Consider the following 144,179-nt stretch of genomic DNA (forward strand, 5'->3'; position numbering starts at 1 on the left):
GTTCATATAGTTCAATCCAGAGTGGATTTAGCCAATGTCAGTTGCAGTTGCTGTTCTGGGGTATAGCAGCTGATATTGGCACTTGCCAAGTTGGTAGGGTTGAAGAGGGTATGGCTGTGGCTTGGCTGTATGGTCACAGTTGCTGCCTCCTGTCATGTGATTCAATAACAAGGAAAACAATTAACAGCCAACAAACAAACAAATAACAGCCCACATAGTGAAGAACGAAAGTCAGTGGCTTCTCTCCACCAATAATCAGTGTGCTGCACCAACTACATAGCACCTGAGAAAGTTCAAAATGGCCACAATGGGGTCCAGCAGGTTAACAGATCACCTGACTCATTTCCTTCCTTTTTTCTTTTTTTTTTCCTCTTTTATCCCCTCTGCCCCATGTGTCTGTTCAAGCTGGAAAGTGGGAGATTCCCTGAGGTTGTATGCTGATCAGAAAAAAGGAAACAAATCAAATGACATTTTTGTCTCTGCGAGTCACAGATAGGCTTATGGAATGCAAATATGTTTTCTTGTCTCTCAAGCTATTCACAAAATTTCAAGATGGCTGTAGCAGGTTCAGCTGGCTGTTGCTACTTATCAATCACCTCATCTCTTGCTGCGTCTATTCAACTCTCTCTACCAGTATGCACTCAATCCACTTTTCTATTCCTTCCTCTGGAGCTTAGAATCCAGAACTGTCTTCTATATTTGTCTCATTTGGTTTTCCATATCCTTACTTCAGAGAGCCCAAACAGCCTTTCTGCCTACTATGCCACCTTTCTCCTCCTTTGCTATTTCTTAAATATTGAACATCAACCATTTCATTTTAGTACATTAACTCTATGTGATCCTTCTACTTTCTTTTGATGGTTTCTACATCGTGCAATATTTTGCCCATGTTGCTGTTGTTAAGTGCTGTTGAGTCGGTTCTGATTCATAGCAACCCTGTATAGGATTTCCAAGGAGGAGTTGGTGAGTTTGAACTGCCAACCTTGTGGTTTAAACCAACCTTGCAGTCCAGCGCTTTTTTCTACAGTGTCATACCCATAGTCTTCAATATTGCAAGTTGAGGCTTGAATGTTTTCTTCAGTTCTTTTAGCTTGAGAAATGCTGAGTATCTTCTTCCCTTTTGATTTTCTAACACCAGGTCTTTGCACATTTCATTATAATACTTTACTTTGTCTTCTCAAGCTTGCCTTTGAATTTTTCCATTCAGCTCTTTAACTTCATCATTTCTTCCAGTGGCTTTAGCTTCTCTACACTCAAGAGCAAGTTTCAGAATCTGCTACGAATACCCATTTTGGTCTTTTCTTTCTTTTCTGTCTTTGTAATGACCTTTTGCATTCCTCCTGTACAGTGTTCTTGATGCCATCCCACAACTCCTCTCTAGTCTTCAGCCATTAGTGTCTAATGCATCAAATCTGTTCTTGAGATGGTTTTTATATTCAGGTGGGATGTAATCAAGGTCCTCTGTCAGGTCTCATAGACTTGTTTTAATTTTTCTCAGTTTTGGCTTGAGCTTGCAAATGAGCAATTGATGGTCTGTTCCACAATCTGCCCTTGGCCTTGTTGTGACTGATGATATTGAGCTTTTCCACAGTCTCTTCTCACAGATGTAGTCCATTTGTTTTCTGTGTATTCCATCTAGTGAAGTCCATGTGTATAATCACCTTTTATGTTGTTTACAAAAAGTATTTGCAATGAGTAAGTCATTAGTCTTACAAAATTCTATCATGTGATCTCCAGCATAGTTTCTATCACCAAGGCCATATTTTCCAACTACTGATCCTTCCTCTTTGTTTCCATCTTTCATATTCCAATCCCCAGTAAATATTAATGTATCTTGATTGCATGTTTGATCAATTTCAGATAGAATTCTTCAGTTTTACCATCACTGGTTTAAGTGGTTAGTGCATAAATCTGAACATTAATTGCATTAACAAGTCTTCCTTATATGCATATGGATATTATACTACCACAGACAGTGTTGAACTTCAAGATAAATCTTGAAATGCTCTTTTTGATAATGAATGCAACACCATTTCTCTTAAATTTCTCATTCCTGGTATAGTCAACCATACGTTTGTTCAATTCAAAATGGCCAATACCAGTTCATTTCACCTCACTAAAGCCTAGGATATGGATCTGTAAATGCTCCACTTCATTTTTTGCCAATTTACAATTTTCCAAGATTTATACTTCATATGTTCCATATTCTGATTATTAATGGATGTTTCTCCTCATTTTGAGTTTTGTCTCATTAGCAAATGAAGGTTCGGAAGATTTACTCCATTCATGCCATTATGGTCGACTCTACTTTTGAGAAGGCAGTTCTTCTCCGGTCATATTTTGAGTGCTTTCCAACCTGAGGGGCTCTTCTGCCGGCACTATATCTGACAAGGTTCCACCACTATTTATAAGGTTTTTGTTGGTCAAACTTTCAAAACTAGTCTGCCTCTCCTTGTTCCTAATCTGTCTTTGTCTTCCTTTCTGGAAGCTCCAATGAAACCTGTCCACCATGGGTGATCCTGCTAGTATTTAAAATAGCAGCAGCATAGCTTTCAGGGACACAACAACATGCAAGCCACCACAGTAAGGCAAACTGAAATATGAGTGATGGGCATCTACTAGTATATCATGGTTTTGTTTTTGTTTTTTCAGGATTATATACACAATCTCTGTTGCCTTTTAATTAACCTCCCCTGCCTCCTTTATTTTTGCCAACCTCCCTTTTATTGTATATTACCTTCCTTGTCACCTAGTTAGTACATGTGTCCCCTCTGACCAGTGACCATCTCGCCCGTGGTATTCATCAAAGCATGTTTATTAGGTGTGAACACATTTTCTTGACTTTTTACAATAGTGATCTCATGTAATGTTTGTCCTTTTGTGACTGACTAATTCACCCACCACTACTCATCTGTAAGTTTGTCGGACTGTAGTAGCTTGTGTGTTGCTGTGATGCTAGAAGGCATGCCACCAGTATTTCAAATATCAGCAGGAACACTTATGGTGGGCAGGTAGCAGCAGAGCCTCCAGAGAAAGAACAAACTAGGAAGAAGGAAAGAAAGAACACTTCTGAAAGGTTAGTCACTGAAAACTTTATGAATAGCAGTGTAGCATTGTCTGATCTAGTGCCAGATGATTATCCTTTGAGATTAGAAGGCACTCAAAATACAATTTAAGAGTTGAACTTAATAATGTGGATAGCAAAACTTTCAGGAACTGAATTTTCTGATGGGGCACTACTCAAAATGAGAAGGAACAAACATCCATTAATAATCAGAACATGGAATATCTGAAGTATGAATTAAGAAACTTGGAAGTCATCAAAAATGAAGGGATAGAAAAAAGATCAACATCCTAGGCATTAGTTAGCTGAAATGAACCGGTATTGGCCATTTTGAATTAGACAATCATATGATTTACTAAGCCAGGAATTACAAATTATAGAGGAATGACATCACATTCATTGTCAAAAAGAACACTTCAAAATCTATCTTGAAGCACAATACTGTCTGTGATAGGATAAAATTCATCCATCCACTAAAAAGACCAGTTAATAGGACTATTTTTCAAATTTATGCACCAACCACTCAAGTCAATAATGAAGAAACTGAAGAATTCTATCAAATTGAGGGATATCAGAAAGATGTTTACTAGAGGTTTATTGACTATGCAAAGGCTTTTGACTTTGTGGATTGTAACAAACTATGGATAACATTGTGAAGAACACATATTCCAGAACACTTAATTGTGCTCAGAAGGAACCAGTACATAGACCATGAGGCATTTGTTAGAATAGAACAAGGATACTGAAAGTTTTCAAAGCAGACAAGGTATTCACCAGAGCTTTATGTATACTTTCACCATACTGATGCTACCTGTAGGTTCAGTAAAAAGTACAAGAAGCTGAACAATATGAAGAAAAACATGGCATCAGGATTGAAAGAAGACTCATTAACAACCTGTGGTATGCAGATAATACAACCTTCCTTGCTGAAAGTGAAGAGGACTTAAAATACTGATGCATATCAAAGACCACAGTCTTTGGTATGGATTGTGCCTCAATGTAAAGAAAACAAAAATCCTCACAACTAGACCAATAAATAACATCATGATAAATAGAGAAAAGACTGAAATTGCCAAAGACTTCATTTTGCCTGTATCCACAATTAACACTCATAAAAGCAGCAGTCAAGAAATCAAACAACATATTGCATTAGGAAATCTGCTGCAAAAGACATCTTTAAAGCTTCAAAGAACAAAGATATCTGTCTGAGGATTAAGATGCTTCTGACCGAAGCCATGTTATTTTCAATCATCTCATGTGCATGTGAAAATTGGACAATGAATAAGAAAGATCATAGAAGAATCAATGCATTAGAATTACTGTGTTAGAGGAGAATGCTGATGCTAGAAGAGTTAATGAATCTGTGTTAGAAGAAATACAACAAAAAATTATCCTTGTAGGCAAGGATGGCAAGACTTTGTCTCTCATACTTTGAGCATGTTACACCATCAGGAGGGACCAATCCTTACAGAAGGAGTGTCAACAAAAAAGAGGATGATCCCTAACAAGATGGATTAACACAGTGGTAGCAACAAGGGACTCAAACATAACAACAATTGTGAGAATGGTACAGGACTGAACTGTGTTTCATTCTGTTGTGCTTCAGGTTGCTATGAGTCAAAAATGACTCGATGACACCTAACAATAACAACCAACTTCCTCAGTTTGAAATTCATCAAAGAGGCAATTGAGATACATTGATAATTAGTGATGATTGTAATGCAAAAGTTGGAATCAAAAAGGAAGGACTGATAGCTGGAAAATCCCTTGATAATAGAAACCATGCTGGAGATCACATGACAGAATTTTACACTGACTTATTCATTACAAATAACTTTTCCCAACAAAATAATCAGTGGCTGTATACATGGACCTCACCAGATGGAATACACAGGAATCACATTGATATTATCTGTGTGAGAGATGATGGAGAAAATCAATATCATCAGCCAAAACAAGACTAGGGGCCTACTGTAGAACAGACCATCATTTGCTCATATGCAAGTTCAGGCTGAAGCTGAAGAAAATTAAAACAAGTCCACACATGCCCAAATATGACTTTGAATGCATCCCACCTGAATTTACAGACTATCTCAAGAACAGATTTGATGCATTAGACACTAATAACCAAAGACCACGTGGTTTGTGGGATGACATTAAGAACACCATAGCTGAAGAACACAAAGGGACATCAAAAAGACAAGAAAGGAAAAAAAGAGAGAGAGACCAAAACGTTTGTCAGAATAGACTCTACAGCTTGCTTATGACCATAGAAAAACTGAAGTGACTAGAAAAAATGATAAGATAAAAGAGCTGAAAAGAAAATTTCCAAGGGCAGCTTGAGAAGACAAAGTCAAGTATGATAATGCAATGTTCAAAGACCAGAAGGCAGAAATTCAAAAAATACATAACATGCTCAACATTTCTCAAACTGAAAGAACCAAAGAAAATATTCAAAGCTCGGATTGTAATACTGAAGGATTCAACACTGAAGGACAACATATTGAATTATGCAGGAAATGTCAAAAGAAGATGGGAGGAATACAAAGTCACTGTATCAAAAAAGAATTGGTCAATGTTCAACCATTTCAAGAGGTACCAAATGAGCAAGAATCGATGGTATTGAAGAGAAATTCCAAACTACACTTAAGGCATTGTCATAAAACAAGGCTCTGGGAATTGACAAAATACAAATTGAAGTGTTTCAAAGCCTGATACAGCCCAGGAGGCGCTCATGAGTCTAGACTGCTGGCCAATTGATTGGAAGAGAACCATACTTATGCCTGTTACAAAGAAAGGTGACCCAAAGGAATGTGGAAATCATCAAACAATATCATTAATATCATATGCAAGTAAAATTTTGCTGAAGATAATTCAAAGTGGTTCAGCAGTATGTCAACAGAGAGCTGCCAGAAATTCAAGCAAACTGTGGACACAGAATGAGAAATATCGTTGCTGATGTCAGAAGGATCATGGCTAAAAGCAGAGAATACCAGAAAAAAGTTTGCATGTGTTTTATTGACTATGCAAAGACATTTTACTGTGTGGATCATAGCAAACTATGAGTGACATTGCAAATAATAGGTATTCCAGAACACTTAATTTAATTGTGCTCATGAGGAACGTGTATATATACCAAGAGACAGTTTCTCAATAGAACAAGAGGATAATTGTTGTTGTTGTTTTTTCCCAGTCTGTTGGTTCTCTTTTTACTCTTTTGGTGAAATCTTTTGATACACATAAGTTTCTAATTTTTTGGAGGTCAAGTCATCTAGTTTGTCTTCTGTTGTTTGTGTGCTTCTGGTTGTGTTTAATTGTGTATTCATACTATGTATCAGAGCCCCTAAATTTGCTTCTATTTTTTCACTAATGATCTTTATAGTTGTAGGTTTTACATTTATGTCTTTAATCTGTCTTGAGTTCATTTTTTAATATAGTGTGAAATATGGGTCTTGTTTCATTCTTATGCAAATGGTATCCAGTTTTGTCATACCATTTGTCAGAGACTTTTCCCCATTTAATGTGTTTTTGCCTTTTGACAAAGATGAGCTGACTGTAGGTGAATGGGTTTACCACTGAGTTCCCAATTCTGTTTCATTGATTTATATGTCTTTCATTGATTTCTATAACTGTGTAGTAGGTTTTGAGATCAGGAAGTGGAGGCCCTCTCCTTTGTTCTTCATGTCTAGTAATATTTTGCTTATCCAAGGTCTCTTTCCTTTCTATATGAAGTTGATGACTAGTTTTTCCATCTCTACAAACTAATGATTTTGGAATTTGAATTGGGATTGCATTATATCTATAGATCACTTTGGATTGTATTGACATTTTCACAATATTAAGTCTTCCTATCCATTAGGGCCTATGGGATATAGTATTGGACTTCAAGATCAATTTGAACCACAAGTTTGGTAGCTCAAATTCACCAGCCACTCCTTGGAAACTCAAGGATACATGGTCAATATGAACTGAATCAAAGGCATTTAACAGCAACAACATCCGTGAGTATGGTCTATTCGTCCATTTATATAGGTCTCTTTTGGAGTCCTATGGTATTATTTTGTAGTTTTCTTTATACAGGTCTTTTGTTTGTCTAGTTACATTTATTCCTAAGTATTTCATCTTTTGGGTGGCTATTGTAAATAGTTTTGTTTTCCTGATTATCTTTCAGAGCTCTCTTTATTAGTGTAAATAAATATGACTGATTTTTGTATGTTTATCTTGTATCCTGTGACTTTGCTGAATTTTTCAAAGAGTTCCAATAACTTTCTTGAGCAGTCTTTAGGATTTTCTATAGATAGGATCATGTCATCTAGAAATGGAGTTTTACTTCATTTACTTCTCAGCTAATTTGGATGCCTTTAATTTCCCTTTTTTGTTCTATAGCTCTAGCTAAGACTTCCAGCACAATATTGATTAAAAGTAGTGATAAAAGGCATCCTCATCTGGTTCCCTTCACAAGAGGAAGAATTTCAGTTTCTCTCCGTTGAGAGCAATGTTGAATGTTGATTTTGTATGGTGGTGGTGGTTATGTGCTGTGGAGTCGGTTCCAACTCATAGTGACCCTGTACAGGGTTTCCGAGGCTGTAAATCTTTACAGGAGCAGAAAGCCTCATCTTTCTCCTACAGAACAGCTTGTAGTTTCATAACCACAGCCTGATTCATAACCACTATGCTACAAGAGCTCTTAAAAGTGTAAGGGAGCATAAGTCCTTATCTTTCATTCACAGCCCCTCTGGTAGATTTGAATTGCCGACCTTGAGATTGGCAGCCCGGCTCACTACCCTACCAGAGCTTCTCTGATTTTGCATATACGACTTTAATTGTGTTGAGGAATTTTCCTTCTATTTCTGTTTTGTTGAATGACTTTATCAGGAATGGGTGTTAGATTTTGCCTTTTCTGTGTCAATGGATATGATGATGTGGTTCTTTTCCTTTGTTTTATGTATGTGGTAGATTACATTGTTTTTCTAATATCAAACTATTTGCATAACTAGTATGAATCCTACTTGCTTATGATGTACCATTCTTATTTTTTTCCATTCTATTGGCTAAGATTTTATTGGGAATTTTTGCATCTATGTCCAGAAGAGCTATTGTTCTATCATTTTCTTTTTTTAGTGATGTCTTTGCCTGTTTTTGGTATCAGGGTTATGTTGTTTTTGTTGTAAGTACCTTAAGTGCCGTTGAGTCAGTTCTAACTCATAGTGACCCTGTATAGTGTTTCCGAGGAGCAACTAGTGAGCTTGAACCATCGACCTTGCAGTTCAAAATGACTTTGCAATCCAGCACATTAACCCACAGCATCATATTTGTTCATAAAATGAATTTGGGAGTGTGCCATCATTTTCTATGTTCTGAAATAGTTTTAGTAGAATTGGTATCAGCTCGTCTATGAATGTTTGGTAGAATTCGTCAGTAAAGTCATCTGGGCCCAAACTTTTTTTGTGTTGGCAGTTTTTTAATAACCTGGTCAATATCTTTTTTTGCTATACGTCTGTTCAAGTTTTTCTACTTCAATCTGTTAGGTTAGGTAGGTAGTGTATTTCTAGAAATTTGTCCATTTCTTCTAGATTTTCAAATTTGTTGGATTACAATTCTTCATTGCATCATCATTATTCTTTTTATTTCCATTGGTTCTGTTGCAATGTCACCCATTTCATTTCTTATTTGTGTTATTTGTATCTTCTCCTTCTTTTCCTTTGTTAGATTTGCCAGTGGTTTGTTGATTTTATTAATCCTTTCACAGAACCAACTTCTTATTTTGTTGATTCTTTGTATTGTTTTTCAGTTTTCTGTTTCATTTATTTCTGCTCTAATCTTTCTTATTTCTTTCTTCTAGTGACTGTAAGCTTAGTTTGATGCTCTTTTTCTAATTATTAGAGCTGTTGGGTTAAGGTGTTGATTCAAGTTCTTTCTTCTTTTTGGATGTGTGTGTTCAAATTGCCCTTTGAACCCTACTTATTTTGTGTCCCAAAGGTTTTGGTATGTTGTATTTTCATTATTACTTGATTGAAGGACTTTTTAAATTATTATTTAGTTTTGGTTTCTTCTACTATCCAGTAGATTTTAAGCAGGATGTTATTCAGTTTCCTTGTATTTGATTTTTACCCTTGATCTTCTTATTATTCATTTTCAAGTTTATAAATGCTACAAAGATACTTTGTAATTTTTTGATGTTTTTAAATGTAGTGAGGCTCACTTTGTAGCCATATATATGATCTATTCTGGAGACTGTACAATGTGCACTAGAAAATAATGTGTATTGTGCTGCTGTTGACTTGAGTGCTCTGTAAAAATCTATGAGATGAAGTTGGTTGGTTGTGTTAGGTTATTTAGTTCGTCCATGTCTTTGTTGACTTTCTTTCTAGTTGTTCTGTCCTTCATTCTTCAATTGTGTTAGAGTTTGATTCATGTATTTTGAGGCTCTTTCATTGGATATATGATTCTTGGTTGGCAATTTTTTTCTTTCAGAGTTTTATATATGTCATCCCGTTGACTTCTTGCTTGCAGGGTTTCTGTTGAGAAAACAGAGCTTAATTTTATTGGTTCTCCTTTGTAGGTTACTTTTCCTTTTTCCTGAGCTGCTCCAAGGATTCTTCCCTTGTTTTCAGTTTTGGTAAAGTTTGATCTGTTAGTGAATTTCTTCTGGGATGTATCCTGTTTGGGGTTCATTCATCTTCTTGAATGCTTATCCTCTTTTCTTTCATGATGTTAAGGAATTTTAAAAACAACTCTTTGACAATTTTCTTTGTTTGTTTGTTTTGTCTTTTTCTTTTTTAGAATTCCAGTCACCCATAAATTTTTCTTCTTGAGGGTGTGCCACATAGAGCCAAATATTTCTTTGGAATTTTTCCTTCTTTTTTCTGATTTACCTCCTAGCAGATTAGTACTGATAGATCTATCTTCAAACTCACTAACTTAGCCTTCCATTGATTCAAATCTACTCCTCTGCCCTTGTGATGTGTTATCTATTTCTGACATGTTAGTATTAATCTTCTGAATTTGTATTTTCAGATTTTGTTTTGTTTCCCATTTTTCATTTATTTTGTCAATTTGTTCTTGTAGTATTTTCCTGAATTCTTTTAAATATTTTTCTGTATACTCCTTGCTTTCATCTGCATGTTTCATGACCTTTCAGTATGTTGAAGTTACCTACATATCATTCTTTTGAATTCATTCTCAGGTATTTCTAATACCTTGTTTCCTCAGAAATGTTTTCTGGCTCCACATCTTGGTCACTTGTGTGAATCACTCCATCTTGTTTCTTTGTGTAAACTGAAATTATCTGTTGTCTCTGAGACATTGTGGTTTCATTGTATATATTTAATTCATGATTAGTGTGTTTTTAGGCATGCACCACCTGCATCCTGATGTGTGTGATTAGGGAATGGCAGTGTGTGCACAGTTCTCCATCATTCATAAACCTCAGTTCACAGTGGGTTTGGCTGGTACTAGCTACTGCCTATCATTAATCAGGTGGGATAGGAGCTGGTAATAACTCTTGCACAGTAGGTGAGGATGCAGAGGTTACAGTTATATCTGGGCATGGTTGCTGTGTCCTGTCAAGTGGGGCAATAAGGAAACACACACACAAGAAAGACAGAAAAAAAGACAAACAACAGCAAAAAAATAAAACGGAAAGGAAAATAAAACCATGAGAGAAATAAATAAATAAAGGAAAAAACACTAAAGAAAACCAGGGAGAAGGAAGTAAAAAAGAGATGAGAGAATTATTTAAAAAAAAAAAAAAAAAGGCAACACCAGATCAGTGCGTATGTGTTCCAGGAGTTCAGGTGAAAGGACTGGACTCAGTCAGTACTTGAGTCTTGTAATAGGTTGTATCTGCATTGTTCCTGAGTCTGCCTTTGAGCAGCCATAAGAATATTGCCAAAAGTGTCCACTGCTGGTATTCTATCGTATCAGAAATGTTCTACTGCTAATAAAAGAATAGCAATAATGGGGCCTAAAATACTCATGGAGTCCTTTTGTGGCACTGTGGGTTAATGCATTGGACTGCAAGATCAGTTTGAACTGCAAGGTCAGCAGTTCAAGCTCACTACCTTGCTCTTCAGAAACTCTGTACAGGGTCGCTATGAGTCAGAACTGACTTGAGAGTACTTAACAACAATAATAGCAACAAAACACTCATAAGAAGGCTCAAGATGTACAGACGGTCAATATGCTTGGCTATTAGACCAAAATTTGGAGGATCATGTCTACCCAGAGGTGTTTTGGAAGAAAAGCTTTAAGATCTACTTCTAAAAGTAAACAATTGAAAACCCTGTGAATCACAGTTCTGTTCTGATACACACGGGGGTCACTAGGAGGTGGACCAAACTCAACGGCACTTAGTTAAAACACTCATGAATGTTAAGAAGTAAGCAATCCACACCTGATTTAGTAGCTTTGTGCCATGAAGTCCTCAGACATCCAGATTCCTTCTATCTTTTTATTCCAGATATGAGACTGCTGTTTAAAGGGATCACATGGTCCAAAATGGCTGCTCCAGCTTAAGATATGACAACAGACTAAAAAAAGTGGGGCAGGGATAAAGTGATCTTTGTTGTCTTTTGACAAAGCTTCCCATAAACTACTGTTGTTGTTATTGTTGTTGTTGTTAAGAACCATTGAATGGGTTCCGGCTCATAGCAACCCTGTATAGGGCTTTCAAGGAGTGACTGGTGAGTTTGGAACTGATGACCATACAGTTCAAACTGACCTTGTAGTCCAGTACTTATTCTACAGTGCCACACCAGGACAACAATAACAGTTTGACAATAGTAATTGTCAAATAGCTAGTTGTAGACTTTCAATTAAATTTCATTGGTCCAGATTTAGTTACATGGCTACATCTAGCTGCAAAGGAGCCTTGAAAATGGTTTTTTGTTGTTACCCACGCGTCCATTTGGAGCCCTAGTGCGGTGTTGTCGGTTAACGCGCCAGACTGCGAAGCTGTTTGAACTGCAAGTTTGGTGGTTCAAGCTCACCAGCTGCTCCTCAGAAACCCTATACAGGGTCGTTATGGGTCAGAGTAGACTTGACAGCACTTAACAACAACACAACATGAGTCCATCTAAAAGCCAGAGTTATAGTATGGTGGAAGAAGGGGAAGAATGGAGCGCAAGCACAGACTGCTAGACAGCAATCCAATGATAGCCATTGGTTTATAAAAGGAGTTCTGGTGTGGTGTTGTAGAATACGCACTGCTCCACAAGGTCTATTTGAACCACAAAGTTGGCAGTTCAAACTCACCAGCAGCTCCTCAAATACCCCCATTCAGGGTCGCTATGTGTCAGAACCGACTCGATGGCACTTAATGACAACAACAATCCTATGAGAAGCAAATATTGAAAAAAATTTTGAGGGCTAAAATAAAAAGTTTCTAATTCAGAATGGTGGTGGTTATGTGCCGTGGAGTCAGGGAAATACAGTCTGAATTAATAAGATCTAGACTATAGAATATATGTAAAGGAATACAGTTTCATTCATTGTAAGTGCACACCAGAGTTCAAATGAATGCTAACAAAATTGGTTTAGTTGGTACCAAAGCAAAAACTTGATGAAGAATTCTTCGTTATTTGCATATAGAATGTTGTTGCTGTTGTTAAGCGCCGCCGAGTCGATTCCAACCCATAGTAACCCTTTATAGGGCTTCCAAGGAGCTTGAACCACGGACCTTGCAGTTCAAACAACTTTGCCGTCTGACGCATTAGCCCACAGCGCCACACCAGGACTCCTATAGAATGTTAAGTAAGTTCGTATTGCCGATGAGTGAATAAATCCATATAAAACATTCAAGAAAGTAAATACATTTATACCATCAAGTTGATTGGTACATTTTGTCATGGGTTCCTTCCTTCAGCACATAGGTATTGGTCAACTCCTGTGGACTTAAAAGCCAGGTGACCCAAACTCAGTCCAAGGTTTCAAATAGTCCTGATTTATTTAACAAGAAGTTCGTTGAAATTTTAACTCATTCTACTCAGTCTGGGAGAACTAGCTGCTAAGTTCCAAGGAATCTCCTTTGCATTATTATCTTGTAAAATTCTTTAACTCTTGGCCCTCGCACTTACTATAATTTTGAGAGTGGCTTTACTTGAAAGCAAAACCATCCTGTGAAGTAGACAGCTGAGGGAGACATCAGGTCCCTAGAGAACAATGGGGCCACGGATTCATCACTGATGACCTCACTGCATGGACATGTGTTTTCCCTAGTGAGTCATTTACCCCATTAAAAAAAAAAATAACAAAGTTCATCTCATCTTTCCTATCATAGAGGGCTTTGAAAGGATTGCCTGACATCCTCTGTATGAGCAAATATGATGGTGGAAAGCTAAGAAAGCAAAACAAATGCAGTTATAAATAGACTGGGAATATCGGCTTCCAGGAAAATGTAGGTGTTTTACAAATGACTGTGACAACTACTCTGGTGAAAAGATGTGTGTGCTTGTATAGACAATTGAAAAGTCATAGACAGACACTGATGCCAACTCAGATATGAAGAAGACATATTCCAGGATCGCAGGGTCATTGGAATACCACTCCCAGTTCATTCAAGTGTAATCTGAGTATTCTTTGACTGATCACAGATCATCAGACTGACGGACAAGCCCAAGTCATGTCTAAAACCTCACATTCTGTGCTCTGGGTCTGAGATGGACCCTGGTGAAAAGAAATTATGAAAGTGCCCAGATTGCTTACTCTAAATACTCTAAAGTATATTGGATGCTTTAAAAGAGTGATTAAATGAATTTGACAGGGGAGAGCTAGTGATATGACAGGTATAAAATAAAAGTAAAAAAATAAATAAACAGAAAGGATTAAAGAAGAGAGTATTTTAATCCTCTTACATGTAATATAAGATTGATTATATGTAAAGGAAGACAATCATGAAATATATATTGCACTTAAACATTTTAATTAGCAATGTACATCTCAATGTAATGCCCACAAAAAATCTTTGTGGCAAATGGAGCTAGGATTATTTCTTCAGCACTGCAGAGAAGAATCACTGATGTTTAAGTAGGAGGTACCATGATTTGCTAAAGCCACTTAACTAGAGAGTGGGACAGCTGGTTCTTAGACCCCAATCCACCACCACAGGAGGCATATGACCAGCTTGTTGTGGTGCCTTCCAGCTGGTTGCTGGCCATTTGTTGCCTTTTTCACTCCTATGGTGCTCTGCCCTCCCCACACAGATACCCTCCAACCTGCTTTCCCAAGACTCAGACTAAGAAGGGCTCATACTTACACCTTAACTGGCTGTCCTTACCCAACTCCTCACTCAGCCTTTGGAAAATGGTCTTGATAAATCTTGATGGAATGAAAATGTCAGATAATCAGCTTACCATACTAATCTTTCCCAAAACTTAATTCCATCCAAATATTTACAGAAAACAACATTACTAGGGAAAAAAATAATAATGGCACTGCAGTCATTGAATTTCAAGTATCACTAGTAAAGGTGGAGGAGATATTTGGGAAGGAATGGTTCCTAATCAGTATCTCTATATTCCAAAAGAAACCTAGGCTTCAGCACATCTGTCCCATTATTTTTATACATGTTACATTACTTTTATACATTTTTAAATAACTTAATAACGTGGTAGTGGTTGTATGCCATGGAATCAGCTCCGAATTATAGGAACCCTGTATAGGGTTTCTAAGGCTGTAAATCTTTACAGGAGCAGAAAGCCTCACCTTTCTCCCACAGAATGATGGGTAGTTTTGAACTGCTGACCTTGAGGTTAGCAGCCCGACTCCTAACCGGCCAAAACAACGCCTGAGGGCTACTGTGGAACAGACCGTTGCTGATCATGTAAGTTTATGTTGAATCTGAAGAAAGTTAAAACAAGTCCATGACAGCCAAACTATGAGCTGGAATTTAGAAACCTTTTCACTTAAATATAGAAACTACCTCAAAAACAGATTTGATTCATCAGGCACTAGTGACCAAAAACCGGAGGAGTTGTGGGATGGCATCAAGAACACTATACAGGAAGAAAGCAGAAGACCAAAATGACCAAATGGATGCCAGAAGAGACTCTGAAACTTGCTCTTGAGCATAGACAAGCTAAAGCTACTGGAAGAAATGAAGAAGTAAAAGAACTGAACAGAAAAAAATCTAAAAGGCAGTTGGAGACGACAAAGTAAAGTACTATAATGAAATGTGCAAAGACCTGGAGTTAGAAAAACAAAAACGAAGAACATGCTTAACACTTCTCAAGCTAGAAAAACTGAAGGAAAAAAATCAAGCTTAGGGTTGCCGCTTTTAAAGTGTTGACAAGCAAAGATGTCAACTTGAGGACTAAGGTGCACCTGACCCAAGCCATGGTATTTTCGATAACCTCATATGCATGCGAAAGCCGGACAGTGAATAAGCAAGACTGTAGAAGAAATGATGCCTTTGAGTTGTGGTGTTGGGGGAGAATACTGAAAGTACCATGGGCTGCCAAAAGAACCAATAGATCTGTTTTGGAAGAAATGCAGCCAGAGTGCTCCTTCGAGGCCAAGATGGTCAAACTTCATCTGTCGTACCTCAGACATACTGTAAGGAGGGACCAGTCGCTGGAGAAGGATATCATGTTTGGTAAGGTTGAGGGTCAGAGAGAAAGAGGAAGACACCCAACGAGATGGATTGGCCAAGTGGCAGCATCGATGGACTGAAGCGTGGCAACCGTAGTGAGGTTGGCCCAGGATCAGGCAGTGTTTCATTCTGTGGTGCATAAGGTCGCTATGAGTCAGTTCCGACTAGATGGCACATAACAACAACAACAAGGGTTGCCATATTGAAGGATTCCATGGGCAAAATGAGCCCTGGTCTGGTGCTGTATGATAAGCACTAGACAAGATCAGCAGTTCAAACCCAATAACCACTCTCAGAAACCTGTACAGGTTCACTATAAACTGGGGCTGACTCAGCAGCACACAACCAGTAATAACATGAGCAAAACACTGAATGATACAGAAAGTATTTTAAAAAGAAGAAAAAGGAAAGCCTACATAGAGTCATTACCAAAAATAATTGGTCGATGCTCAACCATCTCAAGAGGGAGCATGTGATCAAGAACTAGGACCAGGAAGTATTTTGTTCTGTTGTGCAAATGGTCACCATAGAATCAGCACCTAACAAAAACAAATACTTTTTTCATTCAGTATAATATGACCAGAATGGAGCCTCACAGGCTATTTTATAAAGCACTAAGGATACTTACTGTTGTTGCTAAATGACTTTGAGTCAGTTCCAACTCATAGCGACCCTGTATAGATTTTCCACGGAGTAGCTGGTAGGTTTGAACCACTGACCTCACGATTAGCAGTACAGAGCTTATCTTATAGTACTGCACAAGGACAGTGTTTGAAGTATAGTAAATGCTAGATCAACTATAATATTCATGATCTGTAATAAAGGCATAAAAGACTTGGTGGTGCCTTTGTTTAAAGCTGGACTGCTAACAGAAAGGTTGGCGACTCAAGCCCACCTAGAGGCTCTACTGGAGAAGATTCTGGTGATATGCTCTTATAAAGATTACAGTCTAGAAAACACCACGAGGCAGTTCCACTCTGTCATATGAGGACTTCACTATGAGTGTAAATCAATTCAACAGGGAGTCCTGGTGTGGCGCTGTGGGTTAATGAGCCAGACTGCAAAGCCATTTGAACTACAAAGTCGATGGTTCAAGGTCACCAGTTGCTCCTTGGAAACCCTATACAGGGTCGCTATGGGTCGGAACCAACTCAATGGCACTTAACAACAACAACAACAACAGTTAAGGCATAGAATTTTATAGCTGCACAGGAGAAAGTTATTTCCCTTGCAGTTATGATTCTGAACTAAGTCTAATCCCCTACACACAGATGTTCATTTTGTCTTGGTAATTGCAAAAATGATGTGAAGTCCATGTCTGACCTCCTCTAGCAACAAAAAGGGAAAGGAGAATCAAACTTGTGGCTCTTCTTTCTTATTGGTCCTGGAATCATCTGTTCCTGCTTCTCAGATGGCTCCTTTTAAATTTAGTGGGATGGCAAGAGTAACCAATCCCCATATCAGAGTCCCATACACCGTACTTGCATGGTACCACCCAATCATTTGGTGAAAGTTACAAAAACCTAGACCAGACATATTAAGTAAATTAACTCTACCAGTAGCCTAGTTAAACATAAGGAGATAATTTTTGGTAGAATATTCCAATACAAATGCAAAGAACATTTAATAAAACAGATGGGAGGGTTTTAAGGCTGATTTGTGCATTCTATTCAAAATAAATTTTATTTGATTAATCTCTACCTCTTTAGACCTTTCTCATAGCTTTTGGAACAAGTTGCTTGTCAAATATGCTTAATTGGGTCTGCTTTAGTAACTACAGCTATTTATGTAAATTCTTTCTTCATTTAGAAAGGTTAAAATTTGTGCTCATGTAGATGATATTTCCCAAGGAAAAGTTCTATATTATATGTTTATTTTCTAATTATTAATCACTTTTGTTGTTTTTGCTAGTGCCTTCAAGTTGGTTCTGACTCATATTGTACAGGGTTTTCCAGGAGTGACTGGTGGGTTTGAACTGCCAACCTTGCAGTTAACAGTCCAATGCTTATCCTACAGAGCCACATGAGGATTCAGTTAATGTATCATTAATTTACTATAAATAGGCAAACATTTCTAACAAATTGATTACAAACTTCGTAACAAAAAATTGCTGTAATTTTTTCCAGTTTTTATTCAGTCGCCATTGTCTGTCTTTCTCAAGTTTACAGATTAATATATTAAAGAAAACTTACTTCCTTTGATAGAATCAGGATTTCACTTCCAAGAACATCTCTGCAGAATGTGCCCTTTGGTGATGTAAATTATTATATATGCCTGAGTGTTTAAAAAATAAAGAGCTAAAATGAACAGAGAGAAATACTGTTAACTGATGGTACATGGAGGGGATTATAATTATTTTAAGGAAACAAAATATATGATTTGTTACACGCAAAACTGATGATCTGCCCTGTAAACTTTCACTCAATTCACAATAAAAACTTGGAAAAAAAAAAAGAACATCTCAGCAAACTGGCGGTGGGGGTGGGGGTGGGGTGTCAGCTTTCAGTGTATCTTTTGCTGTGAAGTAGTTTAAGAAATGCCATTTTGTTGTGTGTTACAGTTCTATTTTAGTGGGTATTTCCTGATAGATAATTTTACAAGAATAACCTGAGAAAACCTAGATAAGATTGTTGGCCTATTGTTTTTATTTTATTAGAAAACATCCTGGGTAATTTCCATAGCATCAAAAAGATCCAGAGGAAAAAGATCACATATTTCCATTAACTGCACTGTAATAACAAATAAATACTAGTAAGAAATTTCCATTAGATTTTTTCTTAGGAAATTAAATTGAAAATAGCATTGCTATTTATTTGGGGATCAACTGCTTGAGAACTGAATTTAGAAATTAGGCCAAAAGACTAGTTGCATGAATTAGTCTACAAACAGAATGAATGTGTCTCCAATCAACCTTAAAAATGAGTCAGTCCAACAAAGATCTTTGGTCATAATCCTTAGTTAACTGTCTTGAAACCATTTCCTTTTGATACAATGACTCTGTGAATTCCTTCCATCTTCTTTTGATGCTTTCTTCATCATTCAATAATTTGCCCAGAGAATCCTTCAATAACAAAAGTTGAGGCTTGACTTTTTTCTTCAGTTCCCCCAGCTTGAGAAATGCTGAGTGTGTTCTTCCCTTTCGGTTTTCTGACTCCAGATCTTTGCACATTTACTTGTAATATTTGATTTTGTCTTCTCAAGCTGGCCTTTGAAATTTTCTGTTCAGCTCTTGTACCTCCTCATTTCTCCCATTTGCTTTAGCATCTCTACACTGGAAAGCAAGTTTCAGTGTCTCTTCTGACATCCATTTTGATCTTTTCCTTCTGTCTTATCTTCTCAATGGCTTTTTGCTTCTTTCCTCTATGATGCTCATGATGTCATCCCACAATTCTTCTGGTCTTTGGTCTTTAGTGTTTAATATATCAAATCTGTTCTTCAGATGATCTCTAAATTCAGGTGGGATATATTCAAGGTCATATTTTGGTTCTCGTGAACTTGTTTACATTTTCTTCAGCTTCAGTTTGAATTTGCATATGAGCAATTGATGTTCTGTACCACAGTCTGCCCCTGGCCTTGTTCTGACTGATGATTTGGAACTTTTCCATCATCTCTTTCTGCAGATGTAGTCAATTTGATTTCTATGTAGTCCATCTGGTGAGGTCCATGTGTATAATCATCTCTTTTGCTGTCTAAAGAAGGTATTTGAAATGAACAAATCATTGATTTTTCAGAATTCTATCATGCATTCTCCAGCATCATTTCTATCACCAAGACCATATTTTCCAACTATTGATCCTTCCTCTGTTTCCAACTTTTGCATTCAAATCACCAGTAATGACCAATACATCTTGATTGCATATTTGATCAATTTCAGATTGAAGAAGTTGGTAGAATTCTTCTATTTCATCCTTACTGGTTTTATTGGTTGGTGTGTAAAATTTGAATAATAGTGGTATTAACTGGTCTTCCCTGTAGACACATGGATAATATCCTATCACAGACAGCACTGTACATCATGACTTATCTGGATATCATCTTTTTGACAATGAATGCAACACCATTCCTCTTCAACTTGTCATTCCCAGCATAGTAAACCATGTGGTTGTCAGATTCAAAATGGCCAATAGCAGTCCATTTCAGCTCACTAATGCCTAAGATATCGATGTTTATGCATTCCATTTCATTTTTGACAATTTCCAATTTTCCTAGATTCATACTTTGTACATTCCATATTCCGATTATCAATGGATGTTTACAGCTGTTTCTCTTCATTTTGAGTTGTGCCCCATCAGCAAATGAAGGTTGATCATGTCATCAAGGTCAACTCTACTTTGAAGAGGCAGTTCTTCCTATCCAGTATGGTGACTCTGCTGGTATTTAAAATACCTGTCGAGGACTGGCATCGACAGGGGAGTTTGGTTCATGAAGTTGGGAGATCTGGCGGCGACAGAGATAGAGAAAGAATACACACAAAGACGCAAAGAGAGAGAACACAAAACACCCCGAAACCAGAGTGGATGCGACACTGGTGGGCGGACCCTGGACTACCGGCATCGTGGCCCCTACAGGCAGTAAAGCATCGCCCTGCAAACCTTAACGCCTCGCATGCCAGTCGTAAAGCATGCGGGCTTCGGTTTGTACCCCCGTTTTATTTCAGGGAGGACCTTTACACAAAGGAAGGCAGGGTTTATTAAGACGAGGTACAGAAGTGAAATGTGATTAACTGTTCAACACAGGACACAAGGATTTACAGGTACAAATTCTAAAACATACATCACAAATTGTCTTGATAAACTAACATCCTTAATTTTCCAGAAATTCAAGCAAATTATTGTATGGTACTTTTCAGGTTCGAATCCCAGGGCAGCAACTCGGTTTCTTCAGGCTAATTAACATACCTATAGCACCTAATCTCAAATGGGGGAAGGTGAAAAGGATTGGGAGGAGTCCCGCTGTGTCACCTGCCTGGGCCAGGTTTGCAGGAGGAAGTGAGATGCCTAGGTCAATGGGCTGGACCTGGGGTCAAACAGAGAAGGCAGCCACCTATTGTTCTTTAGATAAAACCCCGGAAGTCACCAATCTACTTCTGAGTTAATTCCTTGGAAGAAACTTGCCCTTGGAACTTCCCAGCCTTGACTTTAGGAGCAGTTTTTTGTTTTAATATTTGTCCATGGGTATCAAGGGCTCATGTATTAAGTTAATATCAAACATAACTGAATAATTTGATAAAGAACAGTTTGAACGAGCGTGCCCAGTGGCCAGAGTCTGTTCCTCAGAAAGATTTGTTCCCAGAACACTTTAAGCACTGCCAATACAGTGGAGACATTGAGAGGCACATAAGAAACCATTTTCTCAGAGGCTACAGTTACAGGGGTTCGAAGCATAGCACGAATTAATAGGACTAAAGAGAATTATACAGAGCTAGCCCCACAATGAGTTCGTAAAAGCCAATGAACACATCTGGAGGTTATTTCCTTGAGCCCACAGGGTCTCTGGCCAGCAAGTCTGAGTGCAGCCACATGCTGGATTTTCGTCCATGACACTGGTCCTCAACACCCCAATACCTGCAGTCTGCAACAAATACCTGTGGCATAGCTTCCAGAATCACAGCAACTCACAAGTCACCGCAGTATGACAAACTGACAGACAAGTGGTGGATTTATTCAGTATTCAAACTGAACAAATATGGTGAAAGGATACAACCCTGATGCACACCTTTCATAACTTTCAACCATTCAGTATCCCCTTGTTCAGCTTTTGTTCTAGGTACACCCATGTTGGACAGGTTTTAGCTGAACTTCCAGACTAAGACAGACTACTAAAAAGAAGCGCAGGACTACTTCTAAATATTTAGCCACTGAAAGCCTAATGAATAGCCATGAAACACTGTCAGATAGTACCAGAATATTAAATGTTGAGCCATGATGAATAGCACCAGCATACTGTCAGATATGGTGACAAAGATGAGCACCTTAGGTAGGAAGGCACTCAAAATGTGGCATAGAACAAGGCTCCATAAATTCATGGAATACACATTGAAATCTTTCAGCAAACTAAGGAAGCACAGGAGGCACTCACTCATCTATGCTAAGAAATTTAGAAGACAGCTACTTGGCCAATTGATTCGGAGGATCCAAATTTATGAAAGGTGACTCAACAAAAGTGGACATCATCGAACAATATCATTAATACATCATGCAATTAAAATTTTGCTAAAGATCATTCAAAAACGACCATAACAGTACATTGACAAGGAATTGCCATAGGTTCAAGCTGGATTCAGATGAGAATATGGAGTGAGGACTATCATTGCTAAAGTCAGAGGGATTTTATTGAAAGCAGAGAATACCAGAAAGATGCTTTATTGACTATGCAAAGGCTTTAGACTGTGTGGATCATGACAAGTGGTGGACTACATTGTGGAGAATGAGTATTCTGGAACACTCACTTGTGCTTATGGGGAACCTGTATACAGCCAAGAGGTAGTCATTCAAACCTAACAGGGGGACACAGAAAGGTTTAAAATTAGGAAGGGTGTGTGACAGGGTTGTATTCTTTTACCATACTTATTCAATCTATATGCTGAGCAAATAATCCAGGAAACTGGATTATATAAAGAATGTGGCATCAAGATTGGAGGAAGGAAAAAAAAAGGATTGGAGGAAGACTAACAATGTGTGATATGCAAATGATATGACCTGCTTGCTGAAAGTAAAGAGGATCTAAAATACTGAAGAATATTAAATAGTGTACTGGAGCCTTTGGTATGGTTTCACCTCAATGTAAAGAAATCAAAATTCCTCACCACTAGACCAATAAATACAACCATGATAAATGGGAAAAAGATTGAAGTAGTAGACATCATTTTGATTGGATCCATTATCAACACTCATGGAAGCAACAGTCAAGAAATCAAATTATGTATTTATTGCATTAGGCAAAACTGGTGCACAAGACTTCTTCAAAGTGTTTACAAAAGCACAGATGTTAGTTTGAGGGTTAAGATGCACCTGACCCAAGCCATGGTATTTTCGATAGGTTCATAGTCATGTGAAAGTTGTACAGTGAATAAGGAAGACCATAGAAGAATTGATGCATTTGAGTTATGGTGTTGGAAAAGGATATTAAAAGTGCCATAGACTGCTAGAAGAACAAACAAATCTTTGTTTGAAGAAGTACAGCCAAAATACTCCTTAGAAGCCAGGATGGCAAGACTTTGTCTTTCATACTTTGGACATATTACCAGTCCCTGGAGCTAGGTAAAGTGGAGGGTCAGAAAAAAGAGGAAGACCCCCAGTGGAAAAGATGGATAAGCAAGTAGCTGCAGCAATGGAGCCAAGCGTGATAATTGTGAGAGTAGCACAGCAGTGGGCAGTGTTTCATTTTGTTGTATATAAGGTTGCAATGAGTCAGAACTGACTCAATGGCACACAACAACAACAACACTGGGCCTGTTTTCTTTGGAATGGACACAAATATGGATCTCTTCTAATCAGTTGGCCAAGTATCTGTCTTCCAAATGTCTTGACATGGGCAAGTGAGGGCTTCCAGTGCTGCATCAGTTTGTTGAAACACTTCAATTTGAATTCCATTAATTCCTGGAACCTTATTTTGGGCCATATCTTCAGTTGAACATGGACTTCTTCTTTCAATGCCATCAGTTCCTGATCATATGATATCTCTTAAAATGATTGAACATCAACTCTTTTTGTTAATAATTATGTGTATTCTTTCCATCTTCGTTTGATAATCCCTGTGTCATTCAATATTTTGTCCATTGTTGTTTCCATTGTTGTTGTTAAGTGACATCGATTTGATTTCAGCTCATAGTGACCCTGCATAGGGCTTCCAAGGATTTTTAGATCTATGCAGGAGCAGAAAGCCTCATATTTCTCCCTCGGAGTGGCTGGTGGACTGGAATTGCCAACTTGTGTTTTGCAGTCCATTGCCTATCTCCTTGCTCTCATTTTGTCCATAGAATCCTTCAATATTACAACTCAAGGCTTAAGTTTTTTTCTTTATTTCTTCCAACCTGAGAAATTCTGACCATGTTCTTTCCTTTGAGTTTTCTAACTTCAGATCTTTGCACATTTCATTACATACTTGGCTTTCTTGAGCTGCCCTTAGAAAATTACTGTTTAGTTCTTTTACTTCATTTTGTCCATTCGCTTTACCTTCTCTACACTCAAGAGCAAGTTTCAGAGTCTTCTGACTCTCTCTTCTGACATCCACTTTGGCCTTTTATTTCTTTCCTGTCTATTTAATGCTTTCGTTGTGTATGATGTTCTTGATATTATCCCACAGCTCCACTGGTCTTTGGTCATGAGTGTCTAATGCATCAAACGTGTTCTTTAAATTGTCTCTAAATTCAGGTGAAATATATTCACGGTGGAGTTCTGGTGTGATACTGCAGGTTAATGCGCTGGACTGGAAGGTTGGTTTGAACTGCAAGGCCAGCAGTTCAAATTCACCAACTGCTCCTCAGAAACCCTACACAGGGTCACTATGAGTTAACAACAAAAACATATGCAAGGTATATTTTGCCTCTTGTGTATTTGTTTTAATTTCATTAGCTTCAGCCTGAACTTGCATATGAGCAATTGATGTCTGTTTCAAAGTCAGTCCCTAGCTTGTTTTGACCAATGATGTTGAGCTTCTTCATCTCTCTTCCCAGAGATGTAGTCAATTTTATTCCTCTATCTTCCATCTGATGAGGTGAGGTCTATATCATTTATGTGGCTGAAAAAGGTATTTACAAAGAATGTCATTAGTCTTGCAATATTTTTCATGTAATCTTCGAATCATTTTTTTCACCAAGGCCATGTTTTCCAGCTATCAATCCTTCTTCCTCTTTGTTCCCAACTTCGGCATTCCAGTCACTAGTAATTAACAATGCATCTTGACTGCAGGTTTGATCAATTTCAAACTGAAGAAGTAGGGAGAAACCTTCGTCATCACTGGATTTAGTGGTTGGTGCAAAGACTTGACTAAAAGTGATATTAACTGGTCTTCCTAGCAGGTGCATGGATCTAATCCTATCACAGACAGCATTATATTTGACAGATCTTGAAATGCTCTTTTTGACGATGAATGTGATGTCATTCCTCTTCAATTTGTCATTTCCTCCCTAATAAACCCTGATTGTTGAATTAAAAATGGCCAATAACCTGTCCATTTCAATTCACTAATGCCTAGGATATCATTCTTTATGTGTTCCATTTCATTTTTAATCACTTCCAACTCTCCTAGATTCATACTTTGTACATTCCAACTTCTGATTATTAATTTATGTTTGCAGTTATTTCTTCTTATTTTCAATTGTACTCCATCAGTAAATGGTTTCGAAAACTTTGTTCCACCAACAGCATTGAGGTCAATTCTATCTTGAGGAGGAAGCTCTTCCCTGGTCATATTTTGAGTGCCTTCAACATGATGGACTCATCTTTAGGCACAATTTAGTATGGAAATTCTGGTGAAGCCTGTCCACCATGGGTGACCCTGCTGGTATTTAAACTTCCAGAATCACAGGAACATACAAGCCACAACAGTACAACAAACTGACAGACCAATGGTGGAGCACAATAGATGGGCTCAAATGATCAACAGAGGTGACATACTGCTTTAGGCAAATGGGTTGCAAAAGACCTCTTAGAGTGTTAAGAGTAAAGATGTCACTTTGAGGATTAAGATGCGCCTGACCCATGCCACAATATTTTCAATCACCTCATATGCTTGTGAAAGTTGGACAATGAGTAAGAAAGACCAAAGGAAAATTGATGCATTTGGATTATGGTATTTGCAAAGAATATTGAAAGTACCATGGACCACCAGAAAAACAAATAAATTTATCTTGGAAGCAAGGAAAGGAAGACTTTGTCTCTCGTACTTTGAGCATGTGGTCAAGAGAGACCAGTCCCTTGAGGGACATCATGCTTGGTAAAGTGGAGGGTTAGTAAAAGAGGAAGACCCCAGTGAGATGGATTGGCACAGTGGCAGCAACAGTGGGCTCTCACATAGTAGCAAGTATTAGAGCAGGGCAGGACTGGGTAGTGTTTCATTCTTTTGTGCACCTAACAGCAACAATAACAATTCTCCTACTCTTCTGAAGATCAAATAATTGGTTTTACAATGTTTTGCGATTCCAGGCAAAGAATGAGCATCTGGAATCTTATCTTTCTCCACTCAATGTCAATTAAGCTGACCAACCTTTCCTTGAATGGAAGATTTGAGTGAGGGCATGGAGACATGAATATTCCTCAGGACAATTTCATAGAGAAAAAGAATTTAAAGAAAATAATCTCAGGATAATTCAATTATTTAAAGAAAAGGAGAACATTATACGTTATATATTGGAAGGAGAAAAAAAATTACATTCAGTGATGCTCAATCAAGGGGATTACTATGTGGAGATTAGGTGAATAAGCCCCAAGGAGCTATGATTCAGCCCCTGGAATCTTGTTTGATCTGTTTTGTTTTACTATAAGCAGGAATGCTGAGAGAAACTTTAGGAAGTTGCGAGTACATTTGAGAATTCAAAGCACGTGATTTACAGCTAGTCTTGTTCAGATAAAATGTAACTGAGAATACATACATACCTGTTACTGTAAAGTCTATAATTATTCTGTATTTTCTCATAACAAAATTGAGTTTCTGTCTTATTCTGTGACTAAAATGAGGAAAGAGGTTTGTTTTTTTTCTTTTTGTATTCTTCAGAAACTTGTCAGATTTCACAATTGAATGGAAAATACATCTAAGTTTAAAGAGTGTTAAAGGAGCTCAAAGAAGAAGCTAACTGCTGTCAAGCTTCTGTATTTTAAATTTGGGTTTACTGAAATAGTTTTATATTAACAGAATAAATATGAAGTTTTGCTTTTCCTGTCTATCCAGTGGAGTCCTGGTGTGGCGCTGTGGGTTAATGCGCTGGACTGAAAAGTCGATTTGAAATGTAAGGATGGTGGTTCAAAGGGTCGCTATAAGTCTGAACCGACTTGATGGCGCTTAACATCTATCTAATACTACCCTCTAGTGGTCAAGAGCTTCTTTGTTGTCCCTCCCAACTCCCCTTCTGGATACTGAATGTGGACTAGAAACACAGTATCAACTAATTGCTACCAAACCAGAATTGGCTGGTGGGCATTTGTTGCAAGCTGAGCCATTTGAGGTGCAAAACTTTAAAAAGAACTGTTTTTCCTCCCAGAAAAACTGTGTCCCTTTGCATAAGTATCATGGTTTAGGAGCCTCGAGCCTTTAATCACAGAGTGCACTGGGAAAAAGTAGCAATCCCTGAAAAATATACTTTTGTCTTTACCATGAACTACCAGATGAATGAACAAATCTGTGTTGTTAGAAATACCAGAATGCTACTTAGAAGTCAAGATGGCCAGACTTCATCTCTTATACATTGGACATATTATCAGGAGGGACCAGTCCCTGCCAAAGGACATCATGCTTGGTAAAGTGAAGGGTCAGTGAAAAAGAGGGAGACCCCTAACAAGATGGATTAGCTTAGCACAGTGGCAGCAGCAAAGGGGTTCAAGAGAAGCAACAGTTGTGAGGTTGGCAAAGGACTGGGCAGTGTTTTGTTTTGCACATAGGTTGCTATGCATCACAACCAACTAGAAGGCACCTAACAACAACAACAGCATTGCCTTTATGGAAGGGCCAACTCATGTTCCCAGACTACTATTAAGAACAGTTTCCTTGTAGAGACTGCAGAGAGAAGAGGAAACTCACAATCCTCTAATTTTGAATTCAGATTTAAACAAGGCCATAAGAATTTTTGAAATCTTAATGCATGTACACAAAGCAAAAAAATCTATCATGTCAAAAGAAATTCTGTTTTCTATTTTTAAGATGTGATGACTTTGACAAGCCTTTGGGGCAGGCTCTTATCTTCTTCTGGGAAGACCCAGGAAATAGGGCAAGTGACAAAGCTGAGGCTGTAAAACCATGTGAAAGGTCAACACAGGAGGCAGTTATATCTGAATACTTTCAGTCCCTCAACTATACCACACCAGGTTGTTGTTGTTAAGTGCCATCAAGTCAGTTCCAACCCATAGCGACCTTGTACAGGGTTTCAGAGGAGTGGCTGGTGAACTTGAACCACCAACTTTGCAGTTCAAATCAACTTTGCGGTCCAGCACATTAACCCACAGTGCCACACCAGGACTCCACACCAGGTTGGTACCTTTCATATAATTCTCTCATTTACCCGAAAAAAGAAACAACTATTTTTAGATATGCAATACAATCCATACTTAAAAGAATGGAACAAACATATTCAGATGTATTCTGGTGGCATAGTGGGTTAAGCATTGAGTTGCTAACTGCAAGGTCTGCAGTTCAAACCCACCAGCCACTCCGTGGGGAAAAAATGAGGCTGTCTGCTCCCGTATTTAGCCTTAGAAATCCTAAGGAACAGTTAGTTCTACTTTCCAATAGGGTTGCCATGAGTCAGAATCAGCGCAATAGCATTGAGTTTAACATAGAATCAAAGGGCTCTGGTTAAGAACTTGGCTGCTAACTGAAAGGGTTGGGAGTTTGTAGCCACCAGATGCTCTGTTGGAGAAAAGATTGGCTATCTGTCCTTGTAAAGATTGTTGTAGTTAAGTGCCATGGAGTTCCGACCCACAGCAACCCTGTATAGGGTTTCCAAGGAGCAGTTGGTGAACTTGAACCACCAACCTTGCAGTTCAAACTGACTTTGCAGTCCAGTGCATTAACCCACAGCACCACAACCTAGCAAAGCCTATGGGGTAGTTCTACTCTGTCCTATAGTCACTGAGTCAGACTCGACTTGCTGACACACAACATGAGGTGTCCATGAGATGGAATCAACTCATGAACTCCAGGCCACCAACAAAAACACAATACTTGTTTCAGTTTTCTTTCAATCCTTTGTTTGGTGCCCTTTGTTCAGACTTTTATTGATAAATATGAAAAGAAATGAACAAAGAAGAAATTCCTGTCATCATAGCAGAGCTCTGGTGTGGCGCCATAGGATAAAGCATTTGACCTCAAAGTCTGTTTGAACCATAATGTCAGTGGCTCAAACTCACTAGCTGCTCCTCAGAAACCCTATACAGGGTCACCATCAGTCAGAACCAAGGTGAGACTTAACAACAATGTTTCAACTAAATTAGAGAGAAACCTTTAAAAAAAAAATCATTAAGATGATAGGATTAAGGGAGGATGATGGCAGCTGTTAAGGTTTTGAGTCATCTTGGCTCCTCAGTGGTTTAGCAGTTTGTAGTTACCACCTCCATGATGCTGTTCCGACTCATAGCCATCCTGCATAGGGTTTCTGAGGAGCAGCTGGTGGGTTTGAACTGCTGACCTCATGGTTCCCAGTCCAGTGCTAATCCCACAGCACCACACCAGGCGTCCTCCATGATGAGATCTAATATAATGCAATCACCCTATGTGTTCTGATCACCCCAGGTCTGATGTAATTATCATTTGTGTTGTAAATCCTCACTATTGATGCAAATGTGCAGGATTACATTGTATGTTGAGTTAATCTCATTTTACATATAAAAGGAGAGAGCCGTGAACTGAGAAGAGGGACCAAAAGACAGAAGTGGAGTGTGTCCTTTGAACCTGGGATCCCTGCACCCGTAAAGCTCCTAGATCCAGGGAAAGCATGACGCCAAGACTTGGAGAGATTTTCACTGAGTGAGGAAAGGAGACAAGATCTTCCCCTAGGCCCACTGAGAAAGCCTTCCCTAAAAGCTGGCACTCTGAATGTGGACTTCCAGCCTCCTAAACTATGAAAGAGTACATTTCTGGTTATTAAGGCCATCCACTTGTATTTCTGTTAGAGCAGTATTAGATAACTAAGATAATGACCAAATTGGAAAGATGCATTCTTTACAACCAAACAATAAAAATCAAAATATTGATTTTCCAAAGATACTGTTAAAAGACATTGTTTAAAGCACTGTGGGAAAAGCATCCAAACCTTACTAGCCAGTTAATGTTCTAGTAAATTCCTTGAGGTAAAATTGCCTAGAAAAAAACCGTAACAAAGTCAAGCAAGCATATCAGCCTTTAACCAACAGAATAATGCCAGAGAATGTTTTTAGAAACTCACTAAAGGGAAGATGACAGTATGCTACAAGAGGTCAGTGAAGATCTGACATAGCTCAGAATTTAAGGAAATACCCCATCTTTTATTATATTAGCACATGGTTGTAAGTGAAAACCAATATTCAAATCCAAAATATCTAATTTTAGTACTGTTAACTGCTGTTGACTCAGTTCCGACTCATAAAGATCCTATATAAAATTTCTGAGGAGCGGCTGGTGGGCTTGAACTGTTAACCAATGCTGATCCTATAGCGCCACACCAGAACTCCGTTTTAACACTAAGACAAGTTACTGATTTTGTCTTCTAGCATACTTTGCATACGCTGTAATTATTTCAATACTATTCTCTAGTTCCTGAGTATTCGAATTGTAAATATTTTTTCCCTCCATTATATTATATAAACTTTCGGATTTTGATTTTCCTCATTAATGAGGTGAGTTCTTCAAAATATCCTTGATGGGTAGACTAAGTTCTTTTTTGGGGGAACAGTTGCAAAACTAATTTCAATAGAAATAGGCAACTAGAGCTAACATACGGCCACATTTATGGGGACCCAACAGTTCACTGAGCCGATTCTAACTCATGGCAATACCATGTGCAGTGTACAACTGCTCCCTATGAGCCAACAGTCTTGTCTTGCAGTTAAGTGCTTAAGCATTTGTGCCACCCAGGTTGACTATTTAGTAAGCATCTAGTTTTCAGGGTAGAACTGTGGTTCCATCAAATGATTTGATACTGAAAACCTCAGTAACTCCTGCCTTGGCTGGTTCCTGACACAAAAGAAACCTACTTGAGGGAATTTAAGGAAAATGGGAAATTTGCCATGCATCTGGGCATCAGAAACAACTGGAGCTAGGGATTGAATGCTTCTGGCCTCTCTCCCAGCCATGAGTTGATTCCATTCCTTTAAAAGCAAACTGGCTAGGCTGCTAATCACCAACTCAAAACCCAGTCTTCCCATTAAATGAAACCCCAATTTTGCTTGGTAATATGCCCAATTATTTCTTGGCTTCCTTGTAGCCAGACACGATCATATGAAGTTCTGGCACAGACTTAAACTGAAATCTTTTAGGTAGGGCTTCTGAAAAATCTTTAAACACAGTTCATGTGCTGTTATGCCCTTCCTCCTTTTTATTGCTAGAATACAAACAGGATTAGCTGGAGCTGCAGCATACATCTTGCAAGGATGCCATAAGCCATGGAGTCCTGTTGTGGCTCTGTAGGATAAACACTGGATTGTTAACCTTGAGGTCAGCAGTTCAAATCCACATGTTGCTCCTTGGAAACCCTATATGGGGTTGCTGAGTTGAAACCAACTCAAGGGTATTTAACAAGTGTGACACTCACTGTAGAACAAGCACTGGACAATGAGGTCAGTTTCAACAAGAAAGTTGGGCGGTTCAAACCTACCAGCCACTCCTCAGAAGCCCTATACAGCATCATTAAGTCCAAACTGATTCAATGGCACTTAACATGAGTCCTGGTGTGGCACTCTAAGTCAAGCACTGGACTACTAACAGCAAGATCAGCAGTTCACACCCACCAGCCACTCCATGGAAACCCTATACAGCATTAATGAATGAAAACAACTCCATGGTACTTAACACAAGGAACATGGAGCATGGGTGAAACTGTGAACTTGTCTCACCAGCAAACCAGAGTTGATGGTTCCCCTCTGCGCCAAGCTGATGGGATATAAATCCAAGACAGAGCTGTTCCTCTAGAGCTAACAATGTAACTACTTAATATTTCACACCTGTTAAGTGCTGAGTTTGTTCCGAATCAAGGCCACCCTATGCAGGGTTTCTGAGCAGCTGATGGGTCTGAAATGCCGAACTTGTGGTTGGAAGTCCATTGCTAATCCTAAAGCACCACACTCTTACTATGCCAGAAAACATTACACATTATCCAATGCATATATGTGACAGAGGTTTTACAAGATTAGTTACCCAGCCATAGAAGATTTTAAGCTGTTTTCTGACTGTATCACCATAGTCCTATACTGGTTCCTGGCCTTGCTAAGAATATTAATTCAAAGATATGAGTACTCTTCATGGGGATTAAGTACAAAAAACAATTGGGGCCAACGAAAAACATTTAAGGTGCCAGCAGAATCTGAGGTTTCTCTGAGGTCTGAACAAATACTCATGCTGTAGAGCAATATGGTCAGTAATTATAGGGAGTTTTGATTTGAAACACGTGGTGGAAGGAAGGGGCGATGTGCTTATATGGGTAAAAATATAGGAAATAGAAACTGAAAAATGTTAACTGGAGACAATACTGATTCATCCAAGAAATTTGACTGAACAAGACATGGAGGTCCACAGGGTATTTACATCTGTATACATTAGGTGTAACAGAAGATATACTAGTATTTAACCAAATCCTGGTAAGATGAAAAATACTATTTTTTACATCAGATAAAACTGGATTTGAAATTTGCTACCCTTCGTTAAGGTGTTCAGTAAACAGTATACCCTTTCTGAACTTTTAGTTTCTTCATATGTAAATTTAAACAATGGCTTCATCTAGAATAACTTCATATAGAAATGTAATTTTGAGCACAGTGCTAAATAGATCTCATGGAATAAATAACAGCATGGAATTTCTTCTATTTAGTAGACATCGATTAAAAATTGTGTGCAATAAAGATTAAATTATTAGAATGGTGATCATTTTGTTTCCTAAAAGCTGCAGCTTCAATACTTCACCAACACCCTCACCACCTTCAACTATGCTTACAGTGAAGAATCGCATTTAGGGTGAAAGACAAACTTTTACTGAGTTTACTTAAATGGGTAAGTCCCTTAAACACAACCTAATTTTTATTCAATCCCACCATGTCAATATAGCACCAAACATTTTGGTACATTAAAAAAAAAAAGTGTTATTAGAAATAACTCTAAATTCTATTCTGACTAGGCTATGCCAAAAATAGTAAAGCATCTCTTGCAACACTGAAGCAGAGGTTGAAGACATCAAGCTGCTTGTTTTGTTTTTATTATAAAACATTATCTGCATTTCAAATAACATATTAACATTAACTGAACCCGCTTTTGGGTGTGGCGCTGTAGGTTAATGTGCCAGACTGAAAAACCGTTTGAACTGCAAGGTTGGCAGTTCAAGCTCACCAGCTGCGCCTTGGAAACCCTACACAGGGTCGTTATGGGTCGGAATCAACTCTATGGCACTTAACAACATATCAAAACATTGTCAGTGGTTGCTTTTTAGCTTCAAATTACCAAATTGGACAAAATTCCAACTGTAAACATCTTAATGTTTAGAAGTGTCTAACAATGTTTATCCCACTCCCTTAGAAGCATTACTCGCTGCCAATATTATTATTAATAAAACTTTCAAGTGACAATGGCAGGTTAGAAAATATGGCCATCAAGATTGTATCCAAGTTTAAAGATTTGAGTCTGAAACATTTTCCATTAGTTATTTTTTGAGATGGGTTTTTACCATAAGCCTCAATGTTTTACCCTGTAGAGTGTTTCCAAGACGCAGCTGATCAGTTTGAATAACCAACCTTGTGGTTCAAACCAACCTTGCAGTCCAATGCTTTATTCAACAGTACTATACCAGGACTCCTTAATTTCACATAGCTAAGAGAAACAAAAATAAACTTAAGACCCCAGGAGTCCAAATGAATCAGTTTCTACCCCATACCCTCCCCTACCACCACAGTCACAGTATAATCCAAAGGGAGAAACAAAACAAAGGTACCAAATGCTAAACTCAAATGAAGCTGAAGAGAAAGCACTTCATTCTGAGTATAACTCTGAAATGCTAGAAGTAAACTTTCACTAAAATATTACAATGGTATTTCATTTAATACAAGCTTAAATGACAAAATCATCCTTTTAGTTTGCTTCTCACCCAAGACTTCTAAGACTGACCAAATGCTGAAATTATTGGCAAAATGTATCTAAAAATGGTAAGACCAAGCATGGTAAAGACTGCTTTATTGGTGGCAGTTAGTACAAGTGAATAAATATTGATCCCAAAGAAGAGCTGCTATTTATCAGATTGCTGGTCCATAGAGCTCTGAATTAAACTGAACCAACTGCTGGAATGATAAATTGAAGTCAATCCTGCTTCTTGGGAAATGACGCCATAGCCAGCTGATATATGGCATACGCTGTTCCTGAAAAATAAAAACCAAACTTCAATTTAAATGTACAAACTAATATTCCAGTTTAAAAGTTGTACGACAAAGGCAAGGCCAACATTAAAACTACTTTATGAGAATACAAGAAAGAAGTTTTATAGATGGTGGCAACATTAAAAATATGCCTTAAAGTACATTAAATCTAGTTCTAATATTCATTACCTTCTAAAATAAGTGCTAACATGGCAAAAGAATACATTTTGTCAACTGATCAAAATAAGAATGCCTGAAAAATGCTAAGAATGAGTCAAGACAAAAGTATGAAAGCCTTCCCATAAAGTCATTGACAATGCAAAACAAATAAAAGTGATATTCTTTTAAATAATCAAATTAATGTAAGACTAGCTAATAGTTAAAATTTTATTATTATAATAAATTATCAGCATATCTAAGAAATAGTCACATTTGGTCAAAAAAGATTTTAGAACTTTATTTGATTAAGAAAAGTTTAAATGAAATGTGTCTTGATGTATAAATGCCACTTCTACTTTGTTGCTATGGTTGCTGTTGTAAGTATTGTCGAGTCGCTTCTGACTCATAGCGCCCCTGTGTAGGATTTCTGAGGAGTGACCGGTGAGTTTGAACCATCGAAAATATGGTTTAAACCGACCCTGCAATCTAGTGCATTAACCTGCAACATCACAGAGCCCTCAAGCTAGTTCCAGGCTCATAGCGACTCTGTACAGATTTCCAAGGAGCATCTGGTAAGTTTGAACCATTGACCCTGTTGTTAGCAGTCCAATGATTATCCTACAGTACCATACCATGATCGTATTCGATTCAAACCAAAGAAGGCACCTCATAATAAAGAGGAATCTTGTAATAAGAGTTCAATTTGCAACTTTTCCAATTAGAAGCATTATGTTGGATAATTAACATAACTTCCTCATCTTTAAAATGAGTATATCTCATGGACCTATGCAAAAGTTATGTGGCATTCCAACTACCAATAGGGTGAACACACAGTAATCATGCAAATATTATTTCTCTCCTACCCCAGGGAGTAAATATCTAATTCTGCTTCTACTACCCCCAATTATAATTTTTCCCTGCTAAAACAGAATGCACCTACCTAATCCACAAAAACAGGTAATATCCAGCAAAGCCTCAATTTTAAGTCTTTGTGCCATACAAATGCTGGCAAAGTTTATCAATTCTATTTTTTTAGCACATTACCAAAGAATACCAATTAAAAACGCAAACTGGCCTATATATCACACCCCTTCTGCGGCCCTTGTCACTGTCTACTTCCTCTAGTATAGCCAGGCTCTCTGGGGCGATAGTTCTAGCCTAGCCTGATCACCTCCGGGTCATTCAGATCTCACCAGAAATGCCACTTCCTCAGAGGTCTTTTCTCAGGTCAATCCATTCCTCTTACTATACTACATCATATCACCTTTTTATGTTATCTGAAAAGAAGCACTTGTCATTATCTTAGGCTTTTATTTATTACCTATCCTCTGGTGTGGGGCTGTGATCAGCACTGGACTGTAAACCACAAGGCTGGCAGTTCAAACTCACCAGCTGCATCTCGGAAACCCTATTCAGGGTCACTGAGTCAGAACCAACTTGATGGTACTTAACAACAACAAAACATCAATCAATGTCACTGGATTTTTCAAAATGTTCTGGTATGGCAGTGTGGGCTAATGCGTCAGACTGCAAAGTCGTTTGAACACAATTTTGATATAAAATGTGTTATCGTGATTGCAGTCAAATGTTTTTAAGCCTCTGCTCTAAGAGGTGAAGCAGAACAGTATTAGACTTGATGTGCTTGGCTGATAAAATAGTCTCTGGCGCCATTAAGAGCATAGTCTACCAGAATCATAATCAAATTTCATTGCTGTATATTTTCTAAAAAGACTTTACGACGTTACTATGCATATGCTCCAATTTTCCTCTTACATCCTTACATAACAAGCAGTAAGATCTCTGATTCTGGAGAAGGCTGCCTAGGTTAAAATAGCTATAAAGCAATGGAGGTGTTAGTTATTACTATTACTTTTCTAGAAAGCTTCAAATATTCCAAAATATCTTACCACCAACTGTAAGAATCATGGTGGCTCTATACAGGAGGGCATCAGCTGCCCCACCTTTTAGATGCACTGGAATTCCATTATCCTCCTAGGAAAGAACATTAATAGATGAATATTCGTTTCTAAAGATTTAAGCTTCCAAAGAAGAATCCACTCATATAAAATTAAATAATCACCATAGGCCCTGGAATTAAAATTTAAATATCAAAACCAAAAAGATGTGAAATTTTCCTGATTCTTTCTCTACAACTTATATTAAAATAGGAACTCCGTTGTTATATAAAAGATCATTTGAGATCCAATAAAGATGCTCTTTCTAAGGAATATATAAACTATAAAACTGTGAAAATATTCTTACTTGCCTATTTTAACACTATAATTTTTTACCAGTCTAAAAAGGAAAAGAAATGGTTTGTTTTATTAATTTGCATTAATATAACAAGGTCCATACACTTCTGAAGGCAGTCTGTTTCCATCTCTCTAAGCACCACACCCCCACACACTTCTCCAACCCTGACCCCAAAATCTGCACTTTGATCTACACATCAAAATGGCAAGTTTGGCATCAAATTCTGTTCTTTTTAAATGTTCTTTGAGTTTTGGGATACAAAGAGAAATCTGAAAGAGCAAGACCAGAGCTGTAGAGTGGATGAGGTAAGGTTTTGCTATCCTTTAAGAATGAGCAGACACACTGCTGTGATGGAAAAGAATTTCTCCGTACAACATCACTAAGCTTTTACTCACCAATTTTTCAATTTTCTTAAAACTTTTTTTTATAGTAAGTCCGTGATTGCCCTGTATTCTTTGAGAACAATCTATCATGATTACTCTTTTGTAATCCCCACAAAGGTTACCATAATCTTCCGAGCTGACCTCTGCCTTGAATTTACCTGCCCCAGCAGATTATTACTATGAGTAATTGTAGTTTTCTACACTGGAATGTTAACCACAGCTAACTTCAAGGTTGGTGGTTCAAACCCACCATTACTCTTCGGAAACTATACAGGGTGGTTATGAGTAGGAACCTATTTGATAGCATTTAACATCTGCTTATGATCCCCCAAAACATACTGCCATCGAGGCATAGGCACGTAACAGGATTTCTGAAACTAAATCTTTATAGGAGCAAACAACCTGATATTTCTCCTGTGGACCCCACTGATCAGTAACCCATGTTTAAACATGCTTGTTTAAAATAAACCTGTGCATGCATGAAGTAGAACCCTAACAGCAATACTTTTGATTTACCCTTACATATATTTGTTTCTAGGCTCTTTATTTTTTCCTTTGTTATCTACTTGCTTACTGTTGAACTCCAACTCAATGTAATTCCTCCAGAGAGTATGACCTTGACCAATACCCTTTTCCTTCATTTCATTTTCTGCTTTTCCAAGTCCTCTTGCATATAGAAAATGCCCAAATAGCTATCAACTGATAGTTTCTGATTATTCTTTTGCAATAGAAGCACTAACAGACATCTCCAAATTTACTTCGTATCTCCACCTTTTGGAAATCTGATTACAAGTAACAATTTCCTATGAAATATTTCAGTACCTGAAATAGCTTTTGTTTCTCTGGAACTTTATTTTCAAATGGTCTGCGTGAAGCAGTACTTATGGTCCTTTGGGCAATCTGACGAAGAGCCTAAAAGGAAAATGAATACACATTAAGCAAATGTTGTACCTAAAGAAAACGGAATATTCAGTCATTTCCAATCTTTTCTATTACACACATCAAGAAGAAAGCACCTACAGCTGTCGAGTTACGTCTGACTCATAGAGACCCTAAAGAGCAGAGTAGAGGCTCTAAATCTTTTCATGCTGTAAGCCACATCTTTTTCCTGCCGAGCAGCTGTGTGGTTCAAACCACAGAACTTTCAGCTAACAGCCCAGGGCTTAACCCATCACAGAAGAGGGAACTGAGACTTACAGAACATCTGATTTGCCAGTAGCAAAGTTATGAACCAGCATCTAGGTTTTCCAATTAGTAATCCAACCACTGCTCTTTATACATTTATATATTACATTCTATAGTCTCCAAAGGCCACATTCAGTAGGCAATTCATGCAGATTCTGACCAAACAACAACAAAATACAAAACCCACATAATAATCTTTAATTGAACTAGCATCACTGTATAATCCTTGCAGAGAACATAAAGATGGAGAATACAGAAATAAAAAATGGTTATCCAAACTAAGCTTGAACCTCATGATTCCTAATTAAACCGCTCCCTCATTACATTTTCCTAAAGTCTTTTTGGTGGTGGTGGTAGTATACCCTGGAGTCGGTTCCGACTCATAGCGACCCTGTACAGGATTTCCGAGGCTGTAAATCTTTACTGGAGCAGAAAGCATCATCTTCTCCCGCAGAACGGCTGGTAGTTTCGAACTGCTGACCTTGAGGTTCGCAACTCGATTTGTAACCACTACACTACCAGAGCTCCTCTGTTGCTGTTGTTAAGGGAAGTCGAGTCGGTTCCAACCCAAAGAGACCTTGTATAGGGTTTCCAAGGAGCTGCTGGTGAGCTTGAACCGCCAACCTTGCAGTTTAAACGGTTTTAATCCACACAGTCTGGCACATTAATCCACAGCTCCACACCAGGACCAGAGCTCCTTAGTATAAATCATTTTTTAAAACACTGTATTATATCCAGTTGAATTAAATAACGAAACAAATAGTACATACAGTCCATGTTCGAAGACAAATGTTGTTGTTGTTGTTAGGTGCCGTCGAGTCGGTTCTGACCCATAGCGACCCAGAACAGGGTTTCCAAGGCTATAAATCTTTACGGGAGCAGAAAGCCTCATCTTTCTCCCCCAGAGCAGCTGGTAGTTTTGAACTGCTGACCTTGTGGTTCGCAGCCACTACACTACCAGAGCTCCTTCGAAGACAAATGCCAGAAGCTAAATAAAGTGCTCTTAAATAATTACAAAAAAAAAAAAAAACCATTACGGTTTTTGGTTTGTTCTTTTTTCCACCCCGAAAGCCTGACAAAGTATTTCACATGTTCCTCCTTGGAAACCCTATACAGGGTCGCTATGGGTCGGAATCCACTCGACGGCACTTAACAACTGAATAAATCGGTGGAGGAGTGAAGGGCACAGCCAAACCACCTCCTAGAAGCAGTATAGATTTTCGGTCATGATTCCCTAAATCCATTCCAAAACTGAACTGGCTCATTAAAAGGCTTTCTGATATCTGCACTGATCTGAAGGGTCAGACCCATTGAAACTTAAAACCTTTTAGCAGCACCAAGGGAACACGTTTCTACCTTTTGCTTCCAGGTGTCAGAAATTCACCCCCTGGAGCTTGGTTTTATTGGGATCTGAGCTAACCTCATCCAGAAAACTAGCCGGTAGTGGAGACAAAGACGCCAAGGCTAGTCTAACCTAAACGCACTTTCCCATCCTCTCCATTCCCTGTATTTACTCAGCAGGCCTAGGGGGGTAAGAACTGTTGGAAGGGAAAGGTAAGGTCAAGCGAAAAGGACGCGGCCCAAGGTGACTTCAGAAGATGCCTCCTAACCACTGCCAGGAGAGGTATCTCTCTTGTGGCCCAGTACGTCTTGGCCCAGTCTCGCCCGCTGTCACGAATGCAATCGGGGAAACTCACCAACAGATTCCGCAGCATATTGGCTCTGTTTCTCCCACCAACGGCTAAAAGTGAACACCAGCAACGCTGAGTCGCACCGGAACCGGAACTACCTTCTTGGCTTTGCGCAAGCGTCAAGGAACAAAAACTTTTCCGGGCGGAGGAAGCTTGCGCAGCTACGGGAGGGAAGGCGAAAGCCACTCTAGCAGGCTGCCGTTTGTCACGTGATCCACTTTCGGTTGCCTTTGAGGCGACAGTTCCCGGAACTCAGGCTAGAGAAGAGAAAACGCTTTTTGAAGCACAGAGGTGGTGTGGGTTACTCTGCTGGACTGCAAGATCGATTTGAACTACAAGGTCGGTGGTTCAAGCTCACCAGTCGCTCCCCGGAAACCCTATACAGGGTCGCTAAGGAGCTCTGGTAGCGTAGTGGTTACCAGTCGGGCTGCGAGCCTCAAGGTCAGCAGTTCGAAACTACCAGCTGTTCCGCGGGAGAAAGATGAGGCGTTCTGCTCCCGTAAAGATTTACAGCCTCGGAAACCCTGTACAGGATCGCTATGAGTCGGAACCAACTCCACGGCACACAACAACAACATGTGTCAGAACCTACTCGATGGTACTTAACAAGTTTAGATTAAATCATAGGAAATTAGAGTATTGTGAGCAAGCAAGCGTAAAACACTGAGCAACCTTAGAACTTTTGGAACATCAGTGCTTCCAGTTATAGGCAGAAAAAAAGTGTTAACCGAAGTATAGCTGTGAGACTGGATGAAATAAACAAAAATAACTCCTGTTACATAAATACAGTTTTTCCACCGATGAAACTGTTGTGGGGCGTTATTGTTCCTTGTGAGTGTGATGAAAGAGCAGCATCCGGATACGAACTTTTTATCTCCTTGTACTTTATGACCGCAGAACTTCCCATGCAAGAAGCTCTTCCACAGTGTCCTAAGGTGGTGGAAGCTGTTCGCTCATCAGGGAAAACGCTGAAAAGTGGGGAAAATTTTTAACTGAGGACAAAAAATGGGATGAACAAACAAACACGCTCAACAATCATGTTTTCCTGTCTAGCTCAACAAGGTACTACATGCCATAGGTGATTGTACAGACGCAATAACCTTTTATCAGTCTGGCATAAATCATTCCACAATGCAAGTGTCTTTATTCCCTGGCCACCACACAATGTTTACAAATGGTAACAAAAATCACTACACCAGGCTTTTACCTGTTTTACAAATTCTTACCAACATTTCATTATGCAACTTCAAATTGAAAGCTGGTAATAATATTGTTGTTAAATGTCGTTGAGTAGGGTCCAACCCATAGCGAAACTGCATAGGGTTTCTGAGGAGCAGCTGGTGAGCTTCAACCGTCAACCTTGCAGTTTAAACGGCTTTGCAGTCCTGCGCATTAACCCACAGCACCACACCAGGACTCTGGTGATACATGGAGTTCAGCAAAAATAGGTGGAGTTCTGGTGTGGCGCTGTGGGTTAATGCACAGGATTGCAAGGTCGGTGGTTCAAGCTCACCTATACAGGGTCACTATGGGTCGGAACCGACTCGATGGCACTTAACAACAACAACAATCCTTCGGGGATTTTTGATCCCAAATTCTTGTCTTCCGCAAAGTTGATCAATGCTCAATAGCTTCTTAGATTGAGATCGAAAGGCCCTGGGTTTTTCCTGTTAAGCAATGTAACCAAGTCCTTTAACACAATTATGAGGTACCTACCAATAGATGGGACATGGAGATTTTTAGAAAGTATATACAATTTGAATTTCACATTGAATGTGCTATTCATTTAGCCAACATCTCAAAAACAGATGCTGAAATTTTATTAATCGCTGCTGTTGTTAAGTGCTGTCTAGTCATTCTGACTCACAGTGAACCTGTATAGGGTTTCCAAGGAGTGGCTGGTAAGTTTGAACCACCAACCTTGCTACTCAAACAGACCTTGCGGTCCAGTGCATTATTCTACAGTACCAGTACCGGCACTGCTTAAAAGGGGCGATCACTAAATAACAGCTGGATTAATGATATTCTAGGAGATGGGTCCAGGAAACATAAGATTCTAAAAAGAATCAAGAATTCACTTTAAATAGATCCTAATCCTGGTGTGCATTGTGGGATCATCACTAGACTGAGAACCACAAGGACGGCAGTTCAAACTCCCTAGCTGCTCCTCAGAAACCATATACAGGTCACTGAGACAGAACCAATTCAATGGCACTTACAACAACAGCCAACAGTACATATGTGGTGAAAGTCCTGGTGTGGCACTGTAGCAATGGACCATAAGATCTGTTTGAGCAACAAGGTTAGCAGTTCAAACTCACCTGGCGCTCCTTGGAAACCCTATACAGGTGTCACTATGAGATGGAATTGACAACAGCACAAAGCAACACCAACAACAGTGTATATGTAGATTCATGGTGTAGCACTGTAGGATAAGCACTGGACTGCTAAACCACAAGGTTAGCAACTCAAACCCAAGAGCTGTTCCTCGAAAACCCTATGCAGGATCACTTAGTAGGAACCAACTTGATAGTAGGAACCAACTTAACAACAATGTATATGTGGAGTCCTTGTGTGGCACTGTAGGATAAACACTAGACTGTTAAGTATAAGGTTGGCCACTCAGACCACTGGCTACTCCTTGAAAACCCTCTACAGAGTTGCTATGAGTCAAAACACACTCAATGGCACATAACATTATATGAAAATCCTAATGTGCATGTCGGAGTCCTGGTGAGGAACTGTAGGATAAGCACTGGAATGCCAACCACAAGATTGGCAGTTCTAACCCACCAGCTGCTCCATGTAAACCCTTGTACAGGGTTGCTGAGTAAGAACCAACTTTAACAACAACAAAATGTGTGTGTCACTTTTTGTTAGGTGCCGATTCAGTCAGTTCTGACTCATAGTGACAGTATGCACAACAGAACGAAATACTGCCCAGTCTTGTGTCATCCTCACAATTGTCATGCTTGAGCCCCATGTTGCTGCCACTGTTCCAGTCCATCTCATTGGGAATTTTCATTGTTTTGAATGACCGTCCATTTACCAAACATGATATCCTTCAGGGACTGGTCCCTCCTGATAACATGTCCAATGTATGAGAGACAAGTCTTGCCATCCTGGCTCTTAAGGAGCACTCCGGTTGTACTTCTTCCAACACAGACTTGTTTGTTCTCCTGGCAGTCCAGAGTACCTTCAATAGTTTTCTCCAACACCACAACTCAAATGCATCAATTCTTCCACATTCTTCCTTATTTATTGTCCAACTTTCACATGCATGTGAGGCTACTGAAAATACCAATGTCTTGGATTAGGCACACATTACACCTCAAGCTGATTTCTTTGCTCTTGAACACTTTAAAGAGGTTCTGTGCAGCAGATTTGCCTAAGGCAATATACCATTTGATTTAGTGGCTTCTGTTTGCATGAGTGTTGATTGTGGAGCCAAGCAAAATGAAGTCTTTGACAACTTCAATCTTTTTTCCAGTTGTGAAGAATTCTGTTTTGTTTACATTGAGGTGCAATCCATACTGAAGGCTGTGGTCATATTATCTGCATATTGCATGTATTTAATGAGTCTTCCTCCAATCCTGATTCCATGTTCTTCCTCATATAATCCAGCTCTCAGTTTATTTGCTCAGTATATGGATTGAACTGCATGGTCGAAGAATAAAACCCTGACACACACTTTTCCTGAATTTAAACCACTCAATATCCCCTTGTTGTGTTTTAACAATTGCCTCCTGGTCTATGTACAGGTTCCTCATGAGCATAATTAAATACTCTGGAATACTCATTCTTCACAATGTTATTCATAGCTTGTTATGATGCATAGTCAAAAGCCTTTGCAGAGTCAAAAAAGCACAAGTAAAAATATGTTTTGTATTATCTGCTTTCAGTCAAGATCCATCTGACATCAGCAGTAATATCCCTATTTCCACATTCTTTTTGACTCTTCTGGCAGTTCTCCATCAATGTACTGTTGCAGTGGTTTTAGAATTATCTTCAACAAAATTTTGCTTGCATATGATATTAATAATATTGTTTGATGGTTTCCATATTCTGATGTGTCACCTCTCTTTGGAATGGGCACAAATATGGATCTCTTCCAAACAGTTGGCCAGGTAGCTTTCTTCCAAATTTCTTGGCATAGACAAGTGAAATGCCTTTGTATCACCAAGGCCTCCAGTGCTGCAACAGTTTATTGAAAGATTTCAATTTGTATTCCGTCAATTCCTGGAAACTTGTCTTTTGCCAACGCCTTCAGTGCTGTTTCAATGCTCTCTTGAAGTGGATGAACATCGGCCATTTCTTTTTGGTACAGTGCCTCTCTGTATTCCTTCCATCTACTTTGTATGCTTTTGATATTATTCATTATTTTGTCCATTTGTTAAGTGCTGTCGAGTCAGTTCCAACTCCAAGTGACCCTGTGTGGGGTTTCCGAGGAAGAGCTGGAGGGTTTGAATTGCTGATGATTCAAATTCCAGTGCTGATCCTACAGCACCACACCAGGAGTCCATATTTTGTCCATAATCCAATATTGTGAGTTGAAGCTTGAATTTTTTTTCTTCAGTTTATTCAGCTTGAAAAATCCTTAACGTGCTCTCCCCTTTTGGTTTTCTAATTCCAAGTCTTTGCACATTTCATGGTAATACTTGACTTTGTCTTCTTCAGCTGTCCATTGACATTTTCTGTTCAGTTCTTTGACGTTCTTGTTTCTTCCATTTGCTTTAGCATTTCTACACTGGAGAGAAAATTTCAGGGTTTCTTCTGATGTCCATTTTGGTCTTTTCTTTCTTTCCTTTTTAATGACCTTTAGCTTTCTTCCTGTATAATGTTCTTGATGTCATCCCACAGTTCTTTTGGTCTTCGGACATTAGTGTCTAATATATCAAATATGTTCTTGAGATGGTATCTAAATTCAGGTGGGATATGTTCAAGGTTATATTTTGACTCTCACAGACTTGTTTTAATTTTTTCAGCTTCAGCCTCAACTAACATATGAATAATTGATGGTCTGTTCCACCTGGCCTTACTTTGGCTGATGGTATTTTTCTTTCCACAGATGTCATAAATTTGATTCCTTTGTATGCCATCTGGTGATGTCCATGTATATGCTGTTTTTGTTGTTATGTGCCGTGGAGTCAGTTCTGACTCAAAGCAACCCTGTACAGGGTTTCCGAGGCTATAAATCTTTACAGGAGCAGAAAGCCTCATTTTTCTCCTATCAGAACAGCTGGTAGTTTCTAACTTCCTATCTTGAGGTTCACAGCTCAATTCATAACCACTATGCTACCAGAGCTCCTTCCATATATATAGTCACCTTTTATATTGTTTTAAAAAGTATTTGTAGGGAATAAGACTGGGGAAGAGCTTCCTCCTCAAAGTAGATGTTGACCAAGATGACACGAATGGAGTTAAGCTTTCAGGACCTTCATTTGCTGATAGGGCACAAGTCAAAATGAGGAGAAACAATGACAAATAACCATGAATAATTGGAACATAGAATGTATGAAGTATGAATATAGGAAAATTGGAAGTTGTAAAAAATGAAATGGAATGCATAAACATTGATATCCTAGGCATTAGTGAGCTGAAATGGATTAGGGTGACCATTTTGAATCAAACAGTCATGTGGCTTACTGTGCTGGGAACAACAAATTGAAAAGGGATAATGTCAAAAGAACATTTCACATTCTATCTTGAAGTACAATGCTGTGATAGGAAATATATCCATACACCTATAAGGAGGACCAGTTAATACCACTATTACTCAAATCTACATACCAACCATTAAAAAGGATTAAACTGAACATTTCTACCAACTTTAATATGAAACTCATCCAACATGCAGTCATGATGTATTGATAATTACTGGTGACTGGAAAGCAAAGGTTGGAAACAGGGGAATGATCAAAAGTTGGAAAATATGGCCTTGGTGACAGAAATGATGCTGGAGGTCACATAATAGAATTTTGCAAGACCAATGACCTATAGGCTCTATAGTAGGAGTCCTGGGAGTTAATGTGCCGACTGCAAAGCCGGTGTGACATGGGGTTAATGTGCCGGACTGCAAAGCCGGTTTGAACTACAAGGCTGGCAGCTCAAGTCCAATAGGCACTCACTGAAAACTTTATATAGGATCACATGAGTCAGAACTGACTCAACAGCATTTAACAACATGGCGTCTATACATCAGGAAAACAGTACAAAGTCAGAACAGAGTTTTGTGTGATTTAGATGTGTGTCTATGCATGTATATTTTAATTCTAGAATCATGCTTAATCTACTACCAATTTTACAAAACCAGAATACAATAGAATAATTATGTGAAGTTTAATGTATAAAAACTACTGACCAGATAAGATTGCATTTCAATATAATGCAAGATCGTAGAATTGATGCCTTTGAGTTGTGGTGTTGGAGGAGAATACTGAAAGTGCCATGGATTGCCAAAAGAACCAATAGATCTGTTTTGGAAGAAGTGCAACCAGAGTGCTCTTGGAGGCCAAGATGGCTAAGCTTCGTCTCTCATACTTTGGACATATTGTCCGGAGGAAACAGTCGCTGGAGAAGGATGAATGCTGGGTAAGGTGGAGGGTCAGAGAAAAAGAGGAAGATCCCTAACGAGATGGATTGGCCAGGTGGCATCATTGATGAACTCAAGTGTGGCAGCGGTAGTGAGGTTGGCCCAGGATCGGACATTGTTTCATTCTGCTGTGCATGGGATCACTATGAGTCAGTTCCAACTCGATGGCACCTGACAACAACAACAACATAATCCCATAATTTTTTTGATCATCACTATAATTCCATCATCATCTTTGAGAATCAGACATTTGGTACTACTTCCTATTGTGTTATTTTTGGTAAAACTGCCTAACAGCAAGCCTGTCTTTTCATCATTAAAGTGAAAGATCTTTATCTCTATCTCTAAGGCCCTACGTATTACAAATAATTTCATAAAAAAATATGAACAAGTTCAGTCCCCATTGAACAATATTGATGACTATGACTGCATCACTTTTCAAAATGCTCAAGGAAATTTTGTTAATGTAATATAATTTGAAAAACATTTAATGTAATTTGGAAAACATTACACACAAAACAGAAAATTCTTTGGATAACTGGCATAGCAAAATTGCTCTGAGAAATTCAAGGAAGTTACTGGTCATTTAGAAGTTTGTGAGAAGCTAACTTTTAAGCAAGATGCAACAGAATTAAAACAGATGAAGCTGAGGTGAAAAACTCCAGACTAAAATAAGAATAACAGCATGTTTAGTAACTTGGATTTGAAAACAAGCATGATATATTTCAGGAACTATAAGCACAGAAACTAAATGGAGTGAACAGAGAAAAAATACTGTTTGAAAGAACTTAGAAGTCAGACAGATATTGATGTGTCACTTGATAATGATGTGACTGAGAGTAATCTATTTAGACTCTGGTTACTTATCCGTTAAGTGGAGACAATCACTTCCAATATTAGAACCACTGTTAATATTACATGAGAGACTTAACAAACGTATGATGTCATTACAAGAGAAAATGTTAAGACAAGGAAAAATACAGCAATGAAGAAAATCAATAAAGGTAAAGATAAGAGGGTGATCAGAATGTCTTTGGAAATTATAAATAGTTTGGTTTGGCAGAAGGACAAATGAAGGAGTGAAGTAACAATAGAATATAAGAGTCATTCCATATGAACAAGAAGTCAAGGGGATACCAGGACCAGGATATAATAGACTATTTTTAAAAGTTTGAAACATAAAGGAAAATTTCAGTGTAAACTGCAAAGAAAATTGATAAATCTACTCACCAAAATTAACAGGAAAATGAAAAAGACTCAATGAACATAAAATCAACAAAAGATAGGAAAAGAAAATAAATAAACAAAAAGGACTCAGCATAATAAACTAAGCAGAACCAAGAAATATTTAACACCACATACATACAAAAAAAGCAATTGCACTAAGTGTAAATGATTTAAATGCACTGCCAGTAAAGAGATAGCGTAAGAAAATTAATTTTTAAAAAATTACCCATCAATATGTTGCCTACAAGAAACACACCTTAGACACATAGACATAAATAAATTAAAAATCAATTGTTGTTGTTGTTATGTGACGTGGAGTCAGTTCCGACTCATAACGACCCTGCACAGGGTTTCCGAGGCTGTAAATCTTTATGGGAGCAGAAAGCCTCATCTTTCTCCCACAAAACAGCTAGTAGTTTTGAACTGCTGACCCTGAGGTTCGCACCACAATTCATAACCACTATGCTACCAGAGCTCCTTTAAAAATCAATAGAAGGGAACATATATCATTGATATATATATAACATATATAAGGAGCTCTGATGAAATAGACTTTAAGTCAAAATCCATTATAGGAAACAAAGAAGGGCATTATATAATGATTAAACGGTTAACCCACTAAGAAGACCATCAAAATAAATATATATGTACCCAATAACAGAGCTCCAAAATACCTAAAACAAATTAATCGCATTGGAAAGATAGACAATTCTACAATAAGCAAGATACTCTAACCAGCACTTTCAATGACAGACAGAACTAGAAATAAATTCAGTAGAGATACAGAAGATTTAAATAACAGTCTGCCAACTCAAACCATACAGAACATATCACCTAACAGCAGAACAGTACATATTCTTCTCCAACATGGATCATTCTCCAGAATAGGCCATATTTTAGGCCACAAAACAAGCCTCAGTAAATTCAAAAACAATGAAATAACACAAAGTATCTTTTCTGATCATAATGTTAAAAAACTAGAAATCAGTAATAGAACATGGAAAAAATTAGATACACGGAAAATGGAATAACTATTTACTTAGAAACTATTGATAAGAAATTAAAAATGAAATAAAAATTTTTAGAATAAGAAAATATAACATGCTCTTTCCCTAAGCGGCCTGAGGTAATCTCACAAAATGGTCTGCTACTCACTTGACCCAGAAAACCCCACAAAACCATGCAAATCCAGAGGTTCAAATCTCCAGGTCCATTTTACGAACACCCGTGAGACTGCCCAGGCCATCAAGGGTATGCATATCCAGAAAGCCACCAAGTATCTTAAAGATGTCACTTTGCAGAAGCAATGTGTCCCATTCCAACGTTACAATAGTGGTGTTCATAGGTGTGTCCAGGCCAAACAGTGGGGTTGGACACAGGGTGAGTGGTCCAAATAGAGCGTATAATTTTTGCTGCACATGCTTAAAAATGAAGAGCACAATGCTGAACTTAAGGGTTTAGATGTGGATTCTCTGGTCATTGAGCATATCCAGGTCAACAAAGTTCCCAGATGCACCACCAAACTTACAGAGCTCATAGTCGGATCAACCCTACATGAGCTCCCCCTGCCATACTGAGATGATCCTCACTGAAAAGGAACACATTGTTCCTAAACCAGAAGAGGAAGTTGCACAGAAGAAAAAGATATCTCAGATGAAACTAAAGAAACAAAACTTATGGCTCGGGAGTAAATTAACCTTAAAATAAAATGCAAATAAGTTTTAAAAAAGAAAATATAACATACCAAAATCTTTGATACACTGCAAAACAGTGTTAAAGAATTTATAAAAATAAATGCAGACATCAAAAACAGATGGGCAAAAATGAATAGCTTCACCTTATTTACTCAAACAAATAGAAAAAGAGCAGCAAAAAAAAGTCCACAGTCACCAGAAAAGAAGGAAACAATGATCATAGCCAAAAGAAACAAAAGAGAAAACAGGAAAAGCAATGTTTGCTGTTGTTACGTGCTGTGGAGTGGGTTCTGACTCATAGCAACCCTGTACAGGAAAAGCAATAGAAGTAATCAAAAAGATTAGAAATTGGATCTTTGAAAAAAAAATCAGTAAAATTGACAAAGTACTAACCAAATTTGACAAAGAATAAATTGAGAAGATGCAAAATAAGAAATGAGATGGGTAACATTACACCAGAGCCAACTGAAAGAAAAAGGATCATAACAGGACATTATAAAAAATTATACTCCAAATGTTTGAAAACCTAAAAGAAATGTACAAATTTCCAGAAACACACTACCTTCTTAAACTACACAAAAAGAGACAGAAAATTTTAACAGTCCATAACAAAAAAAAATTGACGAGGTCACAAAAAAACTCTCAAAAAAAAAAAAAGCCCATCCCATCCCAAATGGTCTCATTGAGAGAACAATCCACACCAATTCTACTTAAACTATTCCAGAACACAGAGAAGGAAGGAATACTTCCTAATTTACTCTATAAAGTTATCATAACCCTAACTTTATAACCCAAACTGGTATAACCCAAAGCCAGGCAAAGACACAACTAAAAAAGAAAACTACAGACCAATATCTCTCATGAAAATAAACACATTCTCTCAAAAATATTCTTGCCAACAGAATTCAACAGCTTATCAAAAAAATAACACACATCCTAATCAAGTGGTATTCATACCAGGGATGCAAGGATGGCTCAACATTTAAAAATCCATCAACATAATTCACTACATGAAAGAATCATGTGAGCATCTTAATCAACAAAGAAAAGCATTTGATAAAATCCAACACCTTTCCCTGACAAAAGGTCTCAGCAAAATAGGAATAGGAAGGAAACTACTCAACATAATCAAGGTAGTGTTACTCTGAACACAGATATAGTGTAACTCTGAACAGAGAAAGATTGAGAGTATGCCCCTTGAAAACAAGAATGAGACAAGGATGTCCTTTATTACCACTCTAAATTCCATAGTGTACTGGGTATTCAAACTACAGCAATAAAGCAAAAAAGGGAAAGAAAGGGTATTCAAATTGAAAAAGAAGTACACAATTTTTATTAGCAGGTGATATGACATACATAGAAAATCCCAAAGACTCCACAAAAATGTTATTGGAATTAATAGAATGATTCATCAAAGTAGCAGAGTATAAGATCAACATAAAAATCTGTTGGGTTTTACTACACTAACAAAGAGGACTATAAAAAGAAAACCAAGATAGCCCTCAAAAGGATAAAATATCTAAAAATAAACCAAACCAGGGATGCAAAACTTATACATGAAACACTTCATTTCACTACTGCAAGAAACTAAGAGATCTATATAAATGGAAAACCATTTCATGCTCATGAATTAGAGACTTAACATTGTGAAAAATGATAATGCAATCCCAATCCAAATTCCAACATTTTTTAATGAAATAGTAAAAAAAATCTCCTACTTTATTTAGAGGAGAAAGAGGTCCAGAATAGCTAAAGGAAAATTGAAGAAGAAAAGCAAAACAGCAGTCTCACACTTCCCAATCTCAAAACTTACTATAGAGCCTCAATAATCAAAACAAATTGATACTGGTTCAATGACAGACGCATTGCCCAATGAAACTGAACTATGATCTAAGAGCAAACCCATCCATTTGTGGGCAGCTGTTTTCAACAAAGGGTCAAATTTCATTCAATGGGGAAGAAACAGCCTCTAACAAACGGTGCAGGTAATTTTCTTGCAGAAAAATTAAACAGAATCCATACCTAACACCATACACAAAAACTAATTCAAAGTGGATCAAAGACCTAAATGTTAACTTTTGTTGGTTTTATTAAGTGCTGTTGAGCCAGTTGTGACTCAACACAACTGCCTAGTCCTGCGCCATCCTCACAATTGTTCCTATGTTTGATTCCATTATCGCAGACACTGTGTCAGTCCTTCTCCTGGAGAGACATCCTCTTTGTCCCTGACCCTCTTCCAAGCATGATGTCCTTCTCAGGGCATTGATGCCTCCTGTAACATGCAAAGTATGTGAGATGAAGTCTTCCCATATTTGCTTCTAAGGAGCTTTCTGACTGTACTTCATCCAAGAAAGATTTGTTCGTTATTCTGATTTATTGCTGTAAGTGTCCTTGAGAAGGCTCCAACTCATAGTGATCTTGTGTAGAGTTTCCAAAACATTAAATCTTTGCAGGAGCAGAAAGGCTCATCTTTCGCCAGTGGAACAGCTATCAGTCTTGAGCCACATATCTTGTGGTTTGCAGTCCAATGCTTATCATATGGAGCTACCGTGTTCTGTTCCTCTGGTAGCCCGTGCTATAGTTAATATTCTTTGCCACTACCATAACTCAAATGCATCACTTCTTCTATGTTCTTCCATATTCATTGTCCAATTTTCACATGTATATGAAGCTATTGAAAACACTATGGCTTAGAACAGGGGCACCTTAGTTCCCAAACTGACATCTTTGCTCTTGAACACAAAAAAGATCTTGTGCAGCAGATTTGCCTAATATGTCACTTTCTTGACTACTGTTTCCATGAGTGTAGATTGTGGATCCAAGCAAAAGAAAGTCTTTGACAACTTCAATCTTTTTTCCATTTATCATGATGTTTATGTATTGCTCCCATGGTGAGGATTTCTGTTTTTACACTGAGGTGAAACCCATACTGTAGGCTCTCTTTATTTTTCATTTGTAAATATTTTAAGTCCTCTTCAGCAAGCAAGGTTGCATCATCTTTATTATTACAGGTTATTAACGCATCTTCCTCCAACCCTGATACCACATTCTTCTTCATATAATCCAGCTTCTCGGATTATTTGCTCATCATACTGATTGAACAAGTATAGTGAAAGAATAAAACCCTGGCACACACCTTTCCTGATTTTAAATCAGTTGTTTTGTTAAAACTGGTCTAAATACAGGTTCCTTGTGAGCACAATTAAGTGTTCAGGAATACCCATTCTTCCCAGTGGTTAGCACAATTAAGAGTTCAGAAATACCCATTCTTCCTAGTTCGTCAGCTCTTTCTTTTGCTTGGCATGATCCATACAGTCAAAAATCTCGGCATAGTAAACATCTTTCTGGTAAATTCTCTGCTTTCAGCCAAGAACCATCTGACATTAACAGTAGTATCCCTTGTTCAATTCCTTATCCGAATCCACCTTGAACCTGTGAAAGTTACTTGTTGGTATACAGTGCAGCCATTTTTAAATTATCTTTTGTAAAATTTTACTTGCTTGTGAAATTATTAATGATACTGCTTGATGATTTTTGCATTCCATTGGGTCACCTCTCTTTGGAATGGGCACAAATTGTATCTCTTCCAATCAGTTGGGCAGATAGCTATCTTCCAAATTTCTTGGCATAGATGACTGAGTACCTCCAGTGTTGCATCAGTTTTTTGAAAGATTTCAATTTGTATTTCATCAATTCCCAGAGCCTTGTTCTTTGGTAGCATAGTGGTTACAAGTTGGGCTGCTAATCTCAGTCAGCAGTTTGAAACTACCAGTTGGTTCCATAGGAGAAAGATGAGGCTTTCTGCTCCTGTAAATATTTACAGCCTCGGAAATTCTATGCAGGTTCGCTATGAATCGGAACCGACTCCAGGGCACATAACCATCAATGCACCTTAGACTTCTTACGTCAGTACCATTCATTATTGATCATATGCTACCTCTTGAAATGGCTGAACATCAAACATTTCTTTTTGGTACAGGACTCCATCTTCTTTTGATGCTTTCTGCATCATTCAATATTTTGCCCAAAGAACCCTTTAGTATTGTAAGTCAAGCCTTAAATAGTTTCCTCAGTTCTTTCAGCTGGACAAATGAACATGTGAGCATGTTCTTCCCTTTTGGTTTTCTAACTCCAGATCTGTGCACATTTCATTATAATATTTGACTTTGTTTTCTCAAGATGACCTTTGAAATTTTCTGTTCAGCTCTTTAACATTCTCATTTCTTCCATTTACTTTAGCATCTCTATGCTGGAGAAAAAGTTTCAGAGTATCTTCAGACATCCATTTTGGTCTTTTCTTTCTTTCTTACCTTAACAACTTCTTTCTTTCTCCCTGTATGATATTCTTGATGTCATCCCACAACTCTTCTGGTCTTTAGTCATTAGTATGTAATGCATCAAACCTGTTCTTGAGATGATCTCTAAATTCAGGTGGGATGTGTGCAAGGTCATATTTTGGCTCTTGTTGCCTTGTTTTAATTTTTTGAGCTTCAGCCTGAACTTGCATATGAGCAACTGAGGGTCTGTTCCACAGTCTGACACTAGCCTTGTTTGGGCTGATGATATAGAGCTTTTCTACCATCTCTTTCCACGGATACAGTCAGTTTGATTTCTGTGTGTTCCATCTGGTTAAGTCCAAGTGTATAATGATCTTTTAAGTTGTTTTAAAAAGGTATTTGCAATGGACAAGTCATTGATCTTGCAAAACTCTATCATGAGATATCCAGTATCATTTCTATCACCAAGGCCTTATTATCTAACTATTGATCATTCCTGTTTATTTCCAGTGTTTGCATTGCAATCACCAGTAATTATCAATACATCTTGATTATGTGTTTGATCAATTTCACATTGAAGAAGTTGGTTGAATGTATCAATCTCATCATCATAACTTTAGTGGCTAGTGCATCAATTTGAATAATGGTATAAACTTCCTTATAGCTGTATAGATATTATCCTATCACAGACAGCACTGTACTTCAAGATCCTTTGATGATGAATGTGACACCATTCCTCTTCAATTTTTCATTTCCAGCATAGTAAGCCATATGATTGTCAAGATTCAAAATGGTCAATACCAGTCCATTTTAGCTCAATAATTCCTAAGATATCAGCATTTATATGTTCCATTTTGACAACTTCCAGTTTTCCTAGATTCATACTTTGTACATTCCATGTTCTGATTAATGGATGTTTACAGCTGTTTTTCCTCATTTTGAGTTACGCCCCACCAGCAAATGAATGTTCTAAAAGCTTTACTCCACTCGCCATGATGACTGTCAACTCTACTTTGAGGAGAAAGCTCTTCTCCAGTTGTACTGTGAGACATGCCTTCTAATGGGAAGGGCTCATCTTCTGGCACTGCATCTGACAATATTGTAGGACTATTACGAATCGGGCTGCGAACCTTAAGGTCAGCGGTTCGAAACTACCAGCTGCTCCACGGGAGGATGAGGCTTTCTACTCCCGTAAAGATTTACACCCTCGGAAACCCTGTACAGGGTCGCTATGGGTCGGAACCCACTCTACGGCACATAACAACAACAACATTCATGTTTTCAACTTCCAGAATTATATTTAACAATGTTCCACTGCTATTCATAAGCTTTTTAGTGGCTAAACATTCAGGAGTAGTCCACCTCTCCTCCTTCCTTGTCCTAGTCTGGAAGCTAGGTCAGAGTTCACCAAGGCCGGCCGTATTTTCCTACTATTTATTTTTGTTTCCAACCCTTGCATTCCAATCACCATAGAGGATATGTAGAGAAACAATCAACTTCATATTTTGATATTTTTGTTTAATAAAGGTTTCTATATTTCTGTAGCAATACTTTTAGACTAACCTCAAATTATGCTCATCAAAAGACTTCACCAAGTTTGCAAAGAAACTCAAACTGGGGGAAAATCTTTGGCAATAACCTGACAAGGGTGTAATGTTTAAAATATATAGAAAAGTTTAACTCAGAAAGTTGCTACTGTTAAGTGTCGAGTCAGTTCCGACCCAAGGCGACCCTGTACAGGGTTTCCGAGGAGCAGCTGCTGAGCTTGAACCGCCGACCTTGCAGTGCAAATGGCTTTGCAGTCTGGCGCATTAATCCACAGCACCACATCAGGACTCCTTCAGCAAAGTAGTAGATGGGTATATAGGGGGTTCACCACTAGTTAAGATATGCTAAGAATTATGGAATTGTCAATCATTCAAAATCACAGGGGAACATGTACTTCAGGACAAGGGTGAGAGGGATGGGAAGATGGGTGGAATGAATGGAGATGGGAGCCACAGGGAGTAAGTGGGATTACATGGTAGCAATTACAATCATTGAGATGAAACAAAGTGTATTATTTGTTGAATGTAAAGCTGATGATCTTGTCTGTAAACCTTTACTCAATTCACAAAAGAATGTTAAAAAAAAAAAAAATATATATATATATATAGATAGATAGATAGATAGATAGATAGATAGGTAGATATAGATATCTATATCTACCTATCTATCTATATAGGTGCTAAAGAAAAATTGGTGCAAAGGGCATGAAAAGACACTTTTGATCATAAGCCATTGTTGTTATTGTTGTTAAGTGTCATTGTGTTGGTTCCAACTCATAGCGACCCTGTAATAGGTTTCTGATGAGCATTCCCTAGTATGTTGTTAGGTGCCAAACAGTCGGTACTGACTCATAGTGACCCTATGCAAAACAGAACAAAACACTGCCCAATCCTGGGCCAGCATCACAATTGTTGCCACGCTTGAGCCCATTGATGCTGTCACTTTGCCAATCCACCTCGCTGGGGGTCTTCCTCTTTTTCTCTGACCCTCCACCTTGCCAAACATGATATCCTTCTCCAGCAACTGGTCCCTCCTGACAATATGTCTGAAGTATGAGAGATGAAGTTTGGCCATCCTGGCCTCCAAGGAGCACTCTGGCTGCACTTCGTTCAACACAGATCTGTTGGTTTTTAATAAGCCCACAGCACTTTAAATATTCTCCTCCAACACCATAACTCAAAAGCATCAATTCTTCAATGGTCTTCCTTATTCACTGACCAGCTTTCGCATATGAGGCTATTGAAAATACCATGGCTGGGGTCAGGCACACCTTAGTCCTCAAGCTGAAGTTGACATCTTTGCTCTTCGACACTTTAAAAAGATGTCGTGCAGCAGATTTGCTTAATGCAGTATGTCATTTGATTTGACTGCTGCTTCCATGAGTGCTGATAATTGATCCAAGAATAATGAAGTCCTTGACAACTTCAATCTTTTCTCTGTTTTAAGAATGTTATTGGTCTAGTGGTGAGGATATTTGTTTTCTTTACATTGAGATGCAATCCATATGGAAGGCTGTGGTCTTTGACCTTCATCAGTAAATATTTTAAGTCCTCTTAACTTTCAGCAAGCAAGGTTGTATCATCTGCATTATCGCAGGTTGTTAATGAGTCTTCCTCCAATCCTGATGCCACATTTTTCTTCATAGGACCCAGTTTCTTGGATTATTTGCTCAGCATACAGATCAAATAAATATGGTGACAGAATACAACCCTGTCACACACCTTTCTTAATTTTAAACCATTCAGTATTCCCATTGTTCTGTTCAAACAACTGCCTCTTGGTCCATGTATAGATTCCTCATGAGCACAATTTAGTGTTCCAGAATACTCATACTTCGCAATGCTGTCCATAGCTTGTCATGATCCACACAATTGAAAACCTTTGTGTAGTCAAAGATCCATCAGCCAAGATCCATCGGACATCAGCAATGATCTCTTTGATTCCGTGGCCTCTTTTGAATCCAGCTTGAACCTCTGGAAGTTCTCTGTCAATGTATGCTTTGCAGCCGTTTCTGTATTACCTTTAGCAAAACTTTACGCGCATGGGACATCAAAGTGATTGTCTGATGATTTCCACATTCTGTTGGGTCACCTCTCTTTGGAATGGGCACAAATACGGATCTCTTCCAATCAGTCGGCCAAATATTTGCCTTCCAAATTTCTTGGCATAGATGAGTGTTTCCTGTGCCGCCTCACTTTCTTTAAAGATTTCAATGTTTATTCCATCAATTCCTAGTGCCTTATTCTTTGCCAATTCCTTCAATGCACCTTGGACTTCCTTCTTCAATATCATTGGCTCTTGATCATATGCTACCTTTTGAAACAGATTGAACATCAACCATGTCATTTGGTACAATGACTCTGTGTATTTCTTCCATCTTATTTTGATGCTTTCTGAATCATTCAATAATTTGCCCAGAGAATCCTTCAAAACAGAAATCGAGGCTTAATTTTTTTCTTCAGTTCCCCTAGCTTGAGAAATGCTGAGCATGTTCTTCCTTTTTGGTTTTCTGACTCCAGATTTTTGCACATTTTGTTGTAATATTTGACTCTTATCTTCTCAAACTGACCTTTGGAATTTTCTGTTCAGCTCTTGTACCTCCTCAGTTCTTCCATTTGCTGGAGAACAAGTTTCAGTGTCTCTTCTGACATCCATTTTGACCTTTTCCTTCTTTAGTGTTTCTCTAAATGTGTTCCAACTACAGATAGTGACTTCTTAACTATTTATTCCTTATCTAGGCATTTTATTGTGAACTGAGTATCCAATAATTAAATGAGCAGCATTTTAAAAATTACATTGTGCTAGTGAAGCTAACCACTTGTCAAAGACAACCCAGGAAAACAGAGCTTTCAGTTAGTCTTAGTGTCTAGTCCTATACGACAGATTGCTAAGACTAGTCAGAAGTAGAGGTGAATGAAAAACTAAAATTAAAACACAGCAACAACAAAAATCTTCGTGTTAACAGAGTAGGAAACAAACTATATATGTGCCCATATATATAATCAGAAAGAAGATATTATATCCTGGAACAACTAAGGTCTTTTCAAAGCAGAATATAAATTATAGTCTTATAAATTGAAACATAAGAAAATGTATTTTAAAATCAGTAGAAGGCAATAAAGGCACAAAGTAACTGGCTTACAAGTTTTCAAGAGGGAGTTGAGTTTAAGAGTGTGCAGGGGGACGGTAGAGTCCCCACTGAATAGTTTTTATCTTGTCTAGACAGGTCTGGTAAAGAGAGATGGGGGTTAAGATTTTTATGATTCAATAGTAATTGTTATCTTGACTAATTACGACTTTCACAAATGTAAACGTAGAAGTTTTGTAACAAAAATGGGGGAGGAGTTAATCTTACAGTCCAGAAACAGGGGACCCTTGGACCATCAAGGGAGAAGAGCACAAGCAGAATGTGGGACCCTATCCAGAGAAGCAGCAACACCATAAATGGAGGCAGAGATGAGGACATGGAGCGAGGAAGCAGCTGAGGACTCTGGGCTCAAGGAAAGAGAGGGACTAGGTGCTGGCAGCTAGAAGGCAGGCTTGTAGAATGTGCCCTTTGGTTGCTTAAATGATTATATATTACCGAGTGTTTTTGTGTACAATCCCCCTCTCAAAAAAAAAACAGAGGGGATGGAAGCAAATACTGTTAAACGATGATGAACGGAGGAAATTGTAAGCACTGCAATGAAATGATGGTGTAAAGCCGATGTTCTCCCATGTAAACTATCACTCAGCTCACAATAAAAACATAAAAAAAAAAGAAAAAATAGAAAGAAGATAATGTTGGAAGATAAAATTAAAGAAATAGTCTACAAAGAAAAGAGACAATAACCACCTGAACAACTTCAGAGAGAAGAAAATCAAGCACCTATCTATGAGGGCCATCATCTGACTGACACAGATGCAACAATGGGAGCTAGAAGAGAATAGAGCAATGACTTTGAAATTATGAGGAAAACGATTTTTAATTTAAACTTCAATGTGTAATCAAATTATCACTGAATAAAAGGTACGATAAAGATACTTTAAATATGCAAAGTCTCAGAAAATATTTCTCGCATTACCACTTCTTAGGAAACTCGTTTTAGGTTGTACTCCAATAAACAAGAGAATAAATTAAAAAAAAAAAAAAACACAGTAAATCCATAACAGGAAGATGAGACAATATGAAGTCATGCCACAGGATAAAAATTATAGTGGGCCAAAAGAAGCACCAGTACAGACATAAAAGACAGATATCTGTAATAAAAACAGAATCAAACTACCTGATATTTAATGGCAAATCCTTCAGAACTATGGACACTATCAGGTAGACCTGATAAAGAAATTGGAGAAATTTTAAGGTAGACTTACAGAAAGTTATATAAGTGTTAAAAATGAGATCGTTATTAATTCCAGGAAAAATGATACAAAAGGAAAGAAGGTAACCATGGTCTAATTTGATTTTAGACACAATATTTATTTTGAAATTTTAAATGACATTAAAGGAAGTATAATTTTTTTGTTAACTGAATGGGACAAGGATTAAAAGATAGTTCTAAATCCTTTATTAGATCTAAACTCTGCAACAGACACTTATGCATCAAAGTTTTTCTGTAACAGGTACAGTAATTGCATTCCTTTATCCTCCATTCACCCATCCAAATAGGATGTTCACAAAGAACAATACAACCAACACTGTAACATGCAAAAATTGTAAGGCTGTGTTTTCCATAAAGGAGAACGTAGCAAGTTAACCAACATTCATTATTCCTCACTTCTCAGCTGCTTCTCTTTCCTAGTCAGGCTTTGCATTTCATGTGTGCTCCATTTCATCATCCTCATCTCTATAACAACTTTTTATTTTCTACTTGATAGATATTTTCATTTGATCTAGTATCAATCTTAGGCTGTCTGTAACTCACATGACAAGACAAGCTGATCAATTCTTGGCAAAGAAAGATATTTCTCAGTAAATACATAGATCTTGTGGGTAAGCTATGAGAGTGGCTAATAAGTACAAATATGGGTATTAACAGCTGTTGTTGTTGTTAAGTGCCGTCGAGTTGGTTCTGACTCACAGCAACTCTATGAGGAGTGGCTGGTGAGTTTCAACTGCTGACCTTGCAGTTCAAACAGACCTGAGGTTGAGTGCTTATCTTCCAGCACCACACCAGGACTTCAACTTATTATGAATGACACTTAATGAAATCTAGGCATGGAAATTTAAACCCAGGAATCATTGACCATGGGTTAAAATTTAGTGCCAAATATTAGAAACATTAGAATTCTATTACTTTTTAGCAAGACACTTGAACATGGCAAATTTTGTTTTCATTTTTATTAATACAGAACATATTAACAGAAATTTTTCTTTTAAAATAATCAAAGTTACAAATAAACACTGACACTAACTGATAAATAATATTCCACTTGACTCTCCTCTTGAAAAAGTCCTCATCTATTTGGTAGTACAGTTATTTTTATCAATCGATCTCTAAACTACCTTATAATCTCAGTGAAATTTATTAGCTTTTACTTACTGCATAATTTCTTCAATTGGGAAACTTTTCATATGTCAAATTACTTTCACATAAATTAATATGCATTACATATTAATGCATCCTTCAATGCTAAGTATATTTAAATGTAATTTAATTTTTCAAAGTTAAAATGTTTCCAAGAGATAGCACAAAGCCTTTAGAAATGTCTTCCTCCCCCCTCATGCTTCACAGAGGCCATAAGAATGTTCCATTTTCTTTATATTTAGGCAACAGGCATCCCTTGAAGTTCAAATAGCAGGGGACAGGGAGGAGCTTAGGCTATCAATGTATTTGTAATATAGACAAAACTCCACAAATATATTTTAAAATTTCTTTTCACCACAAATGAGAAAGTGTTGGGAAGGCTCTTCAATTTCACTTAGCAGCACCCTTGGCCACCTATTAGAAAAACATATGCAGGATGGCAGTCTTCCTTAAACTGCACAAATTCAATCTGGAAAGGCTGGAAGAACACCCTTGCCCCAATAATATATCCCATAAAATAAATGGCCATGCACAAGAGTAACAATTTTCAGAATAAATAACTGACTGACAAAATAATATTTTTAGACAAAGACTACCCTAGGTACCCAGAAACTTCTGGATAATCACACATCAAAGACCTCATGCAAGTAAAAGTCTTACCACTTAAAAATCTTTATGAACTACAAGTTCTTTTAAGTGAAGTTTGTATTTTATACAAAACTTAAGAAGTGTGGCACATTTTTAATTAACCATTACATTGTTTTTTGTTGTTATTGTTTAAAAAGCATATATTAATCAAAATGGATACATTACCAGACCTTTTGATTTAAAATACAACTGAGTGAAAGCACTACAAATTCTGAATAAACAAGAATTCTTCTATACAAACATATGCGTTGAGTAAAGAAAATGAATTTCAATACAATTAATCACCTCTGATTGAACCATACGTTTTCATTCATGTGAAAATATAAACTTACATTTACTTTAAGATTCATAGCAAACTAATTACAGCATTTATTCAATAAGAAATATTAAAATAATTCAAGTTGGTAGAAAATAAAATTACTTCAACCATATATATTATAATTTGTCATATACATACTCCTAAGTCCCCAGAATTTAACTATGAAAAGTTAAAGAATTTCTTTTTAAAGTATGTCTTAGGATAACCAACCAAAGTAATTATTATCTTAATGAAAAAGAAATGCATACACATCCATATTTGACTTATACATAAAAATTGAATAAAATAGAGAAAAATTAGGTAACTTCTGAAAATGTTCTGGAATATTATATGTTAGTACTTAAGTCAAAATATTTACCTGGTAAAACTAAAATAGCTTGAGGTATTTCCAATGCTAAAGTAAATTTCTAAATGTTAAAATACCACAAGAATGAAAACAGTCTCCTTTGAGAATTTACATCTGGTTTATAATTGAAACAGAAGATGAAGGTCTGCCATGCAGTTTCCCATCTCACCTATATTCTTTCTTCCCTTACAAAAGTATAAGCTTCAAGGGAAATGATCACATGTAAAAACATTTCAAGTGAATTGGAGTTCCTTATTATAACAACTTAATCAAAAGAAAAGAGAAATTTTTTATTCTCCTACCTGAGACCTACCTGAACTCTTTAGACATAACCATTAATTTCTATGCTAGACACAGTAAACATGTTTTCCTTTGTTTTTGTTTTTTAAATCAAAGCTAAGCTTGACAAAGAACTCTACTGGATACACTGAATACATGAACCACCTCAACAAAGATGGTACTTTAAGCCTTTACACACGACACATGAAAATGAAGTGTTTTATTTAGATTGGTCTTTCTTCATCTTCCTGTAACTGAGTCCTGAAAGGACAAGTCATTATACTCATACATTTTGTAATACCTTTCTTCATACAATAGGCTCACATATATAGCATCACATGTCTATATAATATTATCAAAGAGCATAAACATTTAAGCAGTAGACGCATTTCACATGAAAGGGGCTCTATGCATCATATGGCCTGTCCCAATAAAAAGCAAGAATTAGAATGCCATTTCAGCTGTTACAGTGTTGATATTATCAATATAGCTATTTACTTTATATCCATCATATTTTCAAGAGTCATTTTCATAAGGAAGAAGCACAGGAAGATTGTTTTTTTAAAAAGTTATGTGCCAACTTCAAAAGTGACATACTAACCGAACATTAGCATTCAGAAGCTAGGTTGAATAGGACTGGCCTTGATGCACATGCAGTAGATTTCTTTTCAGAATATAAAATTATATGGTAATGTCAGCAGTATTACTACTGTTTCTATATTTATGATTAATTACTAGCAGTACAACTCCCAGAAGGAACGAGATGGATCCAATAGCGATGTAAGCAATCCCCAAAAATGGATTTTTTCCTCCCATCCATGAAATAGTGCTCAAGATCATCCGTTTGCGTCCATCAAAAGAATGTACCGGGTAATCTGCAGAGTGTATAGGAAGACTTTCCATTTCTAGTTGCTTAATTTTTAAAATATAATTTATAAGTTGGCATTTAATTGCTTAATTCTTTTGTACAATAGCACAGTGGTTACGAATCGGGCTGCGAACCTTAAGGTCAGCGGTTTGAAACTACCAGCCGCTCTGCGGGAGAAAGATGAGGCTTTCTACTCCCGTAAAGATTTACACCCTCGGAAACCCTGTACAGGGTCGCTATGGGTCGGACCCGACTCGATGGCACTTAACAACAGCAACAACAATGATACATAGGCACCCTACCCATATGTTCTGAATCACAAAAACTGTATTATCTAGAGAGAGTGATTTAGCAAATTTAGTCAGTAGTCCTGGTGTGGTGCTGCAGTTAAGCACTGCACTGCTAACCACAAGGTTAGTAGTTCAAACCCAGCAGCTGCTCCTTGTAAACCCTATTTATATGAGTAGGAACTGACTCCACGGCACTTAACAACAGAACCTGATGGAGCAGTGGTTAAAGCACTTGGCTGCTAACCGAAAGGTCAGTGGTTTGAACCCTCCAGTCACTCTACAGGAGAAAGATGTGACAGTCTGTTTCTATAAAGATTACAAACTTAAAAACTCTACTGGGCAATTCTACTCTGTTCTATATGGTTGCTGAGTTGGAACTGATTCAAAAGCAGTGGTTTTTAGTACTTAATACTCTGAGAGACAGTATCAAATCACTCAGACTAGTTTATTTCTCTGTATTCCAACCCTAAAAAAGTTTGGTTTCTGCCTTGTTTTCAATACCCAATTTCCGCCTTATACTCACTTTTGCTAATTAAAGTCTTGATGTTTTGCAGTCCCAAACTCCTGTCTTGTCAATCTGCTCCATACCCTCCATTCCTCCTGACAGCTTTGCTTTCATTTCAGTACCTAGGTTCCTGCTATAGACGTCATAGCTATAATGTGTCTGTTTTTTTTTTTTTTTCATACAGCTAAGAACTCCCAGGTTGCTCCATAGACTTTCCTGTATTGTTGTCTGGGTTACAGGCTAGTATACGCCCTTTCTCTTTCCCAGATCTTTTAGATGCTGTGACAGAACTGCCCTGTGTTTTGGCTATATACCTAGGATATACGTTCTTTCTATCAGTACTAAGCTGGGTCTGTCTGTCCAAAACAGCTCCTATGTGGGCCTAGTTTCAAAAACTTGGTCTCTTTCAGTTTGCCACTATTAGGCCATAGTCAGCTGTGTTCTAAGGTGCAATATTAAGAGACGAGGATCTAAAAAAACCCACTTTGAATCTGGATCAGTAATTGTGCCATTTATTAATCCATTTTAAAGCCAAAACTATACTTGTAGCTAATCTATTTTAACAAAATCAAAAGCAAAAAGATGATTAGCAAACATTTAAAATGCTAATACTCAGGAATTTTTTCACTACTGATATTTATAAACTATGGGCTGGCAATTATAAGATGTAAGGGACTGTTTTAAGATGAAAAGGAAATGCTCTATTTTTCCCTCCTAGAGAAGCCATGGCATGCAATCACATATGACTGGTCATTCAGAGTGAACTAGTTAAGGATGCAGCCTATGGTGGTGTCTAATGGTAAAATCATGGCTTTTGCAGTTGAACCTCAATGTTTCCTCTATTGTCTGTGCAGTCTTAGGTAAATTTACCTCTGTTCCTGTCTTCTTATCTGTTACTATGAGATAAACTTACCTCATACTGCTACTGCTTGAATTAAAAAAATAATGCATGAAAAGTACTTAGCACAGTGTTAGTGTATAATCAGAACAGAATAAATTTTATTTATTAGCTTAAAAAAAAAGTATACAAAAAAAATTATTAATGTAGAACAATACAGCTAATGATAAAAATGTTTTGATACTTTCGGTAGAGCAATACCTACTCTATGAATTATATTGATGTAAATAACACTGATTTTCAGTATTCAAAATTTTTTATTTAACCAGCTCAGTACTGCCAGCATTTATTTGACATTAGGTAAAATGTTGGACTCTGAATTAAGTTCAATTAAAATTTTCCTTGTAAAAAGAGATCTGTTGCTGTTAGGTGCTGTAGAGTCGGTTCCAACTCTTAGTGATCCTGTCAAGGGGTTCCAAAGAGCAGCTGGTGGGTCTGAACCACTGAACTAGTGATTCAAACTGACCTTGCAGTTCAGTGCTTTATCCTACAGCAACATCTATATTTTAAGTAACTTTTTACTAAACAATATGTTTCAAGCCCTAGAACACAGCATATAAAAATTGAAGACTTTTTGGGAAATATAAACTAAAAGGTATAAAATTTAAAATATATCTATTTATATATACACATATAAGCATATGAAAACGAAGAAGTCAAAAAACTAAAGCACAAAGTACCATTTCATATAATTAAGGTTGAAATATATTTTCTTCAAGTTCTATGAAAACATGTATACGCAGCCCAAAAAAGGATACTGTATGTGATATTCAAATAGTATCGTCCAGCTGGTAAAGTTGGATGTAAATCATTTTTCCGCTCTATAAGACGATATAACTTACGAAATGTAGGTAATGCTGCAGTACGCATCCAAACAATAAAATCCTCATTTATAAACCCATTATTATCTGGGTCAGAATCCAGCATGTATACTGGCTTAAGCCAGTTTATTGGTTTTGCTGTACCTTTAAAAAAAAAAAAAGGGGGGGGGAAGTTTGTGGTGAGAACAAAATATTCAGTTCTATGAAGGATCTCATGAAAAGTCTGTACTAAAATAAAGGTATGCAACACACAATATTTTTCTTACTTTCAAATGTATAAATATATTCATTTCTAAGAACATCTTAAAATCTAGATAGAAACTAATTCTTCACGTAACAATTTAACAAAAAATTACAAATGGTTGACAATACCTCAAGAGAATACTAGAAATAGGATATTGGGTATACACAAAAGGCAGACTATATAATACAAAGATATAATGGTAATAAGCATTACATTATGAAAATAAGATAGCACACATTAGGAAAAATTTTAATTGAATAATAAGTAACATCAAAACTAGAAACAAATCATGATTTGTTTAAAATAAGCTATACCATGGAGTCCTGGTGTGGCATTGTGGGTTAATACGCCAGACTGCAAACCTGTTTGAACTGTAAGGTCGGCAGTTCAGGCTCACCAATAACTCTTTGGAAACCCTTTACAGGGTCGCTATGGGTTGGAAGCGACGTGAGGGCACTTGACAACAACAACAACATACCATAGTTTTAAAAGACAATGGCTGAAAAATATGCATAAGAAACACCAGATAAACTCATAAACTCATTCCGGGTTACAAATATTATTTCCTTTAGAATTTTAGTGTGGTAAGCATTAGACTGCTAAAGCCGCAAGGTTAGGAGTTCAAACCCACCAGCCACTCCGTGCAAACACTACACAGGGTCACTATGAGTCGGGACTGACTTGATGGCACTTAACAACAACAACATTTTACTAACTTGGTATGAAAGTGTGAAAAGTAAGCTTGTTTTTAAAATATTCTTAAGATTTAAAAAAATTAAGATACATCATTAAAACTCCTAACTTATGTTCTTAAAAGTTTCTGTTTCTTAGATACTTGTGGTGTTTTACCTTTAAATCGTTCTTCTAGACTTTCATCACTTCCAGATGGATTTCTGAATTTCACATTTTTATCTGTCCACCAAGCAATACCTTTCTTTTTTAAAGTAATAGGTGTAGGATCAGATTCATTGCCAATCAGAAATAATTCTAATGTATCTAAACACAAGAACAGAAAAATACTGCTTATTATCTACTGAAAATCTGTTAACACTTGCTTTACTCTACAAGACATGAGAAAGAATCTGGTATTAGCTCCCAAAAGTATTTGTGTCATAACAGGCATACTTTGTTTTGGTTATTCAAGTCTGAATTAACTATAACAACAATTAGCAAGGTAAATCAGTTTCTCCTATGACCCAAGTAATACAGTCATAAATAGCTTTAGTGTATCTGTTTCTGTTTGCATTAATACAGTAGTCACTAGCCATATATGGCTACTGAACAGTTGAAATGTGTCTGTACCAAATAAATATAAGAGGGTTTCAAAAAGTTTAGAACTTTTTAGGAAACCCACAGACCGTGAAAAATTTTTTGGCAATGACTTAGAAGACAAGGGGCTACTGTCAAAAATTTATAGAACACTACGATACCTCAAAAAGAGGACAAAGAATCCAATTTAAAAATGAGCAGAGGACATGTATAGACACTTGACCAAAGAAGACATTTAGTGGTCAACAAACATAAGAAGAAATGCTCACCCACTAGCCACTAAAGAGATGCAAGTCAAAACAATAATGAGGTATCATCTTATCCTAGTATTAATGGCAAAGTTCAAAAACACAGAAAACAAATGTTGGAGAGGGTGTGGAGAGTACAGAACTTTCCCACACTGCTGGTGGGACTATAAAATGGTGCAACTGCTGTGGAAAAAAATAGTATAGCACTTTCTCAGAAGCTTGGAAATAGAAATACCGCATGACCCAATAATCTCTCTACTTGATATCTATCTTCAAGAAATAAGAGCCACAACACGAATAAGTATATGAATGCCCATGTTCACTGTAGCACTATTCACAATAGCAAAAAAAATGGAGACAGTCTAGATGCCCATCAGCAGAGGAGTGATTGAACAAACTTTGGTACATATAAACAATGGAATATTAAGCATCACTGAATAATAATGATAAAGTTGTAAAATATCACATAACATAGAAGAATCTGGAGGACACTATGCTGTTAGTCAGTTGCAAAGGGACAGATATTGTATGAGACCACTAATATAAAAAGTCAAGAAAAGGCTTTCAATCTATAATAAACATTTCAAGATGTTTAGCAAGGGTGGGAGGGAATGGAGAATTATTCACTAGGTAGAGTGTAGATACATGTTAACTTGGATGATGGAAAAAGAAGTAAAGATGAAAGGGAAGAAAGAAAGAAAAACAATTGTTTTCTTTTTCTTTCATGTACTGGAAAGTAAACAGTCTTACTTCTTTTTTCATTAGGACAAACCATTGGAAAGTTTTCCACAAACAAAAAAAGGGAAAGGATAGAAGTGGGGGGAAGGAAAAGAAGAAAGGAGTGAGGAAAAAAATATTTGGAAATGGATAGCAGTTATAGTTGTGCAACATGGGGAGTATGGCTGGACTGTACATGCAAAAATGGCAAATGTTTACTATATATATATATGAGAGAGAGAGAGAGAGAGAGAGAGAAAGCTACAATTTAAAAGAAAAAAGGAAGACATTAAAAAAAAAAAAGTTTGTGGAAAATTCCATTCTTTTTTCATTACATTTTCCCACAAACTTTTTGAAGTCCTTCATATGTACTGACTTAGTATAAGAAAAAAAACTAAAAATTCTTATTAATAAGTCATATGCTGATTAACATTAATATGTTAATATACTAGATATACTGGGTTAAACAAAATATATTATTAAAATTTATTTGCCCATTTTTACTTTTAAAATGTGGTTATTAGAATATTTAAAATCATATATATACATTACTCACATTTATGGTTCATATTACATTTATACTGGACAGTACTACTCTTAAGTTATCTCCTATAGCTCCTTTTTAATGGTATAAACAACCAAAATTGGTATCAAAAGGCAGCCTGGCTTTTATTTCATGTGAAATAGGAAGACTAGGAGAAATGTCTTTGCTTTGTTCAATAATTACTTTCATTCCAGAGATAAAAATACATTCTCAAAATATAATGCTTAAGAGCATTATAAAGTATTACAATACCTCATTTAAGATCTAATTAATATACTTTTCTTAAACGTATTCAAATTTCAGTTATGCTTATTATTAGATGATCATATCTCTAATGTATTATGAAGATTGTTTTAATTATATACATTTATATATATATATATCATACCATTAAACATACTGTTGGCAATAGCTCCACAAGGAGCAATTGGCTTGTCTTCATTTCTTCGATAAGGCTCACATTCCTTACTGGGATTCTGAGTTTTAAAAGGAAAAGAAGAGAAAGATTACTGTTTCTCACTTGTAATGCATACAAACTATAAATAATACTATACTCAAAATGTATTCCTTAATGCTGCTTCATTAACTTTTCATACACACTTTATCATATATATTTTTATCTTATTATAAATGCAAGGAGCCATGGCGGCTTAGTGGGTTACATGCTGGGCTGCTAACCGCAAGGTCAGCAGTTTGAATTCACCAGTTGTTCCGTGGAAGAAAGATGAGGCTTTCTGCTCCCATAAATATTTGCAGGCTCCCTCAGAAACCTGATACAAGGTCACTATGAGTTGGAACTAACTAGATGGTACACAGTCAGCCACGTTAAATATATCTATCAAACTGACCTCATTTAAATTTTAGTGTCAATATAGAAAGAGTCCCCACAGAGAGTTTTCTGTCCAAGAAAAGTTAAAAAGCAGTTTACTGTCAATTCAGTTACGGCATAATAGAGTTTAAACTAGAAATAAAGAGACCAGTGATTCTAGTTCCAAATATGTACCATATGGCCTTCAGCAGCAGGTTCCTTGATTTACCACTTACAAAATGATCATATTCAACTACAACAGCTTACATTCTGTTAATTGTGGGTTAAATCCGTATCTAAAACGGAAATAAAAGCCATGATAAAGAAGTATACCTATAGAAATACACTCCTTTATCACGGTTCTTGTTTCATAGATGTCGTTTGTGTTAGGTGCCACTGAGTTGAATCCAACACACAGCAACCTTTCATATGGTTTCCACAGCTGTAAATCTTTATAGGAGCAAAGATATGTTTGAACCCAGGAGCGGTGATGTGTTTGAACTGCCAACCTTGTATGTAGTTAGCAATCCAGTGCTTATCCTACGTCACCACCAGCACTTTGTTTCGTATATAGTTGGCTGCATATGAGTGTTTCCTGTATTACCTGATGAGCACAGATCTATTCTGACAGACATGGTGTTGCCATGAGTCAGAATTGACTTGAAGGCAGCTTTATATTTAATGTGTTAAACACTAGATTCCAGGTGTGGCACAGTAAGAGAAGCATTTGACTGCTAACCACAAGGTCGGCAGAACTGACTTGATGGCACATATAACTAACAATTACTGGCTAAATTAAATCAGTTGCCTTTGAGTAGATTCCAACTCACAGTAACCTCATATACCTTAGAGTGGAACTGTACTCCATTTTCAATGTCTCAGTTTTTGCAAGTAAATTTCTAGGCTTTCTTCCAAGGTACTTCTAGGTGGACTAGAATTTCCAACCTTACTAAACAGCTGAGTGTGTAAGATCAAGAACTCTAAGCAATGACTACTGTTGTTGTTAAGTGCCGTCAAGTCAGTCCCAATTCATAACGAGCCAGTCTAGGGTTTCCAAGGAGTGGCTGGTGGGTTTGAACTGCTGACCTTGTGATTAAACTGACTTTGTAGTCCAGTGAATTATCCTGCACTAGTTTCCTACAGCTAGAGGACATTTTGTTTCTGCTTGTTTCTAATAGACTCATGGAGATTTTCATTTTTATTACTTTATCTCATATTCTAGTGTTGTGCTGTAAAATAAGCACTGAACCGCAAAGTTGGTTTGAACCGCAAGGACTCCCTAATACAAGAAAGGAAGTTATACTGCCTGCCCTCATCATCTTAAAGTGTAGCTGTGAAGACAGATGAATAGAAATTTTTAAACTATAATAAATGTTATGAAGATGCTATGTGAACATGGGGGGTGGGAGTGGCCTCTATGGTAAGGAAAAGTATACCTGTAGAGAGCAGGTCATATAAGACCTAAAGGACAGTAGGAACCAATCATGTGAAGAGCAGGCTGAAATGGTTTACCCAAAAGGGACAGCATATGCCACTGAAGAACAACTTGATAAAAGAGGAATGTACTAGAGCACGGCGAGAATGAAAACGAACATGGTGAGATTGGAGTTCATCTCAACTGGAGATTTTATTCTAAATACTAATAAACCACTGAAAAATTTTATGTATGGAAGTGGTATTTATATACCTTTTTAATGATTACTAAAGCTGTTATGTACGAATGGCCTAGCAGGAAGGGGCAAGAGTAGGTGATGTGGGGAGAAAAGTTTGCATAGCTGCAAAGAAAGCTGGGAAATGTATTCTTTATTCTGGAAAATATAATTTAATGATGTAAGAGAACAGAAGGTGGGGACAGTGACTGACAAGGTACAGATTAAGTGAAAATAAATACAAGGTTCCTCTGTAGTCTTAAATAGAAGACGTTATTTTGCTTCAAAGGACACCAAAAATAAAGCAAGCCTTGAGAAAACTTGCAGGGAAAAATAAAAAGTGCATTCAAAGCAAATGAAATGCTAACTCTCAAAGTGGGCAGATTACTTTTATCATAGCACATGGTTGCTGTTGTTGTTAAGTGCTGTTGAGTCAGTTCCAACTCATAAAGAACTCATTTCCGAGGAACAGCTGGTATATTTGAGCTAGTGACCTTGGGGTTCAAACCCACAGTGCAGTAGTAGAGTGCTTATCCTACAGCATCACACCAGAAGCAGCAAACACAGCCCTTAGGGCAGTCAGGCCAAAAGAGCATTAGAGATAAGAATATAAAACAATGAATTTCAAGACAAACATATGCTAAATTTGTTTTCAAAGTAAACTGGATGTCAATCTATCCTCTGAGAATTTTTGAAAGTCACTTTCTCATAAAACTGCACTTTTTCTAGTTCAGGGGCCAGCATATGTCAGCCTGCAGGTCACCATTTTTAGTAATTAAAGTTTTATTGCTGTACGATAAGCGCTAGATCACAAGGTCAGTTTGAATCATGGTTTGATGGCACTTAACAACAACACCTATTAGAGTCCAGGCGCTGTAGTATAAGCTCTGGACTGTAAGGTTGGTCTGAAATTGCAAGTGGATGCTTCAAACTTACCAGCTGCTCCTCGTAAACTGTATAAAGATAGGGTCACTATAAGTTAGAACTGACTCGATAGCATTTAACAATAACAAAGACAATACATTCATTGGGGAATTCTAGTGTGGCACTGTAGGGTAAGTACTGGACTGCTAACCACAGGTCAGCAGTTCAAAGCCACCAGCCACTCCTTGGAAATCCTATACAGGGCTACTACGAGTCGGAACTAACTTGCCAACGCTTAACAATGCCACCATACTCACTGGGAGCATAGTGGCTCTGCAGGATAAGCACTCAACTATGAACCACAAGATTGGTGGTTCATCTGACCAACTGCTCTGAGGGAGAAAGACAAGGCCTTCTTGCTCCCGCAAAGATCTACAGCCTCAGATACCCTATATAGGGTCACTCAGAATTGGAACTGACTCGAAGGCACTTAACAACAACAAAACACCTACTGAAAATAGTCTGTGACTACTTTCGGAGTACTGCTGTGGTGCTATAGGATAAGGAATGCAATGCTATCCACAAGGTTGGCAGTTCAAACACAGCCTATCCTTTCTTTGAAAGGATACAGGATTGCTATGAGTTGGAGCTGACTTGACAGCACTTAACAACAATGAAAAGTAGTCCCGGTGTGGTATGTGGCACTGTAGAATAAAAGTATTGAAGTGCTAACCTCAATTAGGTTCAAACCCCACCCCACCCTTCCCACCCCCACAACATTCCCCACCTTACCCCCACCTCCACTGCTGCACCTCAAACCCTATATACAGAGTTGCAGTAAGTTGGAACTGACTCAATGGTACTTAATAAAAACATGATTGCTTTGAAGTCCCTGGATTTGCAAATGGTTTGCATTTGACTATTAACCTAAATTCACAGCCATGCAGCAATACAAGGAAGAAAGGCCTAAAAAACTGCTTTCATGAAGATTACAGTCAAGAAAGCCCTATAGAGCATAAGCACATGAACACCCACACCTGCAGATAATACCCACTTGACCTGGCTTCAGTGGCTGGATGATCAGAGCTTAGCTAGAAGAAAGAGGGAAAAAAGAGTAATCTGGTACAATTTGATGAACTTGACCTACACCTATGGATGCAGTGGCTCAAAAGAGGAACAAATCTTTACAGCGAGGATCATTCCCACCCCTTCAATAAACAGGATAGACAGGGACTGATGAAAGGAGATGCGGATAGCACTCATGTGGTAAAATAGTGAATAATTACTATCAGGACTGACTGTGAGGGTTGGAAATGTGAAGGTGTACATTTTGTAGCAAGAGGAGGAGAGTGATTGACTTTGAAGTCCAGGAGCGGAGGTCCATGGGACCCTACCCATAGAAATAGTGATGCCAGAGATGGAGGCAGAGACGATGACATGGAGAGATGGAGCTGCTGGGGACTTTGGACCCGGAGAGGGAGAGGGGCTGTGTGCTGACGACCGGGGAAAGACTTTCAGGGTATACCCTTTGGTTGGTGGAGGATGCATGGAGGGGACTGTAACCATGGAAATATAACAATATACAATAGGATGAATGTAAAGCTAATGTTCTCCCATGTCAACTATCACATAATTTACAATAAAACATTAATAATAATAAAAAAAGAAAGCCCTATAGAGCAGTTCTGCTCTGTAATACACAGAGTCACAAGGAGCTGTAATGGACTCCAGGGTAACGAATTTGGCTTTTTTCGTTTTTATGGCTGCTGCTACGCTTTAATGGTACAGTTGAGGAGTTCTGACAGAATCTATATGACCCCCCAAAATAAAGATATTGATCCTCTGGCCCTTTCTAGAAAAAGTCCACCAATTCTTAGTCTAATCTAAAAGTTTTGCTTGAAGTTTGTAAATTAAGAATCAGCTTCTTGTGCCTTGAATTGAGTATGTACCTAAATGAAATAATTGTAATTCAATCACCACTTCTGGTTCATTGAATACATCTGGTAAATTAAAAAACTCTAGAAACGTAGTACATCTCAAAGCATACCACCTTCTATTCATTGCTGTTGTTGTTATGTGCCATGAAGTCTGTTCCCACTCATAGCGACCCTATACAGGGTTTCCAAAGCTGTAAATCTTTATGGGAGCAGAAAGCCTCATCTTTCACCCGCAGAACAGCTGGTAGTTTCAAACTGCTAACTGTGAGATTAGCATCTCAATTCGTAACCACTCCATACTAGAGTTCTATTAATTGTTCTTGTTAAGTGCCGCTGAGTTGATTCCAACCCATAGCAACCACATACAGGGTTTTCCGAGGAGCAGCTGGTAAGCTTGAACCGCCGACCTTGCAGTTCAAAAGGCTTTGCAGTCTGGCGCATTAACCCACAGTGCCACACCAGGGTTCTATTAATTAGAGTAGAGTAAATCCCACATGGTTTGCAAAATATGTCAGACCTTACCAAAACACCTTGAGGATGACAAACAATCGTTAAATAGACTTGCATTTCTTAAGATCCTCACACATCTGCCATAAGCAATAAAACCAGAGGACAACCTAGTGCAGCTATATGTTTACTAGGCACACTATGGCAATTTTAAGAGATAATAGAAGTCTAAATTGCTCAGGGCTTCTGAACTTTTGCTGCACTGCCAGCAATGATAGAAAATATAGAGGCACAAGGACTATTATGGAAAGTAAATCATCAGTCAAGAAACTACAGTCCCCTGGTCCATAGGTTCCAAACCAGGATAGGCATTAAAAGAGGAACTTGTTAAAAACAGGTGTTCTAGAGCATTATCCCTGCAGACACTGATATGTTACTCTTACCAAAAGTCTGGAATTAGTATTTTCAATAAGTTCCTCATGCAATTATTAAGCAAATCACTCTTTAAATTCTATTGCTCAGGCATCCCACAAGTTAAAAGATGAAAAGTGTCTATTTTTACTTAAAAAAAAAAAAATCCCAGAAATTGAAAAACTACTTGGGATACATAACCCTACGTAATGTAGCAATAATGAACAAACCCAAATAAACGTATATACCAAGAATGTTATATCATCAAAATTCTGTTTCAAAATGTAGTTGTTGTTAAGTGCTTTCGAGTTGGTTCTGGCTCATAACGACCCTGTATAGGGTTTCCCAAGAGCAGCTGGTATGTATGAACTGCCAACTTTGCAGTTCAAACACACCTTGTTGTCCAGTGCTTATCCTACAGCATCACACCAGGACTACAAAATACAGTAAATAGAAATAAAATTCCACATAACTCTATTAAAAACAAGCAGAAAGAAAATGTCCTCTAGCTGTAGGAAACCATTGTTGTTGTTGTTGTTGTGTGCCGTGGAGTCAGTTCTGACTCACAGCGACCCTGTAAAGGTTTCCGAGGCTGTAAATCTTTACAGGAGCAGAAAGCCTCATCTTGCTCCCGCAGAACAGCTGGTAGTTTCGAACTGCTAACCTTAAGGTTTGCAGCCCGATTCGTAACCACTATGCTACCAGAGCTCCTTATAGGAAACCATTAAGCTATGCAAATTTCAGGAACTTTTTTAAACTAAAAGTCCTTACCATGACAATTGTAAATGACAAGTAGTTCTTTATTTTAATCTTAATATTATTAAACACTTTAACATTTCTAATTTAACAGTTACCACACATGCTTGTTACATATATAGCACATTTTTACAATTCATCATTTTACTTACAAGTAAAGCACTAAGATCTCCATTTAGTTGACTATCATCTCGAGATTTCACATAACGACGATGGTTTTGATAGAAATTAGACAGTCCATAGTACATAAAAACATTGCCCTAAAGAGACAGAGGGAAAATGTTTTCCTATAAAAACAATTAACTATAATTGGTTTCAAGTATACATTAATAAGTAATTTACACTTTATGAGTCTGGAATTTGTGATCATTTAAAAACAGATACTAGGATAAAATCTACTAAAACTCAGCAATTTGAAATGGTATAAACTATAAAGAAGGCATGTTATAAATATCCAGGAGTAAACTTTGAAAATATCCTTAAAGATTCAAAGACGTACTATTTATATTTTACAAAATAAAACAACCCTCAAGGAACCTACAGACCCACTCTGAGATACTTTTAATTTAAAATTTTTTGCAGATTGGCCTTGCATCTAATTAGCACCAACCTTTAAGAAAAATAATGGTCAAATTTTCATTTATCATCCAAATAAATTCAGAACTTTAACAGCGGTATTTTGTAAATTACTCAACAGGAAACTATATAATAATTGTCGTTAAGTGCCATCGAGTCAGTTCTGACCCATAGTGACCCTGTATGAGGTTTTCAAGGCACAGCTAGTGAGTTTGAATCACAGACCTTGCGGTTTAAATGGACCTTACAGCCCAGCGCATTAGCCAACAGCACCACACCAGGACCTCACAGTAATGTTGTTGTCGTTGTTAGGTGCAATCGAGTTGGTACCAACTCCTAGCAACCCAGTGCACAACAGAACGAAACACTGCCTGGTCCTGGGCTAACCTCACAATTGTTGCCACGCTTGAGCCTAATGATGCTGCTGCCACTTTGCCCATCCATTTCATAGTAATTGTTGCTGTTGTTGTTAAGTGCCATTGAGTTGGATTCAACCCATAGCAACCCTATATAGGGTTTCCAAGGAGTAACTGGTGAGCTTGAACTGCCAATCTTGCAGTTCAAACAGCATTGCAGTCTGGCGCATTAATCCACAGCACCACACCAGGACTTCATAGTAACAGTAGTTAGTAAATTTGTGAAGTATCTAATGAACCATTTTATAATAATCAAGAAATATACTTCAGTATATTTATAATTGAACCAATTTAGCAGAAAGGATTATGTACATACACCATAATTATTTAGAAGATGCTTAGAAGCCATCTTGAATGACTAAAAGTTTTGAAGTTAAAAAACACATTTCTCCTTTCTGGTTGCTACCTCCATTGTTTACTTTCTTATCCTCAATTAAAAGTTGCCTGGAAAGGCTTTAGTCCAATTCAAAGTTTGGGTTTGTAATACAAAGCCCACAGGCGAAAGACTCAGAGGATGATCACCTTTGCAGATGAAAAATTATGAAACAAGCATTTTTAAAGGGAGAGGAAACTAATGGAGCTTCTATACCATCACAAGTTTCTTACATTTTAAAAATTCTGTCTACTCTGACAAAAGCAGCACTAATGTGTCTTTACAGTTGCCCATCATGTTACAAAAAAAAAAAGAACCTTTTCCACTGAAGATGCCTTTTATTTATAAATCATTACTGCTGAAACAAAGTAAACTAAATTCTTGTCTTCTCTCAAAACGGTTTTCATTCAAAGGCAGCTTTCTCCTTTTATCTAGGTACAAGAACAATACAACCACTAGATGGCAACCAGGACTATAAAAATCCACCTTTGTTGTTACTATGTAGTCACGCTAGTTCCAACTTACAGTGGATCTGTTGTATAGGGTTTCCTAGGAGGGCTGCTGGGTTTGAATTACCAACCTTGAGGTTAGCAGTTCAGTGATTATCCTATAGAACCCTAAACCTAAATTATAGAATCTAAATGTCTGCCACAAGAACAAACAAATCTGTCTTGGCAGAAATGCAGCGAGAATATTCTTTAGAAGCCAGGAAGGCGAAACTTCGTTTCTTGTACTTTGGACATATGATCAGGAGGGCCCAGTTCCTGGAGGACATCACACTTGAAAAAGTGGAGGGCCAGTAAAAAAAAGGAGGATGTCAAACAAAATTAACTGATTAAGTGGCAGCAACAATGGGCTCAAACTAACAACTGTGAGGAAGGCACAGAACTGGGCAGTGTTTGGTTCTGTGTGCATATGGTACTGAGTCAGAATCAACTCACCAGCACTTAACAACAACAACAACAAAATTTTCAAGTAGTAATGTGATTTTGCTCCCTCAGGTATAAAACAAATACTTTGTTTTAACTCAATTTTTAGGTAAAAGAGAAAACAAACTGGTTTTCCTATACCTATAAAGCATTCTGAATCTTAAGGTCCTTTAGTATCTGCTCAGTCAGTTACCAGGAAGAATGGCTGGTTAGTTTAAATGCAAAAGATATACACATACAGAGACAGAGAAAGAGAAGGGAGTTCAAACTGCTTTATCAAGATATAAAATGCATAGTTTTATTAAGTGTTTATAGTTTCTGGTAATCTTTCATATCTGATAGAAAAAAAATACAAATTAATAAGGACTAATTTTTTTTAAAGAAAAATTCTAGTATCAAAAGCATGCAAAAATACTGTGTGCAATAACTTTTAAAATACAAATATATATGAATTTGACACAAAGTTAAACTGCTTATACGATTTAAAAAATTCTAGTGAAGGGATAAAGAATGGTTTTTATAATTGGTTTATAAAAATTGACTAAAGTAAACCATTCAAACAAACATTTCTAATGAAACACAATATTTTTAAAGAAACACAGACCTCAAATGACTGCTCCAGCGTGAAGTTAATGGTACAAAAACAAGGTGTCACATTTGTAGACAAACATTTATTACAGGGACTGGAAGGCTCTGTTCCGGTATAATCAATCTGCAAGAGAAAAATATAACTAAGCACTTGTCTGGAGAAACTGGATACCAAGAACACTGAAATAATTTGCTGTTAAAATGAATAATGAGTCCAATGGAGAAACCAACAGCCCAAAGAACTCTTTGTAAGGTCATCAGTTTATACTGATGGTGGTGGTCATGTGCCATGGAGTTGGAACCGACTCATAGCGACCCCGTACTGGGTTTCCGAGGCTGTAAATCTTTACGGGAGCAGAAAGCCTCATCTTTCTCCCACGGAACAGCTGACAGTTTCGAACTGCTGACCTTAAGGTTCACAGCCCAATTCGTAACCACTATGCTACCAGAGCCCCTTAGTTTATACTGATAGTAAACTGGTAAAACAGTACAGACAAGTGGTCTAATTTCTAATCTCTAAGTAAATCTAGCTTTTCTTTTACCAAAATACATACAATTATGCCTGAAAAATAAAAATAAAACTTATTTGTAAAACATACGAATATTTAAAAGCTCTAACAGTCTATCAGAATACAGAAATCAATACCATCAGTATTGCTTTAAATTTCCTAATTTTAAATACTTTTCACATTCACTTTTAGCTTTCCATGGTACACTTTCTAATTTTAAAATATCAGCTTTTTAATGGCTATCATTTTTTAAATACTTGGCCTGATAGGAAAATTTAAAGCCCGCCCCCAACCCCATGATAAAAAATGTTATGATTAACAATACTACTAAGTTATCTTTAAATAAATAAATAATAAAGTAAAAATAAAGCTAATCTTTAATTCTGAAACTGAACCTATAAACTCATACATATTTTTAATATATATAAGTGTAAATAAAAGGAAGATAAAACATGTATCTGGAAAATAGTAACAGTTATAATACCTGCTTTCAAAAAGACCCCAGTTTCTTAAGAAAACTTGGTTTTGTAAATTCCTAAAATAAACCAAGGAATCCCAGTGTGGCGCTATAGGATAAGTACTGTACTACAATGTTAGCCTGAACTACAAAGTCAGCGGTTCCAACCCACCAGCCCGCTCCCCAGAAACCCTACACAGGGTTGCTATGAGTCAGAGCCGACTCGACAATACTTAACAACATTGAAATAATCAACTTTTGTAGAAAAATTCTCAAGCAAATCTTGTTCACTAGTAAAATGTTTTATAAAGAAAATTTTCTTTCACTGTAAATATCGAAGAGAAGCTAAATATATAACTAAACAAATAAATAGGCATGTTTTCACTAAACATGTTGGGCCACTGAGGACAAAATATTCTATTTAGGAGCCAAGTTTTATGATGCTGAACAGAAAAAAAGACCACTTTCAGAATAAATATATATATATATGTTGTTAGTGTTCCTTGGAGGCCAGGATGGCTAAACTTCGTCTCTCATACTTTGGACATATTGTCAGGAGGGAACAGTAGCTGCAGAAGGATGTTATGCTGGGTAACGTGGAGAGTCAGAGAAAAAGAGGAAGACACCCAACGAGATAGATCCGCCAGGTGGCAACATTGATGGCGTCAAGTGTGGCAGCGGTAGTGAGGTTGGCCCAGGATTGGACATTGTTTTGTTCTCCTGTACATGGGGTCGCTATCAGTCGGTTCCGACTCGATGGCACCTGACAACAACAACATATGTTTTATGTGTCGTGGAGTCAGTTCCAGCTCATAGTGACCCTGTACAGGTTTCCGAGGCTGTAAATCTTTAGGGGAGCAGAAAGCCTCATCTTTCTCCCTCGAAACAGCTGGTAGCTTCAAACTGCTGACCGTGAGATTAACAGCCCGATTCATAATCACTACGCTACCAGAGCTCTATATGTATGTATGTATGTATGTACATTTTTTTCTCCCTCTTTCTTAAGGCTAGTCTGAGGATTAAAAAAAAAAGAAGAAAAAGTAGTAGCTGGATTTATTTTAACGCTATACACTTGTGAACAGACATCTCCCAAGTTAATCGCTTTCAAATTAGTTTCATGGATAAAGTCTGACAGTGATACTATCAGTTGTGATTAAACAAGGATAGGATATATACTCTTCATTTCATTGAACACAAATAATCTGGATTATGTGGCAAAATCCTGACCCTGCCTATGAAATAATCCACAACACACTCTGGTTTCGAAAAGTTTGTGCAAGATGGATGGGTATCAAAACAACTCACAGAAGAGCATAAACAGAAGCATTTGGACTTCTGTAAACAAAATTTGGCCCAAAACTCATCGAAAGTTAAGTTTCTTAAAAGAAATTGTTACTGGTGACAAGACACAGATTCATCCCTATGAGCCTGAGAGTAAATGGCAGAGTATGAAATGGAAACATTCTCAATTGTCAACCAAGTAAAAGTTCAAAATTCAATCATCAGTTGGAAAATTGATGTTTACAGTTTTCTGGGATTCTCATGGGCCAGAATAGGAACATTATCAGGAAAAAGGCTCACCAATCAACAGTGATCATTACAGTGAGAGCTGAAGAGCTGATGCCTAAACTTTGGATTAAATGCAGAAGACAGCTATTGTCATCTTGCATGATAATGCACATCTCAAGACCTCTGTCCACACTGTTGACACTCCACAAAAACTTCTTTTTGAGGTATTAAAGTATCCTCCCTATAGTCCTGATCTTGCTCCATTGGGCTTTCACCTGTTTGGTCCCCTGAAAACAGCCTTTCGAGAAAGAATATTCACCTCTGATGAAGAAGTAAAGACAGCAGCGCATTTGTGGCTCACAGCTAAGCCTAAAACATTTTTTAATAAGCAGTACAAAAACTTGTTGATAGATGGACAAAGTGTCTTGAAAAGCAAGGAAAGTATATAAAAAAAATGATGTATTTGTCTTTCTAAAAGTTGATTAAATAAATTCTACAGCCAGCGTGGGGATAATAACAATAATAATCTGGTAGAATTTAAAATCTAGTAAATTAAAGGTATGTACATTAAAATTGAACATTTAAATTAGAACCAAGAAAAATTGTTGAATATTAAATCAGACGTGAACAAAATAAAAAGACAGCTAAAACATTTTCATCACAATCTATTGATAGTAATTTAAACAATGTATTTTGAAAATATCTTTAGATTCAGTGAAAATCTGAAGAGTGTTAAAAAAAAATCATTGTTTTTAACATACTAAGAGCCAATTATGTGCAACGCACAGCATAAAGTGTTTGTTGTTGTTGTTAGGTGCCATCGAGTTGGTACCGACTCATAGCGACCCTATGCACAGCAGAACGAGACACACTGCCTGATCCTGGGCCAACCTCACTACTGTTGCCACACTTGAGTCCATCGATGCTGCGACTTGGCCAATCCATCTCCTTGGGGGTCTTCCTCTTTTTCTCTGACCCTCCACCTTACTAAACATGATATCCTTCTCCAGCGACTGCTCCCTCCTGACAATATGTCCGCAGTATGAGAGACGAAGTTTGGTGTTAGGTGGATACAAAAACAAATCATTCTTTATACTGTGTTAAGGGGAAAAAAGGTATTTCATCTTCGAATATATAAATATTATAGGACTCCATTAAGTCATCAATAGGAGTAAATACAAAGACAAACCTAGATCTCCCATTAGAGGGAAATCATAGACACCAAGACGAGTTTCCAAAGTTTTACCTCCAGGTGATGACCTTTTACAGGACACAAGGAATAAAGGAAAGCAGGGAGGGGTGACAATTACGGGGTGTGTCCAGGAAAGTTCGTTTGAGGGCCAGCTGGAGGAAGTGGCCCAAAATTCACCTTGAAATATACTCTGCTTCTAACTCTGGTAGTTCAGCTGTCAGAGGAGCATGAGGTACTCAAGAAAAATTGGCATCTGAGCATTTACACGTGGGCATAATATAGATTTAAGCTCTGCTTGCTGGAATCGTTCACAAACAAAAAACCTCCCGATTTCATGCTCTACAACACTAGTCGATATACAGTTTGTCAAACTCCTTTCTATAATTTACAAACACACACACACACACACACACACACGCACACACATGGCACTGTAGGTTCAGCAATGGACTATGACCGGCAAGGCAGACAGTTCAAACCCACAGCTCCTTGGAAACCCTATACAGGGTTCACTATTGAGTCAGAACTGACTGAAGGTACTTAACAGTGTATGTTGTTGTTGTTGTTGTTAAGTGCCGTCGAGTCAATTCCGACCCATAGCAACCCTATATAGGGTTTCCAAGTAGCAGCTGGTGAGCTTGAACCACCGACCTTGCAGTTCAAACAGCTTTGCAGTCTGATGCATTAATCCACAGCATCACACCAGGACTCCTAACAGTATATACATATATCTCTATGTATGTTTGCATCTGATCTTTAACAAAATCCTTAGTTATCTCCATTTTACATTAAAAACAACAACAACAGCAAAAATGATAAACAACACATTCTTTAACTTGTCCAAGCCAAAGAAGTAGTGGTAGCCTGCAGGTATTATGCTAGAACCAAGGCTTTTATCCCAAGTTCAACATTCCATTTATTAAACTATCTTTCTCTAAAAAGAATTAGTCTATTTGGCCCTCTATCAAAGATAGCAAATTCAAATGCCAAGAAAGGATGGTACAGAGAAACAATACATATTAGAGGAACCAGTACTTTCTTTCTGAGAAAGAAAGAATTCAGACTGAACTTTAATGCAAAGATAGAGAATGAGGAGATATATGAAGAAACAAACAAGGATGCAGAGAAGCAGAACCTACATTTATAGACAACAGCATGACAAACACTTTGGATCTGTACAATTTTCATATTGTAGGGAACTCATTGTTAAGTCCTGGTGTGGTGCTGTAGGACAAGCACTGGACCATAAGGCCTGTTTGAACAGCGTGGACAGTAGTTCAAACTCACTAGTTGCTCCTTGAAACCCTATACAGGGTCGCTGTGAGTCAGAACTGACCTAACACCACCACAACAAGTTGTTAAGTGCCATCTAGTTGGTTCAGACTCACAGTGACCCTGATTATGATTTCCGAGGCTGAAAATCTTTGTAGGAACAAAAAGCCTCCCTTATCTTTGTCCCGCATAGCCATTGCTGGGCATAAACTGCCGACCTTGGGTTCCCAGTCCAGGGCTTATTGAACGTATAGAGCCATCACATTCCCCCTGTATTTCATTAGCTACTATTTATTGGTGTGCTCTAACTGCCAGGCATTAATTATCTCATTTTAAAAACATGTACTAGCCCTGTAAAGCTGACTTACATACTTTAAACAACAAATTTACCATTTAGGAAAGTTTAGTAAATTTCTCATGATCATCCACCTCATATTTCTGAGCAAGAATTTGAACCCAGTTCTGCTTCTCTCCAACACATATTCTCATTACACCACACTCCACCCTCTCACACAAACATCACCCTTTCTACAGTACAAATGCAGCACTTTCGGATTACAAGAATGAGGAGTAATCTCTGGTGATTAACTATGATTGGTTTGGTTGTTTCTGTTGTTTAAGCTGCAGAGCATCTGAACCACTTTTCAAGTGCGTGGAATTTCCCATTATAAGAATTTTGAAGGGAAGCAGGATTCCACCTCCCACTTCAGAAGCCAAAGAATAGATGTGTCCTTCCTCTCCCTAATCTCATGGCAGTCAATTCAATGCAAAGGCACAAATCCTATACTCAACAGACACTCCTATGTTGATCTTCGGAGATGATGACAAGAGTGCACATAAACTCAGCAGCAGCTGTGGCAGGCATCTGGATCAAAATATTTTTGCTTCCAAACCACCATAAGTTCCAACCTGTCTCCAAACCTGATTTTCCAGTCATACTATCCATTTTAAGGAGCTCTGGTAGTGTAGTGGATACGAATCGGGCTGCGAACCTTAAGGTCAGCGGTTCGAAACTACCAGCCGCTCCGCGGGAGAAAGATGAGGCTTTCTACTCCCGTAAAGATTTACACCCTCGGAAACCCTGTACAGGGTATGGGACGGACCCGCCTCGACGGCTCTTAACAACAACAACCCAGTCCTATTCCAACAAATCCCTTTCCTATGTAAACTAGCCAAAGTTGATTACTGTTGCTGACAAAAAAGTCCCTGAAAGCTAAATGACTCCAAATGCTAAAATGTCCTAAAGGAAATAGAGAACTAGAAAGATTTTTGAGGAGAGTAATACAGTGGAGTCCTGGTGTGGCACTGTAGGATAAGCAATAAATGGACTGCTAACTCCAGTCTTTAGTTCAAGCCCACCAGCTGCTCCTCAGGGTGGAAACCCTACACAGGGTCACTATGAGTTGGTACATTCTCAACAGCACTCAACAACAACAAACATAATCAAAGATTTACACAAGAACAGATTAAAATAGAGTTTAAGACATGGGATTTTCATTTATTTTGGAATGTTCCATCATTATATAATCATTTATTTAACTAATATATATAATAACTGAGTGTCTATGTGCTCTGATAGGGATTGGGCCTAGCACCTGAATTTACTGAGTTCAATTTCTGATACAGAATACTCATTAAGATGCAATTATAATACAATGTTGTTGTTGTTAAGTGCCGTCGAGTCACTTCTGACCCATAGCGACCCTGTACAGGGTTTCCAAGGGTGTAAATCTTTACGGGAGTAGAAAGCCTCATCTTGCTCCCGCGGAGCAGCTGGTAGTTTTGAACCGCTGACCTTAAGATTCACAGCCTGATTCGTAACCACTACGCTACCAGAGTACAACAGAATCTTTTTAAAAAGGAAATACCATCCAAAACCTATTGTCAATGAGTAAATTCCAACTCATTGGAACAAAGTACAACTGTTTCATATGGTTTGCTTGACTATAATCTTTACAGAATAAACAACCAGGACTTTCTTCCATGATGCCACTGGGTGGGTATGAATCATCAACCTTTAGGTTAGCAGCTGACTACAAACTGTATGCATCACCCAGAAACCTTAAAGAATGTACAGGTACTGGTACTATAGAAGCATATAACCTAGTAGTCAACTAATTTTTCCATGAGGACTGATGAGTGTGCAATGTCTCAGAAGAAGACAGTATGAAGAGGGACTACATTTCTGACTGAGGGTTTACAATGCATACATAAAGTAATTTGTATAATCCAGTCCTTGGTAGGAAAGGAAGTACAGATTTTGGAAGAAGTAAAATGGGGTCAATGAAGCAAGTGAGGACCTGGAGTATTGAATACTTTTTAAGTATTTTAAATATGTCCTTTTTATTTAATAGATAACACAATGATGTAAAAAATATAGATACACAGGACAGTATAAGATTAACCTAACTGCCCTAAAAAACAACGGTGATGATGTTGTTTACCGCATAATCAGTTCCAACTCATAGCAACCTTGTAGTGTTTCCAAGCAACAGCTGGTGGGTTTAAACCACCAACCTTGCAGTCAACAGATGCTATTCTACAGCATCACACCAGCATTTCAAAAACAATGATAACTATGGTTTGGTCATTAGGTAAAGGAGAGTTGAAGAAAGGAAACAAATGTCTACATTAAATATTTAGTTTTAGAGTTAATTGATTGAAAGGGAAAAAAACACCTCAGTCACTCTCAATCATTTTACTTTTAGAAGATTAATTCAGAGAAAAATCAAATGCATAAAAGTATAGCTATATTGCAAATTTGATCCTTTATATTCTGAAACACTTCTTTGTTGTTGTTGTAGTGAAGTGCCGTTGAGTTGGTTCTGACCCATAGTGACCCTGTATAGGGTTTCCAAGGAGCAGCTGGTGAGCTTGAACTGCCGATCTTGCAGTTCAAACGGCTTTGCAGTCTGGTGTATTAACCCATTGGTTATTGAAATGTGTTTTTCTGTAAAATAAAAAATTTGAGTGGGAACCATAGACAAGGATTTACTTCTAATTCAATCAGTAAATCACAACAGACACAACTAGCAAAATCAGTAATTACTTTTCAAATGCCTATTCCATGTCAGGTGAGTCCTGGTGTAGTGCTGTCGGATCAGCACTGGACCACAAGATCAGTTTGAACTGCAAGATCGGGGGTTCTAATTCACGAGCCACACTTCAGAAACCGTATCAAGGGTCGCTATGAGTTGAAACTGACCTGACAGCACTAACAACAAATCCACATCAGAGAGCCCTGGTAGCATAGTGGGTTATACTCTGGCCTGCTAACCACAAGGTCAGCAATTGAAATCTACCAGTTGCTCCAAGGAGAAAGATTATATTGCCTCAGAAATCCTCCATAGGGTTGCTATGAGTCAAAACCAATTCAACAACACACCACCATCACTCCATGTTAAAATGGTTCTTGGTCCTTTATTTTGTTGTTGTGAGCTGTTGAGTCAGTTGACCTGAGTATAGAGTTTCCGAGGAATAGCTGGTGAGTTTGAACTGCCAACCTTGCAATTCAAATGACCTTGTGGTCCAGTGCACACACATCAAATCAATTCCAACTCATGGTGGCCCCATGTGTGCAGACTAGAATTACTCTAAAGGATGTTCAAGTCTGTGACTCTTTCAAAAGCAGACCACTAGACCTATCATTCGAGGTGTCTCTGGGTGGATTTGAACAGTCAATCTTTTGGCTAGTAGTCAAGTATTTAGTTGTGTTATGCAACGATCTCCCAACTCCTTAGAGATGAGGAAATTTGAGATTCAGAGGACTGGCCAGAATTAGATCTGTCTAGCTCAAAGTTGATGATCTTTCTATTAGGCTGCACTGCTGCTTCCCAGTCTTCAATTATCCTACGGTAATTAAAAAATATGAAGTCAATTTAAAAGACATTATAACGTAAAGTAAAATTGGCATGAACTATTAATATGCTAAACCTCCATATGAGTCAGAATCTGACTAGATGGCAACTGGTTAAATTGTACTACCAAATCTTAGTATTTTTCTTCTACATTATATATTTGAAAAATAACAGTAACAATTTTGTTATGATAGGTAGATGCCATCCCAGGACTAGCCTAAGTATTAGAGTTACAAATAGAATTTTCTAAATCAAATTTTCAGATAGAAAAATTTTATATAAGGCATTTTGACCCACTTCTAGAAACACAAAAATCAATGCCAACATGAAGTCTCAGTTTATTCTTCAAAACTCTTACTACAGACTCTGCTTTCAGTGGCAGGTCTGGGGAAGGGACGGCAGGTGCCATGTCGGGCCACAAAGGTGGCAAGAAGAAGCTCCTGAAACAACCCAAGAAATAGAACAAGGAAATGGGCGAGGAAAATAAGGCTTTCAAGCAGAAACAAAAGGAAGAGCAGATGAAATCTGATGAGCTAAAAGCGAAGGGGTCCCTGGCCACAAGGTGGAATTTAGAAATCTGGCAAAAAATAAGGTGTTCTTTGTGATGAGGAGATGGTAACCCTTGATTTCATTTCTACTTAAACATTTGAATTCCCTGCTAGAACATCTCTTGCCACCCATAGTTAGATTGAAGTGTTGTCTTGGAGTCTATTACACATTTAAGAATACACTTTTGTTAAAAAAAAAAAGAAGACAACAATGGGGTCCATCTCTTTGGTCTTTTCTTAGCTGTGTGGCCAGTAAATTCAGGTCAGAATCGTGCCAGAGCTGCTCTTCAATCTTTGTTATACCCAGAATTCTGTACCACCTGGAATTAAAAAAGTTCATTTGAAAAAAGAACTTATAAATACTGTCTAGTACAGAAAAGATTAAGCTAACTTTGTTAATTACATCTAACCTGTCTGACATGTTAGATCAAAGGAACAGATAATATAAAAAAGCAAGATTTTGTATCTTTTTATATAATTTTTATATATCAAAATATTATTTTTGCATAATAATATAATTGATCTTTGCCATTGTCTCCAGACAATATGCTCATGGTGCCTTCTCCCATGTGCCATCCATTTTACCACCCTCTAGCACCATTTTTATACTTCTAGATGTAGTCATCATTTGATTTATTTTCTTCCATACCACTTGAAACTCCTATCATCCCAATCTATTTCAATTCTGTTACAATATTTTGAAAATTAAGCCATATATTATGATTGTAAATATCTGATTATAGGTTAACTAAAAACTTAATTTAAAAAATCCATAGTAATTGTTCATTGGATCCCTTAACCTCACAGTTGCTATAGTCTTTTATGTGAGACCTGTAATATGTATCCCAAGTATCCATGCTCAAAGTCCCGGCATCATCTTTGGCATCTGTCCTCATGATCTACCAATTCTTCCACAGCAATATACTGTTCTTCCAAAAGCAATATATTTAGTATCCTTGAATTTCACTCTCATTACTTCCATTTTAAATGCATCATATTTGCCAATTAACCTATTTGCTAAATTTTCAGCACTCCTTAGAATATTGTGTTAACAGGTCAATTTATTTTGCCTTTATATATGGATGGTTCTCACTTAAATAAGCATAATCTTTTGCCAACTTCAATAACGCCTTCAAATGCTTAATATAATTGAAATGAACAATAATAAACTCTTAGTAAAATGTTTTAAAACTCCACTGGGTACAATTAATTTATTCACTCATTCAAATACTGAGTTCCTATAAGTTGCCAGGAGTCCTGGTGTGGAACTGTGGGCTAATGTATCAGACTGCAAAGTTGTCTGAACTGCAAGATTGCTGGTTCAAGCTCACCAGCTACTCCTTGGAAACCCTATACAGGGTCACTATGGGTTAGAATCAACTTGACGGCACTTAACAACAACAACATAAGTTGCCAGGTACTATATGCTGTTGTTGTTGTTAAGTGCCATCGAGTCGGTTCCGACCCATAGCGACCCTGTACAGGGTTTCCGAGGGTGTAAATCCTTACGGGAGTAGAAAGCCTCATCTTTCTCCCACGGAGCGGCTGGTAGTTTCGAACCGCTGACCTTAAGGTTCGCAGCCCGATTCGTAACCACTACGCTGGGAAAACATACATTGTCTAGGTCATTAAAAAAAAAAAAAAAAAATTTACAGACTTGTTACAACAGACCACAGATAAGACTTATAGAACCTGGAAGGGAAAGGAAGAAATCAGGAAAGACTTCTGGTAATTAATGTTGAAAAGAACTAAATCTGAAAATTAAAGAGTTAAAATATATAGTAAAGTTGGTTTTACTATATTAAACATATAGTAAATTAAAGTTTATACATATATATGTATATATTAAAATATATAATAAAAATTAAAAATGGTTCAGGTAGGCCTAACAGTAAGTCACATTCCAGAAAAGTATAGTCGTTTGCTAAGGGTAGAGAAAGAGTCCGGTGTGGTGCTGTGGGATAATGTAAAGCACTGAAACGTTGGTTTGAACCGCAAGGTTGGTGGTTCAAATTCATCATCTGCTCCTTAGAAGCCCTATACAGGGTCATTGTGAGTCAGAACCAACTGAACAGCACTTAACAAGGATAGAGAAAAGTTAGCAGTGGTAGAAGATGAGGCTAGAAAGTAGTCTATCATGAAGAAAATAACATTGTATGTTACAAGTTTTAAAACATCTTGATAAAAGGAGGAGTCAGAAGGAATTTTAATGGAGAATGAAATATTCAGACTAATAAAAAGATCACTGTGACAGCAATATGCAGAGATTGAAGAGAATGTCAGTCAAATGGCAGAGAAATTTGACAGAATTGTTTTGCAATAATCCAGTTGAAAAATGTTAAAAAAAAAAAAAAATTAACTAAAAACACAACAACATTGTGGCAAACGGAGGGGAGTAAGTAACTTTGCAGTCTAGGAGCAAAGGTCCCTGGGACTATCAAGGGAGAAGAGTGGAGAATGGAACCCTACCCAGAGAAGCAGTGATGCCAGGGATGGAAGCAGAAACGATGATGTGGGGAGATGGAGTGGCTGGGGACTTTGGACCCAGAGAGGGAGAGGGGCTGTGTGCGGACGACTGGGGGGCAGGCTTGCAGGGTATACCCTTTGGGTTGATGGATGATGCATGGAGGGGATGGTAACCATGGCATCAATGTGAAGCTAATGGTCCCCCATGTAAACTATCACATAATTCACAATAAAGCATTAAAAAAAAAATGCCAAAGAAAAGATATATTTACAAAATATATAGAAAGTAGACATCTATAGAGCTTGACTATCTAGAAATGGAGTAAGGAAAAAGAATGGCATTCACTCTAAGAAAAGGTCAGCACTGTGCTTCACAGTGGTAAACCAGTGGTTAGCTCTCAGTATACCTCTTATAGGAACCATCAGAAGCAGCATTTGGCATAGTTGTTCACACCCTCTTCTCCAGAAATTGGTTTCCAAAACACTACACTGTCCTTGTTTTTCAGTGCCTGCTCCTTTTCAGTCTCCTTTGCTATACTGTTCTCTTTTTGTTCTCAACACTGGGAACAAAGACTAAGTCTTTGGACCCTCTCACTTTCTTTGATATATAATCATACTCTTGATTTCATCCCATCTTAAGCTTTTACGTATTATCTGTGCTGATTAACCATGATAATATGTAACTGCAGCCTCAACATTCCCACTGAACTCTAGACTCATACAAGGGGCTTGAAAGAATTCACAGAAAATTTGAATTTAAAGATAATGGAATGTATACTCAACTAACTATTCAATATTTCCAACATATTTCCAAATGTCTAAAAGGCATCTCAAACATAACAAGTCAAAGATCAAACTCTTTATTCTGCTTCCCTTGTCCCAATCTCCTACACCACACCAAAGTTTTCCTGCTGTTTTTCCCATCTTGATAAATGACAACTGCATTCTCCCAACACAGACCACAATACCTTGAAGTTATGATTCTTTACTTTCTCTTAAATCCCACACATCCACTAAAAATTCTATTAGATCTACCTTTATAACACACATCCTCAATCTAACTGGTTTCCACCACCTTCACAGTAACCATTTTACTATAACCACCGTCATTTCCTGCTTGAATTACTGCAATAGTCTCTTAGTTGGTCTTCCTGTTTCTATTCTGTTAGCTAGGCAATATTATCCACATCATGGCTAGAGTGATTCCTTTAATCATAAGTGAGATCCTGTCACTTATCTGTGTAAAACCTTTCAGTGGCTTCCCATTACACTGAGTGGAAAAGCCAAAGTCCTTAAAATGGCCCTTCACCACTGCACCTCTCTAGCTTCTACTATTCTCCCCTGATCCTCAGTCAGCTCCAGTTATACTGCCCTCCTTGCTATTTCCTCAAACATTCAACTAAACAATCCTTAGGACTTTTACTATTCCGACCAACATTCACGGAAGCAGCTGTCAAGAAATTACACGATGTATTTCATTAGGAAAATCTGCTTCACAAGACCTCTTTACAGTGTTCAAGAGCAAAGATGTCAGTTTAAGGACTAAAGACGCACCTGACTCAAACCATGGTGTTTTCAATAGCCTCATACACATGTGAAAGTTAGACAGTGAATAAGGAAGACCATAGTAGAATTGATGCATTTGAGTTACGGTGTTGGAGAATCTTAAAGGTACCATGGACTGCCAGAAGAACAAATAAATCTGTGTTGGAGGAAGTACAACCAGAATGCTTCTTAGAAACCAAAATGACTAGACTTTGTCTCTCATATTTTGGACATATTATCAGGAGGGACGAGTCCCTGAAGAAGGACATCATGCATGGTATACTGGAGGGTCAATGAAGAGGAAGTCCCCCCAGTGAGATGGACTGGTACAGCGGTAGCAGTAAAGGCCTCAAGTGTAGCAGCAATTGTGAGGATGGAGCAGGATCAGGCGGTGTTTTATTCTGTTGTACACAGGGGCACTATGGGTCAGAACTGACTAGATGACACCTAATAACACCACCACCACATTCTTTCTTCCTGAAATATTTTTCCTTCAGAAGTCAATCAGTATTGGCTTACTCTCTCATCTCCTTTAGGTCTTTATTCAAATACAACTTTTCTGAGGTCTTCCCTGACAACCCTATTTAAAATTGTATACCATCTCTCAATCCTCACTTCTCTCCCTATTTTTCTTCATAGCACTTTTCACCATCTAAAATACTTGAGATGAGGGTTTTCAAAGATAATAAGAACTCAGAATATTATGAGCTAGAGATCTGGGAGTCATTAGCAGGTAAGCACTATTTGAAGTAGTTAGAAATAATAACAATAGAAAGAAAGTGAAGAAAAGACCAGCAAAACACTACTGATCAAACACATAGCAAACAAAATAGGGAGCTAGTGGTGGAGACTAATAAGAAAGAGTCAGACTCTAGTAGAGTCGTGACAAAAGATGTGGCAAATGGAGACAATTCCTTTCATTAGGAATGGCAGAATGGCTAATCAGAGGAGTCAGTGCTGTGGTTGTTAGTTGCTGTCAAGTGGACTCCGACTCATGATTACTCATGGGCTATCCAAGTAGAACTATGCTTCACTGTGTTTTCAAGGATGTTACCTTCCAGAAGCAGATCACCAGGTCTGTCTCCCTAGGTGTCTCTAGGTGGGCCTGAAATGCGAACCTAAATAGATGAGCACTTAGCCATGAGTACCACCAAAGAGCTCTGCTCAAAAGACAGGTGCAGAGAACAAACAAGATGGCAGAGAGGGTAGAAGTGCAGTGAGGAGCTCCATCAGCAAAAACACAGAATACTGAACCAAGCAGGCTCAGGGGATGGTGCCAGAACTCTGAACCACATACAAAGGAACATTTAGTAGGCTGGAAGGCTTACAGCTAGGGGAATTTGTAGCAGAAGCAAGAAATCCATTGCTTTCTAATTAAAGATGCTCAGCTGCCATCTTGGGAGAGACCAAGCAGGGGAAGGAATAGAGTAGCCACGAACGTCTGATAGAATGCAGAGAGAAAGGTGTGGAGTTTCTTCTTTTTTGGTATCTGTTCATTGGTCTCTCGCTGTCTGTGCACCTCCATTCTGGTGACTAGAGGCAGTGCCTGAGTGAGTGGACACTCCACCCCCATCCCCAGAGGGTTCTATTATGCATGCGCACAGATCTCCTCGAAATTTAAAGTGACAGTCTCCACTTAAAACCAAACTGCCACAGCCAGCCCTGAACTGTTTATATCTAGAAAAAAGGCCTGAACGGGGATTGTGGAGCGGGACAGGTAGACTAAAAAGGAAATAGGCCAAAAATTAAATCCTGAGTTACATCACAACAACCAACAGTGGCATCTTGAAATTTCTCAGGAAGAAGAGTGAAAAGGGAAGCCCATCTCCTGATCACATCTACCTGGAGGCAATCAGAAAGCATAAAAAATACCAAAATACATATCCATCTAAGTATTAAGGCCACAGATAACTCCTGAATAAGTCCAAAAAGACAGAAGCAGATGACCATATCAGCACATGTCCAGAAACAAGATGAAGTGACTGAAGCAAATGAGCTGGAAGTAGACCTACACTCCACACTGGAAGATGGGCAGGCTATAGAAATGACTGAGAAGGAATTCAGAAAAATTATTATAAAATGTATCAAAAACACTATACAATGGAGTTGAGAAAAATATGGAAGAAGTCAGGAAAGCACTACAGGAACAATCAAATAAAATAGATACAGCATTAGAAACAATTCAAGACCTACAGAAAGAGGTCCAAAAGATTAATAACAGAATAACAGAAATGAGCAATACACTGAAGAGATAGAAGCCAGGACTAGTGAGGTAGAAGATATATCTCTCAACACTACTGAGACAGGAGAGCAAACACAAAAAAGAATTAACAAATCTGAAGAAGGCCTAAAATTCATGTTGGACAACATGAAGAGGAATAACTTAAGAATTATCGGCATTCCGGAACAAGATGAATCACACAATTCCACAGAGGAAACAGTTAAAAGAGTTTCTGGAAGAAAATTTTCCTAACATCCTGAAAAGTGAAAAGATAAGCAGTCAAGAAGCTCAACAAACCCCAGAATGTTAGACCCTAAAAGACAATCACCAAGACATATAATAATTAAGCTTTCCAAAATCAAAGATAAGGGCAGAATCCTGAAAGCAACTAGGGAAAAGAAAAGTGTAATATACAAAGAAAGACAAGCAAACTAGATTAAGTTCAGATCTCTCAACAGAAACAAAGCAGGCAAGAAGGCAATGGGAAGACATGTATAAAACCCTGAAATATTTAAAAACTGCCAACCAAGAATCCTCTACCCAGCATAGCTGTCAATCAAATACAGTGGTGTAATCAAAACATTCCAGGATAAACAGAAGCTAAGGGATTTTGCCAAAGCCAACCTTGCTATGAAAAACATCCTAAAGGAAGTTCTGTGGATTGAGAACCAACAAGAACTGAGAACAACTACAGAATGACGTACGTGGCAACATCACCCTGAACTCAATCGACAATGGAAGAGTCAAGAACAGAATAAAATTATAAGAACAGAGGATCTGGGAGGTCAGTCTTCTATGATCAAAACAATTACAATGTGAAAGAAGGTAAACACAGAGGAACAGAGATCCAGGTGGTGGGAAGGTCAGGTAGATTACTGGATAAAATAGACTATCTTAAATGGAGAGAGAAGAGTTAATAGAATATAAGGTAACCACAACAGTGGAGTTGGGGTGGGGGGTTTAGTTTGGGTGTTGGGAAGGGCAATACAGTAAGTGGGAGGAGGTAGAAGAACAAGATCGATAGGGAAACACTGAGACAGGTTTACATGTCCTAAGTGGGACAGAGGTAAATAGTGATGCATGCTCAAACTTGGAACAACAGGGCTCTGAGATATAGGGATCTAGGCATAGCTTGAAGAGGGGAAATAATGCTAAAATGCTTGACTGTCTTAAGAATATTGGTTTCCCTTGCCTACTACTGTAAAATAGACACTTGAGTGGGATAGAAACTCAACATGATTACAGAAAACTTGCAAGCCCGTGTTCAGCTTATAACTGACTGGAAAACCTAAAAGGGGTTGTAGAACTTGCCCAATGAAATAGGCCTCTTGCAAAGCCTTTGCAGAGTATAGGGCTTAGGTGGAATCCTGAGTGCCATCCAGAACCTTATGAAGTGGGACATTCCCATTAGAAAGGACAAAAAGACCAGCTTGGAACAGTTACAGTGACAGAAGATACATCTTCAAAGAAAAATAATCAGGAAAAACCCAAAACAAAAATGTCAGCATGACTGGCTACTACAAGAATAAGCAAGCTGTTCACCAGGAAGACATTAAGGCAAGCAATCAAGTTCCTTCAGGACATACTCCCCTCTAAGACTGAAACTCAAAGAGAACACACAAACAAGCATGCAAGCTTGCTAGTGACCACATTGGTCTACTGGTGAGTGGAAGAGGGGAAAAGGAAGTAATGAAAAAATGGGTTGAGTTCAACCACAGTCCATTGACTCCCGCTGACCTGGACATGAGAAAGAGAAGAGGAAGGGCTAGCTGGTCCAAAGTGTGTTGACACCTGAGGACACCTGAGCCCATGGACAAGGACATAGCCACAGGGGGCTAGAGCTGAGAGTGAAGCATTCAGCTGATACAAGTGAGGGGAGATACACAAGAACACCCAAGGTTGCAGACAGTACCCATTTGACCTAGCCTCGATGGCTCGATAATCAGAACTCGACTAAAGGCAGATTACAAAAAATATTTATATATATATTTTTGTTGTTAGAGGAAACAGGTAAATTGCTATAATTTGATGAACCTGACCTATACTCATGGCAGTAGTAACTCTAAATACCAACAGAGAGGGAAGGTGTCTTCACATCAAGTATCAATGCTATCCTCTCTGTACACAGGGTAGATTGGGACAGGCAATTTAGACATTGGCTACCTAAAATGAGAGGGCAATAATGGCACGAAGTGACTGGCTTACAAGGTTTCAAGAGGGAGTTTAGTTTAAGAGTATGGGGGGAAAGAAAGAGTCCCCACTGAATAGATTTCATCTTGTCTAGATGGGTCTGGTGAAACGAGATGGTGATAAGATTCATATGATTCAATAGTGAATAACTGTTATCATGACTAATTGTGACTGTCACAATTGTAAAGGTAGAAGTTTTGTAACAAAAACAGGGGAGTGGTTAATCTAACAGTCCAGAAACAGAGGACCCTAGGACCATCAAGGGAGAAGAGCACAAGAAGAATGCGGGGCCTTATCCAGAGAAGCAGTGATGCCAGAGATGGAGGCAGAGATGGGGACATGGAGAGAAGGAGCAGCTGAGGACTCTAGAGTCATTGGAAGAGAGGGACTAAGAGCTGGTGGCCAGGAGCAGCAGGCTTGCAGAATGTGCCCTTTGGAGATGTAAATTATTATTTATGCCTGAGTGTTTTGTTTTGTTTTTTAAAAAGCTAAGGTGAATAGAGAGAAATGCTGTTAACTGATGGTACATGGAGGGTATATAATCACTGTAATGAAACAAGATTTATGATTTGTTGAATGTAAAACTGATGATCTAATATAAATTTTCATTCAATCCACAATAAAAACCTTAAAAAAAAATGACAGGTGCAGTAAATTAAGGAGTGAATTCAATGTGAGATGTAAATGTGTATCAACAATATGGACCACTCTTTTCAAAAAGAATGTATGGAAAAGGGAAATGCAGATCAGCACCTAAAAGCCAGAAGAAGCCACAGTGTTAAGGTATGAATCCCAGTTGTGTGACCTTTGTCTAGCTACTTACTTCAGATTCAACTAGAGAACCACTGCAATATTCTACAAATATCAAACTGGCATAATCCAGATTCATTACAGAATAATTACTCAACGAAAGTTCATTAATATTTCTGTTAATAAGTAGAAGCAATATAGAATAAATTTCCCAGCTTTCTTTGCAACTAGTGTGGACTCGTTATTTAGTGTATGAGGTATATAGCAGTTTCCAGGAACTTTTTACAAAACGTTGTTGTCTGTTTGTTCTTCAGTTAGGTGCTTCACTATTAGCTAAAATGTTTGTGCTTCGAACCCACTCAAAGGTGCCCCAGAAAACAAGCCCAGCAATCTGCTTCTAAAAGGTCACAAACTTTGTAAACTCTATGGAAGAGTTCTATGCACACATGTGGCCACCATGAATCAGAACTGACTTGACAGCAACTAAGAACATCTTTTTACACTGTTGTTTGGGAAAACATGTAATAATTAGAACTCTAGCGTATATTCTGGACCATGAGCACAATAGCCAATACCTAAGAATGGCAGAGCAAATAACGTAGACAGTTAGGATAAAGCACTCTCCATACTCTGTCCCGGTGTGGCACTGCAGGATAAGCATTATGAGATGATGCTTATCAAACACAAGATCAGTTTGAAGCGCTCAGCAGTTCAAACTCAGCAGCCACTCCTTAGAAACCATATACAGGGTCACTATGAGTTGCAACTAACTCAAAGGCATTTAACAACTTAACAACAACATACTGTGTTCCTAAGGGGTTTTATAGGAGCTCTGGTAGCTCACTGGTTACGAATCAGGCTTCAAACCGCAAGGTCGGCAGTTCGAAACTACCAGCTGTTCCGTGGGAGAAAGAGGAGGCTTTCTGCTCCTATAAAGATTTACAGCCTCAGAAACCCTGTACAGAATCACTATGAGTCGGAACCGACTCCACGGCACATAACAACAACAAGAGGGGGTTTTATGTTAGAATGAAGATCTTAATTACTCATAGCTGAACCCAATCCTAACTTACATACGTGTACCAATGGTATCACCTCCCTGGTTTAATACTTTCATTATCATATATCCAAGGTGATTTACAACCTGGCACCACTTACTTTTACTCCTATTCTCTATTACAATTTTTGATTGCCTGCCAAAATAATATAGCTTTGTTAATATTAATCTCCTTTATTGGAATACATCCAAACCTTTCCTTTAAGAAGGGCTATTTATCCTTCAAAGGAGTCCTGGTAGTGATGTGGGTCAAGCACTAGCCACTAACTGCAAGGCTGGCAGTTCAAACCCACCAACAGCTCCAAGAAAGAAAGATAAAGCTGTCTGCTTCCATAGGTTTACAGCCTCAGAGTCCTATGGAGCCATTCTACTCTGTCATATTAGGAGCACTGTGAGTTGGAATCAACTTGATGGCAGTGGGTTTATTTGTCCTTCAAGATCCTACTCAAAGTCCACTTCCTCCAGAAAGTTTTCCAAGACCATTAGAGACATACATGACCTTGTCTTCCTTTCAACTACCAGTATATATTCTGTCTGTGGCACTTACCTAACAAAACTAATGTATATCCCATTATCCCAAGTCTCCCTACCAACACCATCACCACCATTTTCAAACTAGTTTTTGCTAAAAGAAAAAAAGGATAAAAAAGGAAAATGAGCAAGAGAGAACAAACAACAGCCCTGTCCTCAAACTTTTTTCTATCTCCCACTGTGCCCAGGGCAACACTTTGTAAGAGAAAATGACCAATGTTCATTAAAGCCCTTGATAAACTTAATTGTATCTGTAAGTTTTACCCACAAAAACCACTATGCCTTTATCAACGAAAAGTCAAGGATAGCCTAACTTAATGTCTAGATTATAACAGATTCTATTTGGTGACACAATCTATCAGGTTTCAAAAAGCCAAATTTATACTAAAGTTAACATAACTTATCTTAAAAAGAAAGAGGCTAGAGGTGGAAGAGGAACTACATAGAGTTACTTTATTTTTAAAAATGAATGCTTTGGAGGGGATTGTAATTATGGCAATGAAACGAAATACGATAGGATGAATATAAAGCTGATGTTCTTCCATGTAAACTATCGCTCAATTCACAATACAAACTTTAAAAAAATAATAAAAAATATTAAAAATTAATGCTTACTAAATGTCAAAAGCATACAAGGCACAGTGCAAACACAATGATGATTGAAGACTTGCCCATTAGCTTAAATCCAAGAGACAAAGAACTAGCAGCTAAACAGAACAGCAGATGTAGATGCATTTAAGAGTTATGTATTTCTCAGCTTTGTGTTGCTACCATTGTAATTGTTCCTTAGTAATTCTAAAAATATATCCTATTGCTAAGAAACAGACTCTGAATGTAACAGAGTCTGTTTCTTAGGAATAATGGGAAAGGAGGAATTTGAAGGACAAACACTGGAAAATTTCCATGTTTGATTGCAACTCTGCCTTGTTGTTGCGTTAAGTGCCTTCGAGTTGGTTCCGACCCATAGCAACCCTGCATAAGGTTTCCAAAGAGCAGCTAGTGAGCCTGAACCACACTGACTTTGTTGTTCAAACCAACTTTGCAATCCAGTGCATTAGCCCACAGCACCACACCAGTATTCAATATAATACCTAAAGAGGTCACTCAACAAAATCCTGAGTAATAATATAAATAATTCTAAGTACTAATCAGATTAAGTTAAATGGCATTTAAAGTATCCCCTTGCTCTGATTAGTCTACAGTGAAGAATTTTAAATTTATCAGGAGTCCTTTCTAGAGACTCCAAAGAAGACCAAAAAATGAGTAAAAAATTTAAAAGCAACTTTCTTTTGTTTGCTTGAACTTTACCTGACTATGACAAAGAAATAAAGAATGACGTTACCAGAGCTGAGATTAATGGTAAATTTAGCTAAGGAATTTTATATTAACTAAATTTGTACAAAGATGGTAGAACACAAACTACCAGGAATTGTTACATCTACCTTGAATGTTAGAAAGTTAATTAAATACAGCATTTTTCCAACAAATGTTAAGTTTTCCAGTATGTCTCTAAGTCGGGGTAGGCAATTTTTTTTTTTTTTTTTTTAACTGTAAAGCCCAGAGAGTAAATTTTTTAGACTTTGCTGATCAAGAGGTAAGATTAAAGGTATATCATGTAGGTTTTTATACAGCAAGAGAGAAACTAATTTGCACAAGTACTTTTATGAAGTTCAAACCATAACTGAGTAGATTTTTTTGGAATACAAATAGGTTAATAAGAATCAAATTCTCTTTCTGGGGTAAAATATCACATAAATGGGGCCCAAAGTTAGTGTTTCATATTATTAAGTCAACTGTAAGGCAGTCTTAGTTCTAGGGCTATACAAAACAGCCTGAAGACTGGTCCACAGAATATACTGTATCATCCTTTACTCAAAATACTGAAGGAGCTCTGGTAGTGTCGTGGATTCAAGCTGAGTTGTTAACCTGAGCTGTTTACTGAAAGGTTGGCAGTTCAAATCTACCAGCTGCTCTGCTGGAGAAAGATGAGGCTTTCTGCTCCTGTACAGATTTACAGTCTCAGAAACCCTATACAGGGTTGCTTTAAATTGGAACCGACTCCACAGCACACTGTCACCACCACTGAAGTACTTCACAAATATTGAAGTTACCTGAAAAACAAAATAATGTCACAGACTGAATTGTGTCTTCCCCAATATTTGTCAACTTGGCTGGGCTATGATTCTCAAAGGTTTGGCAATCAGAACCGATGGCAGTTAACAAATATGGCAGTTATATAATGATCCCCATGTTATAATCCCCATGTTATAAAAGGATTAAGAGTGGGATGTAATACCTTTTAATCCCATCACAGCCCTGATTCCACATAAGCGGAATTTGCCTGGGGTATGGCCTTCAACACCTGCAACATCTTATTAGAAATAAAAGGAGAGAGAAGCTAGCAGACAGCAGAGGGGCGTACTACCACTATAAAAGAAGAGTCAGGAGTGGGGTTCTTTTGACCAATTGCCTGTGCATCATGACACTTCTGCTGTGAAGTGCCGTAGTCAGTTCTGACTCATGTTGTTGCTAAGTGCCTTTGAGTCGGTCCTGACCCATAGCAATGCTATGTATCACAGAACAAAACACCACACGATCTTGCGCCATCCTCACAATTGCTGCTATGCTTGAGCCAATTGCTGCTGCCACTGTGCCAAATCCATCTTGTTAAAGGTCTCCTTTTTCACTACCCCTATTTTGAGTGCCTTCCAACCTGAGATGCTCATCTTCTGGCACTTTATCTGACAATATTCTGGTGCTATCTGATAGTGTTTTACTGCTATTCATAAAATTTTCAGTGACTAATAATTCGGAAGTAGTCCATCTCTCCTTCTGAGTCTGTCGAACCCTGGAAGCTCAGTTGAAACCTGTCCAACATTGGTGACCCTGCTGGCATTCAAAATACCAGTGGGATAGCTTCCAGTATCACAGCAATACACAAGTCACCACAGTCTGACAAACTGACAAGACAAATGGTGGATCTAACAAACAGTGACTCTGTGTAGGGTTTCCAAGGAGAGGTTGGTGGATTTGAACCGATGACCTTGGAATTAGCAATCTAGTGCTTACCCTACACCACAATACAAAGAGTTAGTGAAGCTTCTAGATCCAGGGAAAGATTGATGCCAAGACACATGGATATCTGCAAGGAATGCTAGGCCAACAAATGCTAGAACAAGACAAGGACCTTTCCCCAGGGCCCACAGAGAAAGTCTTCTCCTGGAACTAATACTCTGAATTTGAAGTTCTAACCTCCTAAATTATAAAAGAATAAATTTGTTTACTAAAGCTATTGGGGTATTTCTGCTTTAGCAAGAGTGGAGAACTAAAATAACCACAAACACCTTAATTTTCAAGAGTCAGCTTCTAAGCAACTGTAATCAATTTGAATATTAAAACATTTTAATTTCTTAATATAAAGTACCCAATATCTAGCAATTTCTACATTTGTACAGAGCAACAATCATTTTACAAAGCAAGGTATTCTTCTTGACTTTTAGCTAAGGGCTAAGAATAAACAAGGAGTCCTGGTGTGGCGCTGTGGATTAATGGCCTGGACTGCAAAGTAGGTTTGAAACCACAAGGTTGGTGGTTCAACCTCACCACTCGTTCCTCGAAAACCCTATACAGGGTAGCTATGGATCGGAACCAACTCAACGGCACTTAACAACAAGAAGTATAATAAACAAGACTACAAAGGCAAGAAGTAACTGGCTTACAAGCTTTCAAGAGGGAACCTAGAGCTAGGGGGCCTGGAGGAAGGCAGAATCTTCAGTGAGTACTATCCAATCTGTCTAGGTGGAGCTGATGAAATGAACTGCAGATGGGTCACTTGTGATACTATAGTGAATAATTGTTATCAGGACTGATTGTGAGGGTTGGAAATGTAAAGGTAGACGTTTTATAGCAAGGAAGGGAGTAATTAATTCTCCAGTCTAGGAGCGGAGGTCTCTAGGACCATCAACGGAGAAGAGCCGAGAGCGGACTCTACCCAGAGAACAGCGATGCCTGAGATAGAGGTAGAGATGATGATGTGGAGTGATGAAGCAGCTGGGGACTTTGGAGCCAGAGAGGGAGAGGAGCTATGTGCCAACGTGTAGGGGGCAGGTTTGTAGGATATACCCTTTGGTTGTCTGATGATGCATGGAGGGGACTGGAACCATGACAATGAAACGATATACGATGGAATGAATGCAAAACTAAAGTTCTCTCATGTAAACTATCATATAATTCACAATTAAAAAAAAAGTATAAACAAGATTACTAAATGCAGAAAAAGAGAGATTTCATTTTAAAAATATCATAATCTAGGAATCCAAGTAACATAGGAATAAAAACAATTGTTAAATGTGTATATTTATTAGAAACCAGGAAAAAATAATTAAGGAGGATACAGTAAATAATAATGTTAAGAAGACAATTTGGGGCTTCTCAAACAGAATGTTGTTGCTGTTAAGTATCAGGCTTTCAGTTCAAACTCATGTTGTTGTTGTCGTTAGGTGTTGTCGAGTTAAGTTCCTATTCATAGGTTTCCAAGGAGCAGCTGGTGAGTTTAATCCATCGACTTTGTGGTTCAAACTGCCCTTGTGGTCCAATGGTTTATGCCACAGTGCCACACCAGGACTCCAACTCATAGCATCCCTGTATACGGTGTCTGCGGAATGGTTGGTGAGTTCAAACCACCAACCTTTCAGTCTAGTGCTTATCCTACAGCGCTACATTAGGAATCCCAAATGGGATAGGGAGTGGCTAATCCATTAGATTTCATAAAAATGGATCTTGAACACTTTTGGCAATATTAATTTGTGGTAAATGTTTTGTTTTAAAATCAATTTAGTATTAATCTGAATAATGTTCTTATCCTATTCTAATCATTAATTTAAACATAAAACTTCACACAGCAAAAGTTAAAAATAACTTTGTTCTCTACATTTTTTCATTCTGTTAATATCTCAACCTCACCAACAGGGGTCCTAGAAAAACACCACCTCTATGGTGCAAAGACATATGTGACATCTACAACTGCCAAATTAAAGAAAATATTCATTTAATGTTAAATGACCAAAAACTCGGGGGGTGGGGGGTGTTACCAAACCCACTGCCATCAGTTTATTTTGACTCAGCAACCCTATATAGGGTTTCCAAGACTATAACCTTTTTGGGAGCAGACAGCCTCCCTGCAGAGTAGTTGGTGGGTTCAAACTGCTGATCTTGGGTTTAGCAGCCCCACAGTACTATCAAGACTCCTTGATAATATTTAAAATATTTTCCTATAAATGATCAAATTAACAACTGTAGTTTCCTAACATCCTAATTTTACTTGTGTTGTGAAGTGCCATCAAGTTGGTTCCAACTCAGAGACCCTGTGTAGGGTTTCCAAGGAGCAGCTGGTAGGTTTGAACCATTGACCTTGTAGTTTGCAGTCCAGTGCTGATCCTACAGTGCCACACCAGAAGTTACAGAAAAAGTCTAAAACTAAACAAGATATTATAAGAGGGCTTCAAAAACTATATGGAAAAATTCTATTTTCTTTTAATTTTCCTATGTACCTTTTTGAAGCCCCTTCATATAAGCATAACAAGGAAAGGAAGTGTGCTGCAAAGTGCTGCAAAGTGGTGGAATGAAAAGCACTTTACAAGAATAGAAATTTAGAGTTAGAAAAACCAATTGGCTTTTAAACCTACAAAGTTTGGATTTCAGATCTTAGCACTTTACAGTAATGAAGTTTTATGAAATTTTGAACTATGAGGAAATAAACTTAAAAAAGTGTGAGCAACTTATAGTCAGGAAGTGAGTGGTGACAAGAATGTCTCAATACTCAATTGCTTCTAATAACCCTTAACATAGTTTAATCTAAGCTAGTGGTTAAAACGGTGAAGACCAAATAGAAACTAGCATATGTGTTTTGGAAAAGCACCCCAGGTTTTTCTAATAACCAAAACCCACTACAAAACCACTTCTCTGTGTATCTGTTAACACTCCAAAAAAAATCTATGGAGTCAATTTTCAGAACTAAATGTCAGTTTTGGTGCAAAATTCCCATTCTTAATTGTCAGTTCCTCTGGTTCTAAAATGATGCAATTTGAAAATGAAGCATTAAAAAAAAAAAAAATCACACATTTAACATGGAATTCACAAAATTTTAGAGTTGAACAGCATCTTAGAAACCATCTAGTTTTTTGGTTCTTTAATTAAAGGAGCAGAGATTGTAAAAATGTGCCTAACTAGAGAGGGACATATCACAAACTAAAGAGTGACAGGGGAGACTTCAACTCTAATATCTTGACTCTAACTTCAATGCCCTTTAAAATAGTCCAAGATGCTACATCCTCTTTAGGCAACTTGAATAAAAATTATTAATGAGATTACTACTTAGTGTGATGAATCATATTTTATTTCACTATACAAAATTCTCAAAGAATATAAAGATTTCTTTTCAAAGTATGTTGTTGTTATGTGCTGTGGCGTCACGTCGGTTCCGACTCATAGCGACCCTGTACAGGGTTTCCGAGGCTGTAAATCTTTACGGAAGCAGAAAGCCTCATCTATCTCCCGTGGAACAGCTGGTAGTTTCGAACTGCTGACCTTGCGACTCGCAGGCCGATTCGTAACCACTATGCTACCAGAGCTACTTTTTCATAGTATAGTAAATATTAACGGAAATTGAGTTCTGTTAATTTAGTAAATACCCAATCATATAAAATTACAAATCATTGTTGTTTTCACCTTAATATTTAGAAATTTAAATAACACATTCAAATTTCTCATGTTAAGAAATTATTTTCTTCTAGTTAATTATTAACACTACAGTAAGGATCTTAATCTGGTAAGAAACCTGTGTCTGGAAATTAAGATATCTGAGTTTCTATCTCAGTTTTATAATACTCAACTAGCTAATCAGCAAATCACCACTGGCTCACATCTCATGGCCACATCATCATACAAAAGTAACTTCTGTACAAACTTTATATTAGGCATCTTACCTATATCACTTTAATTTCCCTATATTTCAAAGTAGGCATAATTTTTATCAATTCTACAAACGAGGAAAATCAGACACAGAAAGAAAATTTCCAAGCAAACCGAGTTTATTAGTGGCTGAGTAGGGAATTTAAACACAGCTCTGCCTGACGCCAGAATGAAGTCCATGGCCCTTACATTACACCACTTTGACCTATCTTGAAATAATGTGTGATCCTTATCCTTAGAAAGATAAGAAGTGCTACATTTGCAAGACTATTAGTTAAAGTACACAATAAATAAAATCATATGCCCAAACTATATATTGTGACACTTTCTTTAGTTATTAAACTACAATTTTTAGCAAAAGATTTAAAAATATGTTATAGATTGGATTGCTATTACCATTATTAGCACAGAGGCATTCTATGATTAAAATAATATATTGGTCTTGTTTTTAGACCAATATAACTAAATCAAACTATAAAATGTTGTTGAGTGCCGTTGAGTCGGTGCCGACCCATAGCGACCCTGAACAGGATTTCCGAGGCTGTAAATCTTTACAGGATCAGAAAGCCTCATCTTTCTCCCGCGGAGCAGCTGGTAGTTTTGAACTGCTGACCTTGCAGTTCGCAGCCGGTTAGTAACCACTATGCTACCAGAGACACCTTTATTCCTACTACAGTAGTTGAAAACAGAATTATTCTCAAAGCCCCATTAAATCACTTTTAAAAAGTATTTAACAAAGCTAGGGGAAATTACAAAACGTGATTAAAAACAAAAAAGAAAAAGATCAAGAAGCCTAGGTAGCAATCTCTGCCGTTTCAAATAGATATACTGTCAAGAAAAGCGGCTATGTTTAAAATTGACACCTACACAAAATATTTACATTCTAGTATTATCCCATCATCACCACTGCGGATGGATGAAGATACTGCTAATGTCACTTTACAGAAGCCAAGATGTTTCCCCAGTACAAGGTACAGGCCTAAATTGTATTACTCCGCCCCGAAAACAAAATGCCCCATTGCCACAGAATTGATTCTGAAGGTAGACAGTTAACAACGGAATCCCTGAGCGTGGTCACTGGCGCTCTTTTAAGTTTAAAATATATGGGATAAGGGTGGGGGTCGGGGGGACTAAGACTAGTGTATTAATAAACGTAACGTAAAAATAAAGCCAGAATTAGGTTTCAGGTTTCATATTACCTATATCCTACAACTATACACATCGAATTGGTTCAAAATAAAAGATACTGTACATACTTCAGTCATATGTCCTAATAAGTGATCCGGTAACATATGACAACTTTACATAAAAATCATCAATATCTCTATGATCTGGTCCATTTCCTAACAATGGCCAAGGTGTTCACATCCCACTCTGACCACGTCAATGCCCTTAGGGCTACATCTAGACATAACTTCTTTTTTTCCCCCTGCACTTTACTTACCTCCGATGAACAACCTCCACAGAAGCACACACATTGCTAATATTATTAAAGGAGCGTTCTTCACCTGACCCACCCTTTGCATTAAATAATCATCCCAAATCTAAACTGCAAGAAAGAACTAGAACAAAATTGCAAATTCAGAAAACACACAGAAAGAGACAGAAAAAACAAAGGAAGAATGGAAAGGTGTGGAGAAGGGCGGGCCCTGCCTGTCAACCTCACGAAAGCTGAGGAAGGAGGGGGACAGGCGACAAGAACTCGGTTTCCAAGCAGCGCCGACTCCCACCGCCGCTCACTCCCCTCACCTCGATCTCTCGGATGTTGTTGGAAGTGACGAAGATGCCGATGCCAATGGGGATGAAGATGAGGCCGATGATAAAGAAGGTAGGTAGCACCGTGCCCGCCGTGAGAATGGGTTGCCAGGCGGGCAACCGTTGTTGTTTGAAGGCCGTGTTATCCGGTCTCCGGTTCTTAGCGGTGCCCCCGGGAGCACCCGGGGGCCCACCGTCCGCTTCATCCTTCGCGTTATAGTTCATCGCCATCGACCCCCAGAATGCGGCTCAGAGACACGCAGGTGGATCGCCGAGGGGACCCGCCTGCTGACCCCGACCAGAGACGCGCAGGCACCACCGCCGCCGTCGCAGCCGCCGCCGTCGCCACCTCCGCTGTTGAGGCGGAAGAGGCGGGACACCCTTCCGCAGGCCCTAGCTGACCGGAAGCGAGAGTCGACTTGGGACACCAGGTCAAGAAAGAGAGGAAGGAGGGAGAAGACTGAGGGACAAGGGGAGGGAAAAAGGGAGGAGGATAGAAGGGGGAGGGAAAAGACAGACGCACCCTGATCATCTGCCCTGTGACGACAAAGTGAGGGGCTCAGCCCACAGAGCGTGAAGTTGGCGCATGCGCGGTCTCAGGGGCGACGAGGCCTCGGTGCTTGCGCCATAGTCGCGTTTTCGCTTCACTAGCCGACGCTTTTGTTTGTTGACACTTCGTTGTGGCTTTGGTTATCATGGTGACAGACACCTTTCTAGTTCGCAAGTCTTTTACCTAGCTAGAGCCACCCCATCAGCCCCCGAGCTTCTGACAAAGTAGTTTCAACGCTAACCAGGTTTTTCTTTACACCTCGATGTCCTTTCTGAAGTGAGTCGGAGCATTTAAAGAAGTCTCACCCAAGAAGCTTGAGCCTCATCGGGATTGGCGACATTTGTTTGGATTATATTGTAAGACTGTGACCTTCTCTAAATTTCATTTTAAGGTGCAAGTATAAAGACTGAGATGGATAACATTACCCTTTTGACCCAAAGTCAAGAATAAATAATATGACTTAGTTAACCCTATTATATTGCCTCTGATTGAGCTATTCTCATCTGTTTTTTTCCTCCATTAAGGGTCCTCTTTAATGTTTGCTTTTTCTGTATGCCAGCATTTCTCTTTTGCACATTGATTTTAAAAGTCTTTAAATAAGCTGTAGCTCTTTGAGACTGCTGATAATCAAAAACCTCAACGAACTATTGCATTAAAATCGAATGAGATACTATGCAGACAGCTTAAAACTACTAAATATTAAGTGACCAAAAAAAAAAAAAAAAACCTCATTATATGAGAAGTTAATAAGTCAGGATCCCAGAAAAGCATAGATAATATAGACACAAAGAACCCAACTGAAAGTAAATATTGGTAACCTCTGTTAATATGTTGGAGAATGTTTCTCTGCTTTGCATTTCTCTGTATTTTCCATAATTTCTGTAATAAGCATACAATATGTTGTTTTTAATATTTACTGTATTGTTGTTAGGTGCAATCGAGTAGGTACAGACTCACAATGACCCTATGCACAATAGAACTAAACACTGCCCGATCCTGGGCCAACCTCACAATTGGACTACACTTCAGTCCACTGATGCTGCCACTTTTGCCAATACATCTCCCTGGAGGTCTTCTTTTTCTCTGATCCTCCACCCTACCAAACATGATATCCTTCTTCAGCTACTGGTCCCTCCTGACAATATGTCTGAAGTATGAAAGATTAAGTTTGGCCATCTTGGCCTCCAAGGAGCACTCTGGCTGCATTTCTTCCAAAACAGATCTATTGGTTCTTTTGGCAGCCCATGGCACTTTCAGTATTCTCCTCCAATACCATAACTTAAAGCATCAATTCTTCTACTGTCTTCCTTATTCACTGTCCAGCTTTCGTATGCATATGAGGCTCTTGAAAATACCATGGCTTGGGTCAGGTGCACCTTAGTCCTCAAGCTGACATCCTTGATCTTCAACACTTGAAAAAGGTCTTGTGCAGCAGATTTGCAGAATGCAGTCTATGTCGTTTGATTTCTTGGCTGCTGCTTCTGTGAGTGTTGATAGTTGATACAAGAAGAATGAAGTTCTTGACAACTTCAATCTTTTCCCTTTTCTCCGCTGATAAGAATGTTGTTTATTGGTCCAGTGGTGAGGATTTGTGTTTTCTTTACGTTGAGATGTAATCCATACTGAAGACTGTGCTCTTTGATTTTCACCAATAAGTATTTTTAAGTCCTCTTCACTTTCAGCAAGCAAGGTTGTGTCATCTGCATATCACAGGTTGTTAATGAGTCTTCCTCCCAATCCTGATGCCACGTTTTTCTTCCTAGAACCCAGCTTCTAGAATTATTTGCTCAGCATACAGGTTGAATTAAGTGTGGTGAAAGAATACACCCTGTCGCACACACAGGGTATATGCACATATAATTTATTGTTGTTGTTGTGAAGTGCGGTCAGTCTGACGCATTAGCCCACAGCGCCACACCAGGACTGCAGTGTATATATGCACATATAATTCACGTTATACTGATTTCTTTGAAATCCAAACTAGAAGTAATTGCATTATTTGAAAACAAATACAGTTAAGCCTTTTGAAAGGGAAATAAAGAAAACAGAAACTAAAAAGTGATACTTGAATGATTATGTATGCCTGAAAGCTTTGGTGTGTGACCCCCCCACACCCCACTCAAAAATACCAAGAAAAAAAAAAAAAAAACCAGAGGGAATAGAAGCAAATGCTGATACATGGAGGGGATTGTAGTCATTGCAATGAGACAAACTATGATAGGATGAGTGTAAAGCTGATGTTCTCTCATGTAAACTATCACTCAATTCACTATAAAAACTTTTTTAAAAAGTGATACTTATAGTTTACAATTAAGTATTTTTTCCTAAATGGCCATAAATCACAAGATGGTGAGTCAATCTAATATTTATTTGGCAGATTATCAAGGAATACAATGCTTAAAAACTCTTACTGACTTGCTTGGTTTCACATGACACCTGTAATTGCTCAAATTCTTGCCACTGGTAACATGTTAAGTGAAAAGGAATAGATTCTGACTCATAATGATCTTAGGTATGACATAAGAAATGTTGCTTCTGAACCATCCTCATAATCGTTGCTAAACTTGAACCCATGTTGTAGCCACTTTGTGTCACTCCATCTTGTTGAGAATCTTCCTCTTTTTCTCTAGCTGTCTACTTTAGCAAGCATGATGTTCTTTTCCAGGGATTAATTCCTCCTGATAACATTGCCAAAATGAGACAAAGTCCCGCCATTCTTGCTTATAAGGAACATTCTGGCTATACTTCTTCTGAGATAAATTTGCTCATTCTTCTGACAGTTCATGGTGTATCCAATATTCTTCACCAATGCCATAATTCAAATGTATCAATTCTTAGGCTTTTCTTATTCGTAGTCCAGCATTCACATGTGTATGTGGTGGTTGGTAGCATGCTTAGGTATAAATTTTGTTTTTGCTATTGGCATTGTAGAATCAGCACTGGACTGTGAATCACAGGGCGGTTCACACCCACCAGCTGCTCCTTGGAAACATTACACAGAATCGATATGAGTCAAAGCCAACTCAATGACACTAACAACAACAAATGTAGGTTTGGAGTCCTGGTGTGACACTGTTGGTGGTTCAAACCCACCAGGTGCTCCTTGGAAATCCTGTACAGGGTTGCTTTGAGTCAGAACCAATTCGATGGCACTTAGCAACAACAACAATGTAGGTTTACTTTCTACCTCAGATTCAAATGAAAAACCACCCAACACAGTTAATGGGGAAGGCATGGAGTCCTTTTATTTTGGTAACTTTTGTTGGCTAGTAAAAATACATGCAATAATACTGAACATAATGCATAACTATAGCATATAAGTCAAGAGTTTTTTCTCCCCATTTTTGCCAGTATCATCATCTCCTCTAAATGTGATAGTTATATAAACAATTTGCTATTCCAGCATTCCATATAAATGATATTTTCTCTCATCTTTTTGTTTGTCTTGAGTTATTATCAAGTACTGATCTGCTTCATTTTTCTTTTGTTTATTCATAGGAAATATTAGTTAATTCTTTGTGTTTTTCTTTCTTATTAGAAATTCCCTTTTGGCTGAAACATAGACTTGTAGAACTGAAAGCTTCCTTAGACTTTTGTCAGATGAGGGCCAAATGAATAAAATTACGTTCCCAGATCTATTGATGCCCATCCATTTCTTTCCTATTACTCTACTTTGCCACCACAATATACATCTTTACCCAGCTAACAATTTTTTTCACTTCTACATCATTACCTCAAAGAACTCATGATTTTGTGGTTCCCTTGGTCACACATTCCTTTATGATCTTCCTTACTAGGTAGTTTTTCATTTACAGATGAAATAGAGATCTAAAAAAGTGTTAAGCATTTGTAAAACAACAAAAATGATGATCATTATCTATCAGTATGTGATTTTTCAAATTTGTAGAAGTGACTGATGTGTGTGTATGTGTGTATGTTAATGACACTTAGATTCCACATGTGTTATTTAAATGATTGTTGATTTGTTAACTCCTGGTAAAAATTGAATTTAAGTGACTAGATACTCTTTATTAATCCTTACTACCAGATCAATATAATAAATGTGCAAAGATTGGATAAGTCCCAAGACAAAAATTAAATCTGAACTGACAAAACGTACGCAAACCGAACAATCTGAAAAGGTATGTGTATTTAGACTTTGTGAAGATTTAAATTTCTAATTTCAATTGTTGTGTTCAAACCACAGAACTAAGTAAACAGGAACCTTGAGAAAAAGCTATAGAATATCTTAAGCCTTAAGCCATGAAGGATAACTATTGAATAACTTAAAGAACTAAGAAGAAGAATATGAAACTAGCCTTTTGATCATTTTAGGATACAGTGATGGTTGGTTAGTTAATTGGCTGGGTGATATTTGGCGATGCATTAGCTTTCATAGTTTCTAATCATTTTCAAACGATTTCATTAATGTTTAAGAAAGTTGAAGATGGCTGAGAAAAGAGTCATAGTTTTTCTACCAGCATGAGTTTTAAAGAAACTTCTTGTTGTTGTTGATAATTGCCATTGAGTCGGTTCCGACCCATAGCAACTGTGTAGGGTTTCCAAAGAATGTCTGGTGAGCTTGAACCGCCAACCTTGCAGTGCAAACCGATTTTGCAGCCCAGTGCATTAACCCACAGCACCACATCAGGACTCCCTTCTTAGTTACTGGAAATAGTTTTCATTCATTGGATAATATTTTACGTGTATATTTTAGCAGCCAAAATAATAATAATAATTTTCCCAGTCAATTAACTAGGCAGATTACTTTGGAGAATTTAGGTTGGATTAAATGCTATTCATTGTTAGTTATTTGAGGATTCTTAGAAGAGTGGTAGTAGAATTTCGCAGTAAAATTAATTTCTTGCATCTATTGCATCAGAGATTGATTTTGAAAAATTGCTTCTTTTAAAATTGACCCTTTCCTGATTTTCATGTAATGAGTTCTTTCAATTAGACGTATGAAAAAATCCTTTTGTTCTCATACTAAGAGATGTCTGATTAACCTTAGGTTATTGGTGATGTAATGAAAGATTTTGCAAGCTTTTAAATAACCACAATCAGTTTCAGAAATACAAGTCAAACAAGATATTTCAATGATTAACATTAATGACAACCTAAAACATTTGTTGTTAGAGGGAAACAGAGTTCCATTTCTTGTAACTCCACACTTGATTAAGTGAAAGAATGCCTAATTCTAATGAGACCTCAGCCTTCCTGACTTTCACTCCATAGCATGTTTCAGTTCAGTTACATCCCTGTGGCACATATTTCAATTAGAGATAGTTCTTCCATTCAACTATGATGTAACCAACTTTAGTGATACAACTGACATCTCTCACAGATAGAACAATGAAACCATTTTTTTCCAAAGGGAATGGGTGAAGGAGGAGGCTTTGCTTATAAGAATCATCAAGAGATACAAGAAGTGGATCTAAAAATATGTAAATAAATTATACATCATATTATGGACTATTTTTATACTTATTTTAAACTTCCATTTTTCTGTGTTAAAATTTTGTTGTTTTTTGAAACAGATGAGTCACTACTACCTATGAATTTGTTTGTTTTCCTTAAAAGAACGCCAACATATTTTTGAAGGGTGGCCCTCACAACATAGACTTAAGTGTGAAAGTCAACCTTTGTTGGATCCCAGAAGTAAAACATGCTTTTTAAATTATTGTTACTAACCATTCCTGATACCAAAAGCCAAGACCTCTCAGGAATTTCTTCTGATGTTGTGAGGTACATGGTAGAGATTCAAAAATTTATACGTCACTTTTATTGCCACTGAGTTTTCTGGAAAGAATCATCTGAACTAACCTTGCTTCCTGTCCCTAATCACTCAACAACCCCTGCTCCCTGATTCAGACCCCATGTCTACTAAAATGTACTAATTCCCACTCATCCTATAAGATTCTGTTCAGCAGCCAAACTGAAGAAACTCTCTCTGTCCCCTCAGGCTAACAGCTGTCTCTGAACTGAAGGCAATTTATGTATATATGTCTATCCTCCAACTGGGAGCATGGTGGATCCATACGATAAGCACTGGACTGTGAACCACAAGGTCCGTGACTCAAGACAACCAGCTGCTTTGCAGGAGAAAGATGAGGCTTGCTGCTCCCAAGAAGATGTAAAAAGCTTGGAAACCCTATATAGGGTTGCTAAGTCTGAACCAACTTAACGGCACTTAACACAACATTTAACATAATATCCTCCAATTTACTAAACAGTGTTGAAAAATTTCAAAGATCAGGTCAAGAAGATAAAGCCAAATATTAAAACAAAATGTGCAAACATCTGGAATCAGAAAATCAAAAAGGAAGAACACGTTCAGTATTTCTTAAGCTGGGGGAACTAAAGAAAAACTTCAAGCCTCGACTTTCATTATCGAAAGATTCTCTGGGCAAATTATTGAACAATGCAGAAAGCATCAAGAGAAGATGGAAGGAATACACAGAGTCATTGTACCAAAAGGAAATGGTTAATATTCTACCATTTCAAGAGGTAGCATATGATCAAGAGCCAATGATACTGAAGGAAGAAGTCCAAGGTGTATTGAAGGAATTGGCAAAGAACAAGACACCAGGAATTGATGGAATAAAAATTGAAATCTTTCAAGAAAGTCAGGTGGCACAGTAGGCATTCACTCATCTCTGCCAAGAACTTTGGAAGACAACTATCTGACCGACTGATTGGAAGAGATCCATATTTGTGCCCATTCCAAAGAGAGGTGACCCAACGGAAAGCAGAAATCATCGGACAATCTCTTTGATATCACATGTGAGTAAAGTTTTACTAAAGGTAATACAGAAGCGGCTGTAAGCATACATTAACAGAGAACTTCCAGAGGTTCAAGACGGATTCAGAAGAGGCCGTGGAATGAGGGATATCATTGTTGATGTCCGATGGATGTTGGCTGAAAGCAGAGAATATCAGAAAGATGTTTACCTGTGCTTTATTGACTATGTAAAGGCTTTCGATTGTGTGGATCATGAGAAACTATGGAAAACATTGTGAAGTATGAGTATTCCGGAACACTTAATTGTGCTCATGAGGAATCTGTACGTGGACCAAGAGGCAGTTGTTCAAACAGAACATGGGAACACTGAATGGTTTAAAATTAAGAAAGGTGTGTGACAAGGTTGTATTCTTTCACCATACTTATTCAACCTGTATGCTGAGCAAATAATCTGAGAAGCTGGGTTCTATGAAGAAAAGCATAGCATCAGGATTGGAGGAAGGCTCATTAACAACCTGCGATATGCAGATGATACAACCTTACTTGCTCAAAGTGAAGAGGACTTAGAACATTTACTGATGAAGATCAAAGAGCACAGCCTTCGGTATGGATTACATCTCAAGGTAAAGAGAGAAAAAAAAAATCCTTACCACTGGACCAATAAATAACATTCTTATCAACGGAGAAAAGATTGAAGTTGTCAAGGACTTCATTCTTCTTGGATCAACTGTCATCACTTATGGAAGCAGCAGTCAATAAATCAAATTATGTATTGCATTAGGCAAATCTGCTGCACAAGATCTTTATAAAGTGTTGAAGAGCAAAGATGTCAGTTTGAGGACTAAGGTGCGCCTGCCAAGCCATGGTATTTTCAATAACCTCATATGCATGTGAAAGCTGGACAGTGAATAAGGAAGACCATAGAAGAAATGACACTTTTGAGTTATGGTGTTGGAGGAGAATATTGAAAGTGCCATGGGCTGCCAAAAGAACTAACATATCCGTTTTGGAAGAAGTGCAGCCAGAGCGCTCCTTGGAGACCAGGATGGCCAAACTTCGTCTCTTATACTTCGAACATATTGTCAGGAGGGACCAGTTGCTGGAGAAGGATATCGTGTTTGGTAGGGTGGAGAGAAAAAGAGGAAGAACCCCCCAACCAGATAGATTGGCCAAGTGGCAGGATTGATGGACTCAAGCGTGGCAACAGTAGTGGGGTTGGCTCAGGATTGGGCAGTGTTTCGTTCTGCTGTGCATAATGTCACTATGAGTCGGTACCGACTCAATGGCACCTAACAACAACAACAACATTGAAAAATACCCGTTTATGTCTGACTTTAGTACTACTTATAAGTTCCTCAAGGTTAGAACTGCTTTTTATTCACTTATATCTCTTCAAGATCTGAAAATTGGCTAGGAACATAAGAGGTATTCAAGTTTGTTAACCTAACTTACTCTCAGTGAACTCCCATTTTAGTGGTAGAAACAATTTACCAGCAAACAACTGAAATATAATGAGATCAGTGCCATATGTGTGAGCAAGCTAGGAACTCAAAAGAGGTACCAGACCTCACTCACCCTCTTTATGATGTCAAACTCTATACTAGGAGGAAATGAGTCATAAGGTCTGAGTGATACTGTGGTTCTCCCCAGTAGAGAGGAGGAAAAAAATAAAGCACACAGGGAAAGCTGAACCTAATACTACAAGTTATATTAATGAAATGCATCCTTTGGGATCCAAACAACACGATCATGTTCTTTTCTCAAGCAAGAACTTAGTAGTTTTTAGTAACCCTGGAAACTGATTTCTGATAACCACCATTTCTAGAATTTAGTTTGTACATTGATAAAGTTTATTGTAATGCTGCCTCCTTGCACCTATACTCCTTGTGGGAACCAATACTTGGCTTCATGGTGTAGGGAAAAGTGAATGAACTCTTGTTATTGTAGCATGGACTATCTGGTAGTCTGATAACATGAGGGCCCTTTGTTTTTGGAGAGATCATATCTTAAAACAAGTGATTATACAGACCATTTTCTTATTTAATATGGAGGATTCTGGCAGAGAAATAGCAGCAGCCAGAAATATTTGGTAATGAAAATCTAGCACAAACCACCCTAAGGTATTGATCCTAAAAGGAGTAACCCTTTGGAGTTGTTGTTGATAAGTGTCATAGAGTCGGTTCTGACTCATAGCGACCCTGGGCTTTCCAAGGAACAGCTGGTGGGTTTAAATTGCTGCAACTTTGAATAAACATATAACTTGGAGCTGTGGTAGTGTAGAGGTTACGAGTTGTGCTGCTAACCTCAAGACTACCAGCTGTTCCGTGGGAGAAAGATGAAGCTTTCTGTTTGCCTAAAGATTTACAAACTTGGAAACCCTATACAGGGTTACTATGAATCAGAGCCAACTCTACGCACATAACCACCACCACCATAGATACCCTGCAACTTTGAATCAACATATAACTTGTTCTCAAGGAAAAGAAAGACATATGTACTGAGAGCTGGAAATGCTGAAAAAGAGAATGTGGTCATGATCACTAAAAAAATCTATAAAGACTAGGGGAAAGGAGAAAGGGCAGATGAAGGAAGAGTAAAAAATACCTCTCCCTAACAGGAATTACATTTTATTTTACAAGCATTTATCCAGTATCTTGTATCTACTATGAAGCATATACAAGTCATAATTTAAGAGGCTTGTAGTCAAACTAGGTGGCTGCATTATACAGGAATGCCAGGAGCAGAATGAGGCAAATATAGGAAATAGGAAAATGCTCCAGAAGAGAAAGGAAAAAAAATATATATTGCTCCTTAAAGATGCCCATCTATAAAATCCTGGTGATAATGCAAGGCAAGATTAAGGAACAACAGGTTATCCTGAAAAGAGAGGGAGGTAGGAAAGGGATAGAGGGATGTAATAGGAAAGAAGAAAGGAAGAGAGGGAGAAAAGGAGGAAGCGTTTCTGGGAACTCCATGCAGGTCAGCAGGCTGAGTTGAACAGGAATTGTTGTACCTTAGGACAACTCAAGTAATTGAGGTTTGCCCAAGGTAATCCACTTGAAGGGAGGTCTCAGTGTTGACAACTTTCATATATTTCTTGGAATGTTATTAAAGACAAATTTCAAAAGTGGATTTTAATCATACACACACACACACACACACGCAAAGAGTATGGTACAATGTGCTCTACTCCTAACAAGCATGGGACCTAGCAAAGTTGCTTCAGTTTCCCATCCCAAGGAAATAGCCTTTTGCTCATTAAGAGTGACTCTGTCCCAGAGATTAAGAGAATGAAGATGGAAAGAATCAATTCTCCCTCTCCTTCCTAAAGAAGAAGACCTCAGCCCAAGCGGATAAGAGATGTTCCAACTTCTTTCAGTTTCATCTGTGTTACATTGTCAAATAGAACAAAATAAACCAAAAGAGACACTTCATTCCTGTGCAGTTTTTATGATGGTGGTCTCGGTTCCCTGGGGATTGGGCCAATAGCTTTCAAACTAAGCAACTCTGGTGATTCATCTAACCTAACAATGGTAATGAAAGAATCCAACTGAGCAAATATGGCAGACTGCCTGACATGACACCACATGGAATATCTGAGAGAATTTTCAAGGATCCCCAACAAGTGCACTTCTCCTGTAGGAAACAACTTGGTTCAGACTGCCTTATTGTTGAGTATTTTTTTTTAATTTATAAATATGTTTTAATAATAAACAGGAAAAACCCACTTCTTTGTTCCAAATCAAGTAAAACCAATTTAGGGCTAGAAGTCGCTATGGATCTCTAGAACTGGAAAATAAAAAGTGTCAGAACAGAAATCCGCTATCACACATGCTTTGCTGGAGCCATTACCCAACTGTCTCTGCACAGGTTGGGCTGTGTACTGCTGGCAAGATTTTAGTAATGTTTGCTCTACTAAGAAGCCTTCTTTTAGATTGACTGACCGCAGAAAACAGTGTGGGTGATCTTGAATGTTGATTGATAATGTACTTGTTGAGAATAAAGAGACAAGCAAAATCCTTAAAGCAGTTTTCATCTTGTGGTGTCTTATCATTTTCCTCCTACATCAAACTATGATGTGACAGAGAAAAAAAGCAATTCTCATTTTGGCAGACTCTAAAACAAACTTCTTCTTGGCTCCTTGCAGCATTCCTAATTTCACCTGCCTCCAGAGCTGCTATATTGCTTCTGCTTATGTGCAGTGAAAGTTACTTTAGTCATAGAAAATATTCATTTTAAAACAAATTTAAATAAATAAGTTGACTTCATTTTAAAGGATTTTAATTTTATGAAGATTATGCATCACCTCAAAAAAGAATATTGCACAATGTTTTTATATTACAATTGTCATTTTTTCTCACTGGTGAGATTTTAATAAGCATGGTTGACTGAAAGAAACACAGAGAATGCCTTGATTGTTAAATAATTTCAGTAATCTGTGAAGAACTGGAAGCAGGGGATAACATAAAAGACAAGTACACATCTGTAAGTTCAATTGGTTTCAGTGAAAAATAATAAACTTTTCATATAATTGTTGTTGTTGTTATGTGCTGTGGAGTTGGTTCCGACTCATAGCGAGCCTGTACAGGGTTTCCAAGGCTGTCAATCTTTATGGGAGCAGAGAGCCTCATCTTTTCCCTGCGGAACAGCTGGTAGTTTCAAAGTGCTGACCTTGTTGTTCACAGCCCGATTTGTAACCACTATGCTACCAGAGTTCCTTTTCATATAATTAATAAAGCCCAAGTGGGACAAAATTAAGGATGCTGTGGAAAAAGAATGTCTTACTAAAATTACTCAATGCACTCTTTTTTAAAAAAAAAGAAAAATCCACAAAACTTAACAAAAATTCTAAGAATATATGATCACTTTGAAATCTTCTTACATTGATTGAATAAGTCAATGCATGGTATTTTTTAAATGAAATCTAGATGAGATGAACATTCATCCGCACTCTTAAAGAACAAAATCTGTGACTGGTAAGGTGAAAGTCTCAAAATATCCAAAATAACAGCAGAAAACTAATGTATCATGCCATGCCACCTATGATGTTTTTGTTTAGATTTATTCATCTACAGCATTTTCCCTAAACAACAAATGCAGTGATCATCATCTCATCTTGTAGTTATGGAACAGATGCTAAAAATTTAAGAAAAGAAAATATTAATGGTCCCTTAGAATGCTGGTATGGTGCTGTTGGTTAATGCGTCAAACTGCAAAGTCATTTGGACTGCAACGTCAGTGGTTCAAGGTCACCAGTTACTCCTTGGAACCCCTATACAGGGTCGCTATGGGTCGGAATCGACTCGACAGCACTTAACTACAAGCCTAAATTATTTCCACCAAACTTACCCAATTCTTAAAAATGTATTTTTTTAAAGTAATTAGAATGTTACTAAAAGCATTAACATATGAATTAGTATTTTTAAAGGAGACGTTAACTCTGAAGATATAGAAGGGGACATATACCTCAGGTGCCATTTGTGGGCTTTTAAATTTTCATTTTGAACTGTTAATATTTTTAGATTTAATATCAAATTCATAGAGACACCCCAATTTTACCATGTTTTATTCATTTCCAGGAAAATCCACGCACAGCAAAGAAGAAAGGACACAAAGATATTACATTGACACTGACTTTTAGTAGCTGTGAATTATTTCAGTAGTGTTGATATCTATGTTAATGCTTAATATTCCACATCATAAATCAATTGTTTTGTTTATATGATTGTTGTTGTTGTTAAGTGCCGTCGAGTCGGTTCCGACCCATAGTGACCCTGTACAGGGTTTCCGAGGGTGTAAATCTTTGCAGGAGTAGAAAGCCTCATCTTTCTCCCGAAGAGCAGCTGGTAGTTTATATGATAGTCCTAGGATATAAAGAATTCTTCAAACTTGGGGGACATTCTAGGCATCTACATCTGGTATATTTTACTCTCTCCATTATCTTCATTAAAATCAAATACTTTATGAAATATTTGAAAGAAAATGAAAATGCCTTCAAAAAGCACTCTCATTGAAAAAAGAAAGAAAGAAATGGTAAAAATATGAATTCATTCAATTGCGGTACCTTGAGCTGTGGACACTGATTGTGACTATATTGTTTTTAAATATAATGTTTCAGATAACATTTACGATGTTTCCATTAAAAAAAAAAAAAGATCCTTATTCAAGAATAATTGAATATATGTTTATGATAAAAGATGTGGAAATTATGTGAGAAAACCCCTCAATGTGATAGATAGACACAGTGACAGCAACAGTGGGCTCAAGCCAGGCAACAATTGTGAGGTTGGCTCAGGACAGGACAGTGTTTCATTCTCTTGTGCACTGGATGGCTATGAATGGGAACAAACTTCATGGCACCAAACAACCATAACAACAGGACAGTGCCAAGCTAGCATCTGGGGCAATTTCTTCAATTAAATGTGGATGTTGGAATATGACTATTTATTAACTTGTTTGCTTATTCATTAGATTCAGATATAACGACTCAGTTTTCCTTTTTGTTACACATGTTCTATTTTCTTCTGAAGTCAATCTGATTACTTTTAGCCATCTGACACTCAGATCCCATTCGATATTAACAGAGGACTTATTTGTTGCCTAGACAACAACAACAACAAAAAATGCTCATCATCTGTCTGCACCATCATGCTCACCATTTCACTAATACAAGTACCAAAGTTCACCAACATTCAGGACAAAAACAACTTTAGATCCAAATATACATAAAGTACTTGTAATTTTAAATTCAAAGTCAAGAAGTATTTAAAAGCTTCTCACTATTAGTGTAATAAAATTCCTGCAAGTTGAGAAAAGGGTGTTTGTTGCAAATGCCATCTCTGAGTTTTCAGAATATTTTTCCATCACAGGCATAAATATTGGCAAATAAGAAACTTAACTGTGAGTCAAAAAGTACAGCAAAACTAAATAAGACCCTTTTTCAATAGAAAATGCCATTACAGTTCAACATTTTTATAAAACAAAACCCAATAGCAATAACATCTTCACACATACACACTTTAGTTAATTCTTTATCAGTAATCAAAAGTCCTGCAGGTTATGGGATGTTTTCATAATCATTCAAGCTTATTCTAACATTTCTTTTAATTATGAAAATCCAAAATAATTTTCACATTAAACATAGTCATTTAATTTCTAATACACAAATCCAACTACTTTTTCTATTCCAGGGTGGGATTCAGTGTGGATTCCCTTCTGTGGACACAGGTACATCCTATAGACTGGAGAAATAGCTCAACATAAGTATTTCTTATATGGCTTTTAGTCATCCTGTGACACTCAAAAGCATTCTTTATTAAATTTCAGTAAAGTGTTATGATTTCTACATTCAGAAACTGATGTGTTAGCTCTTAATTTGCCTTGATATTACCTTTAAAGGCCTACTGAAAACATGCCCACATTAACATAGGATTTCAAGTAGACTTCAGATGCACATTTTCACATAAACGTGAACTCAAAGCAGCTCTTATGATATTTGGGTAATGCATCTTGTTTTTTAAATCTTTAGAGAATGTATTCTCCAACATATATGTGGTTATAAAGTTCTGTCAAAATCATTAACTATCAAGAAGAAAAAAAATTATCTTAAGGCATCACTTACTTTTTATTTAAAGCTGACATTATCTAGGTTAGTTTTTATGCTCACGTGGGTAGACTGTGAGAAAAATCTTGACATCCCCTTGCTTATTACATTTGTACTTGGAAGTAAATAGAATTATAACTGAACTGTCAGTCTGAAATTGTTTCTGCAACTATTATGGGTTAAACTTACACAGCTCTTTTTATAAATTTATTCCTTGTGAAATCAGTTCATCCGGGATTTTGACAACAGAAAACCAAAAACAGTAGCTTTACAATTTGCTTTTGAAGATTTAAAATTAAGCTCTTCGATAGAGCATTATTAGTATTGAACCATTGTTTGAACTAGAGCATAATACAAGCAACAATAAAATCCTTTGCAGAAGTTCCTGCTTCTAAATTTTACCTTTAGAATTTACCTCAGGAAATAGTGTTAAGCATTCTTTCCTTGAAAAATGCAAATTGATCAATTTGTTTTGTGTGCAAAATAATTAACACTTTGACAAACTGGCAGTATATTTTCCAGGTAAATGTACCACAAACTATAAAAAAGGAAACATTTTAGGGGGGAAATTATAAAGTGTATTATCAAAATAAATGGTATAACATGTGCCCATGGACCTGAAAGCTTTGTAAAAAGAAGAAAAAACTCTTTTGGCACAAAGATTGAATTGCTCTTGGTATCTATTTTCATATTATCAATAAAGTCATTAAGCTTTTACATTACATCCTGAAAAACAAACCAAAACAAAACTGGAAGGAGTAAACGACTTCCAGTAGTGATCAGTAGCATGGAGGACCTTAGTGATGATGGAGGCCTGTAGAAATACTATCCATTCAATAGGGGTCCAGAGGAAGTACACACACCCAGTATGTGCTTGGTTTATCATTTCATCGGGAGTTCATACGTAACTGGTGAATGATGATGCTTTCTATAAAGAAAAGAAAGATACGGCATTTTCAATTAACTGGAACTCAAGTTAGTTGCTTTTGTGAGGATCAATAACGTATTTCAATAAGAGATCATGGATGTTAAACAACAAAACAAACAAAAACAAGTATATGAGCCCAATAACTTTTCCTGCAGTGCTTTACTATACGTAGGTAACTTTATATCAGCATATGTGCTTTATAGGCAAGATTCTTAATGCTCATTAGAAACCATGGTTAACAATAAGGTAAGTCAAAAAGTATTGCCATAAAACCATGGTGGTTATGGTGGTTATGTGCCGTGGAGTCAGTTCCGACTCATAGTGACCCTGTACAGGGTTTCCGAGGCTGTAAATCTTTACGGGAGCAGAAAGCCTCATCTTTCTCCTGTGGCACAGCTGGTAGTTTCGAACTGCTAACCATTAGGTTCGCAGCCCGATTCGTAACCACTACGCTAGCAGAAAACCATAGACACCGTTATTAAAATATCAAAATGTGAAGCTATTGTTTCTCGACATAGTCTCCATCTACTTCTGTACACCTCTGAAGGCAACAATGTTTCCATCTCTTGATGTGGTGCTGCAGGGTAAAGCACCCGACTGCTAATTGCAGGGATGGTGGTTCAAACCCATCAGCTGCTCCTCAGAAACCTTATACAAGGTCGTTATGAGTTAGACCAACTTGACGGCACTTAACAATAACAACAAAGCATTCCCTGAAGAATTCTGCACTTTTCTAGTTAACACCACATCAAAACGGCAATTTTGGCATCCTCAAGGGACTCAAATTTGTATTCCTTTTAAGTGTTCTTTGAGTTTGGGGAACAAAAAGGAATTTGAAGAAGCAAAATCAGGCTGTAGGGTGGATGGGGTAAAGTTTCCCAATGAAATTTGCATAGGACAGCGCTTGAAGTATAAGCATTATGGTGGACAAAAATTCCCCAAAGCAACTTTCTTGGCCTTTTTCTCATCAATGCAAATTTCTATTTTTTTACAACTTCTTCCTAATGATCACCCTGTATCCTTCAAGAAAATCTATCAAGATTACTTTCTTGGAATCCCCCAAAATAGTCGACATAGCATTTTGACTTGACCTCTCTACCTTCAATTTAAGGGGCCTCCTTGGAATTTAGCAGATCCCCTCATAAGCCACTGTTTTGATTGGACTTTTTTGAAGACATCCTAACGAGACCAATACGAATGTATTATTACTGAGAGAATTTATTGTAACCATCCACTGATTGACATGTTTGAACATGTTTTGTTTGGAGTAAACCCATGCATGTAACTCTGGTAGCAATATTTTTTGATTTACCTTTGTAGTCTAACAATATTAAGTCAGTTTTTTATCTAAAGAAAGAACGGGAAAAAATGATAGTAGTTGCTATTGACAAAACCCATAGTGGCAAACTAGACGACTTCCTGGAAGTAACTCTATTCTCCAGGTGGTATTCTCTCTGCTTTGAAAATATTTGCACCCTTTGAATTTTTTATTTTAGTCTATGAACTCAAGTTTTAATAAGAGGATCATCATTGTTCATTCTTCAGAATTAGAGAAACCCAGATGATTTACTTTCATATCTGATTGCTTCTTTTCTGCCATTGTCAACTCTGTATATCCTTTTAGATTTAGGCTTGTTTTTATCAAAGTAAACTTAAAAATATATTGAGAAAATAATTACAATAGTACCAGCACATCACGGATGTTTAAAATTTACATTTATTTCATCTATCTTGCTTTTATATTAACCGTTGTGACTCCACAAACATGTATTACCATCACTTGTCCATTTGATGATTCAAAACCTGTTGTGGCCCTGCTACATGCCAGACACCATGCTAGGGATGGCATTACAGTGCTGAGCAAATATAAGAGTTCTGCCATCGCTCAGATTATGCAGAGCAGATGAAAGAAAATACTGAGCCTCAAACAGTTTCTCTGTCTGAAAAATATATTACTTCCCTGGCAACATATGGCAATATTATGCCAGTACGTACAAAACCTAGCATCAGAATTTATCATGAATGAGGAAATTTCCACCTATTATTTTTTCTTTAATCTCAAATACCAACTATTTACATTTTATTTTTATTTAAGCAATTAGTAACTAAGAAAGCATTAATTGAATTAGCTTACTTCATGATTCTATAAATTCATGCTAATTGACACAGTGGATTAAATGTATGGCTGCTAACCTGAAAGTCGATGCTTCAAATCCACCAGCCACTCCACGGAAGAAAGATGAGGCTGTCTGCCCCCGTAAAGATCTGCAGCTTCGGAAACCCTAAGGAACAGTTCTACTCTGTCCTATAGGGTCACTGTGAATCGATATTGACTTGATGACAGTGAGTAGGAAACAGTGTTCGTAATTTGGTTTTATTAGTTGTAGCACATGCTGACCACTAGGTGGAACTATTTCCATTTCTTCTCTCAAGCTTTCCGTTGGAACTTGAGATAACAGGAAAGCAACGTCAAAATGATATATATAAATTTCTTATACTTAGGATTTAGCTACAAAGATTTTAGCTTTAAGACATAATTTTTGGTACAACAGAAACTCTTAAAAATCATTCTCATTTTTTGTCATTGAAAAATTCTTTCAATTTGAAGAATTAAATTCTTTCAATGACTAGAAATATGTAAAATTCTTCAGGCAAAAAGTAATTAAAATACCATGTCGTTTAGAAAAAGGGTCTAAGATTAAATACTATTCCCTACTAACCACTTTTTCTTTTTTCTTTTTTAATCACTTTAGTAGACTTCAAGGAATATAAAGGCCTAGCTCTCAACTTTCCTTAATAGAATTTGAGAAGCTTCTTCATTTTCCTCCCTTAAAGAAAGCACAGAAAATATAAATTTAAGTCAAATTCATAATTGTTCTGACAGTCATTCAGAATGCCTGTGCCATTGTTCCTCACTACAAAATCTGTGTGTTAAACCAGTAAAAATCGGTTTCTAGAGCATTGATTTAGACTCGTTACCCCAGGTGTGTCATAGCAAAACTGTGCTGCATAGCATTTTCAATGGCTGATTTTTCTGAAATAGATCACCAGGAATATCTACCAAGGGGTTAGAGATCATCTGGAATAACATTTTCTTACATTCCTCATATTCTTGTTGCCTAATAATATGTTGCCACAATACCTCCCTCTCTGTTGCAGTACACAAAACTTCTTAACTCCTAGAGCTGACTTCTCTTAAACCTAACATTCTGGTGTGATGCTGTAGGATTAGCACTGGAGTTCAAATCACAATGTTAGCAGTTCAAAACCACCAGCTGCTCCTTGGAAGCCTTACACATGGTTGCTATGAGTCGCAACCGACTAGACTTACCATCAACAACATGACAGTAGTTTTTCAGAATTAGTATTGGGTGAAAATACATATGGTAAAGGTGCTAAACTGCAGGAGATATTAGATCTGGGCAAACCAGTACATTTTATTATTATATTTAAATTAACAAACTGGCAATGCATGAATGGCATCCTATTAATCAGATTATGTTAAATGGAATATCTTAGAAATACACAACAATGTCAAATGACAGTTTATGTAAATTCTACTTTAATACTAATAGATTGTTGTTGGTGTCAGGTGCTGTCGAGTCAGTTCCGACTTGTAGCTATCCTATGCGCAACACAACAAATCACTGCCTGGTCCTGCTCCGTCTTCACAGTTGCTGATACGCTCTAGCTCACTGCTGCTGCCACTGTGCCAAACCATCTTGTCTTCATCTCTTTCGCTGATGCTCCATTTAACAAGCACGGTGTTCTTCTCCAGAGATTGGTCCCTCTTGATGGTATGTCTGGAGTATAAGAGATGAAATCTCCCCATCTGGCTTCTAAGGAGCATTCTGGCTGCATTTCCAACAGAGATTTGTTTGTTCTTCTGGAAGTCCATGGTACTTTCTATTTTCTTCTCCAATAACATAAACTCAAATGCATCAATTCTTCTATGGTCTTCCTTATTCAGTGTCCAACTTTCAACCATGACTTGGGTTAGGCACACCTTAGTTAGTCCTCAAACTGACATCTTTGTTCTTGTGCAGCAGATTTGCATAATGCAATACATCATTTGATTTCTTGATTGCAGCTTCCATGTGTCTTGATTGCAGCTTCCATGTGTGTGGATCCAAGCAAAAGGAATCTTTGACAACTTTAATCTTTTCTTCATTTATCATGTTATTTATTTTTCCAGTGGTGAGGGTTTTTGTTTTCTTTACATTAAGATGTGGCCCATAGTGGTCTATGATCTTAATCAGTATTTTAGTCCTTTTCACTTTCAGCAAGAGGTTGTATCATCTGCATATCACAGGTTGTTAATGAGTTTTCCTCCAATCCTGATGTTATGTTCTTCTTCCTATAATCCAGTTTCTCAGTTATTTGTTCAGCATACAAATTGAATAACTATGGGTGAAAGAATACAACCCAGGTGCATACCTTTCCTGATTTTAAACCATTCAGTGTCCCCTTGTTTTGTTAGAATGACTATATACAAGTTCCTCATGAGCACAATTTGTGTTCTGGAATATCCTTTCTTCAAAAGGTTATTCATAACTTGTCATGATCCACACAGTCACAAGTCTTTGCATAGTCAATAATAAAAAAGTACGTTAAATATTTTTGTGAATAATTTGCATGAACTTTAGTTAAAAGAATATAATGAAACCTAAACTAGTTTGTTTTATATACATGAAAACATATTTCATCTTATTTTTAGAACTAAAGAGACAATAAATGTATGCTAATGGTCTTAATAGTTAAAGGTTATGAAACAGATTTCTTAAGTAGTTATTTTCCCCAAATCTCAGATAAACTAGTCAATAACAGAAGATCGAGAGAAATAAAGTTATTATTTATGCCATTACATTTTGTGGGGGCTTGTTACACAGTACAACAATCTTATTCATGTGCAGTCCACGGTTACCAACAAAACAAAATGAATGCTTTTGTGATTGAAGCCATTAGTTATGTAAAAAAAGAAAACAAATAGTGGTAGAATTCCCCTGCAAAATGCTAGCATTTCCATGTCGATTCCAACTCATGGTGAGCCCATGTATCACCATCGCTACACACCTACTAGCAAATTCAAAATAGCAAAGGACTTAAATTTGGAGCCCTCTGATAGCCAGACATTTTCTAACATAATTTACATTTTTCTAATTGGAAGAAAAAAAACCCAACAAAATTCTAAATCTTAATACATGTATAACCCACTGCCACCAAGTCAATTGTGACTCATGCTTTATGAAGCATGATGTCCTTTTCCAGGGACTGGTTACTTCTGACAACATGTCCAAAGTATTTGAGGCAAAATCTGGTCATCCTCATTTCTGTGAAGCATTCTGGCTATATTTCTTCCAAAACAGACTTCTTCATTCTTTTTGCTGGCTGGCTGAGTGCTGCTGAGTTAGTTCTGACTCACAGTGACCCTATTTAGGGTTTCCAAGGCTATAAATCTTCACAGGAGCAGAAAGCCTCATCTTTCTTCTGAGGAGCTGCCCACCTTGTTCTTCTGGCAGTCCGTTCAATATTTTTCACCAACACCATAATTCAAAGTCATCAATTCTTCTTCAGTCTTCCTTATTCATTGTCCAGCTTTCACATGTACATGTCACAGGTATATGAGGTGACTGAAATAGTATGGTCTGGGTCAGGGGCACTTTAGTTCTCAAAGTGATATATTTGCTTTTTAACACTTTAAAGAACTTTCTCTTTTTTTTAGCAGATTTGACCAATGAAATATATAATTTGGTTTCTTGACTGTTGCTTCCATGTTTGTTGATTGTAGATCCAAGCAAAGTGAAATCCTTGACAACTTCAATCCTATCTCTATATATTATGATATTATTTATTGGTCCCATTGTGAGATATTTTTCTTCTTCTTTATGTCTTTGCAACACAGTAGGACAGAGTAGAACTACCCTACCCTACCTCATGGTGTTTCCAAGGCTGTAAATCTTTACAGAAGCAGACTGCCACTTCTTTCTCCTAATGGAGTGACTTGTGGGTTCAAATGACATTCCGGTGAGAATACATATATAAATGGGGGAATTGGATTTTTGTGTATATTTGGCATTAACAGTTTACCAATATACATTTTAGACATTTTCCTCTATATATTTTCCTCAAGTGTTATCTTGATGATTCTTCGTTAAGAAACTTTAGGTAACACATTAAAAGCATTATTTGTTTATTTTGACATCATTGTGTGTAATGTTGTAGTTTATGAATTAGTTATTTTATTCCACTAGCTGTTTACATCTATGGACAGGAAGTTCAGTATATTACGAATTCCCAATTATACTTGTGCTTGACTTGACCTTACTCACATCATCCTTGGGTGATATTTCAGAATTACGAGCCAGCTAAATGACTTGAGACCCATCATGCACACCAGATGGGATTTGGAGAGACATTTGGGGGACTGTCTGTTGAGTGCTAAACTGGAGCAGCCTAGTTTCTTGTTAAGTGCCGTCTGCTCAGTTCCAACTCATAACTACCCTGTATAGGGTTTCTGAGTCTTTCAAAATCTTTTCTGGAGCAGAAAAGATTTTCCCCTCTTAGAGAGGCTGGTGGGCTCCAGCCAATGACATTGTAGTTTGCAGTCCAGTGCTTATCCTTGCAGTAAACTGGAATTCTGAATCCTCTCAGAAGAATTCCTTAACTGTGGGGTGGAAAAGATGTACTCTCTGGACAGTCAGTGCCTCCCTCCCAAGCAAGCGTAAGCTTAGACTTTGCTAAACTATCTGCAAGGAAATATTTGAGCTCTGAATTTTAAAACTCTGCTCTAGTAAATGAGAACAGATCATTTTGATACCTAGCTAAGTTCAAACACCAAAGACAAAATAGCAGAAAATCAACTTGCAGCAAGACTTTACATCAGCAAGGGAAGGTAGTTTTTCCAAAGGAAATTTCACTGCAAGTTACAGAAAAAATATTTTTTCATCAGTCTGAATGGCTTATGGCCGTATCTCATGCTCTGTGGTCTTCTGCTTGGAGGCCATGATGCTTGGAGAGCATATGCCACCTTAGGGCAGTGCCATTCTTCCCTCCACCAGCTATCAAATCCCAGCTTTGAACTGAAAGCAAAGGCAATTTTCAGAGCAATTCATCCACCTTCAAAGTTGTCCTATGTTCTATACAACTTTTTGAAGCAGAAGTCACTAGATATTTTTTATATTTAAGATTTTCATTTTTGTAAGCCACTTCAGGGCTCAGTCATTATCACATTGAGAAATTACTCAGAGTTCTGATAAAAACATCTGTTTTAAATAGGAAGTTCAAAACACTTCCTCTGTTGACTTGGACTTGTATTTCTTGTTTTGGATTCAGCTCAGCTAATTAAAAATACTTCCGTTGATCAATTCTGTCATTTGCTCTAGAAAATTTTTTAACCAAATGATATAAACAATTTTGGGATTTCTCAATCACCTATTACTGTAGTTTGTTTCTTTCTAAAACATTTCCTGCTCCACCATCATCTCAAATCATCACCCCATTACCTCTCCAGGTTGCAGGAGTTACCAGCCAAAGAAGAATTACCCAATTAGCAAAATATGAAGAGGTTTAGTTGTGTTTGTTTACTAATCTGTGAAATTGTTCACTAGAAATAAGTAAACAAGCAAAAGTAACCCCATGTGTACCTCACTTACTGTAAGCAGGTACATACCATGCTTACTGGTTAGTCCATCCATATTGCCAGCAATCACAGTTATGATTCGAATTTTATTTGGGGCAAGTTTATCCTTATAAGCACCTGACCTCAAGGCTGATTTGAACAGCAAGGTCAATGGTGCAAACTCACAGAAACCCTATACAGGATCAATATGAGTCGGAACAGATGCCACAGCACTTAACAACAACAAAAAAGAAGAAATCCTTCTATGGAGTCTGGTGTGGCACTGTAGGATAAGCACTTGACCGCAAGGTGGATTTGAAGCTCAAAGTTGGCAGTTGGAACTCACTAGATGCTCCTCAGAAACTCTATATAATAAGGTCGCTATGAGAGAAGACCTAGTGGTCTACTTTGATAAAGATTGCAAACTAGGAAACCCTATGAGCAGTTCTACTCCGTCCTATAAGGCCGCTGTGAGTAGGAATCAATAGGCAGGATCAGGGCTGTAGTGTGGATGGGGTAAGGGTTCCCAGTGAAATTCTCGTAGGACAGCCTTGCTGGCTTCTAAGAATGAGCAGCAGATGCATGTCATAATGGGAAATATTCATGGCCTTTTTCTCACCAATACAATTTTCTATTTTTTAAAAACTTTTTTGTAAAGTGCCCCTGGGAAATGTCTTTTGTTCTTTAAGAAAATCTATCAAGATTACCTCTTTAGAATCCCCCCCAAACAGGTGCCAAAACCGTTTGATCTGACCTATCTGTCTTGAATTTAACTGACCTAGCAGATCCCCTCCAAAGCCTCTGTTTTGATTGGACCTTTTTGGGAAGGATTCTTGATGAGGTGCTGTAGGATCAGCACTGAATCGCTAACCACAAGGCTGGCAGTTCAAACCCACCAGCCATTCCTTCGAAACCCTATAGAGGGTCGCTACGAGTCAGACTGACTTGACAACACTTAACAGCAATAAGACTAATCCAAGTGTACTACTGAGAACTTACCTGCAACTATCTACTGATTGCAGAGACACGTTTGTATGAACTGAAACCCTATCAATACTTTTTGGTTTATCCTCATAGTATAGAAGATAATGTATGAAAAGTGAGAAGGTCATTGTGCTTCTTAAATAAGAACAATAATATTCACTAAAACATTGTTTAAAATTTTTACATATATAGTTTCTACGTAAACAGCTCAATACCTGAAACTTTTTTAGCAATATTATTTTGGCCCAGTGAGTGTTGGTGTTTTAATCTATGTATGAAGACACACTTTGCTCACTTGAAGTCATCTTATTATATAAATTAATGCATAAACTTGGAGAAACTGAAGGCCTGATTTTGGATCCTAACGTCATCATTAATAAGATGATTACATGTCTCAAAGCACAAACTACTCTCATCAGTAGATGGGGTTTTCTTGTTTTGTTTTCTATTTTTAATAATAGAGAGAGACAATTATCTTTTTGACTCCTAAGTCCATCTAGTCCAGCTCTAATGAGCCCTGTGAATTTGCAATCCTATTCCATTAGCATAAGTAAAGAGATAAAAAAATGTTTTTATCAGATAAGCAACCAATCATTAGTTCTTTTTAAAAGCATTACAGCAGGATCTTTTAAGCTGCTTGCCAAACAATTGGAAGGGTATTTATTATATATGGTTATAAGGAGGAATACCAAAATTTTAACAGATTATTACTAAATGCTAAATCATAAACTATGCTAAGATGATTTGCCAAACATTATCCTTTGGTGGTAGCAGATACTATTGCTCCATTTCCCATCAACTCCCTTTCTCTTGATGCACATCTTGATATCTATCCTAAATCTAAATCCTGCCTTTTACTGTTGTTGTTTATTCTTTTCCAATGAGACCCTCTGTACCCTGCTTTGGAGTCCTGGTGTGGCACTGCAGGATAAGCACTGGACCACTAACTACAAGGTTGGTGGTTCAAACCGATCAGTCACTCCTTGGAAACCCTATATGGGGTCCCTATGAGTCGGAACTAACTCAATGGCACTTAATAACAACAACATACTCTATTTTAGAGGGCCCTTCATGAACTTGAGCTCTGATAGTGTAGTGGTTATGAGTAATCTCAAGGTCAGTAGTTCGAAACCACCAGCTGTTCCATGGGAGAAAGATGAGGCTTTCTACTCCCATAAAGATGTATTGCCTCAGAAACCTTATGCAGGGTAGCTATGAGTTGGAAATGACTCCACAGCATATAACAACCAACCACCATCATGAACTTGAAGTTCACAATAAATCACCTGCAATTTTCTTTCCTGAAATTTCCTTCATGCTCCTCTGGGGAAATCAAAGAAGACAGGGTCATTCATAATTCATTCAAGTATGTTTATATCTCACAGAAAACTCTCAGGCTCCCTTAGTCTCCACATATGCGATGGATTCAGGGGACAGAACTCCCCAGTCCAGGACTCTTGGCTGTTTTGTGTCCATTACCTGCCATTGTGCCTTTGGAGGGAAACAGAAGTAACTCACACTATCCAGAATAGAATACCAGTAGCTGATCTCCTGTAATTCCACCAATTCTCCACCCATGATTTGTCATTTCCTTCCATAAGTATGCACTGTAGAAAAAGTGAGGAAGCAAGAAGTCTTTCTTCCCCAACTTACTGCCATCCTTCAGCTCTGGTTTTGTGAATGCCAAGTGAATGCTACAGTGAGTGCCAAGCTTTTTACAGCAACAGACAGACATTTAAGCCCCAAAGATAGATTCTAAAATAATAGTTTGGCTTCCTAGATAAGGGCACAATCACCAGAAAGAAAGGTAGGAGGAGAAAAGGCAATTCAGAGAGAAGAAACATGTTAAAGAAGAGTGGCATGGTATGATATGCAAGTAATTCTATAAGCCTAGAGTGCAGGTATCCGGACCAGGAGAAGGCTCTCAGAGGAGCTGAGAGGTAGACAGCGTCGTCACAGAGAGTCTCTGGAGCCATACCAACAGGCTGGCATTGTATTCTGTAGGTAATGAGGAAACTGGGTTTTTAAAAAGAGTTGTAATATAATAATTGTTTACTATGGAAAACAGAATGAAGAATGAATCAGAGAATTTTGAGCCTAGAGAACATGAGAGAAGACAGGAAGAATATCACAGTGATTCAAATGAGAAGTAATTGGAACCTCAACTCAGGCACTGTGTGGAGTAGTGGTGGGGTCTGAATAAAAAGAGAGATGTTAAAATTTGCAGGTTACACTGATGAATAACTACTTGATAGATGAGGAAGAAGGAGGAACTCAACATGACTTAGAGTTCTAACTTGGGTGACTGGGTAGATGAAGATGTCTGTGCTGAGATGAGAATGATGAAAGAAGCAGATTTGAATGGGAGATAAGGGACATTATGAGAACATTTTTTAGATGAGGTGGAGATATGCAGTTCCAAGTTTGATATAGGGTTAGAAATAGAGGAGTAGGACTCATCAGCACATGAGTGTAGATAAAATAATCAGCGTGAATATGTAGAGTAGGAAAATGGCTCTCAATAGAGACATGGGGAACATCACCCCTCTTGATGTATGTGTAAGTTAAGGAGCCAGCAAGGGAGACTGATGAGGAGGAGTTAGAGAGGTAGAAGGAAAACCAAAGGACATAGAGATATGTCACTGAGAGAGAAGAACACAACCTCATTCTACACTCACTCTTCTAAGGGACTAGAAATTTATTTCCTGGAAAAATTAACCCCAAGAATTTCTAGACCCAGACACAAGAATAAACAAAGATGAAGCATAGATGGAATTCAGGAGAATAAATAATAATGGTAGATTCACATCCCAGCTCTCCTGACTTATTTCCAGAGTGTAGGTAGCCTGTCCTAGAAAGAGATGGAAAGATTTTTCTCTAAAAACTACTGAAAGATGCACATTAAAAATGAGTAGAATCAATAGATAGATAGATAGTTGGTAGATAAACAAAAGTAGAAGAAATCCAGGAAGCAGGGGATTTAACGTAGGCAAGAGGATGACAGCTGCGCAGCAGGCCTTGAGGACAACCAGCCCAGACTGAGTAGGGAAACAGAGGGCTGAACTAAGAAATCTTCCAGGGAAAAATATTAAATGGATGTATTTAAGTGTTTCAAAAATTATTTATGGGTGTCTCGCAGTCTGTTGGAGCATTTGAAAAGACTGAAAGAAGAAGATAAATACATATGAAACCAAGCAGATGGAAAATAAAGCAGTTGTTCTTTTAAAGAATGAAGTGGTAAGAGGAAGTGGGCATAACTCACTAGCCACTCACTGGAAACCCAGTTCTATGAGTTGGAACTGACTTGATGGTATTTAACAACAACAACATCAACAATTACAAACATACAAATGCTGACTGCTGATGTATCAAAGGTTTTATGATGTAACCATACACATACTGGGAGACTGGGATAAAAGAAAGGAAGGGACAGGTGAAAGGGCTAAATCCTCAACTAGTATCCTCAAATAATCATGGGAGACAAAATATAATAGCTAAAATTTACAAATGAAACAGCAGTACAAGCATATTATTTACAAATATGGAGATTATACCAAAAGAAATGACTAAAAGTCGAGCCCCCTCCCTTCACTCCCTAGGAATAAGACTGAGGGATAAGGGTGGTGAGTCAAGAGGCAGCTTATGTCTTTTAGCACTGGTGGTATATGAACTATTTTGATCAAGATTAAAATTAAAGAATAAACTTGAAGTGTTGGCTGAAAATGTTGAGTGCTGTTTAAGATCGCAACTGGACAGGGGAGCAGGGCAGCAGCTATAGCAGGCTACACAGTTGAAAGAAGAACTTTGCTATTGTTCTTATTGTTGTTAAGTGCCGTTGAGTCCGTTCTGATCCATAGTGACCCTGTATAGGATTTCCAAGGAGAAGCTGGTGAGCTTAAAACGCTGACCTTGCAGTTCAGACCAATTCTACAGCCCAGTGCATTAACCCACAGCACCACAAGGCATTGAAAAGAAGATGAAGCAACTGAGGAAAAGGAGATAACCAGTGGTTAAGGCCCTGGAGGAGAGGAAGAAAACACAAATTTTTATCGGGGTTGGGGAAAATCTTTGTGCCCCACTCCTCTTTCCCTCTTCCACGCTCCTCACTCTGTAGTTTTTCAAAGTAAGAAAGTCTCACTCTCCCCCAGTATTCTGAATCTATAAGTAATGAGACATTCAAGTCCTTTTACATCTTATTTTTTGGAACATGTTTTCACTTCCCTGAAATTTGATTTCTCTCACACTATACATCAAAGGTATCTCTTCACTTCTTTCTTGAAGATGTTCATGTAAGAGACTTGGTGATACCCTCAGTAAGTACACTGAACTCTCCAGAGATAGCCTGATTGCCACCCATCAACCAATCCTCACTGACAACATATTAGAAACACCAGTATAAACAGTAACCCTGCATAAGCAGATGACCTAGATGTGGAGCTCACATCTTCCCAAAAATGATAAACATCCTTAAGACTGTGTCCCATACTGGAACATTTTCCATGCTGTGCATTATAGTGTGTTGAAATAGTCAACACATTAAAATTATTCTTAGGAGGGGAAAACCAGGACCAGTTCTGTTACTGAGCAGACTGTACTCTGCAGATCCCCAGGGAGTACCATGAACATTGCAGTCTATGAAAACGGCACCCTTTCCTTCTGTGTTTTATTTCAGGGTGGGACCTTAGCAACAGCTGTATTAGAAGTCCTGCTGAGAGTCCTTTTATTTTTCAGGACTGGGAAAATACTCTAACCTTTTAACACCATTCTGTCCTACAAAAGCACCTGAAACTGCATCTTAAAAATAAATTCACAAATGGAAGAATCCATTTAATCCTCCAACTCCTAACCCCACTGGATTTCAGTTTTAATATGTGGTTTAAAGTCTATCTAGCCAATAATACATGTAGTTGTTGTTAAGTGCCATCGAGTCAGTTCTGGCCCATAATGACCCTGTATAAGGTTTCTGAGGAGCAGCTGGTGAGCGTGAACTGCCGATCTTGCAGTTCAAACGGCTTTGCAGTCCGGCACATTAACCCACAGTGCCACACCACAGTGGGTTCCAAAATTACAAAAGAAAAACCTGTCATGGTGGTTACTCTTTATCTTTGCTGAAAGTGAATGTGGTTTTCTGCCAGTTTTTCTTAGCAGGTGTACTTTGTTAGTGGCTCTATTCCAAGACCCAGATGTATAAACATCCTGTATATGTACTGTTCAGTCGTCTGGGGCAGTCTACCTGCTGATGATATGGAATTCCAGAAGGAAACAATGTCAGCATGGTGTGAGCAGGTAAAAGCAAAAACAGTAGTAAGTGATAACAAGATTATGATAAAAGTCATTAAAGAATGGCAGGTAGACTTAAGAGGAACGGAGTGGTTGGTTCTTTGATACCCTCATTTCTCGGATACTGTATGCTGTGGTACAGTAACATTAAGTACTTGAAAGTCCTTGTTTTGAAAGGGTTGGCTGTCCTATTTACCAAAGGGACAGTCAGTATTCGAAATGGCAAAAAGCTTTTGTTTAAATTTGTACAAAAAATCTTACTTCATAAGAAGTCTATTTTCCTGGTTTCTCTCTCTCCTTCTACCTTGAAATCTCATTATTATGGTATGTCTCTTTCATTTGCTTAACAGTTTCTTAATATTTTGAGACCTGACGAGCAACAAGTACAGAGAGTTGATTAAAGTGAGTGCAAATACTGTCAGACATCTACCACCATTATAGTTCAAGTTCTACAAGGAATAGGAAATCTGGAACTTGGAACTTAAAGGTGTTTTCCACAAAGTAAGATGATAAACACTGACCATATATATAGTTTTTAATAGGTCCTTTTACAAATATCAAGAGCAGGCACAATACAAATAATGTGGAAACCCCTTATAACTCAGAAATGGTAAAAGAAAAGTCTACACTTTATAGTTATTGTATTTTTCACCCTATAGACTCAAAAAGTTAGACAAAAGTGCTGCTTGTATGCTAAGCTGAAGTTATTAGCCTTGAGCTCATTTTTGGGTTGTTTGGTGTGTTTTTTTTTACTAAGAAGTACAATTTTCACTTTAACATGGTTAATCTATATACAAAGACACCTGGCATTTTGCATTCACCCAGTTTCATGCTCATCTAAAATCATGCTTAAAATTAATAAATGTTATAAACGCAAGGAAAATTGTCAGGAATAAGAATCCACTTCTTCATACCACACACAAACACACACACAGATACACACACCCAAAATCATGACCTACTTCTACATTTGCAAACCAAGTTCATACTTGAGTGAGGGAAAACTTTGAACTCCATTAAACTTTTTATGATGTCATACTTTGTTTCTTGGCATTAATATATAAGAATTTACTTTCTACTACTTTCTGTCCATTACAATCTCTGTTGAGCTATAAAGGGTCATTTGACAGCTCTATTCAAACTGTTCCACAATTTAAATCAATTGCACACTTGAATAGAGTGTGAGTCTGATATTAACGGTTCTAAAATTATTGTCTATGAAATTCTGGGAATATTTTGGAGATGCCCAAAATTTCTACAACAGGCAGACACAAATAAGTAGAACCCTGTTTTTAAGATTCCACATTTCATTTCCATTTTATTTCACATTCAACTTATTTCCTGAAATCATCTCAGAGGTTTTTGTTTTTGCAAACCTTTAGAAGTCCAGACCCTGTGATAAACATGAATTGTTTTGTTTTTTTTCCTCATGTGAAGCAAATTCAGGATTTAATAGAGGCAAATAACAATTGTTAAACTATTTTCTATTTAATAATAGCATTTTTTGAACAATAAAAAAAAGTATTGTGGACAAGACTTTTAAATTTATATTACATTTAGGAAATATGGGAGTCAGCTTTGGAGATCTTGTAATCCAGACTTTTACTGTTGAAGGAACTGAGGCTCAGATGGGTTAACTGATGGATCCACTTGGCTAGAAGCAAAACTTTGGTAGAAGCCAGGTCCTGCCAAAGGTCCAGCGTTCTTAAAAAAAACACACACTGCAAACGGTACTTTGGGTAACTAGTTCTATTCCCTAGCATCAAAACAAATGCACAAATTAGAAAAGACACATGGTTATTAGTTGGTTATTTTTTAAATGAGTTACTGAAACCTTAAATTAGTGTATGTAAAGAGTTGGCACTAACAGACGAAGTTCGATTTCACGGCAGCAGTAGCATCGGCACAACATACCCCCTTAGCCACTGCCCTCAGCCCTTCCCCCCTCCAAGAGAGGTAGCGCTGCCAGCTGCAGATTTCTTCAGCTCTATTTTCATAGACTGAGTCTCGGCTCGAGGCTCGAATTTGGTCAGATTTCCTGCTCCTGGGGCTGCCACTACTGGCTTTCCTGCTTTCATACCTTTTGACATAGGAATACGGGTGGGTGTAGGCCGCTGGGATGACCCATCTTGTCCTGACTGTAAGAGAGAAAATACAGAGACACCAAGGAGGTGTTGGTGAGTTTCCTCTGGTTATATTATCAGTGTGAACATTAGCAAGACTCTTCCTACACAGGAACACCCACAGATAAAAGAATACCAAGAATTGTAAGAAACTTGGATTCTACTGTGATTGTTGCTGTTAAGTGCTATCTAGTCGGTTCCGACTCATAGCGACCCTATATAGGGTTTCTGAGGAGCAACTGGTGAGCTTGATTTGCCAACCTTGCAGTTCAGACCTTGCAGTCTAGCGCATTAGCCCACAGTGCCACATGCTTGAAACATCTATCCCAAACTGCCTTCTCTTCTCAAGTCCCTAACCTGCCTCCTCTTTTCTTTCTCTAAAAGAATTAGCTCTTATTTTCCAGAGAAAATAGAGAGCACCTAAGCAGTATGTCACTTGGGCAAGTTTGTTCTGGTTATCCCCAAGTTATCTTCACTCTCCCACCTTCCCTCTCTCTGAAGTGGTACAGCTCCCCTATCCTCTGTGCTCAGGATCTCAGTCTTTCTATTCTCATGAAGACTTTTCTCCCTTTATTAAGCCCACAGGCAGGCATGAGTAGGCTCCTCACTGAAATCACCTCTATTGCTGAAGTCAGTGATCATTTTCCTTCTTGTATTTTTCATTATCACTGCTGGCCACACCTTCCTTCTAAAAAATGTTCTTAAAACTTTCATACAGTATACACCTCACCACCTGTCTCTGATGGCTGCTCTTCTACCACTTTGCTGGTTCCTTGTACTACCTTTTCCATCATCTAAATGTGTGTTAGATGACGTGAGTAGGAGTGTTAGATGTTCCATTCTCAGCCTTTCTTTCATTTTTCACATTCTTTGAATTGCCTGTTATCACCCCCTATATCCTTGAATCTTGGGATCGCTAACCTTCAAAGCTCTCCTAACCTGCATATCTGTATTTTTAACTCTAACTATTTGCTGGACATTTCTATTGCACCTCATGTATCTCAAATATATCTTGCCCCAAATATCTCTTATCTTTTCTCTCAAAAAGTTTGTTCCCCCACATTTCTCATCCTGTTTATCCAGACTGCAAAGCGAAAATCATCAGACCACTCTCTATACTCAAATTGCCATGAAATCTTTTTGTTTCTATCTTTATCATATCTCTCCTCATTTCCACTACTGAAGTTCAGGTCTACACCATCTCCCAGACTCTCAGAGAATTGCAACAGCATCCCTGTCCTCAGTCTGTCTCTTTGAATCTAGCTTTTAAAATGTTTTCTGAATGGGTATCTTTTTTAAAAACAGAAATAATAGAATATCTCTCTAATGCTCATTTCCCTTTCAATTAAGTATCAATTTCATCATAAGACATGCATCTCCCTTCTATATCTAACTCCAGTTTGCCTTTCCATTTCTTGCTCTTGTATATTCTCCCCATGACCAACTGTTGCAGCACAATGGGACATCTCATCATTCCCCAAATATGACAGGTCTTTTACACTGCCATGCCTTTTCATATGGTGTTATCTCTGCATGCTTCTTTCTTGAAAACCTTCTTTATCTGTGAAAACATTCTCCATTGTAAAATCTTCTCTGGTGGTTCCATATCTCAATCAGACCACTACATAGGTTTCAATCCTACTTCTCCCACAAAATCAAGAACAAATGAGAAACAAGGGACATGTCTTCTCCATCTTTGCATGCTAATACCTAGCTCAGTGCATAATGTGTAAGAAACTTGGTAAATATTGAATGAAGAAATGAACTAGGCTCACTGTTCAAATTCTAAAAGGAGTATCCCAAACCTTTGTTCTTCTTAAAATTTCTGGCTCTGATCTAAAATAGGTGAGTCATCATTAAATCTCAGACTTCTCAGTCGACTTGAAATCCATTTGTACATCGGGTTAGTCAGTAGTCAAAAATGTTGCTGCAGTGAGCCAGCCTCTCTGTATTGATCTGCCCCTTATTATGGAAACAAGAGATAACAGCAGTAAATCTGTCATCAAAGGGGCTTAGATGATTCCAAAAGTTATGATTCCCAAAGCCTAAATGTGACACAGTCATCTTTTCCTTGATTTCTGTGAGAGGATGGCTACTTTGATACTTTTATTACAACCATTTATACCTCTAATGTCTTTATATAAAATACAAATGCAGTAGAAACAAGCAAAACTCTGCACAATCTAGCTCTGCGTAGACTAAAAAGCAGCACTGAATCATCTGAGAAGGCTTTTTGGTTTCTTTAGGGTCAAAACATGAACGCTCTACTGGCAAAGCAGTTAGAAATTCAAACTCTGAAGTCTGACTTGAATCTGTTTGTTCACAGAGAATTAAAATACTATAGGATAAGCATTGAATCACAAGGTCGCTTGAATGAAAAGTTGGTGGTTCAAGCTCACCAGTTGCTCCCTGCTATGAGTCGGAATGGACTTGATAGCATTTAACAGCAGCAACAACAAACTATATTGAAGGTATGGGAAAACGACCCATAGTTTCTATAGTTAAATGACAAGCTTCCAGTATTTAAAAAATATATAATTTTAAAATTTGTTGTAAACTTTGTCCAGAGTCCAGGAATTATAAAAATTTCTAGTCTATTTGTTTTAATAATATCTAATTGTTATATGCTCTTATTCCATAATTACACTTACCAATTTGTCCAATACATAAACACAATCCCTGAAGATATTTTAAAAAATGAAATTTATTTTTAAGTTATGGCTTTTATACTTCAGAAATACATTTTTATAATGATTTATTTAGCCTTCCAACTAATTATTACATATATATTCATCAAGTGCCTATTCTCTGCAAGGTATTATTAATAGAAAACAGATTTTAGACATATAAAGTCAAATCATTTTTGCTTTATAAAAAGATTTTGGTATTAAAATCTTTTAATATTAGTTTTTACTATGTCCATACATAATCACATATTGAATATTTTAGGTTATATAGATATTATGTAACAATAGGAATCCTTGTGTGATGCTATAGGATAAGCACTGGACTACTAACCACAAGTTCAGTGGTTCAACTTAAAAACAACTATCTATCTATCTAGTTGTTCTTAAGTGCCATCATGTATGTTCCAACCCATAGTGACCCTGTATAGGGTATTTGAAGAGTGACTGGTTAAGTTTGAACCTCTGCTCTTGAGGTTTAAACAGACCTTGAGGTCAAGTGCTTATCCTACAGCACCACCTGGACTGTCTCTCTCTCTCTCTCTCTACATGTCAATTCTGACCCATAGCGACCCTGTATAGGGTTTCCAAGGAGCGGCTGGTGAGCTTGAACCACCAACCTTGTAGTTCAAACGACTTTTCAGACCAGCGCATTAGCCCAGAGCACCACACAAAATGAATATGTATATATATATATTCATTTTGTATTGAAGAAATTAAATGATGCATTACATTAGGGACAGCTGCTGCAAAAGACCTCTCAAAGTACTTAAGAGCAAAGATGTAAGTTTGGGGACTAAGGTGCACCTGACACAAGCCATGGTGTTTTCAATAGCCTCATATGTTTGTGAAAGTTGAACAGTGAATGAGGAAGACCAGAGAAGAATTGATGCATTTGAGTTATGGTGTTGGAGAAGAATATTAAAGGTACCATAGGTTTCCAGGAGCAAAAACAAACCTGTTTTGGAAGAAGTACAGCCAGAATGCCCCCTAGAAGTCAGGATGCTGAGACTTCATCTATCATACTTTGGACATGTTATCAGGAGGGATCAGTCCCTGGAGAAGGACACTACGCTTGGTAAAGTGAGCATCAGTGAAAAAGACGAACCCCCCCCTCCCCCCCCCAATGAGACAGGCTGGTACACTGGCAGCATAGCAATTGTGAGAATGATGCAGGACCAGGCAGTACTTCGTTCTGTTGTGCCTAGGGTCACTTATGAGTTGGAACCAACTCAACAGCACCTAATAACAACATATATTGATTATCATCAGCTAAAACAAGGGCAGGAGTCAACTGTGGAAAAGACCATCAATTGCTCAATAGTAAATTCAGGTTGAAACTGAAGAAAATTAAAACAAGTCCATGAGAACCAAAATATGACATTGCATATATCCCACCTGATTTTACAGAGCGTCTCAAGAACAGACTTGATGAATTAGACACTAATGACAGAAAACCAGAGAAGCTGTGGGATGACATCAAGAATGTCATATATGAAGACAACAGAAAGTAATTTTTAAAAAGGACCAAAATGGATGTCAGAAGAGATTGAAATTTGCTTTTCAGTGTAGAGATGTTAAAGCAATCAGAAGAAATGATGAAATAAAAGAGCTGAATAGAAATTTCAAAAGGCAGCTTGAGAAGACAAAAAATTTTTAAATGAATTATGCAAACATGTGGAGTTAGAGAACCAAAAGGGAAGAACATGCTCAGCATTTCTCAAGCTGAAAGAGCTAAATTTAAAAATCTAAACCTTGATTTGGAAGAATGAAGGATTCTATGGACAAAATATTGAGCAACGTAGGAAGCATCAAAAGAAGCTGGAAAAAATAGACAGGGTCACTGTACCAAAAAGAACTGGTCAATGTCTAACCATTTCAAGGGGGCCCATACAATCAAGAACCAATGAAACTGAAGGAAGAAGTCCAAACTGCATTGAAGGCACTGGGGAACAAGAAGGTTATAGAAATTGACAAAATATAAACAGAAATGTTAAAAAGTACCAATACAGTGCAGGAGACCTTCACTCATCTATGCCAAGAAATTTGGAAGATGGCTACTTGGGTAACTGATCGGAAGAGATCTATATTTGTGTCCTTTCCAAAGAGAGGTGACTCAACGGAATGTGGTAATTACCTAACAATATTGTTAGTATAACACATAGGCAAAATTTTTCTGAAGATAATTTAAGAACAGTTGCAACAGTACATTGACAGGGAGCTACCAGAAATTCAAGCCAGATTCAGAAGAGGACATGGAACAAGAGATATCACTGATGATGTCAGACAGACCTTGGCTGAAAGCAGAGAATAACAGAAAGAGGTTTACTTGTGCTTTACTGACTATTCAAAAGCATTTGACTATATATATATTATAACATCCTATGGGTAACATTAAGAATAGGAATTCTAGAACACTTAATTGTGCTCATAGGGAACCTGTACACAGAACAAGAGTCAGTCATTTAAACACCACAAGGGAATGGTTTAAAATCAGGAAAAGTGTGCCCCAGGGTTGTATCCTTTTACCATACTTATTCAATCTGTATCCTGAGCAAATAATCCAAAAAGTTAGATTCTATAAAGAAGAATGTGAAGAAGGACATCATGTTTGATAAAGTGGAGGGTCAATGAAAAAGAGGAATACCTCCAATGAGATGGAATGACACCACGGCAGCAACAAT

The 144,179-nt window shown here is 37.7% G+C and overlaps 3 protein-coding genes across 3 annotated transcripts in view; all 3 read right to left on the reverse strand.

Moving 5' to 3' along the window:
• Positions 1-33,693: 33,693 nt before the first annotated feature.
• On the reverse strand, positions 33,694-39,585 carry LOC102839266 (cytochrome c oxidase subunit 7A2, mitochondrial-like). Its single transcript, XM_006835761.1, has 4 exons — positions 39,567-39,585; positions 37,507-37,596; positions 35,956-36,040; positions 33,694-33,892 (listed from the first exon to the last, which is right to left on the reverse strand). The coding sequence occupies exons 1-4, from the start codon at positions 39,582-39,584 to the stop codon at positions 33,834-33,836; spliced, it is 252 nt and encodes an 83-aa protein (XP_006835824.1). The 5' UTR covers position 39,585; the 3' UTR covers positions 33,694-33,833.
• Positions 39,586-62,233: 22,648 nt separating this feature from the next.
• On the reverse strand, positions 62,234-107,515 carry TMEM30A (transmembrane protein 30A). The gene is given in 8 exon segments (XM_006835762.1): positions 62,234-62,872; positions 65,317-65,523; positions 66,473-66,619; positions 68,790-68,877; positions 75,426-75,533; positions 78,172-78,279; positions 106,978-107,343; positions 107,345-107,515. Coding segments are annotated over 8 exon segments (1,389 nt in total). The 3' UTR covers positions 62,234-62,678.
• A 30,469-nt stretch (positions 107,516-137,984) lies between these two features.
• Positions 137,985-144,179, reverse strand: part of FILIP1 (filamin A interacting protein 1) — a 332,875-nt gene continuing 326,680 nt past the window's right edge. The window contains exon 6 of the mRNA XM_006835763.1: positions 137,985-138,826. Coding sequence (XP_006835826.1) covers positions 138,620-138,826 — 207 coding nt within the window. The 3' untranslated portion in view covers positions 137,985-138,619. The remainder of the gene's footprint in view (positions 138,827-144,179) is intronic.

Source organism: Chrysochloris asiatica, unplaced genomic scaffold, assembly GCF_000296735.1.
Source record: "Chrysochloris asiatica unplaced genomic scaffold, ChrAsi1.0 scaffold00019, whole genome shotgun sequence".
Lineage (NCBI taxonomy): Eukaryota > Metazoa > Chordata > Mammalia > Afrosoricida > Chrysochloridae > Chrysochloris > Chrysochloris asiatica.

What these genes read in the sequence shown, in the direction of transcription:
- LOC102839266 (XM_006835761.1), bottom strand. An exon ending in AGAAACAAAAGCTATTTCAG is followed by an intron (nt 36,041 to 37,506) that starts GTACTGAAATAT and finishes GTTCTTTCCTAG; the next exon opens with GAGGATAATGGAATTCCAGT. An exon ending in CATGATTCTTACAGTTGGTG is followed by an intron (nt 33,893 to 35,955) that starts GTAAGATATTTT and finishes TTTATTTTTCAG; the next exon opens with GAACAGCGTATGCCATATAT.